This window comes from Musa acuminata, chromosome BXJ3-11 (assembly GCF_036884655.1).
Source record: "Musa acuminata AAA Group cultivar baxijiao chromosome BXJ3-11, Cavendish_Baxijiao_AAA, whole genome shotgun sequence".
Lineage (NCBI taxonomy): Eukaryota > Viridiplantae > Streptophyta > Magnoliopsida > Zingiberales > Musaceae > Musa > Musa acuminata.
Window position 1 is genome coordinate 11,399,226 of NC_088359.1, and position 144,179 is coordinate 11,543,404.

The 144,179-nt window shown below is 37.8% G+C and overlaps 6 protein-coding genes across 12 annotated transcripts; 1 reads left to right on the forward strand and 5 right to left on the reverse strand.

The window, feature by feature from the left end:
* Positions 1 to 1,176: 1,176 nt before the first annotated feature.
* LOC135652233 (chaperone protein dnaJ 10-like) lies at positions 1,177 to 15,934 on the reverse strand. Its single transcript, XM_065173040.1, has 10 exons — positions 15,798 to 15,934; positions 15,205 to 15,310; positions 12,871 to 12,930; positions 10,493 to 10,575; positions 10,122 to 10,287; positions 4,930 to 5,059; positions 3,190 to 3,348; positions 2,928 to 3,094; positions 2,703 to 2,783; positions 1,177 to 1,477 (listed from the first exon to the last, which is right to left on the reverse strand). The coding sequence occupies exons 2-10, from the start codon at positions 15,289 to 15,291 to the stop codon at positions 1,409 to 1,411; spliced, it is 1,002 nt and encodes a 333-aa protein (XP_065029112.1). The 5' UTR covers positions 15,292 to 15,310; positions 15,798 to 15,934; the 3' UTR covers positions 1,177 to 1,408.
* A 4,867-nt stretch (positions 15,935 to 20,801) lies between these two features.
* Positions 20,802 to 31,849, reverse strand: LOC135652963 (ABC transporter B family member 4-like). Of its 3 annotated transcripts, XM_065174352.1 has the most exons (12): positions 31,345 to 31,849; positions 26,621 to 26,675; positions 25,941 to 26,116; positions 24,742 to 24,963; positions 24,398 to 24,636; positions 23,794 to 24,319; positions 23,438 to 23,711; positions 22,690 to 23,356; positions 22,380 to 22,608; positions 22,045 to 22,311; positions 21,702 to 21,965; positions 20,802 to 21,607 (listed from the first exon to the last, which is right to left on the reverse strand). In XM_065174352.1, exons 1-12 carry the CDS (start codon positions 31,558 to 31,560, stop codon positions 20,963 to 20,965), a joined length of 3,780 nt encoding a protein of 1,259 aa, XP_065030424.1. In that variant the 5' UTR covers positions 31,561 to 31,849; the 3' UTR covers positions 20,802 to 20,962. The 3 variants fall into 3 exon arrangements, with proteins under 3 accessions (XP_065030424.1, XP_065030423.1, XP_065030425.1); XM_065174351.1 differs by having other exon boundaries at positions 22,380 to 23,356; XM_065174353.1 differs by lacking the exon at positions 26,621 to 26,675 and having other exon boundaries at positions 22,380 to 23,356; positions 31,345 to 31,572.
* An 8,220-nt stretch (positions 31,850 to 40,069) lies between these two features.
* LOC103972761 (phosphoethanolamine N-methyltransferase) lies at positions 40,070 to 47,332 on the reverse strand. Its single transcript, XM_009387109.3, has 12 exons — positions 47,104 to 47,332; positions 46,781 to 46,899; positions 44,769 to 44,906; positions 44,540 to 44,677; positions 43,564 to 43,707; positions 43,135 to 43,245; positions 42,910 to 43,051; positions 41,483 to 41,763; positions 40,889 to 41,050; positions 40,752 to 40,805; positions 40,548 to 40,622; positions 40,070 to 40,454 (listed from the first exon to the last, which is right to left on the reverse strand). Exons 1-12 carry the CDS (start codon positions 47,132 to 47,134, stop codon positions 40,356 to 40,358), a joined length of 1,494 nt encoding a protein of 497 aa, XP_009385384.2. The 5' UTR covers positions 47,135 to 47,332; the 3' UTR covers positions 40,070 to 40,355.
* A 2,454-nt stretch (positions 47,333 to 49,786) lies between these two features.
* LOC103972760 (uncharacterized) lies at positions 49,787 to 65,246 on the reverse strand. Of its 2 annotated transcripts, XM_018821123.2 has the most exons (12): positions 64,775 to 65,246; positions 63,469 to 63,631; positions 63,288 to 63,381; positions 61,128 to 61,205; positions 60,840 to 60,942; positions 57,734 to 57,822; positions 57,273 to 57,384; positions 53,357 to 53,410; positions 53,084 to 53,132; positions 52,199 to 52,293; positions 51,997 to 52,109; positions 50,236 to 50,721 (listed from the first exon to the last, which is right to left on the reverse strand). In XM_018821123.2, the coding sequence occupies exons 1-12, from the start codon at positions 65,213 to 65,215 to the stop codon at positions 50,388 to 50,390; spliced, it is 1,725 nt and encodes a 574-aa protein (XP_018676668.1). In that variant the 5' UTR covers positions 65,216 to 65,246; the 3' UTR covers positions 50,236 to 50,387. The 2 variants fall into 2 exon arrangements, with proteins under 2 accessions (XP_009385383.1, XP_018676668.1); XM_009387108.3 differs by having other exon boundaries at positions 49,787 to 50,721; positions 63,288 to 63,631.
* Positions 65,247 to 66,142: 896 nt separating this feature from the next.
* Positions 66,143 to 92,543, forward strand: LOC103974848 (paired amphipathic helix protein Sin3-like 4). Its single transcript, XM_065174378.1, has 18 exons — positions 66,143 to 66,216; positions 66,330 to 66,473; positions 66,570 to 66,741; positions 66,837 to 66,935; positions 67,019 to 67,183; positions 67,415 to 67,610; positions 78,625 to 78,911; positions 79,001 to 79,155; positions 79,339 to 79,466; positions 79,563 to 79,817; positions 82,034 to 82,461; positions 90,667 to 91,257; positions 91,339 to 91,439; positions 91,526 to 91,664; positions 91,747 to 91,896; positions 91,993 to 92,156; positions 92,227 to 92,303; positions 92,440 to 92,543. The coding sequence occupies exons 1-18, from the start codon at positions 66,143 to 66,145 to the stop codon at positions 92,541 to 92,543; spliced, it is 3,429 nt and encodes a 1,142-aa protein (XP_065030450.1).
* Positions 92,544 to 93,343: 800 nt separating this feature from the next.
* LOC103972788 (uncharacterized) lies at positions 93,344 to 108,120 on the reverse strand. Of its 4 annotated transcripts, none has more exons than XR_010502097.1 (13): positions 107,957 to 108,106; positions 107,736 to 107,850; positions 106,321 to 106,399; positions 105,490 to 105,586; positions 103,139 to 103,241; positions 102,863 to 102,996; positions 102,610 to 102,787; positions 102,359 to 102,516; positions 100,229 to 100,438; positions 99,760 to 100,107; positions 95,353 to 95,479; positions 94,105 to 94,329; positions 93,344 to 93,605 (listed from the first exon to the last, which is right to left on the reverse strand). XR_010502097.1 is itself a non-coding variant. In XM_065173064.1 (12 exons), exons 1-12 carry the CDS (start codon positions 108,065 to 108,067, stop codon positions 94,178 to 94,180), a joined length of 1,809 nt encoding a protein of 602 aa, XP_065029136.1. In that variant the 5' UTR covers positions 108,068 to 108,120; the 3' UTR covers positions 93,888 to 94,177. The 4 variants fall into 4 exon arrangements, 2 of the variants coding, with proteins under 2 accessions (XP_065029136.1, XP_065029134.1); XR_010502096.1 differs by having other exon boundaries at positions 94,081 to 94,329; XM_065173064.1 differs by lacking the exon at positions 93,344 to 93,605 and having other exon boundaries at positions 93,888 to 94,329; positions 106,321 to 106,396; positions 107,957 to 108,120.
* Between the last annotated feature and the right edge of the window lie 36,059 nt (positions 108,121 to 144,179).

Consider the following 144,179-nt stretch of genomic DNA (forward strand, 5'->3'; position numbering starts at 1 on the left):
TTGCTCTGCATTGACGTTGATGTAGCTGTAGCTCGAAAACTACGTCGGTGTCGACATAGATAGTGGTGGCCGTTCCTTGTCCCCCCCACTCCATCTCATTCCCCTCGAAGTAGCGCCCCGAAATCCCCAAATCCCTCTCCCACCCCATCGCAATTGAGGACGCCTGCTCCCCCTCCCACCCTCGATCCACTCCCACTCACAACTCTCTACTATACGTAAGAAGCACTCCGTTACCTCCTTCAACTCGTTTGCGATCATTCTTGCCCTCTACTCCAATGGTCTCCTGCACGACATTGACGACGTGGACAAGCTCTAGTTAGTGCCCGATGCCACGCCATAGAGTGTGGAGTCCATCGTTGATCGGTTTCGGCTCTTTGACCTATACGACTCCTACAAGGTGGCGTGCTCCATCGTGGATGCCACAGTTCGCCTCCCTCAGACTGCATCGTTGGGTTTCCTTGGTCGCCGACCCAGTCTAGACAACATTTAATACATTTGCGTCAGTGTCGACGTAGTTGTTGAGTAACACCACTTTGCATTCGTGTCGTTGCTGATGTAGATGCCAAGCAGTCCTTTCGTTGCTTGGCAACTGCATCGACATTGACTTAGATGTAGAGCGACAAAAGGGCTACTCAACGAGATGTGGTGCTAGAACTGACGCGACAGTAGGGGGAGCGACAAGAGCTCCGATGACTCTAGCTTCGAATTGAGGCTAAGATCCACCTAATAAGTCAGCGACAAAGCAACCATCATCTTTGTCGTAGATGCCACAACGACCACCATCATTTGCAACGATGCCAACATAAATGTAAAGCCATACAAAGCGATCAATGAAGAGATTGATGGTGCACTCATGGAGGCAAGTGGCTCATGATGAAAGTGGATCTTATCATCGTCAAAGGCAGCCAGACAACTACGTCGACATCGATACCAACTGTACCATCATCCGCCACCAAACGTTAAAATTATTTTTTTATCTTTTTTTTTTTATATTTTCGTCGATAAAACTAATGTCATTAGGATAGAAAATATATAAGGATCGAGACACTAAGGATAGCTGATTACAAATAATTAGTCTAAAATATTCTGAAACTGTACTAAACTGTTGATGACAGAATTTTGATATAGAAACTGAGTAATTATATCTCTGTATTCTTGAAACATTCAACAAGGGAATAAAAATGAAATGCTGAGAAGAGATAAAACTCACGGTACATTACAAATAGGTCACACAAATCCTTTTACAAAAAATATGATTAACTTGAGTAAGAATGACTTGGTAACACCCATCAAACCTCCTCCCAGTCAAAGGAGTAGAGATGAATATACTCCATAATTTATCTTTCTAACATGAGTGTCCTTCACCATCAACATCAACGTGGGAAATATGATACAAGGCTACTACTACTCATGGCACGGCTCCGGTGCCATTCTCCACACGAAGACTGTTCTCTCTTCTATAAATCGCTTTAGCACCCTGCGCAAAAGGAAATATCACATTTAGACGACATGAGCATGATAACTACAACACTCACTGCAATGTTCTGCTCATCTACTTGATCAAATCCATACTGATTATGGGACAGATTCAGAATAGTGAAGTTAATAGATAGAGTGAACTAAGAAGTTTCTTGTAGCATATCTGAACAAGTATCCTGTCACCATGCCATAGTCAAGGCAAATTCTAACAAAGATAACTGCCACAGTCACTGCAACTTCTGCTTAATATTGATTCTAGAGCAGACTTACAAGAGTGAAGTTAATATATTGCATGAAAGGTTTCATGTTAACATATTTGAACAAGTATCCTATCACCATGCCATAAGTAAAAGCAAATTCTAACATAAACTGAATGACCGCAGATGCATATGGAAGACTAATTTGAATGAACAAAATTTAACACAATTTTGCTAATAAAACTTGCAATGTAAGATAAAGCCACTTGAATTTACTGGCTGTTGTGTGACTATGAAAGAAGGGCAATTTCCATAGAGAACTCTCAGGTTTTGGGCTTTTACTTGTCAGCATCCCTTTTCGAAGGGATGATCTTGTCCTATACTGGTCTGTGCCCTCCCTGTCCTCTTCAACTTCCGCCATTCCCGTATCTCCATCTTTCCTGTCAATGCCACCAGCCCCACCCCCAGCCTCCCCCTTTTTCCTCCACTGCTCCGGCCCATTCCCTCTTCTCCTTGTTTGTTGATGATCTTGACATCTCCCTGGGTGACAACCTTTCATCACCTAGAGCTTCCTCTTCGGCCCGTGCCTCCCCCTATGCCAATGATTGACTTCTTCCTTGGGACAATCCCATCGTTGCTGGTGAGGCCAGCGATATCAATGGAGAGGATGAGGTGGATGTAGTGGAAGGCAGAGACAGTAGAGAGGGCATGAGCTAGTTCAGGGGCAAAAATAGTATTATAAAAGGGGGATGTTTCCAGATAAATTATTGAGAAAAGGGTCCTTTTTAGGGCAAATCACCACCTATTAAAGAATGATGTTATAGAAAATATGAAGGTCATAAAAAGCATTAATCATCTAGAGAAAACAAAATTATATGCATGTAAGATATTTATGATTCAAAATACTACTAATTTCCATCTATTACTTTCAGACTCATCAAAATGTAACCATCTAATTGAGCTGTGTCCAGAAAGGCAGAAACCAGCTTGACAAAAATGAGGTTTTCATCTAAATATTTCACTTACTTGAAAAATTGTTCCCAACTTCTTCAATGCTTTTGCACGTAACTTCAACACATCCTTGGAAACACTATTATCTCTCAGAACCTGAACTCAACCCGAAATCTAAATTTAGTTGGTGGAAAATTCTAAATCACAATAAGGATCTTTAAATACATTGTTGACACTGCCATCATAGTAATTCTATGCAATTGAATATGTTGCACAAAGAAATGATGCAGTGGAGCTTACTGCTTGGCAAACATGTAAGAGGGTTGATTCTATGTCGAGCACATTTATCTTCCACAAAGAGTTGAGCATTGCATCCTTTTTCTCTTCAAAGTGCTTCATGATGTCCTCATCTTCACCCACTTCAAGCTTTTGCATCCCTCCCTGAAGCTGTATCAATGCGACTGCACCTAAATTATCATACAATTTAGAGTGTTAAACCAAAGCCTAATGATGAAAGCACACGAAAAAATAGTGAAAATTCACATTAAAGGCAGCTAAATACCTGATGCTGCATTAACTTGTGATTTTATGTGGTGACCCTTATTGCGCACCCACTCAGCTATAAATGGCATGCCCATGTATCTCTTGCTCTTTCCAATCTCTCGTGCAGCTTGTCTGGCATATATATACCCAATAGTGTGGAGCATAGCCTCTCCAAAAGCTGAAAATAAGCGAGGAAAAGGAGCAATTCTCAATGAAATATCATTTACAAGTACAAAAGATGCCTAATATGTATGGAATGAATACAAACGTTAAGACATGCCACACACATTCTGAATAACATACTCTTATCTCAAATATTGTGAGAAATGTACCACATATGCATTATAAGAGAGAGAGAGAGAGAGAGAGAGAGAGAGGTCTTTTGTGAAAGAAAATTATAATGAACAGATTTAATTGTTGGGTGATTGCCTGCCTAAATAGCAGCCTAGAACCTGGGTGATGGATAATGATGCATCTTTGCTGTAATATTTTTATTCTAAATGCTAACCTTGAATCTAGTAAAATGTTAGTGCATTGGGAAAATTAATATTTTAGAGAACTATAGGTGAAGAAACCAGGAACTGTGATAATATTACTATCAGAAGAACAAAAGAAAAAAAAAATCACTTTCTATGATATCAATATTATAATGACTCGAGCCTGATGGGCTAACTAGCCTATCAACTTCATTTGGTCTAAATCACTGACCAAAATGCATAAGCTGAAGTTGATAATAGTACACTCATCAGACCCTTATAAGTCAATCTTAGTCCCGGCCAATTTTAACCCTGATTAGTTGATAGTAGTACACTCATAAGACCCTTATAAGTCAATCTTAATCTTGCCCACTTTCGATGTGGGACTAATCAGGGGTGTTACAATCACCCCCACTTAAAGGCTTGACGTCCTCGTCAAGCCCCAACATAACCCAGATCAGACCCTAGCATAGTGCATGTGAGGCGTAGCCCAGTGGTGGCTCCACGTCGTGACGAGTCCTCTGACTCCGTCTACGGGTAGCCCTTTCCTACTCGAGCCCCCTCACCATGCCCAAATGCTAGGTCGGCTCTGATACCAAATATAATGACTCGAGCCTGATGGGCTAACTAGCCTATCAACTTCGTTTGGTCTAAACCACTAACCAAAATGCTTAAGCTGAAGTTGATAGTAGTACACTCATCAGACCCTTATAAGTCAATCTTAGTCCCACATCAGGCCAATTTTAACCTTGATTAGTTGATAGTAGTACACTCATCAGACCCTTATAAGCCAATCAACCCTAGCATAGTGCATGTGAGGCGTAGCCCAGTGGCTCCACGCCGTGACGAGTCCTTTGACTCCGTCTATGAGTAGCCCTTTCCTACTCGAGCCCTCTCAATCATGCCCAAATGCTAGGTCAGCTCTGATACCAAATGTTATGACCCGGGCCTGATAGGCTAACTGGCCTATCAACTTCGTTTGGTCTAAACCACTGTCCAAAATGCTTAAGCTGAAGTTGATAGTAGTACACTCATCAGACCCTTATAAGCCAATCTTAATCTTGCTCACTTTCGATGTGGGACTAATCAGGGGTGTTACAAATATCTTCGACATGGTTCTTATAATTCTTAATCCCTTCTCTACTTTGCCAGGTTATTTTGCCCCTTCATCTTGGTTAAGTATTTTCTGTTTGCGATACTCTTCCATCTGAATTTTTATGTCACAAGAACAACATGGAAAGAAATGAAACAAATGGGAGGAGAGAAGCTGCCAAGCATTTTACCAGCTTCAGATAGACGACTAGCTTCAGTGTTTGCCCAATTTACAAACTCTTCAATTTGCCCAGAAACATATAGATGCAGGCGATCTTTCAGAATTTCGACTAGTTTCTGTTCCCTTTCTTTCTGTAACTCCTGCACTTGGAGATCAAAAGTTACTGTTGTATATGTCTATAAAATAAGCACAGCTCATTAATAATGGAAGCTACATATGGTGTCTATGACATGACTGTATTTCATGAACATTCTCATATTATTTATACTAGAAAATGTAGAATATTTAATCTTCATTACAAGAGTACTATATGCTTACATGATTTCTGATTCATATTGCTTAGATAAAGAAGCACAAAATGAACACGCCAAGTGTTCATTACGAATAACATGAAAGATGGTGGTACAACATGTGTATCGGTGAAATAATGGTGGTGCAATAACATGAAAGATGGAACTATTAACAAAAGTGTAGCAGTAAATGTTTAACTAACAAACAGCAGCAATACTAATGTGAGAGGGAATCAGATCCAAACAAAAATGAGCTCAGATGAGAAAATTAAAGATTTAAGAATGGCACGAGGTAATAAAATTAGACAGGTTTTTTTGCATGTATTAAGGGGTGTTTCAAGTCAAGCAAAGCTGTAGCTGTTGATACAAGGAAGCTGTTTTAGTTATTCCTTTTACATTGGTGTTTTGCAATTTTGTTTTGTTTTTGATAATTTAACAAAGTTTAAGTCAGTCTGAACTTAAGTCAAGATCAGGAACAAATCATTGCACTAGAGACTCCTTTCTTCTATCGCTTTATATAGCACCCTCTCTTTCTAATATATCTCTGTTTTTCTTTCCCTATTTTCTCATTACTTTTCATATTCTGTTCTTGCTTCTATTAATTCTGCACTGGCTAAGATTAAAAGCAAAATTGTCACGAGGTTGGTTGGTCATTGAAATCCCATGGTATCATTAGCACCAGGGTCTGCAGTACCGAACTATACCGCCCGGTATGGACGGTACGTACCGGTCCGACAGATTGCCGGTATGCGGACCGCCTGTTACCGGTCCGAGTGCACTGTAGCAGTGCTACAGTACTCGGCACACCTGGGTGTACCACTCGGTATATCATACCATACCGGTACCGAACCCAGGTTGAAATACCGGTACGATACGATATTGCGAACCTTGATTAGCACATTGTGTAAATTTAGCCTTAATTTATGATGAGATAAAATTTTTTTTTTTTACTTTAAAACTGGCTTGAGGACCTAATATCAACTAAGTTCAACCTTAAAAGTACAAAGGCTACGTTTGAAAACATATTTGTATTTTTAATTGACAGTTGGAGAACAGAATTTGAGTGAATGTGCAGTTGTAAAATACTTTGAGTGTTTGGTAAACAATAGATAAAAACTGCATTTTAAAAATGTATTGACGTAAGTGTTGTTTGGTAAAATTATATTTCAAAAGTCCATTGAATATTTTGACAAATTTACCCCTCTAATATTTTTAATATTTATCTTAAAATGAATATATATTTTTATTTAAATTAATAATTAAATAAATATATCTATATTCTTATAAAAAATTTGTATAGCCTAAATATATAAAAAATAAAAAATATAATCATATAAATAAATATAAAATAACCCTTAAAAATTAAATATAATTTCATCTTATAGAAATATATATAATGTTAGTTTTTCACTAAATCATTTTGACAATCTTATAATTTTAAATAAAGTCATAGGGTACTTTCATAATTTAAAAAATTATATTAGGTTATTAGCATCCTACAAACGCTGAAATGTTAATGCAATATCCTAAGGTAGTATCAACATTTTAAGTATTTCTAATATAGCATCTAGGCCAAATGCGATTTAAAAAAATTACCAAACACCAATTCACATTTGAAATGTGTATTGAGCCTTCAGTGCACATTTCAAATGTGTTTTCAAATGCACCCTAAGATAAGTGAACTAATATGGAGTTTTGCAGCAATGATATCAATAACGTGAGTATTAATATGAAGTAGTATTATATAGAAATGAAATGCATGATATGGGGAAGACAAGACATCAACACAAACTTTTGACAAGATAGTCTTAGGGACGCTTGAACAGATGTAAAATGGTGGGCTTGATATTAAGAATAACCTTTTGCAGTGTTCACACAAGAACCAGGGAATGGTCATTGAATTTAGCCTTGTAAATAAATAGAGACAATAAATAAAAATAAAATCATATGAATAAAAATTAGTGGAGCAAAAGTCAGACAACAAGAATAAAATGTGATTATACTGATTGAGAAATAGAAACTGAAAAAAATAAATAAGATGAGAGAGAGAGAGGATTAAGGACTTGAAAGAAAATATTTCATTAATTCATCAAACATCATGCCAAAGCTATTTAATCTACATGAGATCTCTATTTGATTAAACTACAGCTCTTTAGTGTCAAATAGTAAGTTTATTTCTGACTAATTTACTACCCTGTTATGCATGAAGCATGGACAAGTACAAGACATGATACTTAAATGCCAACATAAAATTTGGAAAAATTTAGACAATCTATGATCATGATATATAAAACAATCAGAGATATGCATAGCAAGCATTCACAAAACACTTCAAAAGCATGGTTGAGACGTTAAGAAGTTAGTCAAAATTTCAAATTACATACAAGCCTCCAAGCCCAATAATGTTAACGTTTATATTCATATTATGTGAAGTGTCCTACATATATATGATACGTAATACAAGAGTCTCAAAATGTTTTGAAGCAATGATTGAAGAACCACAAAATTTTTCACCAAGTCATCTGGCTTCTAAGTTTGTTGCTTCATATCCACCTCACACTGCCTGGTTACTGGTTTGCCAAGACTTGAGATGTGGGGTTGGGAGAAAAGGAGAGAACACCGGAGGAATCAGGCTAGTGTTGAACATTTCTTTCTGCCAGATTTATTCTTCAATTGTCCCCTTTTACCTTTTCTCTTTTAGGATTTCAGTGGCACCCCTTTTTTCTGACTGCTGATTGTTCCATGTTGGTGTCCATCATCCAACATGGAGAATGGCATGGGGATGACATGCGTTTTGTATTATTTATTCTTCTTTGGCAGAATTGAAAGCTCTTTAGGATTCTCTTAGATAATATTCTAGACCAACGACTATAGAAAGTAACTGGGGGATATTCAACTTTGCACAACTTTACTAGAACAACAGGACTAGACATAACTACAAACAAACACCCAGAAAATGAAAATAATGACCAAACCTCTATTTTAACTTTAGATCTAAGAATGACTTGGTTTTTATAAACCTAATTCTATTGCATCAAATCATATAGTCATCCTTGCAATAATTTAGTACATATTGGACATTGCATAGTGGTGATCAAACTAGTTGAAGAAGAAATTTGATTCTCCATCAGTAAAGTATAGGAATCTAGAAAATCTATATTAAATATAATACAGATAATAGATTCAATTTAGCTTTTGATCACACACATGCCATATCCACTTAATCAGTAACGGGACCTTTGATCACATTCCATAGCATCTTATCACTTTCTCCTAAATTGATAGAATTTTCTACAACCTCAAGACCTTTTAAGTATCTTTCCAGTTGGGATTTTGAATTCAATCCTTAAGAATGGTTCTTCCAAATTTGAATGCCTGAGTTTCTTCTATATTTTTGGCTTTCACCATGTAGTAAAGGTTCTGACCTGTGCTTTGTAGCATAATTAATTTCATCTCATAACATTACCCATCACTTTTATGCCAACTATTTTGTTTGTGAGCAATATCTCACTACACTTTAGACTTGTTAAGAAAATTTCCCAACAGGATCACTCTTTTGTACTAAATGTCAATGAAATCTCACTATAATCTCATGATCCAGAGACCAGACAGTAGGGTCAGGACCAAAAAAAACAAAAACTGCATAACGATAATGTGACGTTAGCCTACCATTAAGTTGTTACCATTGAAAAAAAACTGATTAGATTAGTAGAAAATAAGAAAAGTGGAAACATATAAGAGGTAGAAGATAATACATTAGAAAACAGAGAAAGAGAAGGGAATAAATACTTCCAGCCATAAAAGCTTGTACAAGTTGTGTTCAATCCCAATGGAACACCAACAGCAAATCTAGCTGAATGTGAGTTGCCTGAAACTATGATTCATAAGTTCAAAGGCTGATGCCGTAACAGTTTTACTGAAATGCACTTCAATTTTTTAAAGAAATTTGAGATCTCATAAGTCTCGTAAGTTTTCAAGGATGAAAAAAGGCATCTATAGGACAGATCATCTAGCAGAAATTCTTTAGCAAACAAAAACAAGACAGACTGGAACATAGGTGCCCCAAAAAAAATTTTAAAAAATCTTGGCTCAATTTTGATATGACAGGAACCTATACCCAAATTTGACTAAAACCATACCTAGCCTATCCCTCAGACATCACCTTCGCAGCACAAAAGGTTTCGAATGGTTTGTCTCTGGTAATAGAGGCATGATAGTCGGCACCATTTTCATTAGGAAAAGATTTTAATGATGTTTTAGCATATACTTATAGCTCTCTGGCAGAGAATCTAGTAAAAGCAAGGATCACATAGATATTATGGTTGACTTGATGACATTGTTTCCATGAAAATCCAACAATAGTCCTCAGTCCTCACATACTTATGCAAATTTTTATGAGCATAATCAAATCAGATTTTTGAGGTTAAAAAAATTATGAAAATACTTCGACAAGAAGATTTTATTGAAAACATTTAGAGACATCAGCAATGTAATAAATATTTCTTGGTTTCAACTTTCAATCCTGCAAAATGCCATGAATAAATGATAAAATAATATATGCAAAGAGAATCATAGCACTAGATAAGTCACAAGTTTGTTAGATAAAATGCCAACACTAATCACTCAGGTACTATCTATATCAGTTGGCTGACACAGGATTATAAGATATGGTTCTATAATTATTATACAAAAAGGTCACGGTGCAAAAGAACAGACAGTTGAACAGAACCATGGAGTGTAAGAAATTTTCTTCACAAACTTCACAGCATTAATCTTTATCTTTTTAACATAATAAGTTACAAAAGCTAAATACCATTTAGTTAATAATCAGTAACTATGATCAAGCAGAAAAATAATGAATTCTCACAATTATACCAAAAAAAATGTAACATCTTTTATTATTGTTAGATACCTTAATTTTCTCTTGCACTCTTTGTTTCCGAATTTCTGGAACCTGTGATTCTTCTTCAATTTCTACGGAAGCTATGGTTGCTAAGGCTAGTTGTCCAACATAATCTTCAAAGAAGTCACTTCCAAAAAGCATCCCAAAGACGGTAGCAGGATCTATCATGGAATCCCTGAAAAACAAAAGGTACAGCCACATGAATATAATGACTAAACAATGTTTATTATAATAAATATCAACTCAGGTAAATTAGGGTTGCCTAATTTATTTCTGAGATATATTTTTAATAAATTTGAAACTAGGATCAATTTGCAGACTTGTATTCCACACAGCTACATTGTAGAACAATTTAACATGTTTTTCTTTTATAGACTTACTGGGGAACACCTTCCTTTCCATGCTTATCATATTCTGCACGTTTTGCAGGATCACTCAAGACTTGATAAGCCTCGCCAAGTACCTTTAAATTGAAAATTATAAGAGTCAGTAATAATTTGACAATTCGAGACATACACCTTGGAGATCAATATAATCATATCAATTTTTATTTGCAAACAAGTTTGACTAATTTCTGTTGGACTGAATATTTTGGTGGAAGTTTGCTTTCTTGCCACATTTAACTTATTTATGCTGTTGGGATAATCAACACCACAAGAACAACGTCTGTCGTTTCCCTTTTAGGGTATTCCATGATTGCTAATCATGAGGTTGCATTGTAAGAAAAATGGTAGAGCTGTTCACATGTCACCTAATCTTTCTGGTAATCTAAGCAAGTCCTTGTTTTGCCTAATTTTGGCTTGTGTAACAAACATTGATGAAATGGGCTTCAATGTCATGAAGACAAATCACAGCCTTGGTAGAGCGTTTTCTATAGTTAAAGCTAATGTCATTTGCTTAAACTATCAAACTTGGGGAACTAATAGAGATACAAAATATAGGCATGATTATAAAATAGAGACTATCTTAAATATTTTATCCACGTCAAAAGTCAAGATTACATGCATGCTAAGTAAAAGCCACAATGATAAAACAGTGTGTTGATACATGATAGAGATAGACTCAAGGACACTAATTAGATGTGACTGACAGATATCATATATGCTATTGCTGCTAATTTAATTTAATTACCATATAAAATAACAATGATGAAAAGGTGCTTAAAAAATGTGCAAGCCTTTTAGAAGGCACCAAACAGTCACTACTTCCCGTAATCAAATACTTTTGTAATGTAGCAAATCCTTATTTGAATTCTCTCATGGTAGGATGTTAAATTAGACTATTTTAGTTTAGAAAAAGTAACCTCTTATCAAACTAAATAGCAGCAACAGACAGGATTAATTGGAAATAGTAGCTATATATTGCTTCTAAGTTGGAGAAGCTAGTCAACAAAACCTACAGTTGCATTGCCCTAACAGAGCTCGATGACCAAAAAAAACAAACAAAAATCACATACACAGCCCTTCTAATTTATGAACATTCATCACCATAGGAGATACTTATGCCTCACAGCCCACTTCATTCATGAAGATTGGATGCAATAAGAAAGAAACTCCATTATATGTTTATGCCCCACTAAATAGTGATATAATATTATGTGAAGAAAATATTTGTTTAACTAATTGAATGAGCAATGCTTTTGCAAATGAATGTCTGCTTATGCCAAACTAACAGCCCACTTAACTAAAAGACAATTGTGCTGAATCACTGTGGATGATACGTTTGCAAATGATGTCTTTGTTGATATGTTGAAAATTCAGCTTAACTCAAAAAAACATTTTTTAGAGGTTCACAAGCAAGAAAGAAAAGTTTCTCTAGATGGTAATGAAATATTTCGTTAAGCAGGGTTCTCTAGAAAGAAATATTTTTAGAGGAAGATGGCCCCCAAGAGACAGAGATGCTTCAAAGTGCAACCTTTAGGTTTTACCATTGTCTTTCCCTTAATTTAGTCCTTATGATGAAGAGTGTGCAATATTAGAACTGCAAGTTTTAGTGTATTTCTATGATGTCGATTCTGGAATTTGTAAAAACAAGTATCCAAAGCAAACTAGAAAGTTGTAAGCCCTCATACTTTCATAGATTAATTTGCTATGGAATTGGATGGTTTATTAGGAGGATGGCAAATCAAATAAGTTCCTGCAATGCACCCAAATGGAACATACATAATGTAGTTAATAGTGAACCAATCTCCAAAATACTTCAATGAAAAATCCTATCAATCAACTGGACCAGAACATAGGTTTAAAGCTCATATTTTACTGTTCTAACCAAGGATTGAAATATCGTACCGTAATGGAGTTTTGATGTTCGTTCGGTACGGTACGATACTGTATACCGAGCGGTATACCGCTTGATATATATATATATATATAAGATTATATATATTTATATATAAATATTTTTATAAAAGGCGACGTTGCATCGCCTCGACGACCTCACCGAGAAAGGCGACGCAACGTCGCCTTTTATAAATAAATAAATAAATATATATATATATATATATATATATATTCTGTCCTGTCCGATAACGAACGGTCCGTGTACCGATCAGCTGACGGACCGATATGTACCGCCCGTATCGGACGGTATTGTTCGAAACTACATACCTTGGTTCTAACTAAAGAAACCATATTAAACACAGTTGGCAATAAAGACACTTGCATTTGTCTAATAAGGTATATATTATCTAAAGTATGTAATCAATCAAGACCAATTGCAATTCTAATATGTCTAGGACCATCAAGATAGCATCAAGCACCTGGAAGTTATGAGCGGCTTGTGGATCTCCAAGATTCTTATCTGGGTGCACCACCCGTGCCTACACAAGGAATGGACGAAAATGAGCAAATCTCAAAAATCATATCAATACTCATATTTTGAAATTAATTAAATCAGAGAAAAACAAATATCCAGAGTTTTGGGAAAGATCCAGCAATTCAAAATTTACAATACAAAATATATCTAAGAAAAGTAATCTTAAAGTTAGAATATCCAAATAAAAAGGCATGAAAAATTGTTTTAGCTTATTATGGGGTTACACCATGAATGAGACTCAATATTGAGAGAAGATATCATGATTATATATGTGGGTGACAATTGGACATATTACTATGATCTTTTGATGTTGATCGAAACTTCGGACCTAGGAGCCTCTCAATCCATGCTTCTTGCAGCTTCAAGCATACGACACACCCGTATCCCTTTGAAACCAAAGTTTTCAACAATTTGTCAGTTTGGATATAATGGACAAGGGGCAGATGGAGTATCGTTGCATCATAAGTTGACTCATTATCTGGTTCATATGTTGATCTTGAAAATGTACACGCCTGATCTTTTAAGTACCATTCATTTAAGTTTATTTGAAGCAGAGAATGAATGCAGTACATGGAAGAGAAGGTCAGAATCTTAGAAGGAAAAAGAACAAGTCCTGGGGACTGAGTTACATCTTCTTTTTAAAATGTTATGGACTATGGCGACATCAATCTTCAAAGAAGCAAACAGAGAAGAATAAATTTATTCTAGTAATATCATATGCAAAATTAAAGGGAAAAACGTTTCCTCAAAGGGGAAGACTGTTTGGTGCATCAATTTTTGGCCTTTTATTCTAGAACACACAAGAAATTTATTAGTGCTTATGAGACTAGTACTCAAAATGTAAGTTGCAGACAAATGTGTGATCAGTATTCAAAATAAATATTATTGAAAGTCATTCAGTACATGACTTGTCATCAGCTTTATAAGACTAGCATTCAAAATGAATATTACCTAAAGCCATGCCCAAAATAGCAACACATGGCTAGAACAATATTTGGCTTAGCCATCTAGTGGCACTGCATGTAACATGCCATGCTAGAAAGTCATTAACATGCCCCTGTGTCATGAAATGATGATCCTCATGGCGATCTACACCCTTGTAATTAGAACTGACATTATTCTACAGCTATTGAAAAGCACTAACAGGCATGGTACAAAGGTGCAAACACATATTGTCTCTTACGCAAATGGACCTTAGATTCCTCACTCTAGAAAATTGGAACCAGTTCTAAAATATTACGGGATGAAACAAATAGATATATACTAGACAAATTACCAAGAAAATAAAAACTATAGAAAATAATATGTGTGAAGACCATTCATTATAGATTGGTCAAAATAATCAAAACTAAAGAACAAGTACGGTCAAGTACAGAATGATTGATATTGGGTTTATTCTTCTAGTTCTAGGTAGTCTTACGCAAATGTAGGATGATTCAATAACTATATAAATGAATACAATGCTTATTTACGCTGCTAAAGTGTATCGTGGCCCAATGACCCTTAGTGGCAGATAGGTAAATTGTAGTCTTGGGATAAAAACATAAGATCAATAAAGAACATAATCAGAAAGCCAGTTTTGTTTTACATGTTATGTGATATATGAACAAAAAAGTATCATAAGAAATTAGCAATATTTGATAAGAAAAAAAATATATAACTCAAGAACATATTGAGTGTTTGAAAACAAAAAATACATGGCTAAGAAAAACAGCTTTTTGGGTGATCAAATCAGCACCTATTTCACATACAAGGGGAATAAATCCAGACTAGCATTAGATTAAGAGAACAATCAGAAAGAATTTGCATATTGTAGAGGGCGAAAATAACAATGAAGTTAAAGATAGTTTTTATGGACCTTTTATACTCTTTATATGTAAATAATAATCAAGTAGGAGAAGATTGATGAAAATATAAAAGAAAAATGGAGCTCGGATGAGCAAGAGACAGCTTTTCTTGTTAATTATTTATATTTCTTCTTAGATTGGGCAGAAATAACTTGCAAATCAATTACCAAATTTATAAATAATTGTAGAGTCTTTAGATCAATTTGGTTTGGGAGTGCATCCAGCTAACAAATACTTGAAAAAATACACTTTTAATTATTTGGATCATTGCCAATAACTCAAAGACTCTGAAACCTACATTGTTAGAAGTCCTGTGCGCTGGTCCGTTCATTTCTATTTGTTCAGTAATTTCAGAGAATTATGCTAAGGTAGGAAATCCGTGAACAATCAAAACTATGGATCCATATCTTTCCATGGGCAGTGATTGTCACCTTTAAGTAATAAGCCTTCTTTATCTCAGCAGCAGATGCATCAACACTGACGCCCAGTATATCATAGTACTCGGTGTCTTTCACCATGACCCTGATTTCAACCTACCTGCAACACAAAGTTCAATCAAACAAATAAAAATATTACATAAAAGGACAAAAAGCGAAAGGTCAATCTTTCGAACAAGACATTCGAAGCAAAGTTGAATCTTTCTTCATTTCAAGTCAAATACCAGATAAATCGAAAATAAATCCCATACGCGGATACTAAAATCCAAAAAAAGAAAAAAAAACAGATTTTCTTGAGAAATGACATGTCAACACCAACGCACTAAAGAGAAATGTAATCAAACAGGAAAATTTCCCACTTGAAACAAGCGACACATCAGATCGATAGCCAAACAGCAAGATCGAAAACAAAACGAAGACCGGGTGTTCTTCCGATAAGAAGTAAAATTGCTCTCGTAAAGCTAAAAAGATGGTAAATGAGATCTAGTATTGGATAAATTGTTCTCGAAAACCTGATCAACGAGATCTAGGGTTATCTTGGAGGAAAGGACAAGGCAAAAGATTCGATGAGAAGAACAAGACCGAACCCTTGGTTTTCCGGAGGGAGATCGGGGAAGAGTAACAAGGGAAGGCGTCGGGAAACGGAGGAGCTGCTGCTCCTGCTGAGGCTACAGTGTGATGGGCAAGCAGAGCTTCCACCGCAGAAGAAACGCGTTGACACCCGATTCAGCGTGTCCGATATTATAGATAACGACCGTTATATTCGCCTCGAAGCACTCACATGTGATGTACATAACGGGTCAGGATATGACGGCCGTTACATGGTTGTTGTGACGGTCTTTGTACGACGGGAATCAACGGAATAAGATAACGTGCGGAACTTCTGGATTGCACGTGACCAAAGCACGGGTTTGCTGTCAGGGACCCACTGGCGCAGTCCGAGACTCCGCAGCCACACGTCGATTGCGGACCTTCTCAGTTGCAGCGTGGGACCCGCGCAAATGTCTTCAATTGGTCGGTCCGATTGAGAAATTTTTTTATTAAATTTTTCACAGGAACATCTAATTTTTCTTTAATTATGAAAAGAAAAATTGCATTCATTACTCTTTCAACCTCAACCTATATACTTCGTCCCCATCTATATTTGATATTTCGAGAATATATATATATATATATTTTATTTTAGAAAGATCATGAGCCAGCCTATGGTTCGACTAATCGACCCACTCAGATTTTATTGGATCGATGTCAGGTCTAGTTCTAATACTTTGAAACGAGTCCCTTTTCTTTTGTTGATCCTCGGGTTTGCTTAAGAATTTAAGACAAGCCTCAATCAATATTCGAATTCTGCTTCAGGTTTAGATATTCACTTATTAAGACTTAGGCCTAAACACAGTAAGGTTTATTATGAAGTTGATTTTTATGAAAAAAAGAATAAGAAGAATAGATTAGTTATTCACCCACTAAGTTACACAGTTATTTATTTTTTTATTTTTTATTCGTTATGTAAGTGTGTGTATATAAATATAAATATAAAAAATTATATATATATATATATATATATATATATATATATATATATATGTATGTATGTATATGTTTGTTAATCCTTAGTTAAAACATAAAGTTTCATATAAGAAAATTTTCTTGAGGAAAAGTTTATGATCAATCTGGTGAATTTTGATACAATTATAACCAAATAATTATACAATATATCACTTTGTGTGTAATAATTTGACCAAGTTTTAATAAGATTTGGTGGCCCAATAAATTGACTCACAAGATAGTCCCTACAATATATCACTTCGGGTCGTGGACTCAGGCATCGGGCCAAGAAGAGCGGGTATTGTGCCAAGAATATCGGAGTTGTGGAGTTAACTGGTCGATTGGGCAATAGGCCGTAGGAGAGGACGATGCGCCGAAGAATCGGACGAAGCGTCGAGGGATCAATGACATGTCAGACAACTTGGTTAATTGCTTAGTATTAATTGTCTCGATCGAAGTTTTGTTTTACATATGCAGGATTAACTACGATGGAAGTAAGACATGCAGTAGGAGTTGCGCCGGAGTCAAGACTATGATCACGTTGGGAGTTCGAGAGTTCGACGGAAGTCCGGACGGTCGTCAGAGGTTTTGGGAGAACAAATCCGAGAAGTCCAAGAGCTTGCCAAAAGAAGCTCATCGGAACTCGTCAAGTGAATCGTCGTAAGTCCAGGAGTTTGCCGGGAGTCCGCAGGAGCATCACTGAGGGTTCATCGGATGATCGACGGAAGTTCGCCGGAAGAAGCGAATGATGTACCGGAGCAAGTTGCCATAAATGTCTTAAGAAAAATTGTAGTTAGCACGATGATTAAGTTAGAAATGGAAGGTGATCCCATTAACTTAATCTGGGGTAATTGGGCCCTTGACAAACCCAAATTGGCCCGAATGGATTAGCCCATTCGAACCCAGATTTCTTGGCCAACAGTGGCACCGCCTGGGTCGGCGGTGGCACCGCCCAGGGCTCAGTCTCCGAGCTAGGCTGGGCGGTGCAATTGCCCCTGACAGGCGATGGAATCGCCTGAGCTCGGTCTTCGAGCTCTGCCAAGCGATGCAACCGCCCTAGTCAGGCGGTGGCACCGCCAGGGCTCAGTCTCCGAGCGAGACTAGGCGGTGCAACCACCCCTGTCAGGTGGTGGCACCGCCCAGAGGCTCAGTCTCCAAGCTGCCAGGCGGTTGTATCGCCCCATTCAGGAGGTGGTACTGCCAGGACCCCGGAAATCCGGGAGATGACATTTTTGAGCTCCAAATTCAAACCAGTTTGGAGCCTATAAATACCCCTCCCATCCTTGGGTAAAACACACAAGCACAGAGATATTAAAAGAGAGAAAACGCTACTGCAATCTCTAGAATTTCCCTCCTCTAGCTTAAGTATTAGAATTCTGTTTAAGAGAGGAGAGTGAGTGCTTGTAAGGGTTGTCTCCTAAACCCGGTAAAAGGAGAAGAGGGGTATAAGAAGGAGGTTGATCTTCGCCTAGTAAAGGAAGATCGTTAGTGGATGTCGGTAGCCTCGACGGAAGAGGAATCAGAGGAGTAGATGTAGGTCACGATTGACCGAACCACTATAAACTCTCATTTTCTCTGGTTTGCATTTATTCTTGCTACTTACCTTACTGCAAATCTCCATATGTGCTTTACTTCCTCGTTACTTTTGCTGCACTCATTTACGAACTCACTTTCAAGTTAAGTTTCCGAAAATTATTTTACGTCGGAGACGATTTCATCATACGAACACAGTTTTAAACGTCAAAAGTTTTTCGGTGTACTAATTCACCCTCCAATCCCCCCTCTCTCTTAGTGCTCTTGATCCTGACAAACTCTTAATTGCCCTCCTTCTTGCCCAACCCTATCCGCTTTGACCTTCTCTGCCAACCAAATATAGTGCTATTTCTCGCCAACCGTAGTCTATTTCTTGAAAGGAGCAAACCCACCACATAGCCTATTGTCTTTAAAGTAGGAAATCCACCTATGCGCCTAGTTATTTTAAATAGTAAATAAAGAATCCAATTAGAAAGTAAGGATCTCATACCTACCTTTGTGTACGTGCTCTAAGACAAATAGTTGTAGTGCCCTCTCTAACATAGGAATCAGAATAAGCAAACTATGTAGTAGAAAGAAGAAAACAACTCTGTGAACTCAACTCGGAACTCAGTCTTTAGATCCTGACCTTGTTGGCACCTAGTCCATCTCCTTTTGCTTTCAAACTATATCTAGTGCTTTTCATGCTGTATCTTATTAGAATCAAGAAATCCACTACGACTATAGGGAATCGAACAAGGCCCCTGATAGATCAAACACATAAGTAGGAATCCAACTCATTAGTAACATAATCAAAGTAGAAATAAGGGATCGAGCTATAAGGTAGGGATCCCGGACATAACTCTTAACACCTGGACAGAAAAAGAAAGACTAGACCTAAAGCTAATCATAATCGAACTGGCGCGGACAGGAATAGCACCGGTGCTTCTCGCACCCGAACTGTATGTAGCTCAAAACTACGAATTGACTACTGCCGGCTAACACTTTTAACTGCTGAAAAAGGACCTTGCTTTACCCATCTCTTTAGCCTGTCTTTGCTTGGTTCCGACCTACCACCAGCACTTTTTCATTATTTCACCACGGATTCGGATCCTTTAGCCGCTGGGCAAGCAACGGACAAATAGCCCTTAGCATCCCGAGTGGAATCTGTGTTGGCAAACAAGATTAGATGCTTGATCGAGTGAGGAAGAAAGATATGAAGCCGTTCAAAAGTTTGCTTATGAATTTACTCTTCTTGTTGAATCCGTGTTTGTTGGCTTTACGTCTAAGAGGGGTTCAGCTCTTTGCAACTTTAATCCTATAGAGGTTGGTGTTTCACCTTAACTTCAATCTTATATCGAATTAGAGGCTAAAGGAAGCGAAGCGGGTAAGTCCCAAGAAAGGCCTATAGCTTTCTATACGAGACCATACCCTATCCTATTCCCTTTTACGTGTCAGTTCCATTCTTTTCTTCAATTCTACAAACAACGGAAGAAACAGTTTGGTTATGACATCCCTCTATCAGTGTGCAAGAGAGATCCCATTCTGACTTTAAGAGTTGAATCCGATCCGTGTTCCTGTTCTGTATATAGGCTTTCCCCTTTGTTACTACTCTAATAAGGAATAGTTGTAAGATGGTGCACCATCAATCGGCACTGACTTGACATCGAGCCCAGAGGAAAACATTCATGGAAATGGAACAGACGCACCGAGTCTTGTTGCTCGATCCAGTTCTGTTGCTGGTTCAGCTACCTATATGTTTGATTACCTCCTTTATCGCCTCTCTTTGTTTTATTACAGTTACATAGCGCTTGTTGCTGGCGAACTTTCTATTTATGATTCTTTATACTTGACTTCTGCAGTTGATCCGAGATCTTCTTCTTCTTACATATGATGAAACTTTTATAACGCGTAACAAGTGACTTGTTTAGTGGTTACTTGTTTGATAAAAATTAAACGGAGAATATAGAAAGATAGAAGTTGTAGAAGAAACTATAAAATGTATAAGATGTAATTGTCTAGTTCATTTTGATAGTGAGCTCTTGATAGCTATTTATACACACTCAGCAGGGAGGTTATACACATTCAGCATGGAGGATTTTTCTTAACTGCTTAGAGATTTCTTCAACTGTCTTGATAAAATCTTATCTACTTCTCAGGGTTTATAGGTGAAGACACTTTGGGCGATATGAGTGAGAGCTACTAGTAGACACTTTGCTTGATACAACACCGTGATACTCGACTCGCACACAAACAAACTTTCCTAAAGCAAACTCCACTTGCAGAACTGAACCGACAAGAAAGTAAACCGTACAAGAACTCACTTTGCTTGATAGAGCGGGACTAGAAGACTATGAACTTACTGCAACACCGAGATGTCGCACCTCTGCTTCACCCCAATACCCCTTATAGGATCAGTTATGAAGATAGGAGCTTCCATGAAACAATGGGGAGTGGTAGGTCACGTCCATAAAAAGACTTCCAAGGTTGCTTGATTCTCCAGGTCATAATCTTGAATTGCACACACAATTCAATAGATCCAAATTCATGGATGTGTATCACATTAACATGATTAAAATTAATTCATGCACAATGTTTCTCTTTTTTTATGTGGGAGAATTTGATTTGCTTCCTTTTGACAAGAACAAGTTCATGCAGTAAAAAAGTTCTACCCTTCATGATCGGTACAAGAGCTTCAGTTCGAACTCGTATAGAGTGCTACCAGCGAAGCATAAACCCCATCTTTGCGATTGATCAGTGCTTCATGTCTTCCCTTCTCAACTATCACCCCGTTCTTCAGAACTGCAATCGTATCGGCTCCCTTTATCGTTGACAGGCGATGTGCCACGATCAAAGTCGATCGACCGACAACCGCTCGATCTAACGCCTCCTGCACCGCATGCTCAGACTCCGCATCCAAAGCGCTGGTGGCCTCATCCAGCAGCAGTATCCTCGGATCCTTCAAGATGGCACGAGCGATCGCGACACGCTGCTTCTGCCCGCCGGAGAGCTGGATGCCTCTCTCGCCCACCGTCGTGTTGTATCCCTGCGGCAATCCTGAGATGAATTGGTGTGCGTTGGCTATCTCCGCAGCTGCAACAATCTCTTTCTCGGACGCTTCTCCTTCCTTCCCGTATGCTATGTTGGCTCGAATCGTGTCATTGAATAGCACAGGCTCTTGGCTTACCAAGCCCATCTGTTGCCTCAGCCATCTCACCTTGAGCTTCTTAATGTCCACTCCATCCAACAAGACACTACCAGAATCAGGGTCATAAAACCTCTCCAGAAGAGCAACCGCTGTAGACTTTCCACTGCCACTCTCTCCAACAAGTGCAACAGTCTGCGACAGATCACATACATTGAAATCTTAGTGATGGATAGCATGAAATGAGCGCCATATAACACAAGAGAACCGCGAATGAAGGTTGAGCTACCTTTCCTGAATGAATGGTCAAGCACAAGTCTCTGAAGATTTGCACGTCGGGCCGAGATGGATACTTGAAGCTGACATGTTGGAGCTCAATGGTACCCTTTACATTATCCAGGATCATGCCCTCATCACTGCTCGAATCGATGCTGGACTTCCTGTCGAGGATCGCAAAGATGGAAGCCACTGAATCCTTAGCTTTGGTGGAGTCTGGACCCAATGCACTTGTTTGCGAAACGCTGAGACTTGCCATGGTTAAGGCAAAGAAGACCTGCACTTCAATAGCGGGGAGATGAAGCAGACGAAAAAGAAGACAGAGCAGTCGAAGGATCCGTGCTCTCGGTGCTCACCCTGAATACTTCCGTGAAGGTCGCTTTGCCGTCTTTCACAAAACGAGCTCCGACGTAGAAGCACAGGGCGTAGGTGAAGTAGAGAGTCATGAACGAGAAGCCGAAGCCCAAGCCACTGGCGAGCCCCTGCCTAATGCCATGCTTCATTGGAGCTTCGCACTTCTTTCTGTAAGCGTCCATCATCCTCTTCTCGGCAGAAAAGGATGCCACCGTGCGGATGCTGCTGATCGCATCGCTTGCCACTTGACTTGCTTGTTCATACATCGCCTGCAATCTTGGATTCTCAGTATGATTCCTTGCAGAGATTGCAAGAACACAACGCAACTGGTTGTTACCTTGGCATCTGCACTGAACCCCTTGAGGAACTTGATCTGAGCGTATCCTTGAAGACCGACCAATGGAATGACGACTATAATCACTAAAGACAGTTCCCAATTTGCGATGATGGCGATCAGGAATCCTGCGATGACTGTTGAGAGGTTCTGCACCAACAAGGCCAGGTTATCTCCCACCAAACTCCGAACAGTCGCAGCATCTACTGATAGCCTTGCACCGATTACACCACTGCAGAGCAGAGGATGATTGAGATGAGCAGAAGCCATGCTTGAACTCAAAAAGGAAGTAGGATAGGTTGCGAGAGAAGACCTGGAATTGGAAGGCTCGTCGAACCAGCTGATCTCCTGGTGGACGACCTTCTTGAACGACAAGGAGCGAATGCGCTCGACCAACTTCCCGCCGGCCACGCCGAAGAAGAAGAATTGGATCGGCACGCTGAGCAGCGCGACGATACCCAAGACGGTGTACATCAACGCCCAGAATCTAGCGTTCTTTCGGAGCTCGTGTGGCGGCTGGTAGAACGTCTTGATGGCGCTGGAGATGAGTATGGCGAAGATCGGGAAGAGCACTCCGTGCACGGCCGCAGCTACGGATCCAATGAGCAGAACCGGCGCCTCCGGTTTGTTGAGGTAAACGAGCCGCTTAATGGGGACGTCCCGGCGAGGCTCGAGCTGGCCTTGATTACCTTCATCTGCTCTGGACTCCCCGTCCTGGATCTCGATGGAGCCGGGCAGACCGAATCCAGTGGTGAAGGATAGCCTGCTGCTCCTGCCGAGTGACGAGCCTCTGCTGATGGATCTGCTCAACGAGGTCCTCCTGAAGGACTTGCTCATGGATTTTGTAGCAGCATCGTTATTGGAGCTGAGTCTTCCATGGTCATTCGAAGGCTCTTCGTCTCCTTCCTGGCGGAGTTCTTGAAGGCGGATGAGCTGACAGTAAGCGCCGTTGGGATCGTTCACCAAAGTCGAGTGAGGACCTGCTCAAGTAAACGTGTGAGTTAGAACTGATGCCATGGAATTGCTACACCCGTAGGAAGGGATGCTTGCAGGGTCTCAACCTTGTTCTACGACTCTTCCCTCGTGCAGGACGGTGATGGTGTCGGCGTTCCTCACGGTGCTCAGGCGGTGCGCGACGACTATTGTGGTTCTCTGCGACATGATCCTGCTCAGCGCCTCCTGAACGATCCGTTCCGATTCCGTATCCAACGCGCTCGTCGCTTCATCCAGCAGCAGGATCTTGGGATCCTTGAGGATCGCTCTGGCGATGGCGATCCGCTGCTTCTGCCCGCCTGAGAGCTGCGTCCCGTGCTCTCCCACCGCCGTATCGAGCCCCTGTGTGGAACAAGAACAGCTCATATCAGGGAGCAGAACAGAGAGATGACGTTGCAGCAGCATATCGAATAACTCCAGATACGTTGGGCAGCTTGTCGATGAATCTCGCGGCATTGGCGAGCTCGGCGGCCCGTTTGATCTCTTCCAGCGTCGCGCCTTCTTTGCCGTAGGCGATGTTCTCCTTGATGGTGGCCGTGAACAGAACAGGCTCCTGGCTCACCAGTCCGATCTTTTCTCGAATGTGTCGGAGTCTCAGCTTCTTCAGGTTGACGCCATCGATGAGAACTTCACCAGCCTGAGGATCGTAGAATCTCTCAACCAGACTGATGACCGTGGACTTCCCGGAGCCGCTTTCTCCGACTATGGCCATGGTGGTTCCACTGGGGACGCGCAGCGACAGCCCATTGAATACCAGTTGCTCCGGCCTCGTCGGATAGCTGAAGAACACATCTTTGAGCTCAATCTCACCATTAACGTCTTCCAAGACGATTCCACTCGTGTCGTTGGCGTCGATCTCCGGCTGCCTTTTGATCGTCTCGAACATTCTGTAAGCTGCGGCCCTCCCTGCTGCAAACGCGCTGACGCATGGCGATGTCTGTCCCAAAGACCTGCGAGAATTCACGGCCATGTTCTGGAAGAACCAACAAAAAATCCCATCGAACTAAACGTCGAGTCATGGAACTTACATTCCACCGACCATGATTGCGAACATGACATTGATCACAACTCCTCCACTGTAGCCTTTGTCGATGATCAGCTTGGCACCATACCATGTGGACAGGCCATAGCTGGAGAACACAACCATGAAGACGGCACCCATGCCGAGGCCAGAGGCGACACCTTCCTGCATCGACGACCTGTACGCAGTGTTTATGGACTTGTTGTAGAGCTCGACGGCTCGGTCTTCGCCGGTGAAGGAGACGACCTTGGAGCAAGAGAATGAGGAAGGGCGATTGAGTTAGTCAAGGTGCCGATCAAGGATCGAACATTGTGAAGCAGGAATGAGGAAGAAGCAGTGGCCTGCACTAACAGTTCTGATGGATCCAATGGTCTGCTCAACGACGTTGCCGGCTTCGGAATATGCCGCCTGCCCGCGGCTCGACAGCTTCGCGATCATCCATGACATGACTGCGCCGGCGATGGCGATGGGAGGCAAGCTGGAGAGCATGACAAGGGAGAGAAGCCATCCCTTGGCGAATGCGATGATGAAGCCACCGAAGAAGGTGGACAACAGTTGTACGAACTTCCCAACCTGGATTCAAATAACATGTGGTGGAACTTTAGGGAAGACTGCAGATTCTGGTAAGAAAGAAAGACTGCTATGTCTGACTTGGAAAAATGAGCAATACAAGTTGATGAAGCAGAACTACTTCTAGATTCATTGGTCAAATGATTTAAAGCATATTGTTCTTAGAAAAGATGTTCTTCACTATAAATCTACATCACAGTTGAATCAGGAGCAAACAAACATAAAGACAAGTCGTGGAATGATCTTTGAGCAAGACTTTCGAATAATATTCCATTGGGAGGTAAAGATTAGAAGAAGATTAAAGATTAACATCACATTTCCAAGAATAAAATTAGTTGGACAACATGTATGTTAGCTCTGATCACTCGGATTTGTCTGATTTCAATATCTTTATTTGATATCAGAGCCAAAATTCAAACTAAAAAAACAATCAAGCATTGGTTCGAGATTTATGAAAAATAATTCGGATTTGAATTAAAAATGAGCTAAGTATTGACCATAAATAAGATAATAGGCCAAACGACAGTTTGACTAACCTACACATAAATAAATAGGTGATGCCGTGAAGATTAAAGACAAAAAAAAATAGTTCCACCTTCCTAAAAGTCAAATGACTAGCTCACAACATAGCACACCGACCAGTTTAAGCTAGTTTATGGTTAACTGAAAGGTGAAGAAATCATAATTCCCAAACATGGCTGAGAATGGAAATTAATATTATAGCTTATTCAACCAACAGATTTGCAGTTTAAGCTTTTTAAGTTGAATCGATATCGAGTCTCATGTACGTAAGTCGTAACCAATATAACCTTGTTTTTGGGGTTGATCAGAAGGTGAAGAAATCAGAATTCCTTACTTCGTCTATGTACAAAACACTGCAATCCATATAGAACATGGCTGGGCATGCAGAATGACTTGAAGCTTATTCGACCAACAAGTTCTCATGGTGCAGATACATAACAAGATCACGAACATCTCACCTTTTCACCAATGGCATCTTGAATGAGCAAAGTGTCTCCTGACATCCTCTCTACTGCTTCTCCAGTTGTCATCTCTTTGTCAAAGAAGGCAACATCTTGCCTGAGTATGGTTTCCAGGTACAGTGCTCGTATGCGTGCCGCTTGCCTTTCTCCAGTCACCATCCAACATGAGACCTCTGTAGTTGACATATTTAAGTGTCAGCAGAAGAAACAAATTAGCAATCTTGTGATGCTTTCAGAAGCATGATTTTATATAATCAAACTAAAGCTTGGTACAGCAGTAAGATCAATTTTGCTTTAACCCAAGTGATTGAAGTTAGAATTACAGAATGAACATCTCGATTTGTAGGAGACCCTGCATTGGCAGAAGCCTCATGCATCAGGTTCGTCCCCTTAATCCACATGATCACTTTAGTAGTTAATTCTTCATTTGTTAGGATGCGGTTACAATGAAATGTTTATTAGGTCTTCTCTTTGCTAAGTGAGCAATTGGTTGATTATGAATTACATGAATTAATGTAAATCCCTGGTTTCAATCTGATTCAGTCTGGGAAACCTGATTACAACATTAAGAATCATCATATAACCAACCATTAATCAAGCAGCTCTGCTAACAAAATGAAGATAATTCAAGAGCATGTGGATTATCCATATAATTAGATGATAGAAATATTTCTTACCCAGGAGGGCAGCTAATCCTGTCCCAAGTGCAAGATAGACAAACTTCAGAACAATCTGGAAACAGATGATAAGTGAGGGACATATGAGTAACATAGTTAACTAACTTATTTAATAAAATCATGAGATTTAGAAAGAAGCCTCATGAATGGAGCAAGAGTTTTTTAGTATCAATTTATAAAAATAAGGATGACATACAAAATTATTCAAATTATAGAGGAATTAAAATTATGAGTAAACTTTGAGAAAAAGTTATTAAGAGTAGGATAAGGCTTGAAACGATTATCTCTAAAGATCAATTTGATATTATGCTTCGAACATCAATCAGAGAAGCTATTTTTTTATTATGATAATTAATCAAAAATACAGGGAGAAAAAGAATTATTTACATATGGTTTTTATTGACTTAAAGAGGACCTGTGGTAGGATTCCTAGAGATTTATTATGGTGGATTTTAGAAAAGAAAGGTGTATCCACTGATAATTATATTGATGTTATTAAAGATATACATGATAATATAGTTATTAGTGTTAGATTATAGTGAGTATGTCTAGTGAATTTCCTATTAGCATAGGATTACATAAAGATCTGTATTAAGTCCTTACTTTTTCACATTGATAATAGATGAATTTACTAGTCACTTACACGATAGACATCCTTGGTGTATTGTCATGGACTTAGTTGAAATTGCCTAAGTCATAAGGCACCATTACATTATCTATCCACAAAGGATCAACCGAGTTGTAACCCCGCTCAAGTCCCGAAGGACTTATAAAAGAGCAAATGAGTTAGAAGAGATGTTTAACTTGGGATCCCACAAGCAGACATTTCAACAAACACTTGATAGATAGTGCAAATTATAAACATAGACTTTGCAAACTCACAAGTGCCCAAACGATCGTGTGACAAAGAGTTGAAGGTGGTTTATCGTGGGCAAAAGTCCCTCAAATGCCTATATGATATTGCTGTGGAATAATGTAGTGAACCAATCATAGATACTATTTCAAAGGCCTATCCAACCATGTGCCACTTGGGTAGCTCCAGGATGTTGTGCTGGTTGCCACTTCGCACTGCTGTCGAGCTAGAAAACCCAATGGCTGTCTAGATTGTCTGTTTTGGGGCAGTTTTGACTCTGTGCGATGACTGCACACAACATATATATACAGGACCAAAATAGCCACAAGAGCTAACCAAAATGGGGCTGCCAAGCCTATTGCAAGCCCTCTACATATTATGCAAAGCATGAACAAAATCAAAAGACATTGACATACACAAACATTATATCGAATACCCTTTGTATATATTTGTCTCTGATAGTATATTATTTGCTAATGATATTATTTTAATTGATTAGAGCATAAGTAGAATTAATTATAAACTTAAGCCATTGAGGCAAGCCTTAGAAACTAAAGGTTTTAGATTAAGTAGGACTAAAACTGAATATATCAAATGCAATCTTAATGATTCTAGAAATAGATAAGAGAATATAGTTAAATTGGATGGACAAGAAATCCCTTTAAGTAAAAGATCTAGGTTTATTGGATCAATTATTCAATAAGATGAAGAGATCGATAGACATATTATTTATAGGATAAAAATATGATGGTTAAAATAGCGCGGGAAATTAGGAGCCTTGTGTGATCATCAAGTATATTTGAGATTAAAAGAAAAAAATTTATAAGATAGTTGTGAGACCAACAATGCTTTATAGATCTAAGTGTTGGGCAGTTAAAAAACAACATATACAAAAAGTTTGTGTTGTCGATATGAGAATGTTGAGATGGATGAGTGAAGTTAGTAGAAAAGATAGGAAAAGAAATATTTTTATTCGTTAATAACTATGTATCGCTTCGATAGAGAATAAAATGAGAGAAAATTATTTCATATGATATGGATGAGTGAAGTTAGTAGAAAAGATACGAAAAGAAATATTTTTATTCGTTAATAACTATGTATCGCTTCGATAGAGAATAAAATGAGAGAAAATTATTTCATATAATAGGAGATCTCTAGATACGATAGTCAGAAGAGATGAAATAATTAATATCAGTAGTATGAGGAAAGTAGAGGCTGACCTAAAAGGACTTTAATAAAAACTATAAATAAAGATTAAGTAATATAAATTTAACTAAATATATGATTTTTTATACATTTCAATGGTGACAAAAGATTTATATAGCTGAACCCAAATAATTAGAGCTTATAGCTTTATTGGTGTTGCTATCCCAAAACATAAAAAGAGGGATGAACAAGAAATTTTTTTGACTACATGCCAATAACCTCAAAATAGTGAACTCATTTAAATCTTGGTTGTTTGGGAATAATTCTAATGAGAGTTCTACCTTGGTGATGTTAGGAAACCTAATTTGTCAATAGGGTCTGTGGGTCATGATACAGGTTGAAACTGTTAGGACCGTAAAAACACTAAGAGAGAGGGGAGGGTGAATTAGTGCTTCCGAAAAATTAAACTGATTTGAAAACTCGTTCGATTAAACCTGTATTGGAAATACGTTTAACTTAAAACGTGTATAAGAGTAGTGAGCAAGTAAATCAGTTTGTAATATAAATGAAAAACATAAAGGAGAATACAAACCGAATTTATAGTGATTTGGTTGTCGCAACCTACGTCCACTCTCGATTCCTCTTCCGTCAAAGCCACCGACTTTCACTAACGATCTTCTTTCAACGGGCGAAGATCAACTGCCCATGTTACAACTCTTTCTCCTTTTCACAGGCTCAGGAGAGAACATTCACACATCTCTTTTACAATTAGACCTAACTCCTCCCTTAGAAGACTTTTAACTCTAGGAGTAAGAGACTCAATAACTGAAGAGAGATTGCAACTCTTTTTTCCTCAAGAATTCTTTCCCCTTTCTACTATTTTTCTTGCTATCCCAAGCAAGAATAAGTGAGGTATTTATAGACCCCAAATGACTTAAAAAATGGAACTAAAAATTTAAATCTCCGGATTTTCGGGGTACCAATGGTACTATCAGCTGTATTAGGCGGTACCACCACCTACCACTCTGTGCACTAATGGTACCACTGCCTAGTTTGGGCGGTACCACTGCTTGACATAGTTTGAGATACTGTGTTTGGACGGTACCACCATCAGTCTGGACAATGCCACCATCTTACATAGTTTGAGAGACTATGTTTGGGTGGTACCACCGTCAGTCTAGGTAGTACCACCGCCTGACACTAGAGGTACCACCGTCGGGTCTTCTAGAAAATGTACACTTCGTACATTCCAGCTCATAGGTGGTTCCACTGCTTGACCCAACTGCAGGTCACTGAATGGGCCTTCTAATAGTCCCAAATCAACCCTAATTCAAGCCCAATGGGCCCCTAATTGAGTTAGCATGGTTACACCCAAAACCAACTCAATTACAATCTAAACTACTTCGATCAAGACACACACAATTATAAACATGAATCCTATGTTGTCCGACATGTCATTGGTTCATCCGGCATTTTGTTCGATCCTTCGATGCATCGTCCTCTCCTTCAACGTATTACCCAATCCATTGACATGTTGACCTCCCGCAACATCCGATATTCTTGGAGCAATATCCGATCCTTCTAGCTCAATGCTTGAACTCACGACACGAAGTTTATCTTCTAGCATGTCGACCAATCCTCCGGTCCGACGTCCAATCTCTGACATGATATATTCCGACCCAATGTTTGATTCTTCCTGTTTTAATTGATTTATCTTTCCATAATCGAAGTTAGTCCTGTGTCACTTAAACGCTCATTAGATCATGACCTCATTAATTGATTTCATCATCAAAATCCGAGATTCAACAAAAACAAAGAATACTTGAAGTCATATTTATTTGCATAATAAATTTATAATTCTTGAATTAAATTTTTTTTAATATTTAAACCTAGTCTCGTAACATTTTAGGAGAACAAAACTATCACTCTAATTAAATCTTTTCCTACAGTCAGTTTTCAACTACAGTGAGGAAGTTAGAGAGACCTTTCCCTTCCTTCACTATAAGCATGAAAACAAATGAGTCAGAACAACCCTAGGCAACATATGACTCAGAACAGGAAATTTTATTTGTGATACAAAACTTATCCATACCACTTCTGTGTTAAAGCTTATCAGATATTAATCCCTTTCCTAACAGCTGAACTTTTTATCATGGTATCAGAGCAGGTTTGCATTGTTGTGGATATATTGACCAAGTTATCAGACCAATGATGTTACCTCTAAGGATGCCCTTGAAACAGTTTGAAATTGGTGATTTAGTTCTTTGTTTCTTCCAAGTAATATGTTCTTTTTCTTACCAGTTCATTTCACTGATCCAAACTTCTCTTCAGGATTCACTTCTAGCCATGGAGATAATGACATTCTTCCTTTTCAAAACCAAATTATTATTGTTCATATATTCAGGATGTGTTAAAATGATTAATTCCCTGCAGGCTGACAAGGTTGAAATAGGTTGGATTAAATGGAGATTACATATAATGAAACTAGGGATATTATTGTTCCTATATTCCCCAATTCTGGTGGCATCCTTTCCATTTGCACATGCTCACACACCATGGTTTAGATGCGACACTCAGAAATAAACTTGTATGTTGGATATTAATCTTGTCCCATCTTTCAATACAATAATATGTAAAACATGATGAAGATTATGTTAATGACTAGTTAAATCTTTCTTCATCACTAAGCTCATAATAATGAATGAAAGCAGGGGATTGAACAGACCTTGTTGACTTGGTGAGCAACGGTGGAGTTGTCGGCGTAGCCGAAGGCGTCGATGATCTGCCCGAAGATGAGCGTCATGATCGGCATCGATATCCCGTTGCCGACCGCCGACACCGTGCCGACGGCCATCAGCGCCACGTCGCGGCCGTCGGCGAAAGCGAACAGCCTGTGGAAAGCCACCTTCTGCTCATCCTTCTTCCTCTCCTCCTCTCCCATCTCGCGTCCTCCTCTTCCTCCTCCTCCTCTACGCAATACTTATTGCCGGAGGAAGAACACGTGGAGGGGATCCCAACTGGAAATATGCCGTCGGATGCCACGCTGTGCTTTCCGCCGTTCACATGGAGTCGATTAATGAGTTCGTTGTCAGAGGTAGGTCAACAGGCTTCTCGAAGCGCATCCGTGACGTGAAGGCTGAAGTCAGTGGCCGCAAGTAGGAGCGGGATGGCAACCACCACCGCTTCCTTCGACCACTTTACTCTAATGCTATGCTTTACCTGCTCTCTGTCTCTCTCACTTCCCATCCATGAAGAAAAGGATATCACGACTAACTCGTGGCTCAAGAACACTCATGGACTTTCATGGCTTCTTGCTCCCCAATCTTCCTTTTGCCTGTTGTCATAGCCGATGACTACTACGACTATAATAATGGTGATGGAGAGAGATACCGCAAGATGAGAAAAGACGACCTGCTTGGCATGGGTTCAAGGTTTGATTGCATGCTATATTAGAATGTCAATCTTTTATGTTTGACTACGAGCTATGTTGATTTTTACCCCAAAAATAAAATAAAATAAAATTCTTACAATAACTTCTAATTTAATATCCTATCGGAAGTGAGAAAAAAAATTAAATTAAATTAAATTAATTTATAAAAGCTCGATGCCATTAACTTGGCTTTTAAGTATATATGTGGAATGTCATGATTCCACCCTTATCAAATTTAATATAGAGTTGTATGTGAGGTGAGGGATAGTAGAGTCAAAGGACTGGTTCTTAATCTAATAGCCAAAGCTTTCGAAGTTGACAATAACCCAATTAAAACTCTTGGTCATTATGCGTCCCAACTGATTGATTAATGTTTGTGACAAAGATATCTCAACCAAACTTTCAAGAAAACAACGGACTAGATGGATTGGAAATCTTGTTCTCTTCTAAAGTTTGTGACAGGATCTATCAAGACCTTTGCTCTGGTCAAATAGGCATTTCTATCATCATGTGGATCAGTGCATTGGCCACTTCCCCTCTGGTTTTGGAAAGTATAACTTGTGAGGATGACATCAAGTAACAAGCATCTGATCTTACCGTGTGACAACAATTTTCATTGATAAGCATATACTTCAAAAAATCCTCCTCAATAAGTTTTAATCAGTGCATGAAAACAGTATATTTGTTGTTTAATATAAGAAATTTAGTAATCTTCATATTGTTCGTTCTTTATTTATGTTTGTTTAGCGTATATATATCCTTAAGAAACCCAAAAAATATTGTATTATATATATATATCGTTGTTGTTAATTCTTATTAGTCGATCGTTGGCATAATAACATTGGAACTTAAAATGATATTTATTTTTTAAAAAAATCTTACAAATAAATAAAAAAAGTATAAAGAGTATCTTAAATTTTAAAACTTAAAAGATTAACTTGAATTTATTACATAAATGCTAATAGAAAGAACCATCGGAGTATTACCGACTACATAAGGCTTGTTTCAATGTAGGATCAGATGAGAGTAATAGGATTAATTTCAAAATATGAGTTCTGATCTGGAATGTCATAAAAAGATTAATATTATCATTATAAAAAAGTATATATATATATATATATATATATATATATATATATATATATATATATATATATATATATATATATATATATATATATATATATATATATATATATATATATACATATAAATATAATTTTATAGGAGCAAACATTCTATTTCTAAATTTGGAAAGGGTGCATATGTAAGAGCTCCTTAATTAAAAAATGAAAAAAAAAATCTTAATGGAATTGCTTTTAAAAAAAAATTGTTGCATGAACTGTCTACCTATTATTATTATTATTATTATTATTATTATTATTATTATTATTATTATTATTATTATTATTATTATTATTATTATTATTATTATTATTATTATTATTATTATTATTATTATTATTATTATTATTATTATTATTATTATTATTATTATTATTATTATTATTGTATTGCTGAATCAAAACTTCAAAGTCCGATCACATGAATGGATGGGAATCCAACACATTGTTTTATGAGAACCCAACAAAGACTAACTTGCTGCCCAAGCTTCTCCTTGCCGATCGGTATTGACCATTGACCATCATTATATTTCTCTTTCTGATGACAATGGTGGCAAGATGAGGAGAGAAGGCTCCAAGTGAGAACCATTGTCCAACCCATGGCTCTTTCTTTATTGTTGTTATGTTATCAATCGTAAGTGGATGTTGGGACGCCAGTGATATGGCAATCGATTGACCAGTGTTTGCTTCAGGATACATCAAACTCGGTACAGACAAAAGACTCTACTGAATGCGTTGACAATCTTTTCAATCAATGAAGGTGGCATGTTGGATGAAGAGGGCAATAACTATTCACAGGAGGGCTAGATTAAACATTACTAAATATATGATTTAAGAAGGATCAATGTATATAGTATTTCATAACTTATCATCTTAATTGAAAATAAATAACTTAATCATGAAACTAAGAAAATGAGCAATAAGACAAAGAGCATTCTCTTAGATTTTATGATACTTTATAATTCGATAAAATATATAATGTAACTAATTAAATTTTGATGACGTATATTCTATATTAAAATAGGATTCCTTAGAGGATGTCCTTGATGGGAGGAACTCTCCTAATAATTTATTCTAGACCCTCTGCTCTCACCTATAAATAAACGAGACCTCTAGGAACTGAACGATAGAGGTTACGCATCTCATAGAGGATTCAGTTAAGGGATTACAGTCTCTCTCTCAACTCTTCTCCCTAACCATCAATTTAAGTGGACTTAAAGGATAGGAAGAGACAAGAAGGATCTAGTTCTCTTTGCAGATTGACAGCAATCTTGGATCTAAAGACGGTGTCTTTGCAGATCACACAGAGATCTCATAGAGGATGACATCAAAAGGTACACATCGTAATACCGGATCTAATTATATTTGATTTCAATCCTAGCTAAAAGATTATTTTCGCCTTTAATATACCATATTAAAGATAGATATTATGCTTACAATTGGTATCAGAGCCCAAGTTTTTGAAATCAAATATATTAGATATATTATTTTTGTTTACGATGCTTGAATGATCCATATTTCATCGATTTATATTCTTATCTATTCTTTTTTGTTGTCTGCTTGATGGCAATGTTAGATTTATTGTAAATGCAATCTCCATGATCGCGAAGCAGCAATGGTCGATGTCGACCTTGCTATGTAAGGCCAGCGAATCTATTGGCGGCAGAGGCTGTGTCGAGCAGCGTGCATGCTGTAGTAGCCATCGCGGTAGGCGGTATCCGTGTCTAAGCGACACACAGACGTGGGCATCACGGTGCCCATGCGGTGACCGCACACGGGCAGAACTCACGTCCATGCGATGGCCACACGAGGGCAAACAACCGCCAAGGCATCGATCGCGCGCGAGTAGGCCGCGCCCAGGCGGCAGCCATGCGCAGGTAGGTCGCGTCCATGCGGTGACCGCACTGTTGGGAAATCTTGGGGGCGACATCACATTCACAGTGAAAGAACAGAAAAAAAAACCCCCAAATTCCCAAATATGTGTTCGTCGTCGTGCGAAGATTGATACGTAAAAATCCACGAAACTTAAAATTGCGTATAAGATAGATTGTGTTATCTAGGGAGATCGTATATCCTTGAATCTATGCAAATCTCTAGGAGAGGGTGAAGGAGGTCAAGTGTCATCCTCTCTAGCGGTAAACTAAACATACAAAGAAAAATATCACAAGAAGTAAAGAACTCCTTGAGATTATTCATACTGATATGGATCGTTCCATATTCCTTGTTTTAGTGGAGAAATATATTTCATCATATTTATAGATGACCTGTCCAAATATGATAATGTTTATCTAATACATGAAAAGTCTCGGGCCGTTAACACTCTTGAAGTATACATAAATGAGGTCGAGAGACAATTAGATAGAAAAGTTAAAATTATCAAATCTGACAAGGGTGATGAATTTTATGGCAGATATAATGAATTGGTTAGAATATTGGTCCTTTTGTTAGATTCCTAGAATAACAGGGTATTTGTGCTCAATATGCATTACCAAGTGTGCCACAACAGAATGGTATTGCTGAAAAGAGAAATCGTACTCTTATGGATATGGTTAGGAGTATGATGAGTTATTCCTCTATGCTTTCAATGTGGGGTGAAGCTCTTAGGACAACTATATATATCTTGAATAGGGTTCCTAGTAGGTCAGTTCCATAAACTCCATTTGAGTTATGGACTAGTAGGAAGTCCGGTTTGAGATATTTACATATTTAGGGATGTCCTATAGAAGATAAGTATTCAATCTATATATTTAGGGATGTCCTATAGAAGATAAGTATTCAATCTATACAAAAGGAAATTGGATCCGATCAAGTGAGGTCCGACACTTTCGGTCAACTCCATTAGTCGTTTAGTCGGGCACTTGGGTTTGTTAGACTTTCCTAATCAAACTCTCAAATCTAATTGTGGACGTCCTTAAATGGATCATCTTTCACCCACAAACATGAGATTAAAAAAATATCACAAACAAACTTCTTTTTTACTTTTCTATAGCGCTGTTGTCTAAGCTTTAACATCCTCAAAAGTGGAGGATGAATGAAGGAATTATACTGCTTATGCTTTATGCCGATGATAATAAACACTAGAAACAACAAACATTAGAAAGAGTTGTAAGCATACAATTTTTAATATGCTATATTAAATACGAAAATAATTTTTTTTTATGTAAATCAAATATAATTAAATATGGTATTACGATGCATACCTTTTGATACCATTTGAAAAAGAGATCTTTGTGTGATCTACAAATGTACCGTCTTTAGATCCAAGATCGTTGTCAATCTGCAAAGAGAACAAGATCCTTCTTGTCTTTTCCTATTCTTTCACAAGTCCACTTAAACTGATGGTTAAGGAGAAGAGTTGAGAGAGAGAGACTGTAATCCCTCAACTGAATCCTCTATGAGATGCGTAACCTCTGTTGTCTAGTCCCTAGAGGTCTTGACTATTTATAGACGAGAACAAAAGGTATAGGATAAATTATTAGGAGAGTTTCTCCCAGCATCTGTTAAGGAATCCTACTATAATATAGATTTCCTTTCTATTAGCCAATATATGTCATTAGAATCCAATTATTTCCATTATATATCTTATCCAATTATAAAGGGTCATAGAATCTAACATTCTCCCACTTGGTCAATTAATTGATAAGATATAAAAGATATTCAAAATCAAAATAAATAAAACAAAATTTATTTAAAAATAATTTTACCTAATTGGATTCTCAAGAATTTTGAAAAGCATTTTATATATGGTCATGGATTTTAAAAACAAGCCAATAAGTCTAATAAATACAATAATACTATATTAAGTCTAACTATTAATGTGAGTCATAGTGATTGTATATCATCAATGTCATACTCCATTCTATTTACCACAATATTATTAGTATTTTCTAATATTCTCCGTACTGACCCCTAGCCACCATTTACCTTGTGCAAAACTTTCTCTATTCATTGGGTCAAAACGGTGGTTATGTTGCTTCCGCGCTTCCCGTGTAGGATGATATGTTTGCCTTTGCAGTAGAATTTTATAATTAACTTAGAGAAGTTCCAAGAGACATCACCTAGCGTCGTCAACCATTGTATGGCCTCATAGTCATCAATTGGTAGGAGGAAGAAGTCGGTGATAATTTCTTGGTCTTGCAGTAATAGTTTCACTTACGGACATCTTTGGTCGCACTTTAGGACTCTTCCGTCGGCGACCTTTATGTCGAACTTGCTGTAACCTTCGATGTGGAGCATCATCCGAGTAGCAACCTTACTGTTTAGGAAGTTATTAGTGCTGCTCGTGTCGATGAGAATAGTGATCAGTTGTTGTTTGAGAAGACTTTCATCGTTTGCGGGTTTGAGAAGCCGGCTAGTGCGTGTACTGTAAAGTCGGTTGGTTATGACTCTTCTTCCACATCTTCTTCATGTTCAAGGCTCTCTTTTGGATGTTCAATGATCTCTTCTTCTACTGGTTCAATCACAAGAAGTCCCCCTTTTTTATAGCGATGCTCACGGCTCTATAGTTCGTTGTAATGCCAGCATGACCCCTTCGCAGATCGCTCCCGAAGCTCTTCTCTTGTCAACCTTTTTGGTGCAGGGGCTCGGTTGATAGTAGGGGGAGCTGAGGGCTTCAGTATTGCTAGTCGGGGAGCGACTCTACTCCTTCGGGCTTTATGGTTCAATCGATCCTCTTGAAGTCATGCGAAAGAGATGACTGCCATAAGTATGTACGGTTGTCATGCTATAACTTCTCCCCAGATCTCTCGCTTCAAGCCCTCAATGAAAGTCCATAATAGTTATTTTTCAGACCAATCATGAGTTTAATTAAATAACTTTTGAAACTTGGTTTGGTACTCTTGAATGGTGGAAGTTTGTCGGATCTTTGCTAATTGTCCGTCAATGTTCTCGTAATCGGTTGGTCTGAAGCGGATCAGCAGTCCTTTGAATTATTGCCATGAGAGGACTTCATGAGTGTGTTCAAACCAATCAAACCACTGTATGACACCCCCTTCAAGATGTATAGCCGTAATTTCCACCGTAGATGTGTCCGCGATTTTGTGGTACCGAAAATATCGCTCCGCGCACGAGATCTAACCAATCGGGTCTCCTTCTTCCCATCTAGGGAAGTCCACCCTCATACGTGGATAGTTGGGATCGGCCATAGAGCCTCCCCTCTCTTGGAAGTCATCTCTTCAGGATTGGTGTGATTGGTCAGAGCTCTCTCCTTGATGTGATTTCTTCGGGCTTGGTGGTCAGCCCAAACTGAGTTCGGTAAAGAGAGTTCGAATCTTATCATCTATTCGCGTCTCAAAGGCTTCAAATTTAGTATTGATTATCTCCTCCGATGCCATAATATATGCCTCCAAATCTGTAATGTTCAGATTTCTCTTTTGTTGTCGAGTTAAAGACATGTATAGGTTGAGAGAAGTGGTAGTCGAAAGGGTTGGTAGATTGGTGGATGTAGGCTGCAAGTTAGGCTTGTTTTGTGGTTGTTTTGGATATAGTTTGAGGGTGTGGTTAAAGGTTAGGGAAAAAAGTTTTAGATCTGTGGTAGATGACAACAAAGGTTTGATAGAAATATGTGGAAGTTGCTGCAGATATGTGTTGTCTTGTAAGAGTAAAATTATCCTCAAAGAAATAGCGATTTCTCGACGAAATTTCCAACAAAAACCGAGAGATTTGAGGAGGGAATTTGATAGCAAAATCTCAGTTTATATAACAACAAAAATGACCAATTTAATCAAGAAAATTTTGACAGTATAACAATAAGGAAATTGATGTAAGTTGCGATAGCATAATTCTCGTCGAAAAATTTCAGCGGTTTACGACGAAAATTTACAACAACACAAGAATATTTTTAGAGATGAATTCCTTAATAGATCAATCTTAGATGGAAGCCAAGATGATCTATGAAGTGTATAAGAAATTTCATGCAAAAAGGATTGCGAATAGATCGATTAAGGCAACAATATGCGGCTAAAATTTTCTGCAACAATCCTTCGTTCGCAGAGATGATAACTTTTGCAACGAAAGGAATTCGGAGGAATATAGGAACAAATTTTTTGGATTTTTGAATAAGGATAACTAAATTACAATAGCAGTAAGGTAGGAAACCAGAACCTGTTGCAATTCACGGGGAGATCAAAAGATGATCCGCCGTGGTGGAGATGACGACAGAATTCGACGATGATCTTTTAAGCAATTGTGGGCTGATGGATAGCTGAGGAAGGGCAGCGAGACGCCAAGAATACTGCTCTGATACCAAGTGTTTGAACCCTTATAGATTCTAAGCTCGGGATTGATCTCTTTAGGAGATCGACCTTCTTGGAACTCTATAGGGGTTCCTTCCTCCAAATTGCTGCTCAAAAACTACAGAAAAGATTCATTTATTGCTTTTATAAAAAGACCGAATACATGACTATTTATAAAGCTTCTAAACCCTTACTCATAATAGTACTCATACTCAAGACTCCTAACAACTCCTAATAGGACTCATATTCCTTTATAACACCTAATGTTTCTCTAAGAAATAACATTCTAACTCTAGCCGGCCTCTTCAACTCTTTAAGGAGGTATTGACTCCTTTTTCTATGCTTTTAAAAAGACGAATTGCATTTCTAAAAAAAAACCCATATCAGATATTTTTCAAGGTTGGTAAAATACATATTGAACTGAAACATCATATGAAACCTTTCAATAACTAATATATTATATGAACTGCAGATACTTTTTTTCTCACTAATGCTGTCATTTGAATTTAGATAATGTAAAATGATGAAGTTACCATGACCAAAGAAATCATTGTTCCATTTAAAATACCAATATATATCTTGCTTCACATAGTTGACACTTTCAAGTGGGCTTGCTGCCGGAAAAGTTCAGTTCATAATTTCAAAGTGCATTAATAAGAAAAAGAAGAAAATATTAAGAGGCATTGTACTAGATTCCATCAGCTAGCATGCTTCAAATAGTAGACATAATAACAATGCTGGGGTTGACTAACAGCACACAGTCTCAGGGACTTCAATTACTACATATAAGAATCCTGGGGTTGACTGACAGCATCCAGTCTTAGGGCAGATTAATTCAGCTTGAACATAATTCTGAAATAAAGTTCAAGTAGCTGAACATAAAGCTTTTCTCATGAACAGAGATCATTAAACCCGGGCACCACGTTAGCAAGTTACTTGTAGTTCCATTTCAATTCTTTTTCGCAATGAACAGGCCCCATCTCTGTTCACCAGTCCAACTTCTCTTAAGCTTTGCCTTCCAGCCACTCACAATCTCGTCATAGTCTTCCTGCATTTCAATATTACCGGTGTTAAACTTTGTTTAGCAATAAAAACAAAGACAATACTTGATACAGGCTTCTGCACTTTCAAGCATAGTCACCTGTGAGAAATCATGTATGAATGCTTCCTTATCCTTCTCGACAGCATCCAGTTCCTTCTGAAGAACCTCTAAAAACTGTAATAAGGAAAAGAATGTTAGTTACGGTATTGGTAATCATTGAACTATCAGAGATAAATCTGCATATGAACATGCATGATGCTACGCATAAACAACTAGGCATTCTGTACAAAGAGAGAGTAGAACCTGATTTGTCCTGTCTTCGGCAATGACTTCATGAAATCCAGCATCCCTTAGCATCTGACAAGATAAACAATTTCCATTGCTTTTGTCCTAGGTACGTCAACAAAGCATGCAGCTGAACGTCAAGTGGAGAAGCTAACCTGGCCATAATCATCGACGTCATGGAGATCATACCCTCTTTGCTTAATATACGCTGCAAAATCTTCTGACGGAGTCCCTGATTTCTTGCAGTAATCACTAATAAGAACCTTACCCCCTGGTTTCAACCACTTAAAAAAGCCTTTGAACAATGATGGTTTATCCTGAAGAAACAGCCAAATTTATCAACTGTCAACTTAATTGCATTTTAGAAAAAAGGAACAACCAGGTTATAAAAAGAATGCATTTTATTGGTGGTAGTAACAAGGTTGCTATGTCTGTTGACCAATGTTAACATTTTATGAGTTCATGAAATATCAAATTGCAAATTCCACACAAAAAATCTTGCAGGATGATGCTAATCATCAAAAGCTCTATTTGTTAATGGAGTTGCATATAACTTGTTTGTTAAGAAGTTTCAGCACAAAAGTCTTCACCGGACGATAAAAAAACCCAGTTCTTGCCTTCTGATTCGAATCATCTGTCTAGTTAGTGCCAAATATTGGTTTATAGCTTACAGATCATGTCGCACATGCAGATACTATAATACTAAGCACTAGAATATGACATGATAGAAAATATTATGAAAGAAACACCTGTATATGAAGGATTGTATCACGGCTGTATATAACATCAAATGTGTTATCTGGATATGTTTTCTTTGTGCAGTCAGCAACCTCAAACTCTACTGAGCATTTGCGTCCAATTGCACGTTCAAGTGCAAAGGATATCATATTTATCGAAAGATCTATCCCAACCACTTCTACATCAAAGTTCTCAGCCATATAAAAGTCACCTCCCCCAATGCCACATCCAACATCAAGGACCTTCTTTCCAGGCTTAAGGTCAAGCTTTGCCACAAACTCTGTCGTAGTCTCTGATGAAAAAGTTTAAATAAGAAAAACAAGAATAAAGTACAAGAGATGAGGATTGAACACTGTCTCCAATATTTAAGACAAGCAAATTCATCAAAGAGACACCTGTTCTATCAAATAAATCTAACATTATCTCTGCAACAAGGCATTTTGGAAGTTACTAAGCAAGCATTAGCATTTGCCAACAGAACTTTTTATGATTGGATATGAGGATGTTTGTTCAATGGAAAACTGATAAGAAAAAAAGGAAGACCGGCACTACAGAAAAACTGCAAAGACAACTGAACAACTTCTAGATGCTCATGCAGTAGGTGCTGAAAATTATCTACAAATGAATGAATAAAGCAGGAGTAACACTCTTGATATAGAAGAGGTCTTCTTGTCTTTCACATGAGGCTAAAACAAACACAGTTGCTGACACAAGTACATCCAAATTTTCTTTAGTATCATCCTAAACTTAGGAATGAACAAAATGAACTTGATGCTAGTTAAGATCCAAGATAAAAAAGAAAGATTTTTTCTTATCAAGTTTAGTTTTCAAGCAATCCCTAAGCGATGTGGTTATCCGGATGAGCTCTAAGTGATTGCAATAACTAAGCTTTTGGTTATGGAATTGTTGAATATAACATGGCATCAAACATATACATTTGTATATAAATTGGATAGGTGTAATAATGTATCCTGATATTTGTATTGTCTTTTTTCAATTTTATTCCTTTTCCAACTATAATTTATCTTTCAAGTTTCAAGTAGCTTCCAATATCAGTGTTACAATTATTAAATTTAAGGTATATTGAATTTGCAACACTAATTTTCAGAAAATAGTTGGACAGTTTAACAATGTTAATGTAACAGCAAATTCGGAAATTATAAAGTGTCTTCGACTACTTTGTAGTAGCCTAGGCCATCGCTTCGGCTTCACGATAGGCCTACCTAACAACTACAGTTATATGACATAGCTATTATTAAGATTTCTATGAGATTTACTTATATGGGGTACATTATTATGGTTGCTTAAAAAGTAAAAAAGTCATCCCATCACTTCACCTTTATAGGCGATATTAAAAAAAAGTTGGTACTAAGAGATAAAAACAAGTGATGATTGCACATCAGTCAAATAAAAAATTATAAAAGAAATTTGCACAAACCAATTCCTCCCGTGCTCACAAAACCATCTCCAAAGATGCGCTCATATCGTAAAATTCCACTGCTTTTATATTGTACATTGTCTAAGAATAGCTGGAAACCCCTGTCATTATCTGACTTGATTTTTTGCCATATCCAACAGATCTACATTTTTCAGAAAAGCACATAAGAAACAGTTGACAGAAAAGCATCGAAACAATATCTGAGAGTAAAGGTTGAAAGACTACCTGATTTTGATTTTTCTTGTTCTTCACATAAGCTGCAATGCACTTACATGTGATAAGAGAAAGTTCAAAGGAGTTTCCTTGGACATCATACGCATGGCACCCCTTAAAAACCTGCATTAAAATCTCAATTCTGAAACTAAAATGATATGAAGAAGAATCCTATGTAGGGAAGAAAGAAAACACCCTTATAGAAGTGAAGGAACTCATATAAGAAAGCTCAAGTAGGTTAAAGAACAGAGAAAAAAAAACCTCTGTATGGATCAATTATAGTATAGGGGGATACTCTCTAAGCAGTTCAACATAATTATTCAATTTTATTTTGACTAGTTCTCTTAATAGTTTTAGATCTAGTCTCACTAATCTCGAATCAGAGTTCAGAAAGCCAGAGCAGAAGATTTCAATAAACAAATGTAAAAGTAGATGAATTACCTTTGTATAAAAACTTGGCTCCCGGTAATGTGTTGGGTTGACTTTCCTTTTCGAGTCACCGGATTGGTGGAAGCAAGATTCTCTAAAGAAGATGTAACCACCAACCTTCAGCCATTTTACCATCCTTTCCACCAGTTTTTCCACCTATGCAAAATATAAGCACTTTTAGATGTCTACAGAGGAAATAAATTCATTTTCAACATACAAAAGATAAGTAGAACTCCATGAATAAATCTGAAAACAGAAAAAGCTAGTCAAGATAGAAATTTAAGGGATGTTGGAAGTGGCCATATTAACTGGTATATAAATTCTCTTAGTACCAAAGATTTATAATTTTATGTTCATTTCTGACCGAAATGGACTAATATGTTGCAACTCATCAATTTGTCTCCCAAGAATCAGTACAGAGTTTCCTGTGGACTAGTAATAAACTAGGATGTCATACATATACTATGTAGAATATCTAAAGATAAGACGTCCATTCTAGAAATCACGTCAAACCAATAATTTCATTTTTGTATGTTGTGATTAACTGATTGCATCAGATAAGTCAGTGCACACTTATTTCTACAAATTTGTGATAATATCCAAATAACTTATTATTCAAATCAACTATTGTTATTTCCAAGGATTCCCATATCAACTGGGGCATATGGAGTCTTTTGCATGCTAAGGGTGTGCAGAATATTTCTGGCAAAATGAAAATTGATGGAGGTGATATATATGCAAATTGTAGATATTGGAAAAGATCAGATGTTCAAATGCTCCAATGTTGTCAGTAATGGTAAGTAAGCATGGAAAGCATAAATGTCTAGAAATTCAGAGGACAAATATAAACACCTCAAATATGTGTCCAATTATGTGTATATATAAACTCGTGTGAACATAGGTATGATAAACAAAATCTCAAAAGCAGATAATATTAATGAGAATAACAACATTAGAAGATAGAGATATCTACAAGAATGCATATTACCTCTTTATCAGAAAGATACATTAGTAACCAATTTGAGAATATCAGATCAAAAGAATCTGCTTCAATAGACAAGTCTGGAGATGATACATCAGCACACATAAAGCTTGTATTCTTATAGTGCCCATTCAAACTCTCATTCTGCAACAAACAAGAAAATGAGAATATTCACAATGAAATAATCCAAAATTGTACTAACATATTCTTGATGAAAGATAATTGGCTAGGATACCTTCTCAATCACACTTTCAATGAAGTCCAAAGCCAGAACATGACCAGCTTCTTTAGCTAGTTCGCCAGTAAAACGACCAATGCCAGCCCCTAGCTCCAAGACTGACTTTCCCTTGTAAGGTGGAAGCAAAGACAGGACCTAGAAAATGATAATATATATTAGAGACCAGAACATGGGTTGTCACAAAGACACAAACCACCACTCTTTTCCAATATGTATGTATGTATGTATGTATATCCATACATACATACATACATACATCACACACACACACACACACACACACGCACACACACATATATATATATATGTGTGTGTGTGTGTGAGAGAGAGAGAGAGAGAGAAAGAGAGAAAGCACAATCTTCTTTTGCAAAGACTACATATTACTCTGCAGATGTAAGTTTTCAATTAGCAACTGACTAAAAACATTGTTCACAAAATTTTGATGGTTAATGAGAGACTATGAACCTCAAATTTGATGATTCATAAAATGACACTGAAAAGATCCATAGAAAAAACTAAAAGACTTATATTTATAACTTGAAAAATAATATGGTATATATAATTGTATGTGACATGTGGGATGTTAATTTGGGATCTTCAGATGTCCCATATCTGCAGTTCAAGACTAATATTTTTAGAACATCAAAATCATAAAGAATACGTAGATCTCGTTTAGCATGGCAATTATTTTTTGTTGGCTCCTTCAGTCATTTTATTTTCAGGATGAAGTGTTTCTCTACTTCTAGAGTTCAAGCCATACATTAGAATTAAGATGGTTTTGGACTATTTTCTTTTTGGTTTGATGAGATCAAACAGATACGAGTGCCAAAAAAGCCTTTTATGCCTTAAAGCAAGACATTCTTGTTTGTAGATTTGCCATACTAGGGCACTAATGAGTTTAAAGTAATGACCATATATTGTTAATTGGACTTGAAGACCATAGGAAATATTAAGTGAAAATTTATAATTTTCACTTGTGTTTTATGCACCACAGCTAATCCATGTTGAAGCTAAAATATTCAAATTCTAATAACGAGTATAAAATAATTTAACATATAATAAAAACTTGTGTCAAGGTTAATGTTTTTGTGGTTCTGGTTGATCTCTGTCCACAGTTGTTCATAACTGATCTAGATCCAGATTTGTCATAACTGATCTAGATCCAACTAACAGCTTTGATCAATGAAGATCAGAATGCAGTATTTACTTAATGGAGATATTTTTCCCCGTTTTGAGATAATTGACTTTGTTATTGAATGGATGCGATCCACATGAAACGGCCAAACCTTTGAAATCATAGCAATACTCTCTTTTAAGAGGTTGAAATCAAAACAGAAAAGGAACTACTTATCTTTTCCTAGATGTCCATCTAATTTCAGTTTGTGGCAAATCAAAAGAAACAAAACAAAACAAAACAAAACAAATCCAGATTGTGGATACAATCATTTGTCAGAAACTACGCTTGTTGACAAAAAATTGTGGTTTATCCATGTAATTTCGGTTTGTGGATACCATCTTTTGTCAGAAACTACACCTTTTCTATGTGATCTTCTTTGGACTTTTCTCAGTTTTTGTTGGACTAGTGTTTGATAGGGACCCCATTATGAGCTGGAAAGGCTTGGGTGATGATAACAAACAACATAATTTTTATGGAACGTTCTCTCTGTTGCATGGTGACACTCAAAACGTTTGCCAAAATTCCATAAGGTCCATCTATTTTAAAAAAGTCACTTGTTCCCCAAGCTTATGCTTTATTTTATTTTGTGAAGGGAGCACGCTAATGTATTATTAAGTTGACTTGCACCTACAAATGCACAATCGTACTGTTAGTAACAAAATCCAGTCAAAAGTTCAATTCAAGAGCTTCCGCATGAACTAAAATTCAAGTCCTCGAACGCTGCCAGAATGAGAAATACATAGATCAAGGAGACATATTGAGAGAAAAACTAAAAGGGAAAATGCAAAAAGGAAAAAGATCAAGCATTTGAATGGTGTGAGGAAGCCTATACCTCGGGCCTCTCTTCTTTGTCGAGCTCAGAGGCATGGGAGTCGAGCATCATCGCCTCCACAGTGAGTTCCTTGGAGTGCTCTATCCAGTAGATCTTCTGGACCTCGCGCTCCTCTCCCCCTGCCACGATTTCCACAATGTCACAACAAAATCTCCGTTAAGAGAGGAAAATGCGTCGAATAAACGCAAGTATCAGCATGCGATCTCGCCATCAACAACGCCATTGACAGAAGAAACCATTATTTCAAGAAAATATAATATGTTTTTAGGGCCGAAGCAGTCTCATCCGACCAACAAGAAGCAACGGCGGGTCTCTGATCTTACCATTGACGACGGCATTGGTAGGAGAAGACATTGTTTTATGACAATAATCTCTCTTTCTTGCTGCGGAATGCAGGGAATTCGAGATGGTTAAGATCCCTCGACGGCGAGGCGAGATCTAGAGAAGCTCCGAGACTGGCGATTATTAACCCTCCCCTTCTGCTGCATCAACTGCAGCCACAGAAAAGAACCATAAGACAACTCCGCTCTCCCCCACCCCTCTCTCTCTCTCTCTCTCTCTCTCTCTCTCACACACACACACACACACACACACACTCGCGCTCTACGATTCTATTTCTCAGTGCGATGTTTCCTCCCCTCCATGACTCCCTACTTATAGAGAGGGAGGTTGGAGGCGGAGGGTGGACGATGCGCCCAACGGAGGCCGCATAGGATTGCCCTTTTTGCATGTGTCCGCATAGTAAATTATATGCAAACGCACTAGCTAGAGGGCAGACGAAGTATGCGAGAATCCATTTCCAATTGGTAGAGCAGGTGGGCCCTGGCGAATGGGTAATCCTGATCTGTGGGGACATAATTTCGGTGACGAAAAACGAACGATTGGAGCATATCAGTTGTTTACCCGTCTCAGCTACTCCCCCTGCGATCGGATGCTCGGTTGGGGCCCAAGAATCTATCTCCTCCAATCAGATGGTAAGTACCTAGCGGGTAGATTTCGAGCGCATTTCCAACGCAGGCATTTACACGTATACCTCCCCACAATATACTATTTGGTTATTAACAAACCTAAAATATCTCTACTATTCTCTTAGCCAAACATATATTTAAGGGAAAACATGCAAATTAGAAGGGATGAGATATAATAATATATAATTTGGCTAAAAAATCGCATTGAAAATGGAGTGGGGTGGGGTCGCAGAGCACGTGACTACTGGATAGCACGTGGCAACTGGAGCAGGCCGAATCTTTTGGGGATTGGTCCGACGGATCCCGTGGTGTCACTTTTCCCCAGGATCAGATCCCGTGCTTGGCTCATTTCTTAGAGTACGACACGTCTTGTCGTATTCCACTCTATTGTCACACGTGGATTACAATTACTGGATTAGGAAGCGACGCTTTGTACGAACCTTAGGAACTGGATCCCTCCCACGGCGCATCGCGGCATTATTGGGGGGTGACCGGTCCAATGGAGCTCATGACAGGAGACACATTAGAAGAGACAGACACGTGGTATGACGGGATGAATATATATATATATATATATATATATATATATATATATATATATATATATATATATATATATATATATATATATATATATATATGTATATATGGATCATATCATCTAATTGATAATTTCAATTAAAAATAATCCGAATCTCGACAAAAAAAAAAAATGACGAATTGAATCGACCTCTGTGCAGATTCTGCTTCCGTGTATCTCTGCATCGAACAGTGTTGTGTGTCGTGTACCTTTCACATGAAATATCGATCGCTGTTTATCCGTTCGATCGAAACCAGCATTGTTTCAGGAACAAAAGCAAACAAGCTCCAGGGATCATGATCACTCTTTTAAATACAGCAATCGGAGTTCCATTTATGACAACTCTTTGTGTACTGTATGCAAACTCACAGAAAAGAGAGCTCAACTGGAGAACACTACGCACTTTGGATCAACAACCTGACCACCTTCTCCAACAGTGTTGTCATATTGTTACTACTGGACTAACATTACCACCTACTTGGATTTAAGGGCATCACTGTCTCTGAAGGAGAAGAGGAAAGCGTCAGCAATTTTGCCAATTTTGACTTTGATTCCTCTGATAATGTCATCACATAATAAGTATTGCATCGGAAAGAGTTGTCTGCTTGCTGTAGTGTGGTGTGTTGCACCAGTGGTCTCTTAACTATGTCTTGGACGAGTTGTCTGCTTGCGGCTATGTGACGTTGCGTGTTTCACACCGAGCCATTGTCCCCTACTAATTGAATAAAGAATATTTTCCTTTCTAGCAGCTAGCTATAAACTTGAAGATCCATCATTTGCCTTTTGAATTCCTTCGAATCTGGTTCTTTGTGGCACCCTAGATTTGTTGAGCATTGAATTGAAGTTTTGGCTACAGTAGTCAGAAGTTTCAGAAACCCCTATAAATCCGACTTCAAGGCCATCAAAAGCATTTCAGAGCAGGTATTGGAGAAATGCAATAGTAATCCCTCGAATTATTAGTACCAATAGCTTAGTCGACATTCAAAACGACAACATTATAGAAATCCAATAAAGATATTCAATATTTTATATAGATTATATCTTTTTAAATTTAAGCCAACTTGTGCTTAATAGAGGTTAGCCTAAGTTTTTAAGTAGATGTTAATTAGGGGCGTATTTGAAAGAAAACTAATAGGGGAAAACACTCTATTTCGGAAGCATGTTCTAATATAATATACTCTTGATAGGTTCAAAGTGGTAGCACGGCTAGCATGACCAAATGGGATCATGTCATGGAAGTGAAATTTCAAGTAATCGTCTTCCAAACAAACAAGATATTGAATGACCATGTGATGACTTATCTGACAAATAATCTAAAGTTCTGATTCAATCAAAAGCACAAATACTTAGAACCCACAACAACATTGATGCAAAAACCACAAAAATAAATTGATTGATACATGTTCTAATCAAACGTACCGCATAAGCCTTGAATAAAATCCAAGTAACTCAGAACAGTAAAGCCTTGAATATCAGTTGGGCCATGATTAAAGGCTTCAGCAAACATGTATCACAATCTCTTTGAGTTACAAGTTTACATTAACACTGGCTATAGAGCAAGTGGGTGTGAATCTGACTGCACTGAATTTGGCACAAAATAGAAACCAGAACAAATTAAAGCTTGCATTGGAAGGATGAACATCCATGCATGCAAACCATTCCCTCTAACCAAACCAGGTGCACGTAAACCTTTTTTTTAAGCACCAGCGGATAGTTCATACTTACAGGATTTGTTTCACTACAAATTGAATATAAAATGCAGTACAGAGAAGATCACGACCAACCTATATGGAAGATGAAAAGCTAGAACATCTGCTGTGATCATTTAAGTGTCATTTTACATCCATCTTTACTTCACATCACCTAGCAAGATGGATCTGAATCTGGGAGGATTTCGTGATCGTTTCCTAACAAATACCATTTAGAGAAATGGATTCCTCCTACTTTCATCCGCTTTTGACCATCAAATCCCAGATGCCTTGAGACCAAGCAAAGCTTCGTCATTCAGCAGAGACCTCACAGAACAATATTGATCCAAACAATCACCATAACATCTTGCTTACAGGAAATTCCTCTGAATATTTCCAGATGAAAAGCGAGAAGCCAACCCTTGTGCCATGTTCTCAGAATCAAAGTTGACCTTTTTCCGACCAGCTGTCAAATCTTTCTCACGGTCCCAAGGTTTCCAAGGGTGCATACCCTCCCATTCTTCTTTCTCAGGCTGCTTCACTTTCTTCCTTGGACGAGAACTCTCCTCTCGGTGCTTTTGCACCAGTGATACCGAGCGTTTAGAAGCATTATATTTGTCAACTAGTTCAGCATCCCTACTCATTCTTTTCCTTTCATCCTCTACGTCACCAAGAGCCTTAGCTTTATTATATGCTTCCAAATAACTGCAGCAAATAACATCACCAGCAATTAGAAACTAGAAGACACCCTCACACACACATGCACAGAGATACACAAAAAAAGTAACAAGTTCTAGTAAAAAGAATACAGAAAACTGCAAACATACAAGCAATTTACAGAACCAAAGTTCACCACATTCATATGGAAATGCCGCAATTGCAAATGTAAGCATTTTAGCAAAATTTAGGTTTTTATTGTCTGCATCCATTTACAAAGTGCATTCGCAATTGCAAGTTAAACCCTGTACTGTGTTTGCACGTGCAACTAAACTCTTCACACATGAATTACATGCTAATTGCAACTCATGAATAACAACTCCAACCATCTTATTTTGATCACCCCCATTTGCCATAGTCATCTGCCATTACCATTGTCACTCTCAACTACTGCCACCACCTTACCCATCATGATCATACCAACACCTTTCTTGTCACTCTTCCCAACCACATCCTCTTAACCATCACCTCTGCTACAAACCACCACTGCCCATCCCACCACCCCACTTTAACGAGACCATTCGCTTACTATTGCTCATCCTACAATCCCTCTCAACCACTGCCATTCATCTGACCATCATGATCCTTGCTGTCATCCTTCATAATATTTATTAACTATTACAACCTCTATAATGTACAGTAGATGAATGAAATGCAAATGCATATTTTGAAATAAAGATACAAGATCTGGAAAAATGAAGACCAACTTACATTTGCGAATGCAACAATTATAACCAAGGACTGAAGTTTGTGTCACTGGGTATGTGCGCCAATATCTTTCTTGCACAAGACATAGACATGCAAATACCTTTAAGCACAGTACATACCAGGTCTTGCCAATTGGCAAGCCACCTGTGACGGCCAACACAGGCTTGACCATGTGGTGACATGTCCAGTACAACTTGGCGCATGTCTACCCATGCTGACAGCAAGACAACCCTTCCCTAAAATTATATCTAGGACAATTTAGAAGAACAAATTACTTGTATTATTAACATATATTCCCAACGTAATAGAGATTATAAGTTGCCATTGATACCCAATCACACATCTGCCATTAAAAATGAATTATTAGAACTCATAATTGAGGATTGCTCTACCATTTATCTTTATTCGGCATATTCTATAAAAGAAATTTATAGGCATGTGACATGTCAACTCATGCAAGTTATGTGATACTGTGATAATATTCCATTTAGAAAGGAGAAAATATATCAAAACTAAAAATATGATCAAACTTGCACACGATTAGTAATGGCATACTTCTGCTTTGCTTGTTGTGCCTTGTCAAGGGGGCTGTCAGTCCAAATGCTAGTATCACCTCGGCCTTCTTTCGTGGTTCTACTGAATGAAGTTGATTGCATACTCATTCCTGGCTGTTGAATAATATAAAAATAAGTTATTTATTCATGAAGATGATTAAAACACCAAAATCATTTGGGATAACAACGAAAAAGATCCTTACTTTTCTTTCAGGAGGTAATGTTGTCATCCACTCATCCCTCTTTGGTGCCTCTTTTGGCATTGCAAGGAGCTCATCATCACCGTCAATGGATATACCTGCAAATATAGACCATCTTTGAGTTCATATTCCATGTCAAGGCCATAATGCCTGCTGCTGTGAGCTTTTAAATAGGTACCAACTACACAAATATGGATTATAACTGTTGCAAGACTTTTTTTTTAGAATTGTTGCAAGACTGAATAAGCAAAAAATAATCTGTAGGGTGAAATCCTGTGTGATTAAAGTTCATTATAGTAATTAGGACCAACAAATGTTGTCCTCTCCAAGTCTCCATCTGGTTGACTCAAATTGAATTTTAAAAATAAATGTGCCTACAAAGACAAACTAAGGCTCAGAGAAAGGGAGAATCTAAAAACATGGCATGGTTGCTCATCAGGTAACAACTACACAAATATGGATTATAACTGTTGCAAGACTTTTTTTTTAGAATTGTTGCAAGACTATGAATAAGCAAAAAATAATCTGTAGGGTGAAATCCCGTGTGATTAAAGTTCATTATAGTAATTAGGACCAACAAATGTTGTCCTCTCCAAGTCTCCATCTGGTTGACTCAAATTGAATATTAAAAATAAATGTGCCTACAAAGACGAACTAAGGCTCAGAGAAAGGGAGAATCTAAAAACATGGCGTGGTTGCTCATCTAGGGCCTCATTGGTAAAAGCAGGTGAATAATTTCGATTCTACAATGAAAAACATGGTAAATTAGCCGCAATGTCAAATCACAAATTCAGGTTAGACAGTTAAATATTAACCAATTACAAATCTTTTGAATATATAATCACACTTTAATACTGTATCTAAAGTAACAAGAAAGCAAATAATAACCTTGCAACTTTCTCCATTGTGCAGCTTCTCGAAGTGCTTGCAACTCCACCTACAAAATTATGCACGATAAATAAAAGAGAAACAATCCTTTTGCAGGACCATATTGCAAGATTGCATATGTTCTGCATTATTAAAAATTTGAAAGATCAAGCATCTGCAAATTAATTTCTCTATGATGCAACCAGGCACCACAATGAAAAAAAAGGCTCTATGAGTTCAAGCTGAGAAAAAGTTAAATGACAATCAACAAGCATTTACTCTTGAAAAAAATACCTTCATTTTCTCTTCTTCCTCTTTAAGCTTAATTTTCTCATCAATGTTTTTCCTCTGCAAAACAAGCAAATGGCTGCAACTTAATGAACTTGCAACTCATAAGAAATATTTGTTGAATGTCTAAACATGAAAATACTCATAGGCTCCTTGAACGGCACTTTAGTGTAAGGTATGAGAACAGAACTGCAATTTCCACTTAATAAAGTTTAACAATAATTAATATCTATAAGCATTAAATAAGAAATACAGAGAATAAAGAAAACAAGATTATCATATTCAGGAGATATCAACTACTTAAAACTTAGACATAATCAAGATTTGTGTTCCATGGCATGGGACATGCCACCATCTATCATGGAATGGCATTGTGCCATGCTTTAAGGAGAACTCCTGTGCTAGCCATCACATACCAAAATTTAGCCTAGCCATGTTTAGGCACTGCCTGCATAACTCAATATGCTAGTGTGCCTTCCAACACAGCATATGTCAACCTGTGTCGACCAGAAAAACAATCCCTGTTTCATGAAATAGGAATAAGATATTCCAACAAATGAATACAAATTTTATTTAAAGAGATGGTTGGACAATCATCGTTCCTAATTTAGGTCTACTCTTCCTCTCCATAGTTAGTAAATTAAGATCATCAGCACTTCAACCATTTAATATGTGCTCAATGTCAAAATATTTTATCAGGATGGAATGTGAACTAATCTAAATTCAAAATTAGAAGACATGAAATAATATCTATTTGGTAAAACGGACTTCAGCATCCCTTTTACACTGAGAATGATAGAAGATTAGAGCAAATGTTTGATTGACTCAGGACTATCACTAACAAAATATTGGTCAATCACTGCTCAATTACCAAGTTATTAAGCTCTGGTAAGTATGTCTAGCGTAACAAAACAAGAAGTATCAGCTGGGTTCCAATCAGATTAAACTCAGAGCATGGCATAAAATCAAGTTAATAACTGACAGGGACCAACTAGTTCTGTCCGGTTCCATGTAGAGTCTTGAATTAATATGAAACCAATTTGATTGCAATACTCTCTAATGGATCAATTTATGAGGCATGTTCATATACTGTCTCCATGATTGTAAAATTCTGAGCAGAAGGACCATATACTGTCCAAGTGCCTGCTTAAATTCATCAAGTTATTTGAGTCATGTTTGAACAGGATTTAGTCACAACAGGCTTTCTAGTCCTCATTTAACTATTAGGTTTATATATATATATATATATATATATATATATATATATATATATATATATATATATATATAAGGTAAGGCTGTTATGAGTCACTGAAACTACCTCTTTAAATATTTAAAGGTAAGGCTACCTATATTAACCTCGTATTGGCAGGAGCCTCATGTACTGGGTGTGTCTTTTTTTTTTTTAAGTCACAATAGGCTTCTTAGTTTTCATTTAACTATCAGGAAAACAAAACTTTATACCACAAAACTTTGGAATTGAAATTCATCCAGAAAGCACTGAGCAAATTTCATGGTAACAGAGCTCAAACGTAACACTTGCAGCTAAAAGTCTTGCCCTCTAAAGCTGTCCTGGTCAGTAATCCTCAAATAGCTCCATTAGAGAGCCAACATGTTAAAGCCAAAATAATAAAAGTTGCTTGAATAGGCAAAGCTGAACTAGCCAAAATAATACAAGTTGCTTGAATAGGCACAAAACTGGTTGATGTCAGTAATGTTTGATGCCCTAGCGTATATATCCTTTGAACATCAGAGCCAGACATTCATGCCCAGGCAAATCAGTTTTTCACCAAAGGAGAATTAATTCATTGAAAAGAATCCAATTTTCAGAACCTCATGCTTCCAAGATCAATTGGAAGAGATTAACGGAGGTCAAAATCATTGAAGTCCTAATTATGTGATTTCTAAGCTAATTCAGAAGAAAATTACTAGACGCATAGTATTCAGTTGGCATGGAATTCTGTGAAGACTCGTTAGATGGCATGCCGATGTCGACTAACTAATACCATGGCCAAGCTAAGTTTTGGTATATATCAATCAGCACAAGAGGTCTCACTCTGTACACAGTCATGAGATCATGGGTTTCGGAGTCCTGCTGTAAGTATCTACTATGCAGATTATGTTATCTTTGAATGTAAGGAGTAAAATTAGAAAAGAAAATTAACATGAGGAACAACTTATTTTAGCTTTTCGGACAAAATATCTTGGTTTTGTTTATTTTTCTTTTAGGCCTCCCTGAGTTGGTGAACCAGTAAACCATAGATTTCAGTGGACCAAAGTAGCCACTTTTTTTATGAATTAGAAGCATTAGGGTTTTTCACCCTATTTATCAAGTGACTACAACGAGAGAAGTCACACTTGAAAGGGGCTATGGACCCAGGATTTTACTAATAAGAGAAGATAATCTGAGGCAACAAAATTGGAAAGTCGCTTTAAAACTTCTGGACAACCAAGCAACAATTCGATGTATGACCATCTTCCCTCGTAACTTCTAATTCCTTCCTCTCACATTCCTTTTTCCTTTTATCAGTGACAAGCTTGCATCTGCTTGTCACTGTCACATTTGTGATCCATCCACCAGATGTAATAATCTGATGACAAAGGCAATAATTTCTTCCTTTATCACATTCCTTCTTTTTCTTTCTTAGTGGCACACTTGTGTCCACATGTCAATGTCACATAGCAAGCAATTCATTCACCTGCTGAGACTGGACATACCATCCATAAATTATTTCTTGATAGTTATACACACATCATGTTCATAGAATATTGGAAACCATCCATTAGTAATCAAATGCAGCTTGCAACAGAAATCTAAAGGGAATACTTACTACTACGTCAAATAGTTAAAGATTAAAAAACAATAAATAGCACATATGTTCTACCCAACTATTTCCCAGATTTTACAAATATCAAGTGTGTCCACCACAAGTCCTACAATGACAAATCCTGCAAGTCATGAAAAAATCCTGTTCAGAACTTCACTTTAGCCCATAATGCTCACTCTACAATTTCTACTGTCTCCTTCACAGGGTTCTAAGCAATTACATAATTACATAGGATGAAGGTTCAAAAATTCATAACAAAAATTATATCATTGTTCTACTGGTATAGAGATGCATCTGCAGGTCGAGTGTTAATTAGCAAACATTTCCAGGTTGTTACTATATTTGTATCACATCCCTACCTATATTCCTTCTTGGGCGATGAAATTGATTATTGAAAGTCAAGAACAGAGTCAAGGAACATAATGCTTAGAAATAACATTGACTATGTAGATTGGGAATTAATTAGTCAAGTACTTTCTGAATTTAATATACCAAGTGCTCTGTAACCAAATCCTCCTAGCATCTACAAGCCAAACATTAGCTTATAATCTAGCATATAAACTTTACATCCTTTGCAACACAGGGCACATATGTGCAGGTCTGTACATGCATCCAATGACCTATACCAACACCTAATTAATTCTACAGCCACAGAATTAATTCAATTAGAAGTCCAAAACTTCCTCCCAAGACGTGTATTAGTGCAATATCAGTATGGTTTCACAAATTTTGTAAGAAACCATATGGAGAACACAATAAAAATGTTAATATGATTAAGGTTCTAAATAAGAACAATCAGTATAGACTTTTACACTTTAACATTAGATATACATACGTATGTATGCCTATTTTTATGTATCTATATCTGTATCTTCCTACATTTATGCATATATGCATGACCAGGGTGTTTGCATTAGATTTCCACCTTCAAACTATTTGTCAAATCTAAAAGAAATAGAAGGATATGACTTTCCTCTTCAATACAAAATAAGCTTTGGTGATGCTTTTCGGAGAAGCACTTCCCCACCCACACCTTTGTTCACACAAACATAAAGCAAAAAAGTGATTGTGCAATGTTCATGCATTAGAAATACCTTGTCAGGATCTTGTAGATCGTTGAAGGCTTGGTTCAACAACACGAATGCTTGGTGTGCTTGAGGATGAGAGCATTTGTCTGGGTGTACCATGAGAGATAACTTCCAGTATCTAGAAAATAGATGTATTAGATACTCCACAGAAAGAATATGATTACCTTTTCAACTATTTAAAGTAGCATAACCAATTGGGATGTATGTTGGTAAAAAGAGTAACTGTTCAGAAGGCAGATTAAGCTTCACTTTTACTAAAGAGTAGATAGAAATATTTCTCATCATCATCTGATATCATTTTGTATCCTTAGCACAGAATGCAAGAGAGAGTCTTTTCTTTGTTTTCATAAAGTTTCCTTACAGTAGATTAAAAAAAAATGATATACAGCTTAAAATAATAGCAGAAATTCCATTATATTGACCTTATCATATGAAAGAGAAAATGGATGGCAAACAACATTTCTCACCTTTTCTTGATGTTATCAGAGGACATCTTCCAGTTGACACCAAGTATGTCATATGGTTTATCAACATCAGCACCAACAATTCGAGCTACCTGAATAATACACCATAATTATAGGAATCATTGCCCATGACTTAAAATAGCAGGCATGCAAATTCCGCATCACCATAAGCTAATTACCTTCGGACACCTAACAAACTACTAACTTGAATGTTTTCAAATCAAGCAACAAAATCATGACACCACAATAAGTCCACAATGTAACTGATAAATTTTCAGGCAAAAATCTGCACCTCATGGTCTTGTCTAACTACCAAATAAGTTACCAACATTTTTTCTACTCTTGGAAACAATCAAGGCAGCTACATGATTCATTCTGTCCCACAATAAGATTAGTATGAAAATATTCTGAATGGTGGAACACAGCTTCGTACAAGAACTTTCTATAGGTTCAAGTATTGAAGTGTATAAGTTATGACAAGATAATGTACAAGCAAGAATAATGGACATCTTAACGTAAGGCAACGACCATGCGTTTCTTTCTACTGTTTCAAATAACAAAACAAGTTTAAACAGTTGCTGAAGTATAAATTCTTGAAAGCTCAGCCCGAGACCTTGCACTCAGAGACAAGTAATATATTTCATAGCAGCATAAAGAGAGGACTTACAGATAGATTACATAATAGACAAATCAGCATTAGATATTTCATCCAAGTTCAGATAGAGACAAAGCATGGCTAACAGATTCCACAAAAAGTCAATCAACGGACACATTATTTTAAATAGACAATAACAACAACAAAGTCGTAAATTCCAACTATTTTGGATTGGTTATTTTAAATAGGCTCATTTATAAAATACTTTCATTATCGAGAGGCCAAAACCTGAACACTCCTCAATAAGGGCCCCCATCTTAGACAAGGGCTTTTCAGTTTCTGTTAATTTCAGATATCTTTTCGTCCATACTATTTCAGATTTGTAGAGCCATAAATCAAGTTATATGTTCCTATCTTTGAGTCTTATTTAAGGTATAGACAGAGTCGAGAAAACTTTAAACCATTAAAGTAATATTTAGAGCATTCTAAACACTTTATGGGACCTTAAGATTTTTTCAAAAAATTATTTTAGTTATATATATATATATATATATATATATATATATATATATATATATATATATATATATATATATATATAGCATACTGGAATAGATAGGTTACTACATATCAAGTTGTTGATAAACAGTCCGATATCAGTTTCAATAACCTTTCGGATGGGTATAGCACCTCTACACATAGCAATATACTGACCTATTCGGCATTAACGGAAAATAAATAGGAGCAACATAAGGAAAGTATCAAGTTTTATGGCCCATTACCAGTGATTACAGAACAGTATTTGAAACCATGCTACATAACAATACAGAGCCTCATGAACTGAGCTACCCTCTTTTAATATACATGGCATATTAGGGTCCCTAAAGGCTAACTTGGTGTTGGTTATTTCGTTACTACAGCATATATATATATATATATATATATATATATATATATATATATATCATAATTTATTAGTATATCCTCCTAATTTATTAGTTATTCGAAGACCAATTCTTCTTGAATTGGAGAATTCTGATAGGAGGGGTATATCCTTTCATTGTGCTTTAGAGTGAGGTGATTACAGTGACGGTGAAAACCACAACAGCAATGTAATATGCAGCTACTTGAGTTAAAACAATACCCTCAACGGTCTGACATGCATGTTGAGGAGGATTTATGAAGACATCAAAAGCATCACCATGCACATAGAAAGAATAGAAGGCGAATTGATTGGAGACATGTAAAGATCATCACAATCCTATGCCCATGACAAAATCTCTAATAATTGAGTGCTTTATGACTTCAACACTGACAAAGCAAGCTCCAATGCCTATTTCGCCATCTTCTCCATATCAGGAAGTGCTTTCTAGAGGCCCTAACAACTTGCAGATAATCATGGAGAAGAATCTACAGCATAGTAAAATTTCAGCCTGATGAAAATTGATCAGTGACCGAGTACTGGACCAGCAATTGGTCGGCTCAATTCAGACTTTGCCAGCATCTACTCGACTCTTAGAAAGCACTACATGGAACAAGGACTTGAAGATCCAGCAGCCCTCGAGTTTTAATACCATCATAATAGCTTTATTTGACTCCTAAATCAACAATTTCAGCACCAGCAAGAGAAAAAAGACAAAGGACAGCAGAAAGTAATTTTTGTAGAGCAATTGTCTACACTATTTGAAGACATGGAGATTGATTTCATACGGGAGCAAAGGATTCCTTATTGTCAGCTATAATTTAATCTTCCTCAGAATGAAAGAAAACCATGACAACCTTCCTCAGAATTAAAAAAAAGATGGAAAAGATCAAGGATATGATTCCTCCCTCTCTCTCTCTCTCTCATATGCAGGAGGCCAACTCACCTCAAAACAGAAAATACCAGACAGAATCCTATCAAAATGGCATCAATTTTTTGCTTTCTCTCTAGATTTAAGAGTTATCAAAGAAAGATGTTCTTTTCTTTATCAAAGACAGATGTTAAGGAACTAAGTACCATTATAGAAGTTTCATGAGGCATTTTTCAATGAATTAAATTAGACCATAACACCAACTTAAACTTGGTGTTCAAAATAAAAACAACAAAAAAAAATGCAGCGAAGAAAAAAAATGAAAATTAATCATAAAGAAAATGTGCTGTCCTGCCCAGTTAAAGAGAGTGCAACTAGATGAAAATCATATTAACGAGTGTTGTTGCAGAAAGAATACATCCTCCCAAGTGCGGAAAGCAACTGTCCAACATAAAGAGGATGAGGAAGCTATGGACATGCCACAAAAGTATCATTGGGATAATTGGAGCAGAGAACCAGAAGAGCATATGATATCTAGTCAGATTATTCTATGTTAAGTAACATGACAGGAAATATTACAGATCACCTACAAACAAGTGAAAGAATTATTATATTGAGGAAATTAACACAAAAAGAAATGTGGAAGCATTCAAGAACATCAGTTCAACACACTCATAAATGAGAACCTTCATAAAGAAAATTGATAGGAAGTTTCTCATACCTCCTCAAAGCGCTCAGCTTCATTTGCAGATGCAGCTTCAGCAACCATGGCAGGTGGAGGAGGCCCAATAAGCATATCATTGTCAATTTCCAGGTGAGCTTCCCTGGAAATTTTTATAATGTATTAAAAGAACTTGAATTGACATGCACACTTTACTCAATAAGCACTAGCTGTCCATTGTGCAAGATTGGCAATGAAATGAGAAACAGACTCACTAAAATACTACAACAAAAAACATTCTGACCAACTTGGGCACAAACATAAGAGAAGTAACATGTGTTCAAGTACCTTAGCAAACTCTCTGCCTCCATCAGTTCAGCAGCAGCAGCCAATAATTCATGAGATGGCATTTCAGGTCCAATTAACCTGCCAAAGAGCGTTCACTACAATTTATCACACACAAGAAAAGTGAGCTGATTTTCCAAAAAAGGGACTAGTAAAATGCCTGTGACATGTACCCCCTACACTAATCCTAGATTATAAATTTATACATGCCATGTTGCATCCAGAAAGTAACATTTCTTTCATGTGCTCCTTGTCCATAATCATATCAAGTATCCATATTGGAATAATATGATGTAGGAACAATTGTATTGTGCTGATATCTTGCCAGCATACTAAAAGAGAGACATTGCGAAGCAGCATGGGAAATCCTTGTTTCCAAAATTCGCTTGCATGAAAGTAGCCAATGATACCATATAAAAGCAAGTAAAGGGATCTCCAACATTTATGTCAATCTAAGACATCTGTTTTATAAATCTAGAACAGTTTTCTAAAGAGGTTGGGCATAAAAATTCCAAAACAGTTTTATTGAAAATGCCGACACAACAATAAGTTGGAGTTCAAACTTAAATAAGCAACCAACTAGAACAATTGGTACTAGATCCAAACCCTTGATTTAACTATCCCCCAAGAATAGAACCCTTCACACCAAATCATCAATTGAATGAGAATAAATGGGTAGCTAGTACACCTAAAAATATACAACTAATATAAACTAAGTGGAGCTAACTACAGAACAGTAAATATGCACACAAAACATGAGCAGGTACTCCGCCATCACTAGAAGTATGGAGCATGGGTATAGCTTAAAACCATTTAAATAATATCCAACTTATAAATAATAAAATTATGGATATAGGATAAGTCTTATCTTAGAAAAAATAAACTCAACAACTTCCTCATCGGTTTCCTCAACCATGAAGTTGCCCAGTCTTGAGAGAGAAGAAAAGATTATACCAGCCATATTTTGCTTATTGCAGTTACCAAGGTTCACCTTATCGAGCATTCAAATCCATGTTAGTTCTGACATACCATGCCATCAAGATACTAGCATGAGACACTGGTACATCCAGGTCCTTGGTTATCAATGTGAGCATGCGACCAGCATAGGATCAAACCATGCTAGTGGCTTACCTGCATACATCAACTATATTCTGTTTATTGCAGTTACCAAGGTTCACCAAGCCGAGCACTCAAATGCATGTTAGTCAGGACATACTATGCCATCAAGCTACTAGCATGAGTCATTGTGATGCATCCAGGTACATACATGTCATTGTAAGCATTAGATCAATCATGTTAGTGACTTACCCATATACCTTAGCTCTATAACAGTTCTTTTAGTGTCTACAAGTATGTGAAAATTCGAAGTCTAGTACCCAACAACAACCAAACACCAAACTCCTAGGGAAACTAGAGTAAAGAAAGCAATTGACAGATATCATTTTCCAACAATAAAATGAGATTCCTAGACATAAAATAGCACTGACCTAAGATCATCCCTGCTACATGACATAAGATACTAGATTCTACCATACTTTAGAGAGCAACATTTATGATGATCAGTTGAAAGATCAATCTAGACTACAACAACAGAAACAGTAGCCAGTTCACAGATTCACGATTAGGAATCATTAAATCAAATTAAACATTGAGTATAAATTCCAAATCCTAAGTGAGATCTTATGAAATCAGAACTTGACCTAGAGAAAGCCAATCGCTGATCCAGCAGAAGGTGCAGCTTAGATCCAGATTGAATCAATATTGTTTACAAAATTGAGCCTAAAATGTAACACCAACTGTCATTATTAATCACGTTTTGTTGTATTATAAAATTAACATGATTATAGAGTAGGAAAACATGATCCACTAAATTAATTATCTGGTTGTCTTAAACAATCCATTTTAGGTCACTATTTAAAAGGATTGTTTCCCCTTCTAAGTGTCCATTACAAACCTACATAGAAAAAGTGAGTGATTACTTGTGGGTGTAAATTCAACCAACACAATTAGAAAGGATAAAGTAAAGACAACATTCTGAGTGGCTACATAACAGGAATGATAGCACAGCTGCAAAACAAAGATGGTAACCGAAAAATTCAAGCAATAAAACAAAGTTCTCCATCTCAAGATGGACAACCTTCAAACGATAGAAGCCCATATCACCTTCTTCTTCCAGGAGTAGGTAATTCATGGTTTTCTTGTGCTTCATCCAATTTTGCATCATTACTATCAGCTTTATCCTTCTTATGAATATGATCTGATAGTGAAGGTTGTTGACTATCACATGCTTCAGACATAGAACAGAGATTGTCTCTACTTTTCAAATGTGACAATAATGTCATACCGACAATGTCTAAAGTAGGAATACCCTTTGGAGGTAATAAATAAACTCCATTATTTCTTTTGAGCCTTAGAGACTGGAAAAGCTTCTTCAGTATTCTCACAAGTGACCTATCAGAAATTCCCCCAACATCAACACCCTGTCCACTGTCAACCATTTGAAGAAGCTGCCACAATGGGGTACAGAAATATTAGAAAAGCAGTTGAGAAAAGAGAAACACACACACAGACATGTATATATATATATATATATATATATATATATATATATATATATATATATATATATATATATATATATATATATATATATATATATATATATATATATATATATATATATATATATATATATACATATACATATATACATATATACATATATATATATATACATATATATGTATACATATATACATATATATATATAATGCGAAAAAGAAATTAGGATTCAAGATGTAAATCAATAAATGTTAGACATGATATCCAATTGAAGTAAGATAATTTCTAATTTTTGAAGCTTCATTTTCCTTCAAAATTGGAGTCCATGTTACAATAAGCAAGAATTCCATTCAAATGCAAGTTTTAAGCAGCGTAAATATATACAGGTGCATGGCTAAGAAACGACCAAGAGATTATACTAGTCACTGTTTGAAGATAGCAGTAATACCACTTATAAAGCCTATGCCTGCCACAATGACCTCACGCTGATGATAAACGATGAATGAGTATCAAGACTTGAACCATCTTTCACTGACTAAGGTCTACAGTTCCAAACATTACAAAAAGTAATAAAAAATCCTGATAATAAGGCCACTCTTTAAAAAGCCCAAATTATTCAACCACATGTATGAAAGAGATGTCCCTAGCAGCCATCAGATTGGTTACAATAAGTGAGCAGTTAAGTATCATAATATTCGGTATCCATTGACTCCATTGGATATCTCTAAAGTTTAGAGAAGTGATAGTATTTAGCCTGGACCAGTGTCTCCAGCGACATCAGACTGACATTAATCTAACTGAATAAGGCTTAAATTGGCCAGAAAAGAAGTTCTTGAAGGAAAGTTAGTTTGGATCCTTATAGTTAGGTTCATGAGGATCAAAATTCCGTGGTTTCCTTTGGTTTACAGTCAGTTTCGCAAGCTCAACAAGGGAGCGGCAGCAACATTTGAGGTCTCAACAGTAATTTTGACAATTCTAGAATTTTCTTTTCGGTTCTTTTTAGAGAGAGAGCAGATGGAACAAATCCCTAAACAGAGAAAACTGTACGAGCATAAACCTAATTTGTGTCAAGACGATGTATAGAGAACCTGTTTCAGATCATCAGCGGCGTTGGGGAACTTCCGTAGGAAAAGGCGAACAATCGATTCAGGTTTGAGCGACCGAGGCTCAGGATCATCACCAGAAGAGGATGAAGAGCGAGAATAATCAGAATCATCGCCTTCATCATCGTCATATTCCCTCCCACTCAGCCGCCGCCTCCGCTCCGACTTCCTCTTGTGCCTCCTCCTTTCCCGTCGCTCCTCCTCGTTCTCTCGCGTCCGTGAATCGGCCTTGCTGCTGCGAGAGTGCCTGCTACTCTTGCGCCTGCGGCTCTCCTTGTGACGGCTGGATCTACTCCTTTCCTTCTTGATCTTCCTTTTCCTCCTATCGGAGCTCTCGCCATGAGAGGAAGACGACGACGAAGGCGATGAGGAAGACGAGGAATCGGGGCTTCGATGGCGTTCGGAAGTGAGACGATCCCGCCCCATACCCAAAAGTGAGTTCCTGCCTGGAAGCGGGTCGACCCCTTAAATTCTGTATTAGGGATCGCAGCAGCTCGGGTCGGGTTTGCTCTCAATTAACTAGATCCGTTTAAATCCGTATTGCTTCGAGATTCGTCATCTTTGATCAACATCAATTTTTTTATTTCTTCAATATTTATTTTCTTGTGGTCGATTTCCCCGGAAAACTCTTTTTTTTTTCCTTCTTTCCTACTCCAATCTATCTTAAACTCAATCTAAGATTTGATACTTTAATATGACTTAAGTGTGTCTGACAGATGTAGATATAAAAATATATTTATTTTTCCACGTGAAAACATCTCCAACCTAATTATCGGGTTTTTTTAATCGATTTAAGCGGATTAGTTAAAGCCGATACCCGATAAAATCCGATCTCAACAATACTCTTGCACGAATCTTGATGCACTAACCCAAGGTCTTCCCACCCACCGCCGTAAGTCGCTCATATCTATTCTTGCGCGGATCTCAACAGTTAGTTCCTTGCACGAATCTTGACGCATTGATTGTAGGCATCTCAACAAGGTCCTGGGCACGAATCGTGAAGCACCGGTCACCTCCCTCGACCCCGCGCGCGAAGAGTAATTGCCTTTCATATCCCCGTCTCCGTTCGAGAACACGAAGAAACCTTCTCTTAAACCCTTTCCATGCATAACCGTGTCTCGTTCATGAATCTGCCTCGCAAACGACGCGTTTCAATTTCGCCTCCTTTAAATCCCTCTCTTCGACCGCCCACCGAAACCCCGATTCCTCCACGTTCCATCGAGACCTGACGTCGTCGGCTGGTTCTTGTGGTTTGAGAGTTGAGACAGGGTTGAGATCTTGGAAAGAGAAAAGAAATCCGATCTTTCGGTTGATTTCTTCCGGTTTTCGTTTCGTTTCACTTCGTTGGTAGGGATGGAAGGGTCTGGGGACGACACCGACGCCCTATGCCGTAAACGGAAGTGGATGGAATCGCCTGCAGACGATCCGTGAGTTCTTGCTTCCCCCTCACTCGTTGTTCGCCCTCTTGATTAGGTTTTGATTGTGCATTGGGAATTTGAGGTTCTGATTCGAAATTGTGTTTCCTTTTGGGAAACCACAGTGCGGCTATGGCAAGCGGCAGTGATGGAGATCAGAAAATACGATTCCAAGATGCTGTGTGGTTCTTGGAGGTTTTGAAGGAGAACCTTGATGATGACAAGTATCAAGAATTCCTGAAGACCATAAAGGATATGGGCTCTCAAAGGTTTAGCTTTGTAGGCTATTTCTTCTCTATAAAATTACCACTTAAATGACCAGTTTATTGTTGATCTTCAATATTACATTTTGGTGTTGATTGCAGAATCGATCCAGCTGAGTGTTTCAAAAGGGTGAAAGCGTTGCTTCAAGGGCATCCCGACTTGATCCTTGGGTTTGACAACTTCATGCCAAAGTGCTGGCGCCGGATGGAGCCTTCGACATTTGAAAAGAAGCCAAACTATAACGATGCCTTAGCTTTTGTTTACAAACTGCGAGTAATTCATTATCCTTCTTTTCTGAAAAGTGCTCAACTACCTATTTTTGCATCAGTTGTTTCTGCAGTCTCCCTAATTTTTTTTCCTTCCTGCAGAATCGCTTCTCGAATAATGACGAGAGGTATAGGTCTTTTTTGTATACCCTGAGCATGATTTGGACTGAGCACAAGTCCCTCGATGAAGTATTCGAAGAGGTTTTTCGCTTTTGCCATATACCATTTATGTTACAATTTCAAATTTTGTTTCTGGAGATCTCTCAAATCATTTAGTTCTTCAGGTAATGGTGCTATTTCAGGATGACAATGACTTGCTTGAAGAGTTCTGTCGTTTCATACCTTTTGGTTCAGAAAGATTACCTTCTCATCATGTGTCATCTGTTGGACCTTTGAGGCACCACGATGAAGGGAAACCAACATATACGAATGATGCTCAAGGTGAAGAGGTACTGGAGTTTTGTTAACTTCTTCTCAGTATTCTGGATGTGTGGGTCATAAATGAGTCTGATTACATGTAGACGTAGATTATAAGTGAACAACAATCTTCTTTATTGCATATGGTCACTAATGGTATATTTCTGCATAGGAAAAGACTTTAGGAAGTAGGAACTGCTTGGTAGTGATACCCTGTTGTATTCAATTTAACATACTCTGACATGACACATTGTGTCTTCTAGTTGCTTCAGAAGAAACAAATATGCAATTCACATGCTGAAGGTGAATTGAACAATGAATTGCATGACCTAGAGCACAACAAGAGAAGAAAACACCTTCAGAGAAGTCACAAGGATCGGAGAGAGTATGAGTCAGCCAAAATGGACATGGAGCATGAAAAGGATTTGAACAATATGCTGCTGCAGAGAGGTGAAGAAAGTACTTGAAACTTTCTAATTCATTGTAATAAAAGCTTTTTCCTAAGAATCATAGGAACATTGTGCATAGTAACTTGGTAATTAATTAGTGATTCATGCATCACAGGACTTTCTATGTGCATTCTCAGTGAACATAGATGCTAAAATGTCCACATACATGTCAATTGTTTTTAGTTTCAATTGTTAATTCATCTTCGTTCCTGCTCAAACCTTTTACTGAAAGAAAAAACTGTGAGTCTTTTGTAACTGGCCTTTGCACATATATGATATTTATGATTTTTCATTCTAACTTTAAACAAGATGTTGTTAATTCTTTCTTAAGATATGCTGTTATGATGAGATTCTGAGGGACTGTAGTTATAGTAGTATTGCCTTTACAAACCAAACAATTGCAGGCCTGCTTGCAGTTGCTACATCATACCTGCATCAAATACCAACACCTTCTCCACATCATTCCAACAACATAAAGGTCTTGTTAAACATACTCTACATTTGATTGTGTGCCCTCTCTCTTAGATTTGTTAAATGTCCTATTAGAAAAAAGCAGAAAAGTGGTCAGGTTTACCTTTTCTTTTTAACTTGCTGTATGATGACTGAGGCATTTCTCATGTATGATCTAGAAAAATCCCACCTCTCAATATCTATAAGCTGGTAACTAGATTTTGGCACCAAGTTACCGTTTATCTTTCATAGTTGTTGTTTCATCATGCCGACAAACCTCCTTGCGCTATTTAGTTATAGTATTTTATCATAAATTACTGTATGAATATTGCAATCATGTTATTTTTCCTGCTGTGTGGCCCCTTTCTTATGAGGAAGATTTCCATGTGGTAAAAATGATAAAAGGGACAAAATAGGAGTATGCACAAATATACCATGTACTAGTGTTGTCAGGGATGTCACATTACAACATTGTAGGAACTTGCATATTATGGACAACATTTATAGTAACTTGCATATTATGGATGTTATACAAAACATTGTATTTTTATCCACATTACAACAATAATAACAAAAACAAGCCATAGTGCCTGGGGTCTATTACATCTCTTACTCTCTTACACAACTAATCCTAATCAGCTTCACTGACTAGTTGGAGCATCTACTGATCTCCTTTTGATATTTCAATATTATTTTAAATACTTTTCCTCATTTTATTTTCCATCAGAGCATCACCTGATTGTTCAAGGTTGTATATTTTTCTTATTTTGTTTTTTCTAGTAAGCTGCACATCCACATTAATATCCTCATCTAGAAAACAGTGAACCCTGAGCACTCAGCAACATTAACTTGTTGTGTGTGTGTTTTTTTCCTAACCATCCAATATTCCTATCACATTTATTTAAAATTAATTTTTAATTTGACCCAACGGTATTCAGATTTTTTCTTATCTCCATTTTGACTTGATCACAAGCTTACCAATATTATTGTCTGATTGCTAATCAAAATCAACATGGGTTAGTCTTGCTTCAAGATGACTCAGCAAATCCAGTGGAGTTCGATACCCATTTAAGGTCATTATTCCTTCTCGTGGTGGTGACCAGTAGGATTCCCATGACCACCAATAACCCACTAGAAACAATTAATTTTTTCTTCATTTTTATCTTGAACATATATAAATAAATGTATAATATCTTTCTCTGATATTTTTCTTTGAGAAATAGATCTATTAAAAGGACAGGTTGTGAATCTGAAGAAACCTTGATGTAAATTATGTCCAGTTCATGGATTTATAAACTATTTAGTGCAAAGTTATTATATCAAATAAAGACTTGATTGTAAGTTTGTAACTGTGAAAGATATGTTTTTTATTAGAGAAGAACAAGAAATATATTTAAACAAGTAATTATCATCAAAATTGATGAAATATACTCTTACCTTGTGTTTGATAAACCCATGTCCAAATATATGTTATTGTTCAACTTGGTGTGACATCGAAATCAAGGCCATGTTGCAGAAAGAAGAGGATGGGAAGGCAGTAGGAAAACAGTGTAGGTGTTACTTAGGAAGATATACGCCATCACTCATTCACAAGTATATATATCCCATCCAACATCCACAGTATATGGCGAAGGTTTGAATAAACTTGTAATGCAAGTTAATGGGATTGTGACTTTATATTTTAAGTGGACACAGATGTAAAATAATATAAATTGGTGGCATCATTTGACATGTATGTGTGCATGTGGATGTATGCAATCAACCATTGACAAGTATATACATCTCATCTAACATCCACAATCTATAGCAGTGATTGCAAAAGGCGCTCGGGCACTCGCCTAGGCGCTCGGGCGAGACGAGGCGAGGCCCGAGCGCCTCGCTAATGTCCTAGGCGGCGCGCTTCAATCAGGCGCCGCCTGGGCGCTCGCCCGAGCCCAGGCGCTGGGCACTTCGGGCGAGCGCCTGGGTAAACCGAACCAGAATTTTAGGTCTGGTTCGGTCCTGGTTCGGTTGTTAGTTGGTTCAATCGAACCAACTAAACCGATATAACCCCAACCCTAACCTAACACTAACCTGCTGCCGCTGCCGATCCCGATCGCGATCTCGTCGCTCGCTGCCGTTGCTCCCGCTGCCGCTGCTCGCCGCTGTCGCTGCTCGCGCCTCCTGCGAGCCCTCCTACTGCTCGCGCCTCCCGCGAGCCCTCTCGCTGCTCGCGTCTCCTGCGAGCCCTCCCGCGAGCCTTCCCGCTGCTCGCGCCTCCCTCGAGCCCTCCCGCTGCTCACGCCTCCCGCGAGCCCTCCCGCTGCTCGCGCCTCCCGCGAGCCCTCTCGCCTCCTACGAGCCCTCCCGCGAGCCTTCCCGCTGCTCGCGCCTCCCTCGAGGCCTCCCGTGTTAGGACTCTAGCTAGGAGAGTCCTAATTGAGAGGGACATTCTGTTAGGACTCTAGCTAGGAGAGTCCTAATTGAGAGGGACACTCTGTTAGGACTCTAACTAGGAGAGTCGTAATTGAAAGGGACATTCTGTTAGGAGGTTTTTTATTAGAGAAGAATTAGGAGTTGTAAGGGAATATGAGTCTTGAGTATGAGTCATATTAGGAGTTGGTTAGAAGTAAGAGTCTTAAGTAGGTGTCCTATTAGGAGTTAGGGTTTAGAAGCCCTATAAATAGCCATGTATTCCTTCTCTTTTCTTAAGCAATAGATGAATCTTTTCTGCAGCCTTTGAGCAGCAACTTGGAGGGAGGAACCCCTATAGAGTTCCAAGGAGGCCGATCCCCTAAAGAGATCAACCCCAAGTTTAGAATCTGCAAGGGTTCTATCACCTGGTATCAGAGCAGCGTTCTTGGCGTCTCGCTGCCCTTCCACAGCCATCCATCAACCCTCCACAACCATCCAAAGCAATTCCCATAATTGCTTAAAAGATCGTCGCCCAATTCCACCATCATCTCCACCACCGCAGATCAACCTTTGATCTCCCCGTGAATTGCAACAGGTTCTGGTTTCCTACCTTACTGTTGCTGCAATTTATTTATCCCTACCCGAAAATCCAAAAAAAAAAAAAAAATTTCGTTCCTTTATTGCTGCAAATTTTCATCGTAAGTTGCTGAAATTTTTCGACGAGAATTCTGCTATCGCAACTTACACCAATTTTCTTGCTGTTACTATCAAAATTTTCTTGATGGACATCCTTGCTATCATATAAACTGAGATATTGCTGTCAACTCTCTCCTCAAATCTCTCAAATTTTTTGTGGAGATTTCGTCGAAAAACCGCTGTTTCTTCGACGATAATTCTGCTCTTACAAGAGAACACAATTCTGTAGCAAACTTTCACTGATTTCTATCAAACCTATACATGCCTTTAACTCGTCAACAAAAGAGAGATCTTAACATCACAGATTTGGAGTCATATACTATGGCATCTGAGGAGGCAATCAATGCTAAATTTGAAGCCTTTGAGGCACGAATGGAGGATAAGATTCGGACTCTCCTTACCGAATTCAGTTTGGGCCGACCACCAAGCCCGAAGAAATCACATCAAGGAGAGAGCTCTAACCAATCACATCATGCCCAAAGAGATGACTTCCAAGAGAGGGGAGGCTCTATGACCGACCCCAACTATTCGCGCATGAGAGTGGACTTCCCTAGATGGGAAGAAGGAGACCCAATTGGTTGGATCTCGCGCGCTGAGCGATATTTTCGGTACCATAAAACTGCGGATGCATCCATGGTGGAAATTGCAGCTATACATCTTGAAGGGGATGCCATACAATGGTTTGACTGGTTTGAACACACTTATGGAGCCCTTTCATGGCGACAATTCAAAGAAGGACTACTGATCCGCTTCGGACCAACTTATTATGAGAACATTGACGGACAACTAGCAAAGATCCGACAAACCTCTACCATTCAGGAGTACCAAACCAGGTTTGAAAGGTTATCTAATCAAACTCGTGATTGGTCTGAAAAACAGTTATTGGGGACTTTTATTGAGGGCTTAAAGCCGGAGATCCGGGGAGAAGTTAAGGCGCGACAACCATACACGCTTATGGCAGCCATCTCTTTCGCACGACTTCAAGAGGAGCGATTGAACCATGAAGCCCGGAGGACAAGGATCACTCCACGACCTACAATACTAAAGCCCTCAGCCCCCCCTACTATCAACCGAGTCCCTGCACCGAAAAGGTTAACAAGAGAAGAACTTCGGGAGCAATCTGCGAAGGGGTTATGTTGGCATTGCGACGAGCCGTGGAGCCGCGAGCATCGCTGTAAAAAAGGAAGAATTCTTATGATTGAACCAGTAGAAGAAGAGGTCATTGAACATCTAGAAGAGAGCCTTGAACATGAAGAAGAAGATATGGAAGAAGAGCCACAGCCGACCGACATTACGGTACACGCACTAGTCGGCTATTCAAATCCGCAAACGATGAAAGTTGGAGGCCTTCTCAAACAACAGCCGATCACTGTTCTCATCGACACGGGTAGCACTAATAACTTCCTGAATAGTAAGGTTGCTGCTCGGATGGCACTGCATATTGAAGGTTGCAGCAAGTTCGATGTAAAGGTTGCCGACGGTAGAATCCTAAAGTGCGACCAAAGATGCCCGCAGGTGAAACTATTACTGCAAGACCAAGAAATTATCACCGATTTCTTCCTCCTACCAATCGATGACTATGAGGTAGTGCTTGGTATAGAATGGCTGACTACACTAGGTGATGTCTCTTGGAACTTTTCTAAATTAATTATGAAATTCTACTATAAGGGCAAGCAGATCATCCTACGCGGGAAGCGCGGAAGCAACGTTACCACTGTTTCGACCCAACGAATGGAGAAATTTTTACATAAAGTAAATGGTGCCTTTTTGATGCACCTCCAGCAGCAACCAGAGGGGAAGAAAATAGAATTTGAAGATCAAAATCTTGCTCAATTACTTACTGAATTTGCCGACATATTTGCTGAACCGCACGGTCTTCCTCCTTCTCGGCAACATGACCATCGAATTCCAATCCTTCCGGGCAAGCCACCAGCGAACACTCGACCATACCGATATCCTCACCTCCAGAAAGATGAAATTGAAAAGATCGTAAAGGAGATGCTTGAAACAGGGGTGATTCGACCAAGTTGCAGCCCCTATTCCTCACCGGTGCTACTTGTACGCAAGAAGGACGACACTTGGCGGATGTGCATCGACTATCGAGCTTTAAATGGCATCACCGTCAAGGACAAATACCCAATACCAGTGGTGGATGAACTTCTTGATGAATTGAAAGGAGCTCGAGTCTTCACGAAGTTGGACCTCCGATCCGGTTACCACCAAATTCGGGTATGTAACGATGACATTCCAAAAATTGCATTTCGCACACATGATGGCCATTATGAATTCTTGGTAATGCCTTTTGGACTCACTAATGCTCCTTCAACCTTTCAAAGTCTCATGAATGATATATTTCGGAGCTTTCTTCGTAAATTTGTGCTGGTATTTTTCGATGATATTCTCGTTTACAGCCCTTCTCTTGAGACTCACTTTCAGCATTTACGGATTGTTTTGACGATCCTCCGGGAGAATACTCTTTTTGTTAAGCAACCAAAGTGCAGCTTTCTCCAGCAAAAAGTAGAGTACCTTGGGCATATAATATCAGAAGAAGGAGTGGCGGTAGACCCAACAAAAATTGAGGCAATGCAAGGCTGGCCGAAACCTACAAACGTGAAATTACTGCGGGGGTTCCTTGGACTAACGGGCTACTACCGAAAATTTGTTAAGGACTATGGGAAGATCAGTGCACCACTCACTTCTTTACTGAAAAAAGATGCTTTCCAATGGTCGGACAAAGCCTCTACTGCCTTCGACAAACTTAAAGCAGCCATGACAACGACGCCGGTGCTTGCGCTACCAGATTTCAATAGACCCTTCATCATTGAGGCCGACGCATCTGGAGTCGGAATTGGAGCCGTTCTCATGCAAAATGGTCGACCACTCGCATACACTAGCAAGGCATTATCTCCCTCCCATCAAAATATGTCAGTATATGATAAGGAGATGCTTGCCATTGTACACGCAGTAACGAGGTGGAGACCCTACCTGATCGGCCGGCGATTTCAAATTAAAACTGACCATAAAAGCCTCAAGTACTTTTTGGAGCAAAAGATATCATCTCCTGAGCAGCAAAAATGAGTAACCAAACTTCTTGGATTTGATTATGAAATTATTTACAAAAAGGGGAAAGAAAACGTTGTTGCAGATGCACTCTCACAGCTACCTGAACAAGCTAAGGTTTCAGCCATCTCCCTTCCTACCACCGGTCTCCTCGAGGACATTAGGGAAGAATGAAAGAAGGATCCAGAGATTAGCAAGATCATAAAAAAATTGGAGGAGGATCCAAGGGCAATAGCCCACTACACTTGGGATTCGAGGGATTTACGTTACAAAGGTCGCATTGTGCTTATACCTGACTCCCCTTGCATCGCAATCATCTTGTATGAAATGCACTCTATACCTTCAGCAGGGCACTCTGGATTCCTAAGAACCTACAAAAGAGTGAAGCAAAATTTTTATTGGAGAGGGATGAAAAAAATTATTGCTGAATATGTGGCACAATGTGATGTATATCAACAGCACAAGGGTGAAACTGTGGCAAATCCAGGGAAGCTACAACCACTACCCATACCAGACTTAGTGTGGACTGACATCTCCATGGACTTCATTGAAGGGCTACCATCTTCTAAAGGTAAAAGCACGATTCTCGTGGTGGTTGATCGACTTACGAAATATGCTCATTTTTGTGCTGTGAGAAATCCCTACACTGCTGCTAGTATTGCTCAGATTTTCATAGAAAATATTGTTAAACTGCATGGGATGCCAAGGTCCATCGTAAGTGATCGTGACAGGATCTTCACTAGTAAATTTTGGACCGAGTTATTTCAGTTACAAGGCACCAAACTCAAGATGAGCACAGCATATCATCCACAAACTGACGGCCAAACAGAGGTGGTAAATAGGTGCTTAGAGACGTACCTCCGGTGTTTCGCTAGCGACCGACCAAAAGAGTGGGCAAAATGGCTTCCTTGGGCCGAATGGTGGTATAATACTACATATCATTCATCTACAAAATGTGCCCCTTATGAAGCATTGTATGGTCGACCAGCACCTGTGATTCCAAAGTATGTAATTGGCTCGGCCAAGGTAGATCAGGTTGACCAAGAATTGATTGATAGGGACAAACTCTTACAACTGTTAAAAGATAATCTCTCTACCGCTCAAGCCAGAATGAAGCAGCAAGCCGACACACGACGAAGTGAAAGAGAATTTTCAGTGGGAGATTGGGTTTATCTTCGCCTACAACCATACAAGCAACTCTCTATCAACACTCGAGCCTCCATGAAGCTATCCCCATATTTTTATGGGCCCTATCAGATCACAGAGCGTATTGGAGCCGTGGCATACAGACTTAAATTACCTGAAGATGCCAAAATTCACCCTGTCTTCCACGTATCATGCCTAAAGCCCAAGTTGGGAGAACACGAGTCACCCCAGATCCAACTGCCCAACACAACTGAGGATGGAGTTATTCAAGCCCAACCACAGGCCATCCTCGATCGTAGGATCGTGATGCGTCGCCGACATCCCTCTACTGAAGTACTAGTGCATTGGAATAATCTACCACTTGAAGACGCCACATGGGAACCATATGAGGAGCTGAAGACCCGGTTCCCTGAGTTCATATAATCTCAGCCTTGAGGACAAGGCTGATTTGAAGAGGGCGGGTCTGTTAGGACTCTAGCTAGGAGAGTCCTAATTGAGAGGGACATTCTGTTAGGACTCTAGCTAGGAGAGTCCTAATTGAGAGGGACACTCTGTTAGGACTCTAACTAGGAGAGTCGTAATTGAAAGGGACATTCTGTTAGGAGGTTTTTTATTAGAGAAAAATTAGGAGTTGTAAGGGAATAGGAGTCTTGAGTATGAGTCATATTAGGAGTTGGTTAGAAGTAAGAGTCTTAAGTAGGTGTCCTATTAGGAGTTAGGGTTTAGAAGCCCTATAAATAGCCATGTATTCCTTCTCTTTTCTTAAGCAATAGATGAATCTTTTCTGCAGCCTTTGAGCAGCAACTTGGAGGGAGGAACCCCTATAGAGTTCCAAGGAGGCCGATCCCCTAAAGAGATCAACCCCAAGTTTAGAATCTGCAAGGGTTCTATCATCCCGCTGCTCGCGCCTTCCGCTCCCTTTCCCTTTCCCGCTGTCGTTGCCGCCGCTCGCCGCTGCTGCTGCCGCTGCCGCCGCTCACCGCTGCTGCTGCTGCTGCCGCCACTGCTGCCGCCGCTCGCCGCTGCTTCCTCGTTTCTCCGTCAGCAGGTTTATACTGTTAATGTGATTATATTTATTAATTATATTATATATTTTTATATTTTATTTAAAATTTTAAATAATTATATTTATTAATTATATTTTATATTTTTATATTTTAGCGCCTCGCTTCGCTCAGGCGAGCGCCTAGCGCCTCGGGCGTTTTTGGACCTTGGCGCCTTTTGGCGCCTAGCGCTTTTTAAATCACTGATCTATAGTGAAGGTTTGAATAAACTTGTGATGCAAGTCAATGGCATGTGATTCTATAGTCTATACAATAAACACACAGTACTCCATTTCATCTTGTATAACAACATTGATCATATCCAACATCAGGCAGAGATAAATGATTTTTGTTAGATGATATAACCTTACTATTCCAATGGATATCTAGGGCTCCATATTTTCTCTATTTATATTCCCCTTGGTTCGAGGCCAATATCCATGTTATTTTATGCAGATGCTAAAAATACATTTTTCGTTCTCATTCAAGGCACTTATATTCTAATATTATCACATACTAAAAAGGGAGATATGCATACCATGATATGCAAAATTCAAATGTTGGACCAAATGTTTAAATGGTAAAACAAGCCTCATTAATAAATTGGAACAAATTTCTCACTTCAATGTTTGGTTGAGCTAACTCCTTATAGACAAACTTACTGTTAATGGACCAGATACAATGCGCTCAATGTCTACACAGTTAGGATGCTTTTCATGCAGGAAAATAGAATTCACAAAGTAACACTATGATTTGAGCAATCTTCTAGAAGATGTCTTGCATGTAGTGGGCCTTTCAGACCCTGTCAATGTGTATTAGGTTTGGGAATACTATCTTTGTGCATGTTCGCCCACACAGAGAGATCACAATGTTCTCCTGTTACCACCATTTACCATGGCCAAAAATGATTTAGTAACTCAATAACTTGTATAAAGCAACCCTTGACAATATGTTCTGAAATTATTAAACTCAAATCATATGTAGTGTGCCAATCAGGTAATACAATGTCACACTTTTGACTTTACTTTTCTTGATATGGGAATATGAGGACAAAACCAGTAAAGATGATTTAGAAGATGAACAATCTTCCAATTCGTGAATCCAATTAAATGTTTTTATTAATTAGACATTTTTTTAAACGACATCTGGTAAATGCAACTATTTAGTCAGACCCATGAATGGAGTTCCCAGTTCCCATGACACTCCATTTCATGTCTATTACCAAAGTTATCATTAAAATTTTATTTAGAGCATGAAAGAATTAATGTTATTTTTTGATTAATATTGATTTATTTGAACATCAAAACTCAGTATTTGAATATTGATTTATTGATTTCATGCCTATTGCCTTTTCCAATCACATAATATATTTCTTTCAACATGCTAGGCTACTAACATTTTTTAAAAAGTTCCAATGCCTCAACATATAAAAGAAAATGAAGAATATGTTATTTACTTTTAAAAATGGAAAAGAGATTGTTTTGTTTATTAATTTATGCTAAATATCTGGTTTTGAGTTGCCCATTTTATTTGGTGACAGTGAGGAGTTAGGTGGAGTGGGATTGTTAGACAATATTTTGTGATGATTTAATTAAGGATGACTGAGTTGACTTTCATTCACACTTGGACATGATCTCTTATCCAAATAATAAACTGGAAGCACAACCTGATTCTTTTTCTTTCTATTTTGCTCTGATTTTATTGTATTTGGGTAAACTCTTGTTTTAGAAACCTCCCTACATGGCATTTGGCCTATGTTAGTCTACTGTGTAAAGTGTAAACAACAGCAGTTTGCATTTCTGAAGCTTCTTCATGACATATCAGTCCATGCTTCCATGATTATGTATCATTTTCTTATAGGAAAACAAGATTTTAACATTGTCTAATGGTAGCTGTATCTCTAGTCTTCTAGTCAAAACATGCTACATGCTTATTACATCTGAGGAGTCTAAGATTCACAACAAGTGCATTTAATTTTCTGTGGATAAGCATTGCTACATATCCTGGTTACCAGCAGAGATCATCTTTTGATGGGGATAAGTTGCAGGATAATTTCCATTTGTGACCCGATTTGTTGACTCTTAACATCGTGGAATTGCTTCCTGGATCCATTATCATGCCAAAATGGCATGTGCATGTTGCCAGTGCCTAACTTGCGAAATCTATATTTGGTTGTTATTTTCATCTTATTTAGCATTTAATATTCAATAAAATTATCATCCTATTCTAATGCAGCTCTTTCTCTTCAAGGCCATCAAGCTAGACTAATCATGGAAAAGGAGTCTTTCATGGATGTGGACCTTGAAAGAGATGATATCAAGAATGTAAAATTGTCCAAGAGTGATAGGAATATAGAAGGGAAAAGGCTAATTAAAAAGGGCCCTTCTTCTAAAGATGCAGATGCTTCTGGAAATAATTTTTCTAGAGAAAATGAAAAATGTGATCTCAGAAGAGCAGATTCAGAGCTAGATCTCTCAAACTGTCAGCGTTATGCCTGTAGTTACTGCTTTCTTCCTAAGAATGTAGACTTCAGATCTTATATTACTTTTTCTGTCTTTTAGTAATTTAGTTTTCTATCTTTTGCTAATCTATTATGTGTGCTTTTCAATAGTATCCAGTACCTCCAGCAAGCGGCATGACTGAGCTTGGTGCATCTGTCTTGAATGTTCATCTGGTATCTGTTACTTTTGGAAGTGAGAATTGTCCTTTTAAGTTTACACGCAGGAACAAGTATGAAGAATGCTTAAATAGATGTGAGGATGATAGGTATGTTTAACTTTGTAACCAATGTGAAATCTTGCATGTAGATTGTTCAAGACCATTATAGCCCTTACAATAAGCTCTAGCACTGAGAAATGCGTCATAAGAGCCCACAACCACATATTTTCTTTCATGACTGGAAGATGCATCAATAGTTGAATTCTTTTATAATATCATGACTGTTTCCAGGTTTGAGCTGGATATGTGGTTAGAGATTGCAACTTTAACTGTCAAGAGAGTGGAGGAGTTACTAGAGAAAATCCACTCTCACAAAATTGAGCCGGAAATCAATATTCGAATTGAAGACCACTTTACTTGTAAGTATATGCATAAAGTGACAAAGCTAAACTTGTTTGGAGTTTGCATTAAAAATTTTGGATTGGAGATTATGTTATGTTTATGTTATGCTACAGCTCAAGACTTGAGATGTCTAGAACAGTTGTATGGTGACTATGGACTGCATGTTGTTGATATTCTACGTGAGAACGTGAGTGCTTCATTGCCTGTCATATTGACTCGTTTAAAGCAGAAGCTAGAGGAAGGGTTAAGAATGCGAGCAGACCTTCAAAATGATTGGGCTGAAGTTTTCGTCAAGAACCATTCAAGAGCACTTGACCACCGTAGGTTCTATTTTAAGCAGCAAGATCCAAAGACCCTGAGTTTCAAAGGTAACTTTAGCCTGACTAGATATCATGTACATTCTTTTCTGTTTTCCTTTTTTGTGATTCTTTATTATATCATAAAGTTTGGCTGGGCCTTAGACCTAAAGAAGAAGAAGAGAAGGAAGAGGAGGAGAGGAAGAGGGGAGAGGAGGAGAAGGGCAAGAGGAGGAGGAGGAGAGTATGGGTGGACTGGCAGTGGCAGTGACTGATGGGCAGCGTGACGGAGGTGAATGCGAGAGGAGAAATCATGCGCAAGAGAGAGGCTGGTGGGGGTTATGTATTCCTAGTAAAAAAATAAAGAAATAATTGGGTATGGACCAGATGGTTAGCCCTATTCGATAGACTTACCAGGCAGCAAGCCATGTATTGGATCTGCTTTGCAACCTCAGAGCAAACACATTGTTGAGAGGGGTAGGATTTCCGTCATCAATCTAACTGTTATCTGATAGCCTGGCCAAGGGGATGAGGTGTCAGTGGAAAGAAATCCTCTTCCCTAGATACCAGGGCGAAAAATCTAAAGGGATAGTCATGTCTTAGTTCATGCTCGGACTGGAAAGTACCGTCTGGTATGTACTGGTTTAGGTGAAATGAAGTTCCCTGCTTAGACCATTCTATAAATTTTGTATAAAATTGGGTTCTAGTTTGTTGTGGATTTATTTCAATTGGCATGCATGGGTAGCCCATTCTATACAGAATATCAAATAGCCATTAGCTGCAAACAGATGCTAATGTCCATGCAGCAGCTACACAATTTATCATTATCTAGCAATTTATGTTTCTTTGTTGTTTCAAGCAAATTGGCAACTTTAAACTTGAGGTAGTTGTTACTTCTGTTACAGTTAACGAGTTTTATTATGGCATAGGTTCTGCAAGACTTTGGATACCTATGTTTGTTCTTTTGACAACTAATTTACTATATTTTATAAACATATCTTCATAATTTGTTCATCCTGTAAGAACTGCCCAGAAGCACTGATTGTTCCCTGGTGCCCTGCTCATGCACATGTCTGGCCACATTCTGGAGAGTTGATGGATCAGCAGTATGGTGATGAGTGACCTTGTTCTCAAAGATCATATCCTAGTATTATTTTAATGAGTAGTTTTTAGGAGTTTGCAGAGTTTTGCTGAGGGGAAAATTCATCTCCTAATATAAGGTACAATTTATATCAAAGTTCACAATTTCATGCACTGACAATGGACCTTTCAAGGCACAGACCGGTACCATACCAGTCCATACGGGTGTCCTGAGTGTTGGTATGCTGGTACATATCAATTTAAAAAAAAATCCTGAAAAAATACTTAAAACACAATAAAATGTCCTGTCGTACAGGCATTATACTGGCTGCCTTTAAGCATAGTCAGGCCTATGGATTCAGAGTACTTGGCTCCTTGTTAAGGAAGAAAGTTTTTATTGACCTATCAGATGAACATCTCTTGGTATGTACGGTTGCAACAACCTAGCTGATTAGAAAAGAATAATGCATTAATAATCAAGTGAGGTGCCAAAAGTCACAATATTCATTTTTTTTTTCTATTTCATTTATCTATTTTGAATGATCCTTGTGCATTTCTTTATCCACTAATGTGATGACATGATTGTTCAGCTATTCAATGATAATATCTGCAAGTATCCTACCTCTTCATTATATGCTCTTTTATATATTTGGAAAAAGGACATTTAAAAAGAAAGCAATTGGTGTTTTACACTGAATTATGATAATCTAGCAATCTAGAAGCTAAATGAGACTGGCATGGCAAAAGAACAACCTTAATATGCCACCTAGACTCACCTGCATCAGTGGAATAAATGATCATTCTGCAATTGATTATTTTTTGTGTAATCTTTAGAGACCAATTGGTTTTAGGTAGAAATTTATTATATCTTCGTGAACTTCTTTTTTTAGAAGAATTCTTAAAAAGGATAAATCTAGTGTACAAGGCTCCCGCCAATCAATGCACTCAGTCTTACCCCTTCAAGTAGAGAGGTGTTGCATTTCTTTTTTTTATAGAAGTTCTTTTGTGCAAACCTATAGTAGACAATCTGTTGTCATATTGCATTTGTTTTTTTTTATAGAAGTTCTTTTGTGCAAACCTATAGTAGACAATCTGTTGTCATATTGCATCTGCTTTTTTTTTTTTTGTTCTATAAAGTTGTTTTATTCCTGCTGTACTCAAAATTTGCTGTGTTCTCAGTTCATAGTTTGATGTTTTTTGTCATGTAGCTTTGTTGGCTGAATGTAAACTACTAAATGAGAAAATGGATGAGAACAATCATCTCAAGAGTGCTGCTGGGAATGGACATATTATATCTAATATGGTATTTGAATATACAGACACAGACATCCATGATGTACTGTACAAAATTATTGCGTTATCAAGTGTTGAAAATTGCACCTCAAAGGATGAGCTGGACAAGATCATGAAGGTATGGACAACATTTGTGGAGCCAATGTTTGGAGTTTTTTCACGGCTCCAGGACACTGAAATTAACAAAGAAACTATGAAACATGGTTATAAAGGTAGTGTGTCATCCTCATGGCAAAGCCATGGTGCTCCTTGTGCTAGAGGTTTTTCAACACATCTCAAATCTGGTTGCCTTTTCAACCCATCTGTTCCTCAACTTGGAAAAGAAAATCTTAAGAATTTTGAGGTATTATTCTGCTTATTTTTACATTAGCAAAAATTTTAAGTCTGAAGTGCATTGTACATTTTATCCTTGCTTTTACTTTACATATTAGCCATGATCTATAAGTTTGTATATAAGTTTATACATTTTATCCTTTTACATTTTTCCTATTAGCTTAAGCTTTTCTAAGAGGTGCTACCTTAACTAATAATCTTATTATGCAAGTTGTGGTCTAAATCCTGGTTCTAGCCCCTTTAATGTTTAGTTTGCTCATGCAGGGTCTTTTGGCAAAGCCCGATGGCTTTTGGCTTGGGTCCACTTGTCAAACCCATTAATTCCTGCTTAGGCTTGCAATTTGATAGGGGATGTTAGAATCTTAAGTATAAGTTGGGCCTCTTTCCTATCATTTTAATATCAAGATGAATTATTAGTGTTGTAGTTAGAAGAGGCAACATAATTAGTATTAGTGATGTGAGAAGAGGTGGAGGGAGACATAGAAAGACTTTATTGTAAACTATAAATAAAAATTATAATTTTTAAATTTAACTAATGACATTGTTAAACGATCCATGTAGCCTATCCCAAATCGTTGAAAGTTGAAACATTATGACTTGTTATTCTTGTATCAAGATAAAGAATGCAAGTAGATTTTCTTTGTAGCACTATTTTATTTATTGAAATATAATTTTACTTCTATCTACCAATTGAAATATTTTAGCAAGGATTGTATGTACCAAGAGTGATTGTACATAGCATTCCGCACACACATTCTCTCTCTCCGTCCCTCTCTCTTACTCTCTCACTCTCTGCCAACCACCAGAGACATGCCAGAACTAGGTAAGTATTTGGTTTTTGTATTTGTTTCTCTTTCCATTTGATCAGCTTTTCCAATCCAGGATGGAACATACTGTCACGGACAAACTTTGAAACAGGGTGTTTGATGTAATGCTTATATATGTCCGTGTCTTTTGGCATGTTCATGCCTTGTACAACATGTAGAGGGGCGGCCGAAGGCTTAATAGTCCCATTTTAGTTGGGTTGGTGGCCTCTTTAGGCTTGTAAATAAAGGTTGTGTCATGTGGACACGCGCGAGAGCTTTTCGGTCTGTAATAGACCATTTTACCCTTTGTTGTGCCACTGTTCAGAGCTTGTAAAGTCTGTTTGTAATTTGCATTGTCTATGAAGTGTTTTTCGGAGATGTTTGCTTGTGGATCCCGATTGAGGCGTTCTCTCTTGCCCGTTCTCTCTTTTGTTGGTCCTAAGGGACAATGGGAGTCTTCGGGGAGGCTGACCTTTGCGGACGGACACGCAAGGGTGCCGCATGACTTAGGCAAAACCAGCTAAGTCCGTGTCATATGGTATCAGAGCGGGACAAGCACTCATAGAAACACTTAGCATGCAAACGTGGGGGACCTAGCGGGGCTGCGTCGAGGGCAGTCTGCACACGCGCGATCGTTTGGGGGAAAAACGGACATGGAGATGTAGGGAAAGGAGTCGCTTAGAGGAGCGGGCATCTGACATTGGCATTCAGAGGAATGGCCAACCCTTCGCGCAAGAGGCACCACGAGAACAGACAAGCTTGGAAGAATGTGGAGCGCACAAAGGTTGGGATGGCTGAGTTTGAGCTACGGCTCAACGTTGACAATTATACTTGATGGTGCTCTAGGCAAGCGAGGCGCTTGGCAAGAATGAGACAATGCAAGGTGGAATTAGTTGTTCAGCGATCAAAAGAGTTATGCAAAGCTCACAGAGGTGAGGGGAATTGCTAACTCGAAGAATTTGGTACTCATGCATGGGCTTGTATGCGGACGATGGAATGTTCGTGGCCATCCCAAGGCGGTCGAGACTCGGCGCCATGGAGCATTGAAACTTTCTCTTCGGCATGCGAATGATACGTCCGGAGGAGGCTGAAGTGTGCAACGAGTTCAGCATGTTGCTAGGCCTTGAGGGGTGCAGCGGTGGCTGTATTGACGTGGAGGCGCAATCTAGCAAGTGCGTTTGCAAGAGGCAGAACAATGCACAGTTTGTTCAGCAGATCGGAGTAGTCCAAGGGGATGGTGGTCTCCGAAACGAAGAGAGATGTTGCTCCAACGGGATAGTTATCCAGGAGGGATAAGTCTCGGCACTCCAGAGGGAGAATCATATGAGACAGACTTCACATGTTGAGGAGTACCTCACAAACAACAACTCCACGAAGCTCAATGGACCGAGCAAGCAGCGAGGAGTTGCCGCATGATCTCGCTCGAGAGAATGCATTGGTGGATGCGTTGCGAGATCAAGTGGGGGAGCGACCTAAAGCAACTTAAATGAAGGCACACTTGGAGTCGATATGAGATCGGACTCAAGGGAGGGCTGACCCGTGGAATGGTGGGCACGAGGGCCACCATCGACTCAATGCAAAAACGAGGAACGGAGCAACTTGGGTGTAACTTGGTGAAGTACCCAAGCCGCATGAAGGGAGCCAGCAGAGAAGTTGGAACATGGAGCAGAGGCACAGTGCTTTTCTTAGACAGAGGTCAAGGACATGAGCTCTTGCAGAGGCAAGAGCAGGATCATGTTGTTCCATGGGTCCTTCATTCTGACGGAGTGGACTCATCTTGCATGGTGCCAAAGACGAAGGGAGCTTCGGGGCACATGCACCTTATCTCGGAGAAGCATTTGATGGAGGAACTAAGGCGACTCAATTTGCGGAGGCGAAGTTGGGTTCAGAAGGCCTTAGCACGGGGCAAGAGGACGCAGAGGCGGGTACTCTTGAAGAATATGCCACAGTGTTGCCATTCGAGTTGCTATGAAGGAAGCGGTGCGCAGCGGAGATTGTGCTGGTAGGGGCAGAGGCCCAGGATCCAGACAATGGTGCACAAATTACAGTGAAGTCGGTGGACTTCGGGAGCTACTAGGCGACGGACTATCCTAGAGCGGTGCTTCATCTAGGTGTGACCCAAGAGTGGGTGGATGAAGGTCGATTGCCAAAGGAGCGAACAAAATCGAAGGTGGAGGAGACCCTGCGATGTATTGGCAGAGGTCACATATGGAGGGTTCACAATTCGAGTTTATTCCACAAGGATCAGAATGCAATGAAGATGTCACCAGGAGGCGACATGGTGCAGCGGATCGTGGTGGAACAGTTCGTGGCAATGCGATACACACGACTGAGTCCCGTGAGGGATGAGATCATATGGAGGTATGATCGGGAGCTACTGGGAGCTCCGCTTTGGTGAACAACACGACGGCAAGAAGGGCTATGGATTCAAGTAGTGAAGGCCATGGTACCGCAGAGGCGGGTCTTCCGGGCGTGCACTGAATTTTGCATCGGATGAAAACCTTGGTCATCAGCATATGGGGGTTGGGTTCCACCAAGGGAAAAGTTTGAATGCAAGTACCAGTGAGTTCCATGGGAGGAACTTGATCATGCAGAGGTATGATCGAAGCAGCTGGAGAGTTGGACTGCTCCAGAGCTCATATTCGCTTAAGAGAGCCCGACAAGTCAGAGGACAAGGTCGAGTAAGCGAACGTTGCTACCAAGGAAGCTAAGGAGAACAGAATCGGTGCAAACCCTACAACGTGATGGCAGAGGCCATGCATGGGAGTTGCAGTCTGTCTTTCCATCGACCAAACGGACTGCTTGGAGAACATAGAGGTGTTGAAGCAGAGGGTCGAAAGGGGCGAGGAAGCGACGACAAGTCCAGAGGGACTTAGCTACCCAAAATCAAGTATCAGTCAGAATGGAGGTGGACTCAGAGGAGTGCCACGGAGACATCTACTGATCGTGAAGAAAAGGGATGCAGATGCGAGGCGACGGATAGTAGGGCCATGGGTATGGCAGCGCCATGGTACCGCAGAGGCGGGACTTCTGTGAAAGTCATTGATCCCTTGCTCTCACGGAGGGAGAGCGCTTGGTCGTGAAAGGGGCCGAGGAGGTGGAGCATGTAGAGGCAATCTCCAAGTACCGAGACAAGGCTGAAGGGCAGAGGCCAAGAAACTTCGTAAGACCGGTGTCAACAAGTTTCTCATCAAGATAGCCGTAAGTGAAGGACTTCGGGTCATGCAAGAGTGCACGACCAAGGAACGAAGCAAGCAGTACGCGGTGCTGTACCTTTGCTACTCAGTGGAGTAGGCGGCAGGGTTGATGGAGAAGACGGTACAATCCCAGAGGCGACCTCATCTATCAGAGAATTACTCCAAGTTGGGGTGGAAACTTCCTGCATTCCAGAAGTTCAATGGCTTTGAGAAGGTGAATCACAGTAACTAACTCAACGCAAGGAGTGCAAACACTTCAAGTACTTCAGAAGTGTGAGCAAAGAGCAGGCGAAGGCCAGTAACCAGCTTGATGCATGAAGTATAACCTCGAGGAGGCGGGCGAAGTCAAGTAACCTTTACCTTCTCAACTCTTAAGAGAATGGGCGAAACCGAGTACCCCAGTTCTCTTATCTATCCAGCAGAGGAGCTCTGCATAAGTTCAAAGACCCTTCGAAGATAATGGAAGACAATAGTTGTCAAATCCTCACCAACGGTGATCAGTGCTACTGAGAGTAGATTGTCCGCTTCATTTCCCAACGAAATGCCAATCGAAAGCGGAAGTGATGCGAACCTACTTGGATGCGACAACTAACTGAAAGAAGAGTCAATGAGCAGATTTTGTGGAGGAAGGACCCAAAACTTCAGAAGTTTGCGAGGCGATGCTCGTTAAAGCTCCAACAAGCATCCACCCAGTTCAAGCAGCATGTGGAAATTTTGAGAAACTGGCGCAGTAAGGATGGTCTTTTCCTTCATTTGGTGGATCCGCAGGAATCAACGAGGATCAACACAACTCAGCCAACCCCACACCAGAGTCAGAGTCATTGGCGAGTTGAAGCAGCATGGCGGATCAAAGGTTCGACTACCCAAAAACAGCAGCGGAGAGCAGCTGGGAGCCAGGAGGCGCATTACAGCTGGAGCGGAAGATTGAAGACTCAGCAAAGGCGAAGAGTTGCAGTGTTCACAAAGGCTTCGACGAGGACGTCAAAGGGATAAGTGGGGGAGAATGTCACGGACAAACTTTGAAACAGGGTGTTTGATGTAATGCTTATATATGTCCGTGTCTTTTGGCATGTTCATGCCTTGTACAACATGTAGAGGGGCGGTCGAAGGCTTAATAGTCCCATTTTAGTTGGGTTGGTGGCCTCTTTAGGCTTGTAAATAAAGGTTGTGTCATGTGGACACGCGCAAGAGCTTTTCGGTCTGTAATGGACCATTTTACCCTTTGTTGTGCCACTGTTCAGAGCTTGTAAAGTTTGTTTGTAATTTGCATTGTCTATGAAGTGTTTTTCGGAGATGTTTGCTTGTGGATCCCGATTGAGGCGTTCTCTCTTGCCCATTCTCTCTTTTGTTGGTCCTAAGGGACAATGGGAGTCTTCGGGGAGGCTGACCTTTGCGGACGGACACGCAAGGGTGCCGCACGACTTAGGCAAAACCAGCTAAGTCCGTGTCAATACGGCACTAGCAATGCCAATGAGCTTCCAGCACAGTGTTGATAATGTTTCAATTTTTTTTTTTTGGCATAAAATTCATTTAAGAAAAGGAATAAATGTGCTAGAGTAGGTTACATCCTAATCAATGAGTTTTGTAATCAATTACCTTCTTTTGGAACAGTTGATATTGGCACTAGTCAACAGAAATTTTTTGACATTTTTATTTCCTCAGTTATTTTGACTCATATTCTTCTTTTTTATTTAACATTTCTCTTATTGTATTGTACTTATTTTATTGTTGGAATGTTGTCTATAATTTTCGATCCTTCAATTCCCAATCTTTTGTACTTGGTGCATGTTGGGTATTTGTTTGATTCCCTGCATTTCTGGTACTTCTTGGGGTAAGAGTTTTTAAATAGCTTGAATATATGAAATTAACTTGAGTTTATGTTGGAATCTAGTGTATGCACTAGGACAGATACTTTACCACAGTCTTCCAGGCAGCCAATCACCATAGAAGTCTAGAAACTTAGCCAAAGGCATTCTGGGCTTTATCACATAATAACAAAATGTTGCTGTGTAGCCTTTTATGAAATATTCAAGTGGAAGTTGTATTTTTCAGTTTGTTTTGTTAGGATCAAGAGCACTAAGAGGGGGGGGGTGAATTAGTGCAGCGAAAATCTTTCACGATAAAAGAAAAACGTTCGAATGATAAAAGCGGTTTCGGTATGAAAGCCGATTCGTAAACCACTTTAACTTGAGATGAAGCGAGATGCAGTTAAAGCAAAGATATAAAGGCAGTTTGCAGTTATGATGGAAATCAGAACGTAAGCGCAAACTGAAATATGATGTTCGTACGATAAAACTGATTTGCGTCTAAACGCCGATTCGGAATGCACTGAATTTTGAAACACATTCGTAAAAGCACAGAAGGCAGTAAGCTATTGAGGAGGTTTGCAGTAAAGATAAGATGCTCAAAGTAAATGCAAACCGAGATTTATAGTGGTTCGGTCAATCTTGACCTACTCCACTTTTGACTTCCTCCATCGACGAGGTCACCGACGTCAACTAGAGGCCTTCCTTCAATAGGCGAAGGCCAACCACCCTTTTACAGTTTCACTCTTTTTGACGGGCTTAGGAGACAACCCTTACAGAATTTCCTTTCCTCTCTTAACAGATTAGAACTTGAAAGTTCTTCTTCCTCTTTTCTTCCAACTCATACAACACTTTGAGCTCTAAAAATCACAAAGTAAAATCAAAATTTCGGTGGTTTCTGGGTGCCCTTTCAGTGCTGAAAGGGTGGGGTATTTATAGGCCCCAACCCAGTTTGAATTTGGAGCTCAAAACTGTCAATTCCCGGAATTCCGGGATCTAGCGGTTGCACCGCCTGACTGGGGCGGTTGCACCGCCTGGCAGAGCTCGAAGACTGAGCCTCTGGGCGGTGCCACCTCCTGTCAGGGGCGGTTGCACCTCCTGCCAGAGCTCAAAGACCGAGCTCAGGCGGTGCCACCGCCTGACTGAGGCGGTTGCACCGCTCAGCCAGAGCTCGGAGACCGAGCCCAGGCGGTGCCACCTCTGTCAGGGGCGGTTGCACCTCCTGCCAGAGCTCGAAGACTGAGCTCAGGCGGTGCCACTGCCTGGCAGAAATCAGGGTCCGAATGGGTTGATCCATTCGGCCCAATTTGGGTTTTTCAGGGGCCCAATTGCCCCAAGATTAAGTTAATGGGATCACCTCCCATTTTCAACTTAATCATTGTGCTAACTACGATATTTCCTAAGATATTTACTGCAACTTGCTCCGGTGCGTCAATCGCTTCTTTCGGCGAGCTTCCGACGAACTTCCGTCGATCATCCGATGAACCCTCGATGATGCTTCTGCGGACTTCCGGCAAACTCCTGGACTTGCGACGATCCACTTGGCGAGTTCCAACGAGCTTCTTTGGCAAGCTCATGGACTTCTCGGATTTGTTCTCGCAGAACCTCCGACGACTGTCCGAACTTCCGTCGAACTCTCGAACTCCCAACGTGATCATTGTCTTGACTCCGGCGCAACTCCTGCTGCATATCTTATTTTCATTGTAGTTAATCCTGCACACTTATCTCAACATATAGATTAGATGACAAATGACAATTGACTTCATCATCAAAATCCGAGATTCAACATGTTTGGTTTAACAGATTCATTTTCTGAGAGAGACTGTTAGTGTTATGTGAGTGGGCCTTCATTTTGTATATATCCAATCCAAAAGCCTTGCATGTATATAGTTTGAAATGATGCCCAAACAAACTCATATTATGGTGGATTACTAGTCTTAATTCTGAGGTCTTTTGGTGAATGATCACTCTTCATTGTCGTCTTACTGAGCCATCATTTGAGTTCTCTCATTTTTATAGTATATTTTTTCCATTTCAGAGTTCTCACTTCACTTTGTCTCATTAGTGCTATCGTGCTATTTGAGCAAAACCTTTTCTCTATGCTTTCTCTCATATTTATGATCCAAACATGAATCAACTATCTCTTCTATGCGGTCACCAATGTACATACCTTCTTTCTTTTTTCTTCTTTTTGTGCTGCATTGTTATTCACATTGCTGATTTTGTGCTTTTCCAACCTTATGTTGCAACCTTATCTAAACATGTTCTTCTATGTTCTCTTTTAGCTAGTAAATTGGTACCATGCAAGTCTATTTGATGACCTATTGTGAAAGTACTATGCACCTTCTATTCTATATTACTGATGAGCATAGTCTGATTGAGTAATAATGTTTTGTTTGTTCTATAGGGATCTCAGAATCGTAAGTCTATTGCGCACAGGACATGTGGTGAACAACTAGAAATTTTTGATGAAGTTTATCAATACAATGAACTTGCTGCCATTTGTAATTGTGAAGATGGAAGAGAAGATGGTGAATTGTCACCTGAAGTACATTTTGAAGAGAATAGCCTTTTAGATCTTGAAGGTACTGTGATTGACAAAGTTGAAGTTAAGGATGGTCCAGAAGGCAAACAATATCAAGTATGTCCTGGAGAATCGATGTGTGATGTTGAGGCTGAGGCGAAGACCAAAGTGGATGATGTTGATGCTGTTGTAGATGCATCTGAGACAGTTGTAGATGCATCTAACAATCAATGTGATGATGTTGGTTATGATGTCCAGGAATCCTCTCATGAACATGATGGGGAAGAGGAAGGTATAGATCATGACACCAAGAGTGACGAAATGTCTGTTTTAGACATTTTTGAGGGAATTTGTCATCCAAAAATGACAAAACCTCTTACTGAGCGTGCACCTAGAGTATTACATCACAAAGACAGACGATCAAGGATCTTCTATGGCAATACTTCATTCTATTTGCTCTTTAGATTTCACCAGGTCAGAAGAATGTATTTCATTTCTGTATATATAGCTGGAGAAACAATTTTCTGTAATTTTATATAATATTTTATTTGGCAGATATTGTATGAGAGGATACTCTCTGCTAAAACCAATTCATCAGCAGCTGAGATACAATTGAGAACACTGAAGAATACAGGCCTTCCTAGTTTTTACGCCAAGTAATGTATCATAAATAATTTATTTATATGCATATATATTTAATGCTATATCATTATGTGCTATAACATTTTCCATGTCGGTGCAGATTTAAAGAATCACTTTACAGATTTCTTAACCATTCTATTGATAAATCAAAGTTTGAAGATGACTGCTATACTTTTGTTGGGCCTCAATCATATTTGCTTTCTACATTGAACATTTTGATATCTAAACTCGTGAAACAGGTACAAATTATCTAAACTCGTGAATATTTGCATTCTACTTTTGAATTTCATTAAACTCAAGTAATTCACATCTTTCTGTCAGCTACAAGCAGTTGCATCAAATGAGATGGACAATAGGTTTTTTCAGCTCTATGCATATGAAAATTCAAGAGGACCAGGGAGATTCAGTGATTTGGTTTATCTCCAAAATGCTTGTGTCATTCATGATGGGGACATTTTCCGATTTGAATGTGTAGGTTCTCATGGCTCTCTGTAGCTGAATTATAAGTTTCTTTTTGTTTTGCGAGCACTTTTCTCAACTCATGACTCATCAAATTTATTTTTGCAGTCTCTAAACCCTACACGGTTATCAATCCAGTTGGTGGAACATGCCTGTAAAGAAAGTGACTCAACTAATATTTCTCCAGGCTCTGATTTTGCAGATTACTTGTATAATGGTTTCCTTAAAAGTGTTCCAGATATAAAGGAAATGAGCAATGTTTTTCTACGGAGGTATCTTTTTGTATGATGGTTGAGGTTTTCTTTAATTGGCTGTTTTTTTAGGATTTATGTCTAACTGCAGGAATATGCGTAAGTGTAATTGTGATGATGAACATTCTGCAACTTGCGAGGCCATGAGTAAGATTCAGATGATCAACGGTCTGCAATGCAGGATGCTCAGTTCTTCTCAGGCACTAATCTCAAGATTTAACTAAACTTTGTGGCCAACTATGCTATGTTCTTAGTTGGTAATTAACTCCTTTCTTATTTGACACATGAAATGGATGTTCTGCAGGTATTATATGTGCTAGGCACAGAAGATTTCTTGTTCCGCAGGTGGAAGAACAGGAAATTGTCGGATGGTATAGGCTCCCTTACACATGTACCCGGCAAGAGTAGAGGACGTTTGAGGCGCTTTCTCTCAAAGTGTTTAGATCAATAAACTTTGAAGGAAGCAGCAAGTATATCAAATGCTCTGATGACATTTCGTTTTAATGTATGGCATTGCTTCTTCAGTGCCATAATCTTTTACTTTCATACCACTATTTAGGTTTTATGTTAGAAGAAATAACTTTGACCAATGCATTTTTATTGACCGAGAACTAACTCTTTCTTGGTTCTCCGCTTTTGTTTCTTATATGCAATTGTGGAACTCAAATCTATTGAGTTAATTGTTAATTGGCAAGAATGCGAAATCAAATATATGGACAATTCTATTCATTCTTGTTGGTTGCAGGATTGTGGTTGATTTTTTATGATGCGGAACTTTTGTGGATCAACACAAGATTTTACGGAACCTGTTTGGATTATCTGAGCTACACAATTTCAGTTTTGTCGATGATCTGATCTTCATCTTTGATCCTACACCAAACACGACGGCTCAATTTTTCACATCATCATCACCATCCACATAAGGACAAGCCATATCCAGGTCAACAAGATCAGTTAATTGGCTCAATTGACAAAGATATACAAACAAGTAAGCTGATTTCTGCATAATTTAAATTGTTTTTTTTTTTTTCATTCAATATTGTGGACAAGCTAGATTCATCCTATTTATCATTGCAGATAGAAGTCCAGAAAATATGCACATGATGTTGATATTTAAAGTTGCAGTATAGATTAGAACAAATTGATTGTTCCTGTGCATTCGTTATCGTGTATGATTTTAAGTGCATATCAGTCAGTTAATATAAGCCTGATTTTAAGTGCATATCATGCTCTTAATCACCACATTAATATTGGATGGCGGAGTGCAAACTGCTACCCCACCATCCATCAACATTGAACTCCATGAACAATTTGGTGCATAAGTTGGCTTTGGATACACGAACGCACGCACTTGCATGCACACACACGTACACTTAAGATATAGAATTGCCCTGCGCAGTTGACATCCCCGCTGTAATTGGTAGCAGCAGCTCTTTGTTTTTGGAGTTTGCTTTGTTTGCTATTCTTGGCCTGCAATTCAATATAAGTGTGATATTTCAGCACCTAATGTTTTCTAAAATACAAACCATAATATCTCAACTATTTGTGATCGACTACTAAGCTCTTTATATAATAATAATTAACATCCCTTACAATAACATCCTGTAATTAATTATTTCTAGTGACCACAATAGATTACGTTTATTCGGGTACCTGCCATTCTAACCCACTTAAGCTAGATTTGTGTAACCATTAATCATATTTGGAAAAGGTACTAACAAAAAAAAAATAGATATATGAGTTGGACCTAAATAAAAAAAATTAAAGCACCTGTATAGAAAATAAAAATAAAATTCATGATATCCTATCCATTATCATTCTTAATTTTGGTGACGATGGTATTTATCATTCTACCACTTTCACATGGATATGAAACCTGCAGCAACAAAACCATGACGATCCGATGAACGAGAAAACAAATATTATATTATTTGCCTCCATTCACCATGAGTGTAGATTTTGGCTTCACCATTTAGTCTTGCTTCTGAACTGTATTCCTCTGTCAGGAATTTTCTCTTCCATACTTGGAGAGAAGATGGTCTTCAGTGCCTGAAGTGTCGGACATTCGTAAAGACAAGAGAAACTCCATATTTGTTGCAGCAGTCCACGGCATCTCCGTCTCTGATACTGCCTCCAGGTTCAGCAATAACTCCGATACCGTTCTGGCATGCCTCTTCGACCGCGTCCTTCCAAGCTGCCAATGCAGTAATCTCGTTTCAATAATAAAGCCACTACAGATCATTTTGTCTGTCTTGACAAGGTACACTAGAAGCCCACCAAAGAAGTAAACAGAAAAAAACAAAACAAGGTTATGGTAGCTGTTGTATGAACACTTTGCCATCAAAAGTTCTCAGTGTCCAGTTGGAGGATAAATAAGTGACAGTGATCCCCTTTTTGAGAGACCCAGTCCTCAAGCAGATATTGTTTTACTTGGTTTGCATGGTTGGTTCAGTTGCAGCACCCAGATAGCCCATGATGGAACTATCGACTATTATTTCTATTCTTCTGCCTATCCGGATCATTCCCTCTCCCAAAAGAGAGATCATAGTGTTGCGGGATTGAAAATTGTAGTACAGATTTTAAACTTTATCAGCACGCAAACACTAAGGATGCTAAGATGAAGATACTCAGATGGATGAATGCGATTATTAAAAAGCTAAAATTGAAGATCAATGATACAAAGCTTTGATAGAAAAAAAATCTATTAGAGACTCATCGATTAGAATTAGAGAATCATTTAAAACAGCATGAAAATGCTAAAAGGAAACTTATAAATTATTAGTTAAACAAGGTGAGTCAATTAGAATTAGCTGGTATGACATAGAGGAAGACCTATGAAAATCTATTAGAGACTCATCGATTAGAATTAGAGGTATCGCATGATTTTACAGCCAATAAGACAGACTCATCGATCCCATGGAGTATCCTCGATTATACAAGGCACAGAGGATGATGACACAGAAAACAGATCGATGTAGACACATATCTAGAGTACAAAGAACAAAAGCATGTATCTAGGAGTTGATATGCATGTTTGGTGGCAATTTAGCAAAAATAAGATCAAAATTGGCTATCATCCTATGTTGAAAAGATGATAATGAAAACCACATGTTCAGAAAATTCAAAATAAGAGAAAGAAACATGATGTATAATCATTTGATGCATATGTAAGAAAGAACAATGGCTGCAGCATGTCTGTTGATTTCATAGTTCTTACCAAATGGGAAGAAAGCATCACTAGCCAAAGCAGCTCCTTTTGCCTCTTCTCCTGCTTTCCTAAAAGCTATTCGTAAGCTCTCCACCCTATTTGGCTGCCCACTCCCCATTCCCAACATACAGTTATTCTGCAAAAAAAAACATTCAGTTTCCTGTGTATGAGAACACTTGAGGAATATAAGAAACACCACATGGTCGCAGAAGCCAAAGATAGAGTAGATTTCCTTGTAATTTGTCAGAAGCCAGACTCTGTCTGGCATATTGTGCTTTTTAGCTGTCTACTAAGCCGAGGAATTAATCATCAATGGATAGCTCAAGAACAATAATTTTTTTTTCCATAAGCTAAAAATACATAAAATCATCATTAATCTACAGATGCTTTGCATTCAAATAAACTAATCTAAAGAAGAACCTCCGATCTACCTTAGTCCATTACTAATATCAACATATAGATTTCCCTCAAGCTATCTAATTAATTGGAAAAACTGCATATCATATCAGCAAGAACAGGTGCTCAAAGAACGGTCTGACCTGTCATTCATGACAAGATGTTTCATTCATTCTTGTTGTTTTCCAACAAGGACACATGCTAAATCCTGCGAAATTACACTTGTAGATGTTGGATCACATAAGCAAGTAACTTAATATCATATTATGCATTCTCCTATTCCATGGGCTAGTTCAGCATGGGCCAAACAAGCATACACATTCAATTGCAACATATTAAATTAAAACTAATTCTAGAAAACAAGGATTGCAATTCGGTCCGTACTAATGTACCAAGCCTTGCTCGGTACGTATAGGCATACCAATGATATGCCCAAAATCATAAACAAAAGACCTCCAAAAATACTTGAAAAATAGAAAAAAGTTAGATTAGGGTTTTTAAGTTAGAAATAAATATAATTTTAATATAATTTTATCAAAAATAATGTAAATTAAGAAAGAATAATGCCACATATCTTTTTCAAGCTTTGAGGAGTTGTTTTGTAATATGTTCCAAATCGTCCTTCCATTAATAATGAATTATCTACAAAAAAATTATTTAAATTGTTAGATTATTTTTTATATAACTTAAGCTTTAAACTTTAAAATTCAAATGAATCAAATAATCAATTGATGAATATGCTAGGTTCTACCACCAAAAAGAACAATGAGACTCCACAATCGATGGATCGAGGTCCTCGATCCTATGTGTATCTATATATCAATATAATATGTTTGTTGGGTCCAATCTTGAAATTGATCCCACGACATAGTGTACTGATACACCGTATGTTATTGGTGCATCAATATGGTGATGGTCGTAATCTGATTGTCGTGAACCACATATATCTAAGGCAGCTCTAGAGGGAAGGACGAATGTGGCATGTATTGGTACGAAGAATAGAGAATGTCGGAACTTCTACTTTCGCTACTGATCAACTACTCCATATTGTAAGATCGATCATCGTACTGTTACTCGAAAAAGTATAACCAACTATCACCATACCGCTGTTGGTCGTAAGATTCTCCATAATATGACGATTGTGAATACCATGAGATCAATCTCTGTTTCTAAGCCTCAAACAATCAAATTCGACCAATAATAGTCAAAATCCGACCTTGATTAGTAATCTCAACCCTTGATCGATAATAGCCGAAAATCGACCATTACCGATTGGTACAAGTCGGTAACGATCGGATTTCGACCGTTACCACCTAGTACAAATCTCATATCGCCTGATATGGGGTCAAGTGGCCGATACCGCCTAGTAGAAGGCGGTTCGTGAACCGGTATCTTGTCAGACCGGTATGTATCGCCCATATCGAGCAGTACGCAGAGATACAACAAACCCTACTAAAAGGAACAGTATTTGTTGAAACACCATGTCAATCACTATCTGGTTGTGTAGTCAATTATTACTGGTACATTTATGGGTCTAGCCACAAAACCCACCACACAATCACTAGTATGTAACGAATAGATCTCTATTTTCTTAGAAATAGTTAACAAATATAACATCCATGAAAGAAATTCTCCTTATTAAACAATTTGACAGCCATATTTTAGTTAAAAGCAATTGGCGTTGGTTTGATTAAAGTACAAATCACGTGAAGGACAAATGACTCCGACACAAGCTACTAAGCTAGTAAGATTTAAATAATGAGCTTAGAAGATGCAATGATAGATAAAGAGTCCACGAGCAACATAACTAGGGATGAAGCATAAAACACATCAAGCTCACACAAAGGGTATTTACATATGACTTAGTTACGTATATCTTTGCCAACTTCTCCAATACAGAACAGGATTAGTTCATCAATAATTTGCATATAGAAAAAAGAAAATTGAAGATCATCAGCACAGGGGCATGAGTGCTCATCTAAAAGTGAATTGAAGAAAGCAATGGTGCAGTGAATTTGATGAAACGACAATTAGAGTATATGTCTGGGAAAGAACCTGCAAGCATTTACAAACTAGATTGGCATAACATCAAAACACAAAATGGTAGAGGTTATATACCCTGCTCCAAAAGCTCACCAAAATATGATTAGGATCTACATATTGTTTTATTGACAATAATAAAGCAAATTATTAGTGGGTGTTAAGGCAAAGAGTTCTTTTGATGTATCTCAGAGAAAGATGGGGTGATCATCATTGTAAATCTAGGTAAACTGGCCGTCAATGTTTAAGGTATGTGGTGCATGCAAAACGCAAGATTATATGGATCATTGATAGAAAAAAAAAGTGTCCAGTCGCTTTATACTATTAGAAGATTTCCAAAGGACAAATTTTACCATATGAAATACAGTTGTATTGTAGATTATACAGAAAAAGCATCCAAAGTACAAGAGTCTAACCATGATTACATTCAATTATTATATTGAATGCAGATGTAGTGAAAAACTGAAAATTAAATTGAAAGGCAGACCTCAGATTAATCATCTTCATTCTGTAGGATCTTTATATATTATATAATAAGATGATGATTTTGATACTATGCATTGTTAGTGTTCTTCACTCACTTGACCTAATCTTAATGTTACCCAATCAATTTTGTCCAAAATACATGGTTAAAATAAAAACACCCACATAAGGTTAGGTTAAATTTTGGCCTATGCCAACCAGCGAAGTAGTATTGTCAACATGCACAACACAAAATTTTAAGATGCCAGAAGGAATATAGTACAACCTTATCCCATTGAATCTTAATCCTTGCCGTCAGTTCCAACCAAGGTTTGAAATTTCGTACCGTACCGGAGTTTCGACGATCTCTCGGTACGGTACGGAACGGTATACCGCTCGGTATACCGAGCGGTATACCGAGTGATATATGTATATATATATATTATATATAATAATATATATATATTTTTTATTGGCCGACGTCGCATCGCCTCGGCGACGTCGCCTTTTCCTTCCCCACACGGGGCGACGTCGCCGAGGCGACGTTTATTTAATATATATATATATATATATATATATAGCGACGTCGCCGAAAAAGGCGACGTCGTGTCGCCTCGGCGACGTCTCCGAAAAAGGCGACGTCGTGTCGCCTCGGCGACGTCGCCGAAAAAGGCGACGTCGTGTCGCCTCGGCGACGTCGCCGAAAAAGGCGACGTCATGTCGCCTCGGCGACGTCGCCGAGAAAGGCACTGCGTTACCGCCCGTTACCGAATGGTACCGGGCGGTAACGGTCGAAATTTCGACCGTTACCGCCCGATATTACCCGTAACGACCGATACGGGATATTTTTGCGTGTACCGCCCGGTAGGGGGCGGTCCGCGTACCGGTCGCCTCTCGGACCGGTACGTACCGCCCGTACCGGGCGGTACGATTCGGTAAGTAAAACCTTGGTTCCAACTATGACGGACAGGTTACAATCATAGTTTATACACAACATAAACATCCAAGATAGAAAGATTTCAGTAACATTTAATTCTAAATGTTTCTAAGTTAATTGAGGCATCTGTTACCACAAGTAAATCTAGGGCAAATCTGAAAGGACAAAAACAAAGATTTAGACCTTGCATTGTGTTGAAAGATCTTGCCTAGTTTATGTTGATACACAACATAAATTCATAAGATGATGCATGTGCAAGTTGTATATTATAAATATCAAGCTATTATAAAGGATCTCAAGGTAAAGAGCAAAAAATTATAAATTTCAACAGAATGATAAGAGTGAAAAGTGCAGAAATATGCAACTTCTGTAACTCATGCTTCAATCATTTTGAAATCTATGTTGTTCCTTTTTAGAAATAAAAGAACTTTAATCACCTAAAATCTCCAGACAAATCCAGAGATATTAAATTACAACCAACTGCCTCCTACATATAAAATTAAATAATCTAAGACTTAACTGGCTTAATTATTGAATTACTGCTTAATAGCATATAGTATTGAAGTGGAGAACAGAATTACCTTGGCTATTACAATTGCATTACTCTTGACATGCTTAACACAAAGCCATGCAAATTCCGCATCTTGAAGCTCAGCCTCTTGTGGTATCCTTTCCGACATCACAGTGAATTTGATATCTTCTGGGGTTAAATCATCAGAGTCCTGAGCTAACCAGCCCCCAGCAACCTGTCGCAGTGAAAGCATCCCTTTCTCACTCTTTTTTGCCTCAAGGATCCTCAAAGTCTTTGACTTGCCACGGAGGATCTCAAGGCCTTTCTCAGTATATTTAGGTGCAACCACAATCTCGTAAAACATTCGAATCAAACCGTCTATTGGACTCCTAAACTCACGGATTTCCTTTGCTAGGTCCTAGGCATTTGATTGTCAGAAATTAATACATGTGAATCAAGATATGGAAATTCAAATTCATCTCTGTGTTGCTTATGAAAAAGATACTGTGCAATTCAATTTTCATTTCTTTGATAAATACCTCATCTACTATTGTGTTGAAAGCGACAATGCCACCAAAAGCACTGACAGGATCAGCCTTTACAGCTAGCCTGTAGGCTTCAAGGATGTCTTGACGTGATGCTACACCACAGGGATTTGTGTGCTTCACAATCACACAAGTAGGGTTCTTGAACTCGGAGACACAGTTCCAGGCAGCATCAGCATCCAAATAATTATTGTACGACATTTCCTGGATCAAACCAGAGAACAATTTTGACAAAAAGACCCAGCAAAGTAAGAATAACCATATATGACCAAATACCTCAGATCAAAAGCTAAACATACATGCCATTTGAATTCCAGAACTATATTGGCTAATCAACCATTTATCAAGTGAGACGTAAGTACTTGTCAGGTAGAGCAGACTCCTAGAATCTTATAAAAACTAGAACAACAAGATTTCCCAAATTTTCAAATTCACAGGAAACCAAGTAGGCATTCTGATAAATAATACAGGTAGATATTTGTAATCCCATGGAGTCTTGAACTCTTTCCTAATAGCTTAAGATTTTTAATTTAATGTTAATTAGAAACTTTATTAAAAACTTTTCAAAAATAGTACATCTCGTATCCAAAATCTGCACTAAGGTGACATTTAAAGTATAAATACTTGAATTTTACATGTTTAATGAATCATTCGACCTACCTATATCTATATAGGAACTCAAAATTAAGTAACCAACTCAAAAATCAAGCAATAAATTTAAAATGGGCCTCCAGTAACTCAGCAAAATTATGGAAAAAAAATCATCTGAAAATATCAAAATAATAAATGACATGACTGACCCAAACTACTGGACTTGGTCACAACTCTAAATATAACTTCAGAGTGCAATCAACATGGACCATCAAACTTTCTTGAATCTAATATTTAATATCCTTTTTTAGAACTTCATAAACTTCAACACTTGTAATAAAAATTTAAATTTCTTGCAATTCTATAACATCAATATCACTAGCACCTATAAATTCCTGTATGCCATCTTCCACATTTTCAAGTTGTTCTTTCATCCCACATCTAAAAATAACCAAGATGATACTTGTCCTTCACAAGGGCTTTAGTTTTTCTCACTTTGTTATCAGTGGTTCGCTTTGATTTCTAAAGTAGTTCTCTACACATCTCATCTACTTGCATCACCTTAAATCTTCGCTTTGATGCAGCAGGATTTATTATTATACAAATATGACATGTACCAAACAAATTATCTTCCCAAAGTAGTTAATCATCAAACTCATAACTAACAATATACATGTCAACAAAAATTCCATCAAAAATATGGTTTAACTATTTTATAATAAACACTCCCATTAATTTGATAATTGCAACATGCCTTTTTTATACATTTAAGGCTTGGGGTAAAGACTTTTACATTACAGTCAATATAGGGTTTATCTAAAATCCTATCTAAAGTGATGCTTAAATTAATAAAAATTTGGTTCTTTCTGGCATAATGACTCTTCCAAACACATCTATATTCATCAGTGGACTCAGTAGTAAGTAAACAACTAAAAATGGACTCTAATAACACTTCAATGTAGAAGAAAATTTATCCAAAATACTAAAAGAATGAGCAATAATAATATTATTTAACCCAAAACTACATAACTTATTTTAAACCCTAAAGTGGACTCCAAAGTGCAATTTGCTTGGACAACTCCCATGTCAAAGAGAACGGATAGGTGACACAAGATGCAAGATAAGTAGATAAATATTTTGTTGGCTATCTTCTTCAACATAAATATCGTTTTCTTGGCTTTCTCGTTCTACATATTTCTATTATTGTTCGTTTTACTTTTTCCCTTTTCCATTCTATGTTTCTTCTTCTAATGGCAACATTGCCATGTTACCTATCACAGAATGAAACAAATTGTTCTAACAATTGACTAACAAGAGTCCTTTTTCTAAACTATGGAACTTTCCATAGTCAAATCAGTTTGACCACTACTGTATAGGAGAATTAAGATGCTCGACAGTAAATGTTCTTTTCTAGCTTCCTTGATCTGCCTGTTGCCATGTTAGTTTTTCTTTTTGTAAACATTGATTTCTGTGATGGCTGGTGCAGCATGAAATAAGAAAATTGTATCACTAAACCCAATGAACTTCTCTCACCTTCCCATGGTGTTGTATAGCAGTGGCAATACCACCAGCATTAACCAGGGATAAACTCCTGTCATCGTAAAATGCAGCTTTCTGATGAGGATTTTCACCATATCGAAGAGTACACTTCAGTGACAAGGGCACTGTAAAGCTTGGAGGCATCTTATCTCCTAAGATAAGATCACACATAAAAAATAATATGATTTGCAAACCTGTTTATAAAGTTCATATGATGTATAAAACAAAGAGAAAAAGATGGTTACCATCCTCTGTTTGCTTCCACAACCACTCTGACACTGCAGAATCATAAGAAGCAACATGTTGAAAGGCCTTCCATGCCAGTTTCCTCCGAAAATGCTGATTATCTTGTTTTCCTTGCAGAAATTCCAAGACTGCAGGATAGTCTTTGTGGTCAACAACAACCAAGACATCTTTGTGATTCTGTTAAAACAAGCACTTAGGCAAGTTCCCAGAGTAAGTCATAACTGTAAATCTCCCATCAAGTTTTAGAACAACCTTTGCTGCAGCACGTATCAAGGTAGGGCCACCAATGTCGATATTCTCAATTCCATCCTCAAAAGTTATTCCATTGGCAGAAGTAACCTTTTCATAGAATGGATACAAGTTCACCACCACTATATCAAATGTTCCTGCAAAAATATGAAGAAAATATTAAACTGTCCAAATTATAAGTTTTAGAATCTCATAATCAAGAATTATTTACATCCAAACGATACTAGAAGGATTCTTGAATAATGTATGAACTAAAAGACATAATGATGAGTAACTTACCAATGTTGTGCCTACTTAAGGCTTCCATGTGATGATTATGATCTCTACGAGCAAGAATACCACCATGTATACTAGGATGTAGAGTTTTCACCCGTCCATCTAGCTGCAGAAATCAATAAAATGGTTAGGTAACCTTTTATGATGAAAGATGATCAAGCAGAGGAAAGTTATTCAGTTTGATAGAAAAGCACCTTCACAACATCCTTTTAGAAGTATACACAACTATGTGCATCAGATCAAAGTTATGTTAAGTGATTTCAATAGGCGCTCGGGCAAGGCGAGACGAGGCCCGAGCGCCTCGCTTCATGTCCAGGCGCCTCACTTCAAAGAGGCGCCGCCTGGGCGCTCGTCCGAGCCCAGGCGTAGGGCGCTTTGGGTGAGCGCCTAGGTTAAACTAGGCGACCGAACCAGATTTTTAGGTCTGGTTGGTCTCCGATGCTTTAGTCGGTTCAATCGAACCAACTAAATCACCGATACCATGCTCCCTCTCGCGATTTCCCCAACTTCCCCAACCCTAACACTCGCGATTTTACCGCCGAGATTTCTTCTCTACTGTCGCTGCTCTCTGCTGCCGCTACCACTGTCACTGCTCGCCGCTGCCACAATCGTTGCTCGTCACTACTATCGTCGCTCACCGCTGTTGTCGCCGCTCCCGCTTCTGCTCGCAGCTCCCGCTCCCACTCCTGCTGTCGCTCGTCGCTCCCGCTCCAACTACGGCTATCGCCTGCTACCATTGTCATTGCCTCAGCAGCCTCGGTCTTCTCACACTCTTCTCACTATACTGTTAACAGTATATTAATAGTATACTGCTAACTGTATACTAATAATAATATTTTTATTTATTAGATTAATAATATATTATTTTAATTTTAATACTATTAATTTTTTTATTTAATAGTAAACTTTTTTATTTAAAAAATAAAAAAATATACTATTGTGATTTATTTATTTATTTATTATGATTTTGTACCTAATTTTCTTAATTTAATAGTATTTTTTATTTAAATAATTATATTTATTAATTATATTATATTTTTTATATTTTAACGTCTCGCTTCGCTCGAGCAAGCGCCTAGCGCCTCAGGCGTTTTTAGACCTTGGCGCCTAACGCTTTTTAAATCACTGGTTATGTTACACTGGTGTATTTTAAACTCAAAATAGCATGTATATAGGACCTCGTACTACAGGGTATATCAGATTCCTGAAAATTATTTAAGAAATTCAAGATGAAAAACCTGAATAGCGTACCAGGTTTAGACTATGGAAAAATTCTCAATTTATGCCAAATCCTAGATCGACTTCCACCAACTTAGGTAAGTGTTTTATCAACATATGTAGCAAAAGAACATATCTAATTTAGCTCTTTCATGCTTACTATAACTGGTTATTTCAGTTTTCTACTGGCTGCTTTAACTATAACCTCAGCTCTATTCATTGGTTTGAACAAGATACGACTACAAAAATGAGCTACAGAATTGGGATACTTAAGAGTTATGTGCTTCGCTGTTGTTTGTTCTCAAGACATGCAAACCATCATGTCAAGACTGCGTATCCTAAACTCCCAGCTCACCTTTGTAACAAAGCTAAAAGACAACAAAGTTATTTCTATTTATAGATATCTCAGAGGATTTTCTACAACCAGTAAAAAAATATCAACCTTTTAAAAGGCAAATAGTGAAGATAAGGAACAAAATGCCCTTTGTTTTCTTGGCACAGCTTTCACCAAGTTCCAATCAGCAAACTCCAAAGTAAAAAAGATCAAATTGAAGATCAGATATCGTGAAGGTTCAACCCAAAACACTTCACTCATGCAACCCACAGAGAAACAAAACACAGTCGCTTATATGACATCTCACACAACTCTCCTTGGAACAAACTAGCTAGTTTGCTTAAGTGAAAGTTGAACTTGAAAATTTTGGTGAAGGCACTGAAAAAAGAGAAAAAACATAATTACATCTATCATACACAATATACATAGTGCCACCAGAGAAGGTTAAATGGATGGATTGTATAATGAGTAACTACTTTCTGCTGCAAAATCATTTATATACAAAATTATGAGTCTTTATTTGTTGATATCTAGTGATCACTTAATTCTTCCAATTCCTTTGTTCTCCATCCATGTAAATATCCAGCACATATCCAAAAGTGGATAGATGATGATACTTGTTTCTCAACCCAAGCAGGTCCTGTTTTGAGAAGCAATTATAACCATATTAACAAGAATAGAGGTTACTAGAAGACAAATTCATATAATTCAAATAAACTGAAACTACATAATAAAGTTATTATTTATGTTAATCTAGATATTTAGTACAAGTGGTCAAGGATAATAACATAATAAAGTTTACCATTTCTGGAAAATGGGTGATCTCTTCAACTTTAGTTACAGAGACACCAGCTTCTTCTAAAGCAAATGCTGTTCCGCCGGTCGAAACAATAGAATACCTATAAAAAAGTATTTGCATGAAGCTAGGGAAGACTAGAGGCAAAAGAAAAAAAACAAAGCCAGACCATTCCATTGCTAAGATATGCATTTTAAGAATTACAATAATGAGATGCGCATGAAAGTGTGCTGCCAAAGTAAAGAGTCCACCAAGAGAGAAGAAAAAGAAAGAAGAAAACAACTTGAGATTTATATCAAGGACAACAAGTGAACGCCCATTAAACAAATCCACAGCAGTCGAGAACTGTTCAAGAACTAGATTGTTATATACACAGAACAACTTGATTATCTACAGAATGAACACTGTGGTGAGTCAAGGAACTTGAAGATATTTAATCACTTGTAGAGACAGTACAACTAATTGTTCATCACTCTGCCAGCTTTCCACACTTTAGAAAGTCTACATATTTTGCATGGGGAAAGTGTGGATGCTTTGTTCAGTATCGAATTTGCTCATCTATCATAAAGAAAATTCATGAGAGTTGCACCAGAATCCTTTGAAGATAATTCAATTAGAGCAGAACTATACATATGCAATTTTTGCATCAAAGATGTTCATTGTTCTGATACATATTTCTCTTTCAGAAAGCAAGGAAATAGACTACCTACTGTGAATAAAAGAACCTTAAATGTTAAACTAAACATACAGCTGGGAGGAACAATAGAGATTAGATATTCCAAGATAAAATTTTAATAGCCAATACAAATATTAAAGTTCACACATGCTGAAGCTTACCCTAAGCCTTGGAGTCCATCTCCAAGAAGAGATAAGTCTCGCTTATCCGACAATGATATCAATGCTTGCTTATGCCCTACTAATAAAAGATCTATAAACATTAGCACCAGAGCCAGAAAAAGATCACTCAACTATATATATAATTTAACTTATTACTTCATTGCACCAAAAATTGAGTCTGGATTTAAGTATCATCTATACAGCACCATATACAAGGCAGCAACCAATTAACATCTGGAATCTTCAAGAAAGAATGCATTAAAGTGCTGCCTTTGCTGCAGCACATTATCATGCCAGTACCAAACCAGTATAGTGCTAGTCATACCATAGCACATTACCATGCCCAGTTGCAAGCTACATATTGTGCCAATGTAAAAGCACACACATCATGTGAAGATACAACCAGCAACCAGTAGTTAACAGGCACAAAAGCAACATTTAGAACTTATCCTCGAAAACAAATAGACAAAGAGATAAAGGAATTGACAATCATCATCACTAAAAATGAAAAAAATTATAATGAGTTGTTAGTTGAATACGGATAGCTCACAATTATTTAACTTTCCTGTGAGAAATGATAGCAAACATAAGTTTCAATTGACCTAATTGCAGGCAAGAAAAATATCCAATCCACGCAAAGCTTCATCAAAAATAATATCAAAGATTCAAAATTTGAGGAAACAAAGTTCTATTTACAAGATTAATGAATATTCAGTCAAAAGAATTTGCTTGATCCTGTGAATAAAGAGAAAGAGTAATCAGTTTTTCTATGGTTAGTCATCAGCAAAAACCTTATTTTTAAAGTACTGATGAAAATATTCATCACTTTTCCAATACTTTTTCCCATCAACATGGCACAAGCTATGGATCACAATTCAAAATCAAGAAGACTCAAGGAACATTTGACAAAATTGTATAATTGACCATCAGAAGATGTAAACTTCCAAAGGATGGTTTAGAAAAGCAAGTAGGCCAACAACAAACTTGGCAAAAAAGGTGGCCAATTGTAGGTAGAAAGTAACATCTTCTCCATTGTAGCTTAGTCACATGTAGACATGGAGTAATTCCTTTCAATTTCCACCGAAGAGAGGGTAACCATGTGGAAGAATGTGAAACAAGAACGAAATACAAGTTCCTCAATACAGTTTTGAAATGCACATAAATCCAAATAATAAAGAGGCTAAAAAGGCCGATTACATACAGAAAAGGAAAAAGAAGTAATATGATTTTCCCTGATTAACTTAAATTCAAATTTTTAGCACAAAATTTTTGAGAGGCGGAGAAACGAAATATCAAGCGGCTAAATGAAAACCACAAACACTACAACCTTTCACCCCAAAAGAACCGAAAAACTTCAAAAGTTCAATCTTTTGCCCAACAGAAAACGAAAAAGAGGCACGAAGGGCAGATAATACCAGCCAATATAGAAGGAGATGCAGCCTTCTGCGTTTCCACATCTGCCATGCCCCTGATCAGACCGCGAGCTACGGAAGAAGCCCGACAGGGAACAAACGAGAGAAGTACGAAATTCTGTTGCCAAGGCACAAGACCAAGCATCACAAAGGTGGTATATTTCCTTGGTGGCCCTAAACAAAGCAGGGCGAGAGAAAGGACAGAGGAGAAGAGAGAGACTCACTTTTCCAGCGCGGTGGAGGCACGGCCGGTGAGGATAGAGGAAGCGGTGAGCGGCTCCGCTGGCGGCAGTAGTAGCGGCGGCAGTGGGTGAGGACGAGAGAGAAAGCGGCATTGTTTCTTAGCTCCGCCGCTGAGGCCAAGGGGGGAAGTGAATTTGTGTTGCTTGCGAGTAGGGGTTTAGTCGTTTATATATATACCGTCCGGTTTCGTTTCATCGAAAAGGTGTCCAATTATAGTAATTTTCGTGAAGGACCAAAAATATTATAATCATACTAAAAAAATACCGTAATTAATACAGAAATAAATCAATAAATTGTTATAGTTTTTATAGTGATCTAATAAATACAAAGGGCGAGATTTTATTTTATATGTCCACGTTTTCTCGGGATAAGGAAAACAAAAAAAAAGGGTGTCAATCGAAAAAATAAAATAAAATGAGAGGTTTTTCTCATTAATTCATCCTATATTTATTTATTTCTATTTATTTTTTTATAGTGACTTAGAGGTAACCCTAATCTTAGAACCATATCTTTATAATCGGAACCAAGTCGAATCCAGACGATTTTCGAATTTGTGGTTCCAATTCTAGTTTTGGTTACATATCAAAACTATCTATTCTAATTTTTTTTATTTCTTTTATTTTTATTAAAAATAATCTATAATAATAAAAATATTTATATTTTTATTAAAAAATCATCAGATGTATTTCTAGACACCTAATGACATAAATTAAGTAATTTACATCGATAGATGCATCAACAAATAAATCTTTGTTATTATTCATATTCAACTCATTACCATTTTCATATTCTTCTAACGCACCATACTATTAATACATTTAATCAAAAATAAATGAGTAGTGGAATAATAAACACTAGATAAAATATAAGTAGCATAATTAAAAACTTTTAGAAAATATAATTCTTTTCACAAACATTCCAATGTTACAGAGATAAATTCAATTGACTTTTATTATTTTAATAAAAGTATATAATAATTATCTACATTCAAAACTCACAATTAAGATTCATTTTAGCTCGTGATTTTAATCATGGACCGCTTAAGCCCTTATAATTTACTCGTGTCTAAATTAACTCCTACATTTTAAAAAACGTAGCATATAAGCTCCTCCCGTCAAGTCTGAGTTAACAGATGTTAGAATCTGCCTACATGGCATGTTGACTCATAATAAAATATTTATATAATATTATATTTATATAATTTAAGTTAAAAAATCTGCTTACATGGCATGTTGGCATGTTTCTTATGTGGCATGTTGACTCATAATAAATCATTAATATAATAACACATGTAATTTAATTTTTTAAAAAAGTCCATCTTATCGAGGAAGAGAAAGCGTTGGGGGCCATAACGACGAACAAAGGCAGAGAGGTAGAGGTAGGAGAAGCCAAAAGTGAAGGTAAGGAAGAGTTGGACTATTCTAATTTACTTATCATTAAGAGGAGAAACCTTTTAATAGTGTTTTCCCACTTCTCCTTTTTACAGGTTTAGGAGTGAACCTTTTACGAGCACTCACTCCTCCCTAAACAGAATTCTAAACTTCGAATTAAAGGAGGGATTCTCTCAAGTGATTTCTATAGTGTTTTCCCACTTTTAAGCTCTATGTGCTTGTGTGTTTTAACCAGGGATGAGAGGGGTATTTATAGGCCTCAAGTTAATTCAAACTTGAAGCCTAAAAAGCTCTCATCCTGGGTTTCCTAGGTCCTGGCGGTACCACCGCCTACAACACTAACATTGGGCGATACCACCGCCTAGGAGACTATGTCTGGGCGGTACCACCGCCTGACACTGACACTAGGCGGTACCATCACCCAGTCTGACGGTTCCACCGCCTAACATAGTCTCGGACATTGTGCCACGATGGTGCCATATGTTGGGTCACTGTTTGGGCCTTTCACTTGGCCCAATATAGTCCATACATTGGCCTAACTAGCTCCTAATTGGGTTAGCCCAATTCCAATCCTAATTATATGCTAACTACGAAATTTAAGACATTTACTAAGCTAAACAAGTCCGTAAGTCTAGGTTTCTTCCGGCGAACTTCCGACGATCTCTCGGCAATGTTCCAACGGACTCCCTGCAAGCTCCTGGATTTCACGAGGATCTTCTTGGTGAGTTTCTACGAGCTTCTTTGGCAAGCTCCTGGACTTCTCGATTAATTTTGGCAGAACTTCTAACGTACACTTGAACTGCCAACGAAATCACGTCCTTGACTTCGAGACTTCATTTTGCTTTATAACTTGCTATCATAGTTAATCCTGCATAGTTAAAACCTACTTCGATCTAGATAATTATTACTAAGCTAATCAAATGTTGTCCGGCATGTCATTGGTTCATCGACAATTCGTCCGTTTCTTCGGCGCATCGTCCTCTTTTGCGGCCTATTACCCAATCGGCTAGTTGACCTTCGCAACTTCGATTTCCTTGGCGCAATATCCGCTCTTCTTGGCCCGATGCCCGAAATCATGGCCCGAAAGCCTTCTATCGATACGTCGACCGATCCTTCGGCTCGACGGCTCGATGTTCAATCTCCTAACATGTTTTTCTCCGGCCCAACATGATTCTTCTTGCTTTAATTGTCTCTCCCTGATCGAAGCATCCAGCTTTACTCAAAATGCAGATCAAATCATGAACACTATCAATTAGTTTCATCATCAAAATCTAAGATTCAATAATCTCCCCCTTTTTATTGATGACAACCAATTGATGACGAAGTTAATTTTTAACTCCCCCTATCAATATGTCATATTGATAGAACTCTTAGATTCAAAAATTCAAACAATATATCATGATAAAATCATGCATAACATCATACTTCTCCCCCTTTGTCATCAACAAAAAGGAGAAGTTCAACTATGAATAATCTCCAATTTCAACAAAAAGGAGAAGTGTTTAGACATACAAGTTCAAATCATTGCATAATCTCTAATTTTATCATCATGCAAGTTTTATAATATACAGGTAGCAAATTTCTCAAGTGTTACTTCTCTATAAAGTATGAAGGTTAGCAAGTTTTTAAAAAAGAATGCAATATAGCAATATATTATTTTAGAATATGTAAGCTAGCAATTTTACACATATGAAAGTTGGCAAAGTTTTATATCTTTTGAGATTAGCAAGCTTTTTGCTTCTTTATGATGTGCAAACTAGCAACTTTTCTCCCCCTTTGTCATTATCAAAAAGAAGGAAAGAATATAATTTTATAATTTTTTTCCTTTACATCAATTTCTAAATTATGATAAAGATAAAGTATCATTCTTAATTGCAATATGGTATCATTTCAAAAAATGATAATAGTTGACTTTCACATCATTTCATTAAAAAAATCATAGTATTGTATGCATCATTCCAAATCATGATGGTATCAAAATATCAAATTACATTACATCCTACTATGCATGATCATAACTTCTCATTTGTATGCATCAACATAATATCATGAGTATTTCATGCATAATTTCATATCATCTCATGATGAATATCAAGAAAATTTAGTTGGGTGATGAGATAAACACTTCATGAATCTAAGGATATATACATAAAAATTATATTATCAAAGATAAAATATCAAAGATCATGAAGGATTAAGCCATGAATACTAAATGACATGATTTATCTTGACAAATCTCCCTTTTAGTAAATAACAAAAAAGAAACATGAGAGTTCAAAAATAAGATCTTGATTCATAGAAAAATTTCAAGTATCAATATCGAGAATTCAAGATGATGATATCGATAAAGACATTCCTACAACAAAAGGTGTTATGAGAGAACACATAAAGGATCTCGATTCATGTATAATATCTCTTAATTCAATATGAATCATAAAAATTATAATTCCAAAAAATCATGATTCATTTAGATAGTAGATAGCAAAAAGAAATATCAAGGATAAAAGATCTCGATTCATATAGGGTAAATCTCAAGTTATAAATGTTGAGAAATCAAGATAAACATCATGGTTAGATAAAACTCATCTAAATTCAAATCAACAAATCATCAAAATCACTTTCAAGAGATTCAAAATGATATAAATAACTTTATCAATCTCTTAGTGAAAAATTGATAAGATAGAGAAAAGGAAATTTTTAATATAAATATTTTCCTATTTTTAGTTGTTTCAATTCATGTGATTTATTTCATAGAAGCATGCCTTTTTCATTTATACCAAATAAAAACATGCATTAACGTTTAAAATGAAAAAAAACTTTCATTACGGTAAAGATCGATAATCCATAAATCACAAGAATTATCATGCATAATTTCGAAGGATAAACTCATTAAGTATGATCATTATGCATCATTACTTTGGGCATAATACCAAAACAGTAAAAATTTTTAAAACATCATTACTTGGGTATACATGATACCAAAATATGGTTTCAAGTTTTCAAGGTATAACATGCACATTTTCAAACTATAAACTCATTAAGTATGATTTCAAATCATCAAGCATGGTTTTGTTGAACAAAAAACATTTTCAATCAAAATCAAAAAATAATATGGAAATCATCAAGATACACATTATTACTTCATTACATCATTAAAACATCAAGCATGATTTCATTAACTATAAAGCATTTTTCATCAAAATCATTTTGTTTGTTGTAGTTATGCATTTTTCTTTTTAGGTGAATCTAACTTTTCATGCTTCGTTTTCCATACAAAAACTATGTATCATCATTTATAATCGAAAGGCAATATGAAAATCATTATTGCTTCTTAAAACATGCATAGAATTAATATTTTATTATATTTTTATAAAAGATACAATTATTAATTTCAAAATTACTAGCATGATCCTAATTTTTTTATTAAAAAAATAACTCATGAAAAGTATTATGTAATTTCGAAATAAAGTAAAGGGGTTTCGTTTGAGTTGTTTACCTCATTGACGAAAGTCATCAAAGCGTAGTTCACCACTTTGCCTTCGTTGGTTTGCTCCTCGTCTTTGGAGGTACTCGTTTCGTCCCAAAGTGCTTTCTTCTTTTTGTGTTCATAGCAAGTAGTTGCATTCTTTTTATGTTTACTTTTAATTTTCGATTCTTGTTTTAAAAACTTTTTAATATTTATTGTAAGAAGTTCAAGTTCACCATCACTTGAGCTTTTGCTCGAGTGGTCTTCTTTTGTTCTAAGTGCAAAATCCTTCCTATTCTTTGGAAGGTTGTTCTCAAGTTCGTCATGTGCGACATTGGTTATTTCGAAGGTCATCAGAAAAATATTTAAGTTCTTTGATTCTTGTATTGCCGTTACTTTCGAATCCCAATTTTAAGAAAGTGATCATAAAACTTTATTCACAAGTTCAAGATTCGAAAAACTTTTACCAAGTGCTTTTAAACTATTGACGACATCCGTAAAACGAGTGTAAATGTCAACAATAGTTTCACTTGGTTTCATATGAAACAACTCGAAATCATACATCAAAAAATTAATTTTAGAGTCTTTAACTCTACTAGTGCCTTCGTGTGTGATTTTGAGTGTGTCTCAAATGTCAAAAGTTGTTTCGCAAGTAGAAACTCGATTGAATTCAATTTTATCCAAAGCGTAAAATAGATCGTTCATAGCTCTAGCATTTAAAGAAAATGTGTTCTTTTCTGAATCATTCCATTCTTTCATTGGAGTAGAAGACTTTTTAAAACTATTTTCGATAATATTCTATAAATTCAAATCCATAGAAAGCAAGAAAACTCTCATTCTAGTTTTCCAATAAGTGTAGTCCATCACATTGAACATGGGAGGACGAATGATTGAAAAACCCTTTTGAAATCCAAAAAGAGCTATTTCTCTTGAGTGTTCATAACGTGGCTCTGATATCAACTGTTAGGAATGAGTCAGCACTAAGGAGGGAGGGGGGGGAGGGGGGGGGGAGGGGTGGCGGCGTGGAATTGAATTAGAGCAGCGAAAAAATTACGTCGATTTACAAATTTCTTCGTACAACTAAAACCAATTTCGACGAAAGCTATTTCAGAGAGATGTTAACTTTTAAATCATATTTGTAAACGTAGGGGAAGTAAAACAATTAAAACAATTTATAGTAAGGGAAAAATAGCAAGAATAGAATTACAAACCATTTTATAGTAGTTCGGTTATCGTGACCTACATCCACTCCGTCGATTCCCCTTCCGTCGAGGCCACCGACATCCACTAATGATCTTCTTGTTAGGATCGGAGTGGCACTAAGAGGGGGGGTGAGTTAGTGCAGCAGTAAAGTGTGATAAACTTTTGACGATTTAAACACTTTCGGAAACTTCGTACGATAAAAGTAATGTTTTCGTTTGAAACCGTTTCGATTGCGTTTTAACTTGAAGAGATAAGTAAGACGGAGACAAAGAAGTAGAGCATTAAAGTGCAAATGGTTTGCAGTAATGTAAATGACAATAAGTAAATGCAAACCAGAGATCACGTCGATTTTACAGTGGTTTGGTCAAATGACCTACATCCACTTGCGAGGCCCCTCTTCGATGAGGCTCCCACCTTCCACTAGCAAATCTCTTGAAATGGAAGGGCAAATACCCCTCTTACAACTTTTTACAAGCGGTTCACTCTCTTACAGATTTTCAGCAAGAAAGAAGGAGGTGAACACTAGCAAATTGAAAACAAGACTAGCAAAGACTTTTCTAAGACCTTTCTCTCAAACAATTGCTGCTCAAAAAGTTGTTATCTCAGTTGAGATTTGAGGGGTATTTATAGGCCTCAAGAGGATTCAAATTTAGGCTTCAAAATTTGAATTCTCTTTGGGTTCCCGATGCTGGCGGTGCCATCGCCTATCAATGGCGGTGCCACCGCTTGTCACTGTCAGACATTGATAGTGTTGGGCGGTGCCACCGCCCAGTCAAGCGGTGCCATCGCCCAGCTCTCGGGTGCTGGGCGGTGCCACCGCCTAGGCCAATTCAGCTCACTGGTTGGGCTCCAAACTTGGCCCAAACCAGTCCGAACTCGGGCCCAATTGGCCCCTACTTGGGTTATAAGATTAACACCTAATCCTAACCCTAATTAACATACTAACTACGAATTTAAAGACATTTTCTAAGCTATTACAAAGTCTGTAAGTCAAGACTTCTTTCGGCGAGCTTCCGGCGAACTTCCGGCGGTCTTCCGATAAACTCTCGGAAACCATTCTGCGGACTCCCGGCAAACTCCTAGACTTCACGATTTGATCTTGGCGAGTTCCGATGAGCTTCTTCGACAAGCTCCGATCTTTCTCGGTGAGCTCCGTGAACTTCCAACGAACCTTCCGGCGAGCTTCCGAAAAACCCTTCGGCAAGCTCCCTACTCATTCTTGGCTAGTTCCGGCAGCATTCCCGACGAACCTTCGGACTTCCGTCGAACTCTCGAACTCGCAATGAATCCTTCGTGCTTGACTCCGACACTTTGTTTTGCTTTATGTCTTCGTCGCTATCGTAGTTAATCTTGCACACACAAGCAAAAACTCTACTCCGATCTAGACAATTATTATAAAGCGAATTGACATTCTATTGCCCGGCACGTCATTGGTTGGTGCTTCGTCCGATTCTTCGGCGCATCGTCCTCTCTTGCGGCTTGTTGCCTAATTGGCGGTTGACCTTCGCAAAGCCGATATCCTTGGCGCAATTCCGCTCTTGGCCCGATGCCCGACGTCCGAAGCCTTCTGCCATCCAATATCCTAACGTGATCTCCTCCGGCGTAATGTCAATTCCTCCTGCCTTAATTGTCTAATCCTGATCGAGTAGACCTGCATCACTCAAAATGCAGTTAAACATAAACATAATTATCAATTGGTTTCATCATTAAAATACGAGATTCAACAATCTCCCCCTTTTTGATGATGACAACCAATTGATGACGGAGTTAAACTTGACCCCCGGAGTTTAAACAAACTCCCCCTATCAATATGCCATATTGATAGAACCTTGAATTCAAACTGAATTCAAGTCATTGCAATATTCATCATGAATACTTGCAACACGTCATTATGAACTCATGCATAGACTTATGCATATCATGTCATCAACATACTTCTCCCCCTTTGTCATCAACAAAATGGAGAAGTACAACTATTCTTTGTGTTTGTAATATAAGTTCAACTCATTGCATGAAAAACATAATATTAAGTTTTATCATCATGCAGTTTTGAAGCTAGAAAATTTAGCAAGTAATGCATCATGCTTAGGACATTCAAGCTATCAAGTTTTAGATATGCAAGTTTTACAGCATACAAGATAGCACTTTTGGTAATGTTCAAGATAGCAAGTTCTATATCATGCAAGCTAGCAATATTGAGATGTTCAAGAAAGCAACTCTTGCTTCTTGAAATATGCAAATTTGTTAAGTTTTGCTAGATGTGCAAGTTAGCATTTTTGCCTCTTAAGATAGGCAAGATAGCACTTTTGTAATTTTTGTTTCTTAAGATAGGCAAGCTTGTGATGTTCAAAATAACAAGCTCTTTCTTCTAGAAGTGTCATTTTTGCTTTCTTTGCAAAGTGTAAGCTAGCAAAATGTTTGAAAAAGTGATCAAGTTTTGCAACATACAAGCTAGCAAAAATGCCAAACTAGCAAGAGATAATGTTTTACATGAGGCAAGCAAACAATTTGGCAAATGTTACATTTGCATCTTCTCTTTTGAGAAGTGCAATTTTTGCTTTCATCTTGAATTGTGCAAGCTAGTTAGTTTGCCTCTTTTCATGATGTCCACGCTAGAAATTCTTGCTCCCCCTTTGTCATTGTCAAAAAGAAGGGAAGACCCTTATATCAATTTTCATATTATGACAAAGGTAAGTATCATTCTTATTTGTGCATTATTATATATTCAAATTAAAACATACACAATTTCAATAACCTTATTTTTCATGCATGATACCGAAAAATAAATCAATCATCATTAATAAGCATATCATACATGATACTCAAACATTAAAATTTTTAAGCATTTATCAACATGTTGATTATGATACCAAACATTCATCATTTAAAGCATTCATGATACACATCATATGCAATAAATACATCATGTACATCATTATCATAAGTATTGCATACGTCATTTTAACTTTATGAATATTTCATCATTGCATGCATTATACCAAAACATTTCAAGCCATGCAAGCCATAAATACAAAGAAATCATGTCATGAAGGATAAAATCATTTGAATACCAAATGACATGATTCATATAGTAAATATCTTCTTTAAATAAAATATCAAGAAAAATCATAGGAGTACAAAGAAGAGATCTTGTTTTAAAAGAAAAATCAAGTAATAACTCCAAGAACTCATAAGGAAAAATCATGATTCATTTAGAAAATCTCTTCTCAAGAGAATATCAAGTAAAATCGTAGAATATCGATTAATGAGAAATTTTGATTTATAATAAAATCTCATGTATCGAATGTCGAGAAATCAAAATGATGATTTATATAAAAAATATCACAAGTTATATTCAAGAGAAAAATCATCATTTATTTTCAACTTATTCAATTTGTCACATCAATATTTCTTAGATATGCATGATACCAAAACATGGTTTTAAATCTTTAACATATAACATGCATAAATTGAAAGGAGAAGGGAAGAATTCAAACGTACAAAGATTTCAACCATCTCATAAACAAATGTAAGACCAAGTCATGAATCCAAAATTCCATGAATCAAAATGATCATCAAAGGTAATCTCATGTTATTCCAAGAAATCAATATCATGATTTTGATAAAACTCATTTCAAATTTAAATCATCAAAAGCATCAAAATATCAACATTACTTTCAAAAGATTCTAAATGGTATACATAGATTTATTATAATAAACATCAAGATCAATAGGATAGAGAAAAATAATTTTTCAAGGAAAAAATATTTTCCTCTTTTTAGTTGTTTCAATTCATATGATTTTATTTCACTTATACCAAATAAAAACATGTATAATGTTTAAAACCGAAAGTGTAAGATTTATTACAACAAAGATTAATAAGGCACTTTCATTATGGTAAAAATCAATAATCCATAAATCACAAGATTCGTATGCATAATTTCGAAATTTATTAAGCATTATCATTATGCATGACACTAAAACATGGTTTCAAAATGTTTAATATTTTCATTACATCATTATGCAATGGTTTCATTGAACATAATTTTGAATGATTCTTATAGATAACTAAAACTTCTTTAGTTTTAATTTATGTGATTGACTTTATATTAGCATGCTCAAGTTTTGTTCTTATGTCAAAAACATACATCATGTTTGAAAACCAAAGACAAGGTTTAAAAAAAAAATCATCAAGCCTTCCATATAAAAACCATATATCATCATTGAAGGTTAATATGGAAATCATCAAAATACACATTCTTGCTTCTCAAGCACATATATATGATTATTTAAATCTAACATTTTATTCTATTAACATAAAACATACAATTTTCAAGAAAAATAATTATTCAAAAGAAAAGAGAAAATGCATCATGGAAAACATCAAGTAATTTCAAAATAATTCAAGAGAGTTGAGTTACTTACCTTGTAGTCGAAGCCCGTCAAAGCCCAATTCGCCGTTTCACCTTTGGAAGTTCTTGATTCATCCTTGGTTGCCTTCCTCTTCTTTGGCCTCTTCCTCCGTTCAAGTTCATTGTTTATTTTAGATTTTTGTTTAATAAATTTATTAAGATTTAGTGTTCGAAATTCAAGTTCATCATTGTCCTCATCACTTGAGTCATTGCTCAAGTGGTATCCATTTGTCCGGAGTTCCAAATCCTTCCTGTTCTTTGGAAGGTGATTTTGTTCATCATATGCATTGTGCACTATTTCATATGTCATCAACAAACCAATTAGTTCTTCAAGTGGAAAAAAATTTAAATCTTTTGTTTCTTGTATTACGGTTATTTTAGAATCCCACCTTTTTGGAAGGGATCTTAAGATCTTGCTTACGAGATCAAAATTCGAAAAAGATTTACTAAGAACTCTTAGATTATTGACGACATCCGTGAAATGGGTGTACATGTCGCCTATAGTCTCGCTTGGTTGTATTTTAAAAAGCTCAAAATCATGCAATAAAATGTTAACTTTCGAGTCTTTGACTCTACTAGTTCCCTCGTGCGTGATTTCAAGTGTTCTCCTGTTAGAGCTAACCCCAGGATATTTACCAAAGGATAATTTTGGCAACACAACAAAGACAATAAAGCGGAAAGAATAAAGCGACAAGAACAAACAAAACACCAGAACACCAGATATACGTGGTTCGGTCAATTGACTTTGACCTACATCCACGGAAGAAAGAGGAGCAAATTACTACTATAAAAGAGGGACACTTACAAATGCCTTAGGAAATGTTCCTAGGCCATAAAACACCTTCAGCTTCCTAAACAAGAAGACTTCAAACCATAAGCAGGTTTTCTTGTGATGCCTGCTGTACTTCTTGTGGTGTCTGTGATACTTCTCGTGGTGTTTCTAACATTAAAGCTCAGGCCCTTATTTATAGTTCTAAGACGAGACAACAAGTCTCATTTTCCCGATGTGGGACTATGGGACTTGCCAAACTAACAAATCTCCACCTTGGCATGTCCCAACAAAACTTGCTCCACCTTCTTCACAAAAGCCCCAACGGGCAATCACCAACAATGAACACCAACCAAGTCCAAGCACTGCTTGAACTTGTAAACCGGAACATGCTTCGTAAGCATATCAACTGGATTGTCCTTCGTATAAATTTTCTGAACAAGGACCTTTCCCTCAGCAATCAACCACTTAGCGGAATTATCAAAAGAAACTGCATCTGAATAGGTAGTAGGCTCACCAACTTCACTTGTCTCTTTTGCAACAGACAAAGCATATGCAACCGAATTTGCATACCTTTGTGGTGGTCGAATATCTCTCATATGACCCAAACACATATGCCATAATTTGGTGATGTCAGAATCAGACAATGATGATGACGAGACTGCAACTGAACCTGTGACAGTAGTTCCCTGCAGAATATACAAGCTACCAGACCTACAAGCTTTCATAACAATAAGAGCACTTCTAGAAACTTTCATAACTCCACCTTCAGTTGTGTATTTACACCCAAGGGCCTCTAGGGTGCCTAAAGAGATGAGATTCTTTTTCAAATCAGGAACATGTCTAACATTAGTGAGCGTCCTCACAATACCATCATGCATTTTAATTCGGATTGTTCCTCTACCAACAACATCACATGCGGCATTATTGCCCATCAAAACAATTCCACCATTACAAGATTCATATGTGGAAAACAAATCCCTATTGGGACACATGTGATAAGAACAACCTGAATCTAAAATCCATTCATTTTTAGACTTTGTCCTGTCATCAATAGCAAAGAAAATATTTCCAAAATTCTCTTCAGATGCTACACTAGCTTCAGCGGATTCAATAGTTTTCTCAACAAAATTTTCCTTTTGCTTTAATTTATTTTTCAATTTAAAGCAATCAGATTTAATGTGCCCCATTTTATGACAATATCTGCATTCCAAATTTCTATGTCTGGATTTAGATCTAGATTTAGATCTACTACTGTCAAATTCTCTTTTATCCATTTTATCCCTGACAACCAGACCCTCAGCCTGATTTCCTCTACTTTCCCCAGTGATATCTCTGTCTATTTGCTCCTTAGATTTTAGTGCAGATTTAATTTCCTGATACGAAACTGTTTCTTTTCCATAAATCAAAGTATCACGGAAATGCTTAAATGATTGGGGAAGAGAACACAAGAGCAACAAAGCCTTATCCTCATCATCAATTTTTGCATCTATATTCTCCAAATCCATAACCAAAGAATCAAACTTATCAAGATGCGAGAGTATAGATGTACCTTCAACCATCCGAAGCATATACAGTCTCTGCTTCAAGTAGAGACGATTCTCCACTGTCCTCTTCATGTACAAAGCTTTAAGCTTGTCCCACATGCTCTTAGCCGTAGTCTCCGTAGCTACCTCCTGTAAAACCTCGTCAGAGAGGTTTAGAATGATGCTGGATCGGGCCTTCTTATCCATACCCGCAAGATCTTCCTTTGACGTACCATCTGGAATGTTCTCAGCACCCTGAAGTGCCAAATCAACTCCGTCTTGAACCAGAATGGCCTCCATCTTGAGTTGCCACATGCCGAAGTTGACATTTCTATCGAATTTCTCGACAACGATCTTTGATATTGTCATTGTTGCCAAAAGATCCCAGAACCAGGCTCTGATACCAGTTTGTTAGAGCTAACCCCAGGATATTTACCAAAGGATAATTTTGGCAACACAACAAAGACAATAAAGCGGAAAGAATAAAGCGACAAGAACAAACAAAACACCAGAACACCAGATATACGTGGTTCGGTCAATTGACTTTGACCTACATCCACGGAAGAAAGAGAAGCAAATTACTACTATAAAAGAGGGACACTTACAAATGCCTTAGGAAATGTTCCTAGGCCATAAAACACCTTCAGCTTCCTAAACAAGAAGACTTCAAACCATAAGCAGGTTTTCTTGTGATGCCTGCTGTACTTCTTGTGGTGTCTGTGATACTTCTCGTGGTGTTTCTAACATCAAAGCTCAGACCCTTATTTATAGTTCCAAGATGAGACAACAAGTCTCATTTTCCCGATGTGGGACTATGGGACTTGCCAAACTAACATCGCCAAATATCAAAAGCCGTTTCGCACGTAGAAATCCGATTGAACTCATTTTTGTCTAAAGCGCAAAATAAGGCATTCATAGCCTTTGTGTTTAAAGAAAAATACTTCTTCTCCAAATCCATTTTCAACGATATTCCATAAATCCAAATTCATAGAAATCAAGAAAACTCTCATTCGAGTTTTCCAATAAGTGTAGTCCAATCCGTTAAACAACGGTGGACGAAAAACCGATAAGCCCTCTTGAAAGCCATAAAGAGCCATTTCTCTCGGGTGTAAATCCGAAATGAGAAATACCGAGCTCTGATACCAATTGTTAGGATCGGAGTGGCACTAAGAGGGGAGGGGGGGGGGGGGGTGAATTAGTGCAGCGGTAAAGTGTGATAAACTTTTGACGATTTAAACACTTTCGGAAACTTGGTACGATAAAAGTAACGTTTTCGTTTGAAACCATTTCGATTGCGTTTTAACTTGAAGAGATAAGTAAGACGGAGACAAAGAAGTAGAGCATTAAAGTGCAAATGGTTTGCAGTAATGTAAATGACAATAAGTAAATGCAAACCAGAGATCACGCCAATTTTACAGTGGTTCGGTCAAATGACCTACATCCACTTGCGAGGCCCCTCTTCGATGAGGCTCCCACCTTCCACTAGCAAATCTCTTGAAATGGAAGGGCAAATACCCCTCTTACAACTTTTTACAAGCGGTTCACTCTCTTACAGATTTTCAGCAAGAAAGAAGGGGGTGAACACTAGCAAATTGAAAACAAGACTAGTAAAGACTTTTCTAAGACCTTTCTCTCAAACAATTGCTGCTCAAAAAGTTATTATCTCAGCTGAGATTTGAGGGGTATTTATAGGCCTTAAGAGAATTCAAATTTGGGCTCCAAAATTTGAATTCTCTTTGGGTTCCCGATGCTGGCGGTGCCACCGCTTGTCAGTGGCGGTGCCACCGCCTGTTAGTGGCGGTGCCACTGCCTGTCACTATCAGACATTGACAGTGCTGGGCGGTGCCACCGCCCAGCTCTCGGGTGCTGGGCGGTGCCACCGCCTAGGCCAATTCAGCTCACTGGTTGGGCTCCAAACTTGGCCCAAACCAGTTCAAACTCGGGCCCAATTGGCCCCTACTTGGGTTATAAGATTAACACCTAATCCTAACCCTAATTAACATACTAACTACGAATTTAAAGACATTTTCTAAGCTATTACAAAGTTCGTAAGTCAAGACTTCTTCCGGCGAGCTTCCGGCGATCTTCCGGCGGTCTTCCGATAAACTCTCTGAAACCATTCTGCGGACTCCCGGCAAGCTCCTAGACTTCACGATTTGATCTTGGCGAGTTCCGATGAGCTTCTTCGGCAAGCTTCGATCTTTCTCGGCGAGCTCCGTGAACTTCCAACGAACCTTCCGGTGAGCTTCCGAAAAACCCTTCGGCAAGCTCCCTACTCATTCTTGGCTAGTTCCAGCAGCATTCCTGATGAACCTTCGGACTTCTGTCGAATCTCGAACTCACAATGAATCCTTCGTGCTTGACTCCGACACTTTGTTTTGCTTTATGTCTTCGTCGTTATCGTAGTTAATCCTGCACACACAAGCAAAAACTCTACTCCGATCTAGACATTTATTATAAAGCGAATTGACATTCTGTTGCCCGGCACGTCATTGGTTGGCGCTTCGTCCGATTCTTCGACGCATCGTCCTCTCTTGCGGCTTGTTGCCTAATCGGCGGTTGACCTCCGCAACGTCGATATCCTTGGCGCAATTCCGCTCTTGGCCCGATGCCCGACGTCCGAAGCCTTCTGCCATCCAATATCCTAACGTGATCTCCTCCGGCACAACGTCAATTCCTCCTGCCTTAATTGTCTAATCCTGATCGAGTAGACATGCATCACTCAAAATGCAGTTAAACATAAACATAATTATCAATTGGTTTCATCATCAAAATACGAGATTCAACACTTCTTTCAATGGGTGAAGATCAACTGCCCTTTTACACCCCTCTTCTCCTTTTTATAGGTTTAGGAGTCAATCTTTTACAAGCACTCATTCCTCCGAAAACAAAATTCTAAACTTCGAATTAGAGGAGGGATTCTCTCAAGTGATTTCTATAGCATTTTCTCACTTTTAAGCTCTCTGTGCTTGTGTGTTTTAACCAGAGATAATAGGGGTATTTATAGGCCTCAAGTTGATTCAAACTTGGAGCCTAAAAAGGTCTCATCCCTGGTTTCTTGGGTCTTTGTGGTACCACCGCTTGTAGCACTAACACTAGACGGTACCATCGCCTAGTCTGACGGTACCACCGCCTAGGAGACTGTGTCTGGGTGGTACCATCACCTAACATTGACATTGAGCGGTACCACTACCTAGTCTGACAATACCACCCCCTGACATAGTCTCGGAGACTATACCACGACGGTGCCACTTGTTGGGTCACTGTTTGAGCCTTTTACTTGGCCTAACACAGTCTACACATGGGCCCAACTGGCTTCTAATTGGGTTAGCCCAATTTCAATCCCAATTATGTCCTAACTATGAAATTTAAGATATTTACTAAGCTAAACAAGTCCGTAAGTCTAGGTTTCTTCTGATGAGCTTCCGACGAACTTCCGACGATCTCTCGGCAATGTCCCGGTAGACTCCCGACAAGCTCTTGGACTTCACAACATTCTTCTTGATGAGTTCTAACGAGCTTCTTTGGCAAGCTCCTAGACTTCTCGACTAATTCTGGAAGAACTTCCGACGAACTCTCGAACTCCCAACGAAATCGCATCCTTGACTTTGAGACTTCATTTTGCTTTATGTCTTACTATCGTAGTTAATCCTACATAGTTAAAACCTACTTCGATCTAGACAATTATTACTAAGCTAATTAAATGTTATCCGACATGTCATTGGTTCATCGACGCTTCATCCGATTCTTCGGCGCATTGTCCTCTCTTGCGGCCTATTGCCCAATTGGCCAGTTGACCTCTGCAACTCCGATTTTCTTAGCGCAATATCCACTCTTCTTGGCCCGATGCCCGAACTTATGGCTCGAAGCCTTTTATCGATACGTCGACCGATCTTTCGGCTCGACGTCCAATCTTTTGACATGTTTTTCTCTGGCCCAACATGATTCTTCTTGCTTTAATTATCTCTCCTTGATCGAAGCATCCTGCGTCACTCAAAACGTAGATCAAATCATAAACACTATCAATTGGTTTCATCATCAAAATCCGAAATTCAACATAATCAAGTTCATCTGTAGATGAAGAATAAACCAACAAAGGTAAGGTGGCAAACTACGCCTTAATGGCTTTCGACGAAGAGGTAACTAAAATCTCCTTAATTTATTTTAAAATTATATGATGCTTTTCATGAGTTATTTTTAATTTAGTTTAGAAAAATTATATATAGTTTTTTTAAATTACGTGTTTAATGATATACTGAAAATGTTAAAGTTTTAGGATCTTACTTATCTTTCTAGTGATTTTGAAAAATAAAAATTGAGCATGACAGTTGCATATTAACTTCTAGCACTAAGTATGATAAGTTAGATTCACTTAATCATTCTAATTGAAAATGATCATGTTGTAGATTTAATGATGCATAATGATTTGAAAACTTATGTTTTGGAATTATGTGTTACACTTTTGATCTTATATCTTTCATGACATGACTCCTTTGTATTTATGATTTGTATATCTCATGATATAATTGAATCATTGATGCAAAGAAGGAAAATACATTACTACAACAAACTAAATGATTTTGATTAAAAATGCTTTATGAAATCATGCTTGATGAAATAATGTAATGATGATTTGAAATCATGATTAATGAGTTTATATTTCGAAACTATACATGATGATCTTTGTGATGATGAACTTTACTTTTAAACAATGATGCATGTTCTGATTTGGTGTAAAAACTTGGGCATGCTTGTGTGAAATAAATCAAACAAAAAAAAAGAAGGAATACATTTTTCATAAGAATTTCTCAATCCCTATCTTATCAAGTTTTCAAAAAGGAGATTAATGAATCTATTTGTATGAATCTCTTGGGATTTTGATGATTTGATGATTTGAAGCTAAATGAGATATCTTCTATTTTATGTAAATCAAGATATCTTCTTTGTTCATCTATGCTTCTTCCTACCATTTACTAAAGAGGATATTTTCTATATGAATCATAAGATTTCTTATACAGGAATATAAATCTTTTTCTCATATGTTTCTTTTTGTGATTTACTAAAGAGAATATCTTTTTCGAAATTCATGACTTAAAATTTCTTTTAAAGATCTTTTATTATTTGATCTCCTAAGATTTCCTTTTGAATATTTAAGAGGAGATTTATCAAAATGAATAATGTCTTTTGGTATTCACATGATCTCATCTTTCATGATATGATTTTTTTGTCTTTGTATAATTCTTTGTATTCATGAAGTATATCTCATCATCAAAATTTTCTTATTATCCTTCATGTGATGATATGAAATTATGCAATACTCATGATATTATGTTGATGCATACAAATGAGAAGTTATGATCGTGTATGGTAGGATATAATGTAATTTGACAAATTGATACCATCATGATGTGAAATATTTATGATTTGGAATGATACATGCAATACTTATGATTTTATTATGTACAATTCTTTTGTATTTATGGTTGTATACCTTATGTGATGCTTAAAGAATTGATGTAAAGGGAAATGAATTGCACCTTTTTATTATTCTCCTTTTTTTGCTAATGACAAAGGGGAAGAAAGAATTGCTAGTGTGCACATCTCAAAAGAAAAAGATTTGCTAGCTTGTACAATTCAAGAAGATGCAAAAACATGCTAGCTTGCTCATCTCAAAAGAGAACAAAGATTGCTAGCATGTATATTTCAAGAAGCAAAAGTTGCTTTCTTGAACATCTCAAATATTGGTAGCCTACATTTTCTAAAATGACGTAAAAATTTGCTAACTTGCTAGAGTTGCTAGCTTGAACATTGCAAAGGAAGCAAAAATTGTACTTCTCAAAACAGAAGAAAGAACTCACTAGCTTGCATGTTCTAAAGTGATGGAAAATTTGCTAAATTCTTAAACTTATATCTCTAAATCTTGAAAGTTGCACTTCTCCTTTTTTGTTGATGACAAGGGAGGAGAAGGGATGATGATAATTATGCATGGGATGATATTCTTGGATATTTTGATTATGCATGAGTTTATGTTGCATGCAATGATATGATAAATTGGTTATGCCAATATTCATGATGCATGCAATATTGAAGTACTTATATGTTTTAAAATATTACATGATTTTCTGAATTTGAAGATTCTATCAATATGACATATTGATAGGAGGAGTTAAAGTTAACTCCATCATCAATTGGTTGTCATCATTAAAAAGGTGGAGATTGTTGAATCTCAGATTTTGATGATGAAATCAATTAATGAGTTTGTGATCTAATCTGCTTTTTGAGTGACGCTAGACTAGCTTCGATCAAGGAGAGGCAAATTAATTAAAGCAGGAAGAATTATATTAGGCTGGTGCAAATATGTCAGAAGATTGGACGTCGGGCCGGAGGATCGGTCAATGTGTCGGCAGAAGGCTCATGCCATGAATAAGGGCATCGGGCCGAAGGATTGGATATTGCACCAAGGAGATAGGAAGTTGCGAGAGTCAACATGCCAATTGGATAATACGCCAAAGGAGAGGACGATGTGCCGAAGGATCAGATGAGTGTCGGATGAACCAATGACATGTCAGATAAAGGATTCATGCTTTATAATCATTTGTTTAAGATTAAAGTAGTTTAGGAGACTAATTGAGCTAGCTTTTGGTGTAATCATGCTAACTCAATTAGGGGCCAATTGGACCTTAAATGGGACTGATTTGGGCTCATTAGGAGGCCCATTCAATGACCCAAAAGTTGGGTCAGGTGGTGGCACCGCCAAAACAAGCGGTTGAATTGCTTGTGAGTTAGAAAACTCGAAAAACCTGATCTCCGAGGTTGTCAGGCGGTGGTACCACCCATACCCCAAAATCTCGGGGATTTGAATTTTGGGCTCCATATTTGAATCCATTTGGGGCCTATAAATACCCCACTCTTTCCTGCTTGGCAAAGTAAGAGAGTGAGTTAAAAAGGGGGAAAGAATCCTTGAGTAAAATTTATAATCTCTCTTGAAGAGTAGAGTCCCTTCTTCCTAGTATTTAGAAAGTTCTTCTAAAGGGAGAAGAGAGGTCTAGGTCTAAAAGAGAGGTATAAAGGTTCTCTTCTGAGCCTATCAAAAGGAGAATATAGTTGTAAGAAGGTGGTTTGTCTTCGCCTATTGAAGGAAGACCGTTAATGGATGCCGGGGCTTCGACGGAAGAGGAATTGGGAGTGGATGTAGGTCACGATGACCGAACCACTATAAAACTTGATTTGCATTTTCTTTTGAGCAATTTACCTTTACTGCAAACTACTTTACCTTCTTATTTCTTTCACTATGCTCCCTTATGCTTTAAAGTTAATATCTTTCCGAAATGAGTTTAATTGAAACGAAAGATTTTAGAATCGATGTTTATATCTGCTACACTAATTCACCCCCCCCCCTTTTAGTGCCGACTCATTCCTAACATAAGTTAATTTAAGTCTCTAAAGGAACCTTAAATGACTCATTGCAAAATGATAAGTTAGGTAGATCTATTTATGAGGAACCTAAGGTAAAGTGAGTACCTAAAAGAAAACCCTATTTCTTGTAGATATGTCTATAATCACAAGTAGGAACAAGAGATGGTACCTTGATAGTAGATGCTCAAGGCACATGACCGGAGACCCAATACATTTCTCTAAGCTCATTAACCAAGACAAAGGATTTGTCATCTTCGGAGATAACAACAAAGAAAAAATTATTAGAAAAGGAAATATAGGTAACAAATCAAACATTTTGATTAAAAATATTTATTAGTAAATGGTTTAATGCATAACTTGCTAAGCATTAGTCAATTATATGATAAAGGTTACAACATCAAGTTTGAATCTAATGCTTGCATTATAGAAATATCATACATGAATAGATATTTGATTGCCTTAAGGACCAATAATGTCTATACCATTGATCTTGATGAGTTCCGTAATGAAACTTGCCTTTCGGTTTTAAACGATGATGTTTGGCTTTGACATAGGAGGTTAGGTCATACTAGTATGAAACTAATCTCCCAAATTTCATCTAGAGAACTTATAAAAAGAATCCCTAGCATCAAGTTTGTTAAAGACAAAATGTGTGATGCATATCAACTAGGAAAACAAATAAAATATAGTTTCAAGTCAAAGAATCAAATAAGCACCTCTTAGCCATAGCAATTGATCCATGTATTTATTTGGACCAATTGATACAACAAGCCTAGGAGGTAGTAAATACACCTTTATAATTATTTATGATTATAGTAGATACACTTGGACATACTTCTTAGCACACAAAAGTGATTGCTTTAGGCATTTTTGTAAGTTTTGTAAACTTGTTCAAAATGAAAAGAGTTTTATGATTTTATCAATTCGAAATGATCACGGTGGTGAATTTCAAAATCATGATTTTTAAGATTTTTATGAATTTAATAGATACAATCATAATTTCGTTACTCCAAGAAATCCTCAACAAAATGGAGTAGTAGAAAGAAAAAATAGAAACTTACAAGAAATGACTAAAACCATGTTAAACGAACAAAGCCTTCCGAAATATTTTGGGACCGAAGCCGTAAATACGGCATGCTATATCATGAATAGGGTTCTAGTAAGATTATTACTCTCCAAAACTCCTTATGAGTTGTGGAACAATAAAAAACCCAATGTTTTATATTTTAAAGTTTTCGATTGTAAATGTTTTGTTTTAAATGAAAAAGATGCCTTAGAAAAATTTGATGCAAAATCGGATGAAGGTATTTTTCTTGGTTATTCTTCTATTTCTAAAGTATTTCATGTGTTTAATAAAAGAACTTTAGTTATAGAAGAATCTATTCATGTTATTTTCAATGAGGTTTCCGAATCCAAGAAAAATAATTTTGATAATGATTTTGATATTAATGGCTTAAATTTGAATGAACCCTCTCCTCCCACTAACAACTTGGATCTATCTTCTTCTAAAGAATCCTTACCTAAGGATTGGAAGTATGTAGATGCTCATCCTAAGGAGCTAATTATTGGAGACACTTCTAAAAGTGTTCAAACTCGTTTTTCTCTTAAAAATTTTTATATGAATATAGCCTTTTTATCTTAAATTGAACTTAAATGCATTAACAATGCCTTGAAAGATGATTTATAGGTTATTGCAATGTAGAAGGAATTAAATTAATTTGAGAAAAATGAGGTATGGAAGCTTGTTCCCTAGTGACCATTTGGTAATTGGTACTAAATAGGTCTTTAGAAACAAGCAAGATAAACTTGGTATCGTGGTTAAAAATAATGCTAGATTAGTGGCCAAAGGTTTCAACCAAAAAGAATATATCGATTATGAAGAAACCTTCGTTCTTGTGGCTAGACTTAAAGCCATAAGGATTCTCCTTGCCTATGCTAGTTGCAATAATTTTAAGTTCTTTCAAATGGATGTTAAAAGTGCTTTTCATAATGACTTTATTTCTAAAGAAGTTTATGTTGAACAACCTCCCAGATTTGAGAATACTAACTCTCTGAATCACGTGTTTAAGATAACTAAGGCTCTTTATAGATTAGAACAAGCCCTTAGGGCTTAGTATGAGAGGCTTAGTTCTTTTCTTATTCAAAATAATTTTATAAAAGGTAAGGTCGATACTACATTATTTATCAAATATTTTAAAAATAATTTTCTCATTGTTTAAATTTATGTAGATGATATTATTTTTGGATCTTCAAATGAGTCTTTATGTGAATCTTTTACCAATAATATGAGCCATAAATTTGAAATGAGTTTGATGGGGGAATTAACTTTTTTCTTAGGTTTACAAATTAAACAACTTAGTGATGGGTTTTTTGTTAGTCAAACAAAATATGCTTTAGTTCTATTAAAATAATTTAATATGGATAATGTTAAGGTAATTAATAGACCAATGAGCACTTCTACAAAACTAGATATGGATACTAATGGAGAATATTTTGATTAAAAGACTTATAAGGGTATAATAGGTAGTTTATTATATCTCATACTAACTAGACCCGATATCATGTTTAGTGTTGGACTATGTGCTATATTTCAATATAATCCCAAGCAATCTCACTTAAAAGCTGTTAAAAGGATTTTTAGATATCTAAAAGGAACTCCTAATCTAGGACTATGGTATCTTAATTCTAAAAACTTTGGATTACTTGCTTATGTCGATGTTGGTTTTGCTAGTTGTAAAATAGATTAAAAAAAAATACTTACGAAATATGTCAATTTTTAGGTCACGCACTTGTCTCTTAGTCCTCCAAAAAATAAAACTCGATTGCATAATCTATAACCGAAGTAGAATATATAATAGTAGGTGCATGTTGTGCACAAGTTATCTGGACGAAGAACACTTTAGAATATTATGAAATTCACTTGAAAAACATACCCATAAAATGTGATAATACTAGTGCAATATGTTTAACAAAAAATTCTATTCAACACTCTAGAGCTAAACATATTGATATTAGGCATCATTTTATTAGAGATCATATTAATAATCATGACATATCTTTAGAATTTATTGATACAAAGCATCAATTAACAGATATTTTTACAAAATCATTGAATGAGGAATAGTTTAATTTCATTAGAAGAGAATTAGGCATGCTAAATCTTCCAAATGCATGAATTCCTTTTTCGGATTTCTCGGTTTTTTATGACTTGAATTTTCTTTTTAAATCGAGATCGTCTTTCTATTTGCAAAAGAAGAGCCTTAATTCATGGATTTTTGATTAATAACTTGATCTTTTATTAATTCCTATGAATTCTTCTTCCTTCTATTTACAAGAAAAGGGATTTGATTTATGAAGTTTTATTCATGGATTTTTGATCCTTCATTTGATGCTCCTTTCTCATGAATTCTTCCTCACTCTTCTCACGAAAGAAGAATTTTTATTCTTAGACTTTTAGTATGTGATGATCATTTGCTAGAATAGGGATTTGATTTTATATGAACATCTTGATCCTTTTGATGAATCCTTTCTCTTTGCTAAAATAGAAGCTTGATTCAATGAAACTCATTTATTATGGATTTGACTTGGTTCAAATCCTTTCATGAATTTGGTTCTTGATTTTTTTTTGTGGAGAATGAATTCCTCCCTTACTCTTCTTCCTCTTCTTTTTATCTTTTTATAACAAAGGAAGAAAGAAACTTGCACAGTTTAAGAAGAACTAAAAAGCTCCTAAGCAAAAATGCTAGCTTCTCATTTTTCATACAAAGCTTTTGTTTAACTTCTCATTTTTGCTTGCTTGGATGAATTGGTGTAAAACTTGACATGCTTTTAAACACTTGCATTGTTGAATGATTCTCCTTTTTGTTGCTGACAAAGGGGGAGAAATGGTATCAGAGCAAAGTGATGAATGTTTAATATCATGGTCAAAATGTTGATTTGCATGAAGTGACAAATGCTTCAAAATTTTAATGTCTTAACATAATGAATGTTATGCCCAAAATGATGTATACTTGAGTATCATGTATGATATGCTCATAGTGATGATTGATTTATTTTTGGTATCACGCATGAAGTAAGGATGAAATGTAAGGTTTTGAAATTGTGCATGTTTTAATTTGAAACTATAATGATGCACAAACATATTGAAATTTTGATATGATATATTACATTTGATCACTATGATCGAAAGTGTTTAACTTGAATTCAAAGGTTGTGATTCCTTTTGAATTCAAGTTTGCTTTATCTCAATGTGGCATATAGATACGAAGAGTTAAGGTTAAATCTGTCATCAATTGGTTGTCATCGTAAAAAAGGGAGAGATTATTGAATCTCAGATTTTGATGATGAAATCAATTAATAAATAATCTAATCCATATGTTGAGATAAGTGTTGCAGGATTAACTACGATAATGGATAAGGTATAAAGTAGATATTGAGCTAGAGTCAAAGATCAGATGATATGTTGAAGATTCAAATATTGTACCGGAAGCTCACCGAGAGTTCGTTGGGAGTTCGTTGAGAGCTCTTTGGGAGTTTGTCAAAAGCTTGCCAAGAGTTCGTCGGGAGTTTGCTGAGAGTTCGTTGGGAGTTCACCAAGAGTTCGTTGGGAGTTCGTCGGGAGTTCGCCAAAAGTATGCCAAAAAGTTCACTAGAAGTTCATCGAGACTTCGCTAGAAGAATAATTGATATAACGAACAAATATTGCTTAATTAATACCTTAATTATCATAGTTAGAACCAAGATTGAGTTAGGATTGGGAGGCAATCCCACTAACTTAGTTAGGAGCCAACTGGGCCCAAAATAGGACCGAGTTGGGCAGGATGGAAGGCCCACTCGGCCACTTGGAGCCTTGCCAGGTAGTGGCACCACTCAGGGTAGGCGGTGGAACCACTTGAGACTTAGCCTCCTAGGTGGTTTAGGCAGTAGTATCACTGACAGTTAATGCTGTCAAGTGGTGGTACCACCCTATAAGGTGGCGGTACCGCTAGAGCTCAATCTTCAAGACTTTGTCAAGCAGTAGTACCGCCAGACTAGGCTATGATACCACCTAATAATGGCGGTGGTACCACTAGTACCCCGAAAATCTGAGAAGAGATATTTTTTGGCTCCAATTTTGAAACCTTTGGGGCCTATAAATACTCCTTTCTACATGAAAGGGTAACAAAGGCTATAACAAAGTGTGAAAAAATCTTTGAGTGTTGGTGTATAAAAGTATTGTAAAAAGAGCTAAGAGTCCTCCTCTTTCTCCAGCTTTCTAATCATTAGAGAAGATGTGTGAGGGTTGTCTCCTAAACCCGTGAAAAGGAAAAAGCTTTGTAAGAAGATGGTTGGTCTTCGCCTATTGAAGGAAGACCATAAGTGGACACCGGTGACCTCAACGAAGGAGAAAGTTTTTGTAATTAAAGATGCTTTATGAAATCATGCTTGATGATTTAATGATGTAATAAAAATGTTGAAAGTTTTTGTATCATGCTTGATGATCTTATATTATGCATGACGATTTGTAGTAATAATGATTTTTATGATTAATAGTTTATTGATCTTGATGATTTTTGTGATAAATCTTATTTTTCTATTTTAAACATGATGCATGGTTTTGACATTAAAAAAAAACTTGGGCATGCTTGTATAAAATCAATCACATGAATTGAAATAACTAAAAAGGGAATGCATTTTAAAAATTTCTCTATTTCTATCTTATCGATTTAAAAAAAAAAAATTGATAAATATATTTATGTCATTTTGAATCTCTTGAAAGTGATTTTGATGATTTGACAATTTAAATTTGAATGAGTTTTATCTATATCAAATTCTTGATTTCTCAAAATTTGATACTTGAGATCTTTTTTATGAATCAAGATCCTTGTTCTCCTATGTTTCCTTTTGTTAAAGAGAATATTTATGAATCATGATTCTTCTCTTGAATTCTCAAAATTGATAACTTAAAAATTACTTTAAAGATTGTCTAATATTTGATCTCCTAAGATTTCTTTTTGCTATTTATAAAAAACAAGACTTATCAAAATGAATCATAACTTGATCCTTTATGATATTTGATATTGATATCTTTGATGTCATGATTTTCGTATGTATAATTCTTTTGTATTAGTTGTATACCTTATGTCATGTTTGAAAATTGATGTAAAGAAAAAATATTTACAATATTGTATTATTTCCTTCCTTTTGACAATGACAAAGGGGGAGAAAGATTGCTAGCTTGTATATTACAAAGGAAGAAAAATTTACTAACTTACATTTCTCAAAAGAGAAGAAAGAATTTACTAGCTTGCACATCTCAAAAGAGAAGCAAAGTGCTAATTTGCTCATCTTAAGAAAAACAAAACCTGCTAGCCTTCATACTTCAAAGAGAAGTAAAACTTAGACAATTCTCTATGATAAAAAATTTACTAAATTGCTAGCTACACTTCTCCTTTTTATTGATGACAAAGGGGGAGAAGATATGATGAAGTTTTGAAATTATGATTTAAAATTTTGAATATTGTATGCAATGATTAATGTAATGACTTGCTGCACATGATTATTTTGATATGATATGTTGAGATTCTATCAAGATGACATATTGATAGGGGGAGTTTAGTTAAACTTCATCATTAATTGGTTGTCATCATCAAAAAGGGGGAGATTATTGAATCTCGGATTTTGATGTTGAAATCAATTGATAAGTTTGTGATCTAATATACGTTTTGAGTGACGTAGGACTAGCTTCGTTCATAGAGATAATTTGATTAAAGTAGGAAGAATCTATTGAATCTCGGATTTTGATGATGAAACCAATAGATAATGCTTATTTGATTTACGTTTTGAGTGACACAGGAAGATTTAATTAGGGAGAGACAATTAAGATAGGAAGAATCATGTTGGGCCGGAATTAAACATGTTAGAAGATTGGACGTCGAGTTGGAGGATCGGTCGATATATCGGTAGAAGGCTTCGGGCCATGGGTTCAGGTATCGAGCCAAGAAGAGCGAAAATTACACCAAGGAAATCAGAGTTGCGGAGGTCAATTGGCCGATTGGGCAATAGGCCGCAAGAGAGGACGATGCGCCGAAGAATCAAATGAAGCGTCGATGAACCAATGACATGCTGAACAATATTTGATTTAAGCCTTATAATAATTATCTAGATCGAAGTAGGTTTTAAGTGTGTAGGATTAACTATGATAGCAAGACATAAAGTAAAATAATGTCCCGAAGTTAAGGACGAGATTTTATTGGGAGTTTGAGAGTTCATTAGAAGTCCGAATGTTCATCGGAAGTTCTGTCGGAATTGATCGAGAAGTCCAGGAGCTTGCCAAAGAAGCTTATAAGAACTCACCAAGAAGATCATTGTGAAGTCTAGGAACTTGCTAGGAGTCCATTGGAACATTGCCGAGAGATCGTTGGAAGTTCACCAAAAGATCGCCGGAAGCTCGCCGGAAGAAACCTAAACTCATAGACTTATTTAGCTTAGTGAATGCCTTAATATTCATAGTTAGCACATAATTGGGTTAGAATTAGTCCTAAATTAGGAGTGATTTGAGCTCATTGTTAGGCCCATTCAATGACCCAAATGTTGGGCTAGGCGGTGGCACCGCTAGAACAGGCGGTAGAACCGCTTGTGAGTTAGAAAACTCAAAAAATTCGGTCTCTGAGGCTATCAGGTGATGGTACCACCAAACTAGGCGGTGGTATCGCCCAGTGATAGTGTCTCAAGCAGTGGCACCACCAGACTTGGTGGTGGTACCGCCCAGTGTCGTACTACAAGCAGTGCTATCGCCTAGTGCATGCGGTGGTATCGCCCATACCCGGAAGACCATGAAGTTTAAATTTTTAGCTCCATTTTTGAAACCATTTGGGGCTTATAAATACCCCACTTGGGCAGCAAGAAAGTAGCAAGAATTCTAGAGGAAAAAACTGAGAAAACTCTACCAAAACCTTGACTTCCCTCCTCCTAATGCTTAGAGTTAGTCCTAAGAGAGGTGTCTGAGGGAATACTTATAAAAGAGTGACTTATAAAGGTTATCTCTTAAACCTATGAAAAGGAGAAAGTGTTATAAGAGGGTAGTTAGTCTTCACCAATTGAAGGAAGATCGATAGTGGATGCCGATGGCCTCAATGGAAGAGGAATCGAGAGTGGATGTAGGTCACGAAGACTGAACCACTATAAAATCTAGTTTACATTTATTTTGAGCAATTTACTTTCATAACAAACTTCCTCCTTACTTTGCTTTCACTACACTTATGAATAAACACGCTTTCAAGTCAAGTACATTTCCGAAATCAATTTTTTATCGGATGAAGAATTTTCAAACCGATGTTTTTATCGCTTCACTAATTCACCCCCTCTCTTATTGTTGACTCGTTCCTAACAGTTAGTATCAGAGCCTCATTATTTCTCATTTTGTTTAACACCTAAGAGAAATAACTTTTTTCAAATTTCAAGAGGGCTTTTTTATCATTCGTCCTTCCATGTACAATGGGATCAACTACACTATTGGAAAACTCGAATGAGAGTTTTCTTGCTTTCGTTAAATCTCGATTTATGGAATATAGTCGAATTTGATTTTCAAAAGTCTTCTACTCCAATGAACGAATAGAATGATTTAGAGAAGAGTATTTTTTTTTTTAAATGCTAGAACTATGAATACTCTATTTTGCGCCTTGGACAAAAATGAATTCAATCGGGTTTCTACTTGTGAAATGACTTTCAATATTTGGCACACTCTTGAAATCACACACGAAGGCACAAATAGAGTTAGAGATTCTAAAGTTAATATTTTGATATATGATTTTGAGTTATTTCGAACGGAACCAAGTGAGACTATTAGAGACATGCACACTCGTTTTATGGATGTCGTCAATAGTCTAAAAGCTCTTGGTAAAAAATTTTCGAATCTTGAATTTGTGAACAAAATTTTACGATCTCTTTTTAAAAATTGGGATTCAAAAGTAACGGTAATACAAGAGACTAAAGACCTAAACAACCTTGCTCTTAAAGAACTTATCGGGTCATTAATGACCTATGAAATGACTTATGTGGCACATGATAAACTTGAGAATAACCTTCTAAAGAAGGATTTGACACTTAGAACAAATAAAGACCACTCGAGCGAAAGCTCAAGTGATGATGACTTTGAACTCTTATCATTAAAGCTTAAAAAATTCTTAAAACAAGAATTAAAGAATAAAAATGAACTTACAAAGAAGAAGTTACCAAAGAAGAAGAAAATACTCAAAGTAGCTTGGGACGAATCAAGTAAATCCGAAGATGAAGAACAAACCAACAAAGGCAATGTGGCAAACTACACCTTAATAGGTTTCGACGACGAGGTAACCAAAATCCCCTTAATTTATTTTGAAATTACCTGATGCTTTTCATGAGTTATTTTTAATTTAGTTTAGAAAAAATATATATACATTTTTCTTAAAAATTACATGTTTAATGATGTAATAAAAATGTTAAAAAAAATTCGGATCATGATAGTAATTTTGAAAATAATAATGACAATTGCATGTTTTAAGAAAATACAATAAAATGTTAGATATAAGTCTAATGCTTGTACACCTAATAAGATTAATCCTATATATGTTTTTAAGAAGCAATAATGTGTAATCATGTTAATGTTGAATCTCGGATTTTGATGATGAAACCAATCGATAAGTGTTTATGTTTTAATCTACGTTTTGAGTGATGCAGGATGCTTCGATCAGGATGAGACAATTAAAGCAGGAAAAATCATGTTGGGCCGGAGGAATTGTTAGGATCAAGAGCACTAAGAGGGGGGGGGGTGAATTAGTGCAGCGGAAAACTTTCAACGATTAAAACTGCGTTCGTTCGATAAGAGTGATTTCGGTAGAAAAGCCGATTCGTAAATCACTTTAACTTGTGATTAAGCAAGATGTAGTTAAAGCGAATCTATAAAAGTAGTTTGCAGTTATGATGGAAATTAGAATGTAAGCGCAAACTGAAATATGATGTTCGTACGATAAAACTGATTTACGTCTAAACACCGATTCGAAAAATACTGAACTTTGAAACATGATCGTAAAAGTGCAGAAGGCAATAAGCTATTAAGGAGGTTTGCAGTAAAGATAATATGCTCAAAGTAAATGCAAACCAGAGGGCATCGTGATTTTAGAGTGGTTCGGTCAATCTTGACCTACATCCACTTCTGGCTTCCTCCACCGATGAGGTCACCGACGTCCACTAGAGGCCTTCCTTCAATAGGCGAAGGCCAACCACCCTTTTACAGTTTCACTCCTTTTGACGGGCTTAGGAGACAACCCTTATAGAATTTTCTTTCCTCTCTTGACAGATCAAAACTTGGAAGAAAAGAAAGAGGAAGGAGAACTTTTAACTCATACAACACTTTTTGAGCTCTCAAAAACACAGAGTAAGATCAGGATTTTGGTGGTTTTTGGTTGCTCTATCATTGCTGAAAGGGTGGGGTATTTATAGGCCCCAACCCAGTTTGAATTCTGAGCTCAAAACTATCAATTCCCAGAATTCCGGGGTCTAGCGGTTGCATCGCTTGACTGGGGCGGTTGCACCGCCTGGCAGAGCTCGAAGACTGAGCCTCTGGGCGGTGCCACCTCCTGTCAGGGGCGGTTGCACCTCCTGCCAGAGCTCGGAGACCGAGCTCAGGCAGTGCCACCGCTTGACTGGGGCGGTTGCACCGCCCAGCTAGAGCTCGGAGACCGAGCTCAGGCGATTGCACCTCTATCAAAGGCGGTTGCACCACCCAGCCAGAGCTCGGAGACTAAGCCCTGGGCGATGCCACCGCTGACCTAGGCAGTGCCACCTCTGGCCAAGTAATCTGGGTCCGAATGGGTTGATCCATTCGGCCCAATTTGGGTCTTTCAAGGGCCCAATTGCCCCAAGATTAAGTTAATGGGATCACCTCCCATTTCTAACTTAATCATCGTGCTAACTATGAATTTCTTAAGGCATTTACTGCAACTTGCTCCGGTGCGTCAATCACTTCTTCCGGCGAGCTTCCGGCGAACATCCGACGAACCTTCGACGATGCTCCGGCGGACTTCCGGCAAACTCCTGGACTTGTGACGATCCACTTGGCGAGTTCCAACGAGCTTTTCTGGCAAGCTCCTGGACTTCTCGGATTTGTTCTCGTAGAACCTCCGATAACCGTCCGGACTTCCGTCGAACTCTCGAACCTCCAACGTGATCATAGTCTTGACTCCGGCGCAACTTCTGCTGCATGTCTTACTTTCATCGTAGTTAATCCTGCACACTTATCTCAATATATGGATTAAATAACAAATGACAATTGACGTCATCATCAAAATCCGAGATTCAACAGGAACATGTCAGAAGATTGGATGTCGGGCTAGTGGATCGGTCGACGTATCGACAGAAGGCTTCGGGCCGTGGATTCAGGCATTGAGCCAAGAAGAGTGGATATTACGTCAAGGATATTGGAGTTGCGGAGTCAACTGGTCAATTGGGCAATAGGCCAAGAGAGGACGATGAGCCGAAGAATTGGACGAAGCATCGAGGAACCAATGACATGCCGGACAACTTGATTAATGTTTAGTATTTATTATCTAGATCGAAGTATATTTTACATATGCAAGATTAACTACAATGGCAAGGCATGGAGCAAAATGAAGTCCCGGAGTCAAGGACGTGATCACTTTAGGAGTTCGAGAATTTGTCGAAAGTTCGGACATTCGTCGGATGTTCTGGAGGAGTCAACCGAGAAGTCTCGGAGCTTGCCAGAGAAGCTCATCGGAACTCGCCAAGAAGATCGTCGTGAAGTCTAGGAGCTTGTCGGGAGTCCGTCAGAAGTTCGCCGGAAGATCACCGAAAACTCGTCAGAAGAATAGATATAGGGACTTGTTTAGCTTAGCAAATGTCTTAGGATTTCGTAGTTAGCATGTAATTGAGCTTGGATTTGAGCCAACCCAATTAAGGGCTAGCTAGGCCCATGTAAGAACTGTGTTGGGCCTAATAAGAAGCCTAAATAGTGCCCCAAGAAGTCTCACCGTCATGGCACAATCTTCGAGACTGTGTTAGGCGGTGGTATCGCTAGTCTAGGCGGTGGTACCGCCCAGCACTGCACCCCAGGTGGTGGTACCGTCAGACCTGAGCAGTGGTACCGCCTAGGGTAGTGTTAGCCAGACTGACACTGGGTGGTGGTACTGCCCGTGCCCGGGGAACCTGGGATGGGAAAGTTTTAGGCTCCAAGTTTGAATCAACTTGAAGCCTATAAATATCCCTCTCATCCGTGGTTAAAGGACACAAGCACAAAGAGTCTAAAAAGAAAGAAACGCTGCTAAAATCTTTTGTGATCTTCTCTCCCTCTTCTAAGTGTTAGGATAGTTTGAGAGAGGAGTAAGTGAGTACTTGTAAGGGTTATCTCCTAAGCCTAGTAAAAGGAGAAGAGGGGTGTAAAAAGGTGATTGGCCTTCGCCTATTGAAAGAAGGCCTCTAGTGGATGCCGGTGACCTCGTTGGAGGAGGAAGCCAAAAGTGGATGTAGGTCACATTGACTAACCACTCTAAAACTATTGTGTTCTCTGGTTTGTATCTTATTCTTGCTATTAGCTTACTGCAAACCTCTTTAAGTTGTCGAATCTCGGATTTTGATGATGAAGTCAATTGTCATTTTTTGTCTAATCTATGTGTTGAGATAAGTGTGCAGGATTAACTATGATGAAAGTAAGACATGCAGCAGGAGTTGCGCCAGAGTCATGACAATGATCACGTTGGGAGTTCGAGAGCTCGACGGAAGTTCGGACAATCGTCGGAGGTTCTGTGGGAACAAATCCGAGAAGTCCAGAAGCTTGCCAAAGAAGCTCGTCGGAACTTGCCAAGTGGATCGTCGCAAGTCCAGGAGTTTGCCGGAAGTCCGCAGGAGCATCACCGAGGGTTCATCGGATGATCGACGGAAGTTCGCCGGAAACTCGCCGGAAGAAGCGATTGATGCACCGGAGCAAGCTGCAGAAATTGTCTTAGGATTTATCGTAGTTAGCACTAATGATTAAGTTGAAAATGGGAGGTGATCCCACTAGCTTAATCTTGGGGCAATTGGGCCCTTGAAAAACCCAAATTGGGCCGAATGGATCAACCCATTCGGACCCTGGTTGCTGTGGGAGGTGCAACCGCCTGGGCTCAGTCTCCGAGCGAGACTGGGCGGTGCAACCTCTCCTGACAAGAGGTGGCACCGCCTGAGCTCAAGTTTCGAGCTCTGCTAGGCGGTGCAACCGCCCTATTCAGGAGGTGCAACCGCCTGAGCTCGGTCTTCGAGCTCTGGCAGAGAGGTGCAACCGCCCCTGACAGAGGTGGCATCGCCTAGAGGCTCAGTCTTCGAGCTCTGCTAGGCGGTGCAACCGCCCCAGTCAGGAGGTGCAACCGCTTGATCCCGGAATTCCGGGAATTGACAGTTTTGAGCTCCAAATTTGAACTGGGTTGGGGCCTATAAATACCCCACCCATTCACCACTGAAAGGAGTAACTTACACTTGAAATCTTGATATCTTTCTATGATTCTTAGAGCTCAAAACTGTGGTCAAGACCAAAAGTTCTCCTCCTTCTGTTCTTCAAAGTTTGAGTTGTAAAGAGAGGAGAGAAAACTTCTGTAAGGGTTGTCTCCTAAGCCCGTCAAAAGGAGTGAATCTATAAAAGGGTGGTTGGCCTTCGCCTATTGAAGGAAGGCCTCTAGTTGACGTCGGTGACCTCGTCGGTGGAGGAAGCCAAAAGTGGAGTAGGTCAAGATTGACCGAACCACTCTAAATCTCGGTTTGCATTTCCTTTGAGCATTTTACCTTCACTGCAAACTTCTCAATAGCTTACTGCCTTCTGCGATTTTACGAACGAGTTTCTAAGTTCAGAACTTTCCGAATCTACGTTTAGACGTAAATCGGCTTTTCTCGTACGATCATCATATTTCAGATTACGTTTATGTTTTGATTTCAATAATAACTGTTTACTGCCTTCTGCAATCTTACGAATAAGTTTCTAAGTTCAGAACTTTCTAAATCTGCGTTTAGACGTAAATCGGCTTTTATCGTATGAACGTCGCATTTTAGTTTGCGCTTGTATTCTGCTTTCCATCATAAACTGCAAACTGCCTTCGTAGATCTACTTTAACGTCATCTCGTTTAATCTCAAGTTAAAGTAATCTTAGAATCGGCTTTCACATCGAAATCGTTTTTATCGAACGAACGCAGCTTTCGTTTTAATCGCTGAAAAATTTCCGCTGCACTAATTCACCCCCCCCCCCTCTTAGTGCTCTTGATCCTAACAATTGGTATCAGAGCTCGATTAACTCTCAAACGGATTAAAACCCAAGAGAGATGGCTTACGCCGGAAACCAAGAGGGCCATTCTATTACACATCCACCCATGTTTAATGGGACGGACTACACCTATTGGAAGACCCGAATGAGGATCTTTCTTATTTCTATGGACTTTAAACTTTGGAATCTTGTCGAGAATGGTTTTTCGAAGTCTTCTCTTCCAATGATCGATTGGAATGATTTGGAGAAGAAGGCTTTCGCTCTTAATGCAAAGGCTATGAATGCCTTATTTTGTGCACTTGATAAAAACGAGTTTAATCGTGTTTCGATTTGTGAAACCGCATTTGATATTTGGCACACGTTCGAAGTGACTCATGAAGGCACAAGTAGAGTGAAAGAGTCAAAAATCAATCTTTTGTTACACTCTTTCGAACTTTTCCAGATGAAACCGAGTGAGACTATTGGCGACATGTTTACCCGTTTCACGGATGTCGTCAACGGTCTAAAAGGACTCGGAAAAAGTTTTTCGGATTTTGAGCTCGTAAATAAGATTCTAAGATCCCTTCCTAAGAGTTGGGATCCTAAAGTCACTGCTATTCAAGAGGCGAAAGATCTAAACAACTTCCCTCTTGAAGAACTAATTGGGTCATTAATGACCTACGAGATGACTTGCAAAGCTCATGAAGAGCAAGAAGACATCCTTCTAAAGAACAGGAAGGATATGACACTTAGAACTTTGGAAGACCACTTGAAAGAAAACTCAAGTGATGAGGACTGTGACGATGACTTGGCACTTCTAACAAGAAAATTTAAAAAATTCATTAAAAGAAACAAGATTAAGAATGACACTAAAAATAAACTTGAACCCAAGAAGGACCAAGTTATTTGCTATGAGTGCAAAAAGCCGGGACACTACAAGAGTGATTGTCCCCAAGCCAAAAAGAGAACAACAAAGAAGAAGGCGCTCAAAGCAACATGGGATGATTCGAGCGCGTTCGAAGAAGAGGAGTCCAACACCGAGCAAGTTGCTCATTATGCCTTAATGGCCATCGGAGAGGAGGTAACAAATTTATTAGATGCAAATTTATCTTTCGATGAATTATTAAATGCCTTCCATGACTTATTTGATGAATGCAAGATTATCAATAGAAAATATAAATTGCTAAAAAAGGAGCATGATAGTCTTACTTGTGATTTTGATAAGTTAAAAACTGAATATCATGATAGTTTAGATCCATGCATCAAATGCCATGATCTAGAAACTCTCCAAAAAGAAAACTTGCTACTTAAAGACACCTTGAAGAAATTCGAGGTTGGTAGCAAGTCATTAAACATGATCCTTGCAAACAAGGGTCACGTTCCAAAAAGGAGTGGAATTCAATTTGTGAGAAGTTCTCACCAAAATCCAACCACCTTCATAAAAGGCCCCATCTTACATGTTCAACACCAAACCAAATGCAACTTTTGTTGCAAACTTGGACACAATACGCACTATTGTCCATTCAAGAAAATTAGTCAAAACAAATTGATTTGGGTTCCTAAAGGAACCATGATAAATTCTATGCAACATGATAGACAATGTAGATCTATCTTTGAGGCGCCCAAAAGCAAATGGGTACCTAAAAATCATCCTTTCTTGTAGAAACCCACACCATCACAAGCTAGGAGCAAGAGATGGTACCTTGATAGTGGATGCTCAAGGCATATGACCGGAGATCTATCTCAATTCTCTAAGCTCACTAGCATAGACGAAGGCTATGTCA

Coding starts and splice junctions, on each gene's coding strand:
- LOC135652233 (XM_065173040.1), bottom strand. CDS start 15,291: ATGGTGAAAGACACCGAGTACTATGATATACTGGGCGTCAGTGTTGAT. Junction 3,349..4,929: donor TAGTCGTCTATCTGAAGCTG/GTAAAATGCTTG, acceptor GCTTATTTTCAG/CTTTTGGAGAGGCTATGCTC. Junction 3,095..3,189: donor ACAAGTTAATGCAGCATCAG/GTATTTAGCTGC, acceptor ATGATAATTTAG/GTGCAGTCGCATTGATACAG.
- LOC135652963 (XM_065174351.1), bottom strand. CDS start 31,560: ATGGGAGAGGAGGAGAGGAAGAAGGATGAGCAGAAGGTGGCTTTCCAC. Junction 26,676..31,344: donor TTGCTCACCAAGTCAACAAG/GTCTGTTCAATC, acceptor ATCTGTTTCCAG/ATTGTTCTGAAGTTTGTCTA. Junction 26,117..26,620: donor AGGATTAGCTGCCCTCCTGG/GTAAGAAATATT, acceptor TGTCAACTACAG/AGGTCTCATGTTGGATGGTG.
- LOC103972761 (XM_009387109.3), bottom strand. CDS start 47,134: ATGTCTTCTCCTACCAATGCCGTCGTCAATG. Junction 44,907..46,780: donor ACAAAGAAGAGAGGCCCGAG/GTATAGGCTTCC, acceptor ATCATTTTCTAG/GTCCTGTCTTTGCTTCCACC. Junction 41,764..42,909: donor TGTGAGCACGGGAGGAATTG/GTTTGTGCAAAT, acceptor CTTTTTCATCAG/AGACTACGACAGAGTTTGTG.
- LOC103972760 (XM_009387108.3), bottom strand. CDS start 65,215: ATGGGGCGGGATCGTCTCACTTCCGAACGCCATCGAAGCCCCGATTCC. Junction 53,133..53,356: donor AGGAAGAAGAGAAAATGAAG/GTATTTTTTTCA, acceptor ATAATTTTGTAG/GTGGAGTTGCAAGCACTTCG. Junction 52,110..52,198: donor CATTACCTCCTGAAAGAAAA/GTAAGGATCTTT, acceptor ATTATTCAACAG/CCAGGAATGAGTATGCAATC.
- LOC103974848 (XM_065174378.1), top strand. CDS start 66,143: ATGGAAGGGTCTGGGGACGACACCGACGCCCTATGCCGTAAACGGAAG. Junction 66,936..67,018: donor TCGATGAAGTATTCGAAGAG/GTTTTTCGCTTT, acceptor TTAGTTCTTCAG/GTAATGGTGCTATTTCAGGA. Junction 79,467..79,562: donor AATTGAAGACCACTTTACTT/GTAAGTATATGC, acceptor GTTATGCTACAG/CTCAAGACTTGAGATGTCTA.
- LOC103972788 (XM_065173062.1), bottom strand. CDS start 108,067: ATGCCGCTTTCTCTCTCGTCCTCACCCACTGCCGCCGCTACTACTGCC. Junction 100,108..100,228: donor TCAACACAATAGTAGATGAG/GTATTTATCAAA, acceptor TCAAATGCCTAG/GACCTAGCAAAGGAAATCCG. Junction 95,480..99,759: donor ATGCAATTGTAATAGCCAAG/GTAATTCTGTTC, acceptor TTTTTTTTGCAG/AATAACTGTATGTTGGGAAT.